Source organism: Podarcis erhardii (assembly GCF_964252035.2).
Source record: "Podarcis erhardii genome assembly, chromosome: 5".
NCBI lineage: Eukaryota > Metazoa > Chordata > Lepidosauria > Squamata > Lacertidae > Podarcis > Podarcis erhardii.
This window is the reverse complement of record NC_138509.1, coordinates 36,873,778-37,014,355: the sequence shown is the minus strand read 5'-3', so window position 1 is coordinate 37,014,355 and position 140,578 is coordinate 36,873,778. Positions and strand designations below refer to the sequence as shown.

The following is a 140,578-nucleotide window of genomic DNA, read 5'->3' as shown; positions in this document are numbered from 1 at the left end:
AGAAAACTAATGCAGGAGCAGAACATGTTGGAGCGTTAATCCTGAACCTTCCATTTTATGCTCAGCCTGTATAGGTGTTGTGTAAAGCTTGTCTTGCAGAAATGGTATCAGTCTCTTATGTACAGTCGTACCTTGGATCCCGAATGCCTTGGTACTCGGACATTTTGGCTCCCGAACGCCGCAAACCAGGAAGTGAGTGTTCCGGTTAGAGAATGTTCTTTGGAAGCCAAATGTCCGATGGGGCTTCCGATTGGCTGCAGGAACGGATTCCATTCAACTTCCAAAGTACGACTGTACTTTGTTTCAAGTAGGTGCAGAAAGGAAGAGGCTGGCTCTCCTGAAACCTTAGAGACTGGGGTGTGAACAACAATATCAAGAAACACTAAGGGGTTGCAATAAAACAACAATCCACATTTTAGTCAAAAAGATACGAATTCATATGGGAATTATTTCCAAGTAAACATGTAGGAGATGGTGCTATAAGGCTGTAATGCTAAACCCACTTACGAGGTAGTAAGGCCAGTTGAACACAGTGCTATTTCCACACATGGGATTGTACTGTCCATGTGCATTACAGCCAACACAGGTTTTACTTTCACCACGTGCGCTAACTTAAGCAAACACTAATTTAAACCTCGTGTATAAAATTGCCCTAATCCCCCCCCCCAGTGTTGCAGAATCTAAATTAAGCAACTGCCTCCTCACTGGAGGAGCTGTCACCTGTTTTAATGCCTTTAACAGCAGCTTGATCTGATGTTAGCAGGCGATGATGCGCATCTCTATGTAGTAAAAAGCTTGATTGGCTGATTTCTCCAGACCACGCACCTATTAGAGGCCTAGAAAGGCATTTAAAATGGTTGGGCCGCCTTCTTTTTCTGGTTAGTTAACAAAACTTTTCTCTGTCATCAGCAGTGTATATGGAACCTGCTAGTGTTAGCTTGGTGTCTAAATACTTATAATCAGTGCTTAATTTACAGGAATGAATTATATCAACAATGCAGGTTGTTAGGGTAGTAGGGAACAAACCTGTCTTTTTCTGCAGTTCCTCCTCTGTGCTTTCCCCCTGCAGTCTGCTTCTTTGCAGGTATTGGAAATGGGAAAACCACTGTTTCCATGGGAGAAGAATGAGAAAATGAATTTAAGTGGGGAAAGCAATAGGGGGCGATATGAAATGACCGAATGCGATTCAATGTAACTAGATAAAAAAACCCCCAGTGTTGCTGGGAAACTATGTATCCTGAGCCCCTCAGCTAAACAGGTTAAAACCTTACCAACCCTGTTTGATCAGAGATGACAGTGGGACAAATTAAATATGGATGCAGAAGAAAATACACCTCTTTCAGACCACTTCCAGCTCTCAGAAATTATTGTGTGACTTCAGCCTAAGTACCACATTATCTTGTGACTACCTGTACTATCTACTCAAATTCAGATGTTGCTGAGCTGGTGCTTCCTCTTCTGTGCCTTGGCTTTCTGTGTCTTCTGAATATTTAGACTGTGAGGTCCTGGGAATGGGGATCTTTCCATGCTTTATCTCATAAAACAGCCTTGCAGCCACCTGCTCAAAGCCCTTGGAATACAACTGAATTTAAGTCAGAAAGAAGCAATATATATATATATGAAGTACCACTGAAGAAAAACAACAAAATTCTGTTGACACACTTCCACAGAGGATATAGCAGTCCAAAAGCATCTAGGTCACAGGTGTGGATGCGCAGATGAATTTATGTGCATGAGCTGTGTTAATGTGGTGTGGCTATGAAAGCACGTTGCATGCAGCTTTGCTCCCAGACATCACCTTTGGTTTGGATCCTGCCCCTTGCTAGCATGTAACACCCCACCTGACCAGCAAAGATTGCCCAAAAGCGATTGCGTCTTTCTTGCTAAAACAAGTTTTCTCACCCTGCTTTATTATAATATTTTAAAGGACACGTTCATCATCTTTATTAAATTGCCTTCATTTTAATAAGTACATCCGCAGTAAGTAGGAACCCCACCCCAAAAGAAACTCAGTACTTAGCATTCCTCAAGAGAAGTTTCTGTGGGATTTTGTTAATTCTTTTAATCCTTACAGTAACCGTGGAGGTTACCAAGATGCAAACAGCAGCTGGAATTTTGCTGGTGTAGGTCTGCATCTACAGCTCAGAGGTCTTTTGATAAGTCTAGACACTGCCTTTCATTCCTTCCCCTCCCCAGAAACTTGAATGCAAAGAGAGTCAAATGGTGGGTGTCTCCAATACCTCCCCATTGCCTGAATTAAGCACACTAGCTGTCTGTTGGAGGCTTCTATATCTGCAAGTAAGATTTAACCTCTCTGAAGTTCTTGTTATTCTTTATAGCCCAGTAATTTCTGCTAAGACCCCTTCCTTTGCCTCTTTCTTATCTCCGGTGCTCTCTGGAATTATTTACTTTGGCAGGGTTTCCTCCCTGGATGGAATCGGGCTGCCAGGCATGAATAAATGTGGTTTTTTAAATATTATGAACAGAGACTTTCAGCTCTTGTGCTTTGCCATTTTTCTGTGAGCTACTACAGATACTATTTCGGGGGGCACAGAAACACAGCAGCCCTGAATTTCAAAACACCTCCTGCATTTAGCACTGGCAGATCTGTACTTTAAACATGCCTGCATCATAAAAAAAAATTAACCCTCACCCACTCCAGTTATCATTTTACAAGCGCCATGTGCAAAAATAAGTCGGGTTCAAACTGAGGTCGGCTGTCTACAGTTGCAGAGCTGGCAGCCCCTTATTTAAACCCCAGGGCTTACCACATGCCACAAAAAGAAGAGGATATTCATATAGGGATGGCCAGGTATGCAACTATATGCACGCAATGTGTAATTTTATGCTATTCAATTCTTTATTTCTATTCATATAAACCGAAAATTTTATCATGATGCTTTTGACATTCTTGGGGTGCTCTGTGGAAACTGAGGAGCTGTTGAGGTAGTGGTAGACCTTAACTGGCCATGGAGTCCCTGGCGAATAAGTGAACTTGCATATATCCAGACCCAAACCTGTCTTCAGTACATATTCATGGGTGATCCTGAGGACTTGAATCCTGGGCAAAGTCCGGGAAAGCTTTCCCCTCCCCTCAGCATCTCATGGAGGCCAGTGAATTTCTGAACAAGAAGCCATATATTTGATACGATGGATGATCTGTATAAACTGTGCACACTCCCACCTCAAATTTATTTTGTGCCCAGCTTTTAAACAAGAAGAAAAGCCATCCTATAACCTGCCAAATACTTTCTTTACAAGTGAGAGAGCAGTGTGGTTTCAACAGGGGAAGGGACTGCAGGCCTCTTGCCTGTGACAGCCAACAGACCTGGAGATGGTTTTGCCTGTGGGAGAAGCAGCTGTGTGTGGAAACAACCTGAGAAGGGACTGAGGCACATCACGTTGGGGTGTGGGGCAAAGCCCGCAAAACAAAGGAATAAATCTGGCCACACTTGTTCAAGCAAGCGAGTGGCAACCTCGCTCGGTAGAGGAGAAGCCACCTCTCATCAACTGAATGACGAAATGCTCTTGCAGGAAGAGTGTGGATAACTCGCTTTTTGTCAGGCTGTTTCTTTAGGCATGGGAGGGAGTAATTACATCTCATTTTGAAGGAAGCAATTATCTCAGAGCCTACAAGAGAGTAAATGAAGGCTCAGCATCATTTCCAAGTAGGAGCCCGAACCTAGAATGCATTTGCCTAAAACATCTACATGGCTCTGTAGCTATGACATATCTGTCTGTCTGTCTGTCTGTCTGTCTATGCCAGGCTTTTTAGGTACTTGTCAATCCTTGTGGGATGACATAAACAGATAAAGGACTCCTGATGGGCCTCTATTAATGGCTGTAGAACTTTTTGTATGGAATAATGCTGTGTTCCCACTGGGCCTAACATTTTGTCAAGAAGCCTTGCTGGAGGCATATTTGTCATATGCTTGTACTTATAAATATTTTCAACACACTTAGTTTTTAATCCCCAAGCAGTGCATTTTTCAGTTTCCTCTTTCACGAAAAGCATAAATCGCAAGCTATTTCACCTACACAAATGAGTCCCTAAAATGGAGGTGGGGAAAATGATCTATTTATACTGTACATCACAAATCTATGCTACAGAGAACACAGGATCTTTAAATATTTTCTTGTTTATCACATGGAATATATTTGGGGGGGGGGGTAGACCAATATGCTCAAAGTTAAGCTACCACCCCAAAAATACATATGTCTGTGGATGCTTCCGGTCTGCTTAGCTTAGCATTTTCTACCCTGACTGTGAGTCAGCTCTACAGAGTTTCAGACAAAAAGTCTTTGCTAGCCTTACATGTAGATGCCGAGGATTGATACAGTACTGGGATATTTTGAATGCAAAGCAGATTCTCTATCACAGAGCTATGGCCCTTCCTCTAGATCATGTGGGAGATCTTGTTCAATGAACTCACATCCCCAAAGGATCAGACTTTTTGCTATAAGGGAAGTGACACGAAAAAACCACTGGGAAGTGAAGGATAACACTTCGACAGTATGTCATTTAATCTCCCTGCAAACCAATCAGGATGAATATGCAATAAACAGGTCATCTGGAAGTGCCCTATAATTTATTTATTTTTAAAGTCTTAATTATGTTTATGCCTATGTCAGGTGTCTAAATTCTGGTGGCAGGCCGAGATTCATTGCCTCTGTGGTACATGAGCAGTTTTTTGAAGTTCAAGGCTGTGTAATAGAAAATGATCAAGCACAACCAGCTCTCTCCACGGCACATATTTCTGAGTTCATTGTCCTACTGGGACAGCAGCCAAACTACATGGAAAGTTATGCACATGCAATGTCTTCCGAGAGGCCCAGATGGGGAGCGCAAATAATTGTTTTGCAGCACGTGAATCATTAGCTTATTTTCTTCAGGGTGTTAAAGTTTGCACGCAGCTAACATTGAAAAGAAGTGTATTCGTGCTTGTCCTAATCCACACATACAGAAGCATTTCTTACAGACTGCATCCGTAGTTGCCTTCGGGTACTGACTTTTAGGAAAGTTGAATTCTGACTCATGCAGTATCACAAAAATTCCTTTCCCCATTTTTTGGCTTTCAGCTAAAGAGCCACACCACAATTCATTTCATGTATCTTCTGCCTGATTCAGCAATCTCAGTGCACAAATGGGTTAACACGGAGTTCTGTTCAGAATGATGTGTGTATTAGGATTACCACAGGGTTACTTCTTTCTTTTTGGCCCAAAGTTGTTAAGATTTATTTATTTTTGGCAAAATCTCCAGGGTTTTTTTTTTTAGGAAAGTCAACACTTTCAACATGAGTTGCCATATGCCTGGCTTTCCCCTGACATTTTTACCAAGTTTAGCAAATTCCGCCCAGCCACTATTTCCGACAGATGAATCCCAGATATGTCCAGGAAATTCTGGATGTATGGCAGCCCTAAGTCTATGAACCTGCCATAGTCTGACTCAGATTGGGATAATGATCCACATAGCCCAGGCAATGCTGTGTTTTCTGATCCAAAGCTTCTGACAGAAGTCTTTCCCATTCTAGTCCTGTCCCTTGTATCTGAGTTACTTTTAACCGGTGGTGCCAAGAACTCAACCTGGGATCTCTTGTCCCCGAGGTATGCACATTATCACTGCGCTATGCATGCAGAACTGTAAGCACGATCCTTTTATGGATCCCTTGGCAATGGCCTGCTCTGGGCATGTAGCCATTTTAGTGTACCTCTGAGTTCTGCATTATCTACTTCTTATTATGATCAAAGTCTTCATCGACCCGGACATGTCAAACAGATACTTCCATACATAAGCAGAGTTGGTGCGAAAAAGAGGCCTGTTGTACGCAAGTTGCTAATCACATCATGATGCTCATCCACAGAACAATGGGACATAGAAAACTGATGCATGAGGCAGGCAGCTGTGTCCTTTTAGCTGACTACTGCTTACTATGACCGGAAGGGTTTCAGAGAGGGGTCCTTCTCAGCCCTACCTTGGGCTGCTGAAGATTCAACTTGGGCTTTCTGCATGCAAAGCATGTGCTGAACTGAATGGCTGTGCCTGTTGATCTTGTGGCAAACCCCAGCATTTTGATGCAGCTCAACAGTGCAACCCATGGAGGAAATAATTTTCACAAACACTCACCCATGGCCACACAGGCCAAAACTGCCCCTTCCACAGTCTTTCAGGAGCAAAACAGTACATGTTGATTGCAAACCCCTTCTTCCATTATTATTATTATTATTATTATTATTATTATTATTATTATTATTTTGGAAGTGATCATTATTAATGTTAACGTCAGCACTGGCAGTGGCAGTTCCAAACAAAGTTCAGTCCCAACATGGCTGCCAACTGTCCTTTGCAAAAATAAAAAATGCCATTGCAGATGTAATGATGATTATGGTTAACCCCCAAAGTAACGGAAGAAAGAAATTCAAGCATAATTGGAGAGAAGGGCTGAGGGGGAAAACCAAAGAGAAACCTGTCCGCCGCTCACACTTTCCTTTCGATAATTAAGAGATCAGGTACTATTAATTATTCCTGTCTTAGTTAATTTAAGATTACTAATGAGCTTGTTGATAATAGAACGATGAAAAGAAGTTTAATACAGTAGAGCAGAAATCAGGCTAGTTGGACTATTTTACTAGAGGCAAATACTCCACCCCTCACAAAGTATTGCAAATCAAAGGGATGGGAGTGTTCAGTTGTTTGCTTACATTCACAGCACTAAAAATATAGATATTTCCTTGCTTTTCATAGGGAAACTCAAAAGTCCCTTGAAGGTGAGTTAAAGTTTAACAATTTGTTTTTTACCAGAAGGCTGCAATCTCAGAAGCAATGTCCAGAGTAAAGAAGGAGTTAGCTGGATAGCTCCCCTGATTTGTGAATGGTTAGTTAGTGACCTTCAAAAAATTGCCAATATAAATGGTCTTGCCTGATAAAAGCTGGCTTTGATCATGATTAAATAGCTCCCTGGATCTGTTTCACAAAACCGTGGCCTTGTTCAGCATTCACTGGGATAACTAACACGAGCAAATGAAAACTTAACAAAAATAGCTTTAAAATGGCATGTTGATCCCGGTCAAGAATGAAGGGCTCAGGAATTAAATAGTATGTCAGTTGGGTGGCATATAAATAATAGATTATTATTATGCTCGTGTCTTCTTTATTAGTGTGTGTGTGTGTGTGTGTAAATGTTGGTCATTAATACATTTGTTCAGACATTGCTTCCCTTTTTCTCTGCTGGGTGATCAGCTCTCAGCTTGATTTGGAATTGGGCTTCCCAGAAAACATTGTTAGGACGAGTTCCCAGTTGGGACAACTCGTGGTGCTTCGGATGGTGTCACTGGACAAAGGTATCCAACATCTTGCCCTTCAAATCTTGTTGAACTACAGTCCTTATTAGTCCCAGTGGTCAGGGATGATGAGAGTTGTCCTCGAACATCCAGAGGATACCCTTTTTGCAGGACTTGGGAGGGAGGAGGTGTTGTATGGAGACCCCCAGAGAGTCCCTGCCATTGCATTTGCCCTGCCCTGCCCTGCCTGGTAGGTTTTGGAGAAGGGGAGGGTTGGTGGGCAGGGCAGGGCAGGAGAGCTGGCAGGCTAGCAGAGCTGAATCCCAATACAAGCTGAATTTGAAAGGGTTGGCATCCATCTTGCGTTAGGGTAAAGCTTTGCAAACTGGGGTAGTTCATATTCTGAACTCCCTTAATTCTGATTTTGTTCCCATCACTAGCGGTGTTTACATGCCCATTTATATGAACAAATGGAACATCCTGGAGGAAAGATGGGCTAAGACATTTTGGTGCCTGAGGTTGTTTTTTTAATTAAAAAACCCCAATTCATATCACATCTTCCCCTTGCCTGTGGTACTAAAACTATAATGATAAGCTAAATACCTGTTAGTTTACTGCCTCTTTCCTGTGACCCAGATCTAATCAGGTCTTATTTCTGTAATTTATACATCAGAGGTTCAGAGATAGCTACTTCCAGATAAGTCTCAGGTTCAAATTACATGTGACATGCATTTATTGCCCGTGATTTGTTTCTGTGTTATTTGTATTACCAGCCTGGGCAGACTGTACCAGAGCAGAGGAAGAGTGAAGAGAGATCCCTTCTTATTTCTTGCCCTTTGGGACATTTTTCCAGGTCACAGCCCAGCTGCTTTTTCACCTACAGAAGTGAAAAAGAAGTCTGCAGATTTTGAGCTCACTCCACCAAGCACTTAGCTTATGTTAGAAACCAGCCTTTAAGTGTTGCAGTTCCTATCCCTTGGAATCAATTACCAGCCAATATTAGGCAGGCGCCTAGTGTCTTCATGTTTAGGCATCAACTGGAGAAATTTGTTTAAGAAGGCTTTTCCTGAGGTGTGACCCAGTCGTTTATGGAATACTTGCGGAAATTGTTTTGTTGTATTTATTGGTTTTAGAGTTGTATTATTGGTTGTTTTTTAGAACCTGCATTTTATTCTGTTTTTAATTTGTACACCACTTCCAAGGTGTTATGTTATGAAGCGATGTATAGATTGGTTGGAATTAAATAACCTGGAAGGGAAAGCATTAAGGACTCCCTTCCAGGTCACTCTTTCTTTGCTCAAACTTGCAGCCTGTTTGGGCTGCTTTGGGTTTTGTTTTGTTTTTAAATGTGAAGTCTTGAGAGTAACCCACCAATTTGCCTAGGATCTCTAAATTATTAGAAGCATTTAATCAGATCAGATAACATCAAATCTGTGTATCATATATAAATATAAAATACTACATTCCTTGGAGTTTTACCCATAGAGACAAACCAATGTTGTAGTGACAGTCTTCTACAGAAATTTCCAGTACAATCATATTGTGCATGTCCTGTAGAAACCTTCCCAGTTTCTGTGGCATATCACAGGGTATTGCAGTGTGTATTTTCTTCTTGTTCATTGCCAGCAGACAGAAAACACTGAGCAAACTTGCGTCATTGGCTATGTACACACTCCAGTTTACTCCCGCTGGTTTGGGAAGCAACTCCTGATATGTTTAAATCCGATACCACTGTAGGCCGCATCACTTGATTTTTCTGGGTTAAGTCACACATAAACAATTTGACACATTTCTTTTTCACCTTAGCAATGGAGTTAGAGGCAGGGGGTAAAAAGATATTTGTGCTTCTACCACACAGGTTGATTTGCAGCACCTGGGCAGAAATGAGAAGAAGTAGAATTCACAACAGCTCTTTTGTGCTTGGCATGGAGAGAATTACATAACAGCATAAACTCCCACCCTTCCAGTGCCATGGACTGGTTGGACACAGAGGAATGGTGGGGGGAACCACCAAGGGAAGAAGGCTCAGAGCCTGGAGAATGGCGGTGGGACAGTGATGAGTTGGTCAGAGGGAGAAGGAGAAAACTGGGGGCAGGAGGTGTCAAAAGCTGAAGAGGTAACAGGGTTTAGTGAGCTTGGAGAGTCTATGGCAGAGAACAGTCTAGAATCAGAGGCAGAAGCTGAACAGGCGAGGGGGAAGTCAGACTGGTGAAGAGTCATGAGTGTCTCCCCCTCCTGCTTTGACAAGCTCTTCTCCCTCCTGGTCTCCCAGAACCAGAAGAGGCATGAAAAGAGTAGAGGAAAGGTTGGCTTCATGCAGGCACAGTCTCCGATTGCTTGGAAAAAGTTCTGGAAAGCAGGGGACTTAGATGGTTGTGAGCAGTGCTTTTTTCTGGGGGGGGGTTACGCAGGGGTACGCACACCCCTAAATATTTTGTGGATCTTTGAACTTTGGTCCACATATTGTGTTTATTTTTTCCAATTTGAACGATAAAATGGTGGTTTTCTTGAGTCCAAATGAGAGTACCCCTAAACATTACAGTGGTACCTCAGGTTACAAACTCTTTGGGCTACAAACACTTCAGGTTACAGACTCCGCTAACCCGGAAGTATTACCTCAGGTTAAGAACTTTACTTCAGGATGAGAACAGAAATTGTGTGGTGGTGGCCCAGAAGCAACGGGAGGCCCCATTAGCTATAGTGGTACCTCAGGTTAAGAACAGTTTCAGGTTAAGAACGGACCTCCAGAATGAATTAACTTCTTAACCAGAGGTACCACTGTATTTTAGGGGGAAAGCACTGATTGTGAGGAGAAAGGGACTTTCAGTTTTGGCAACTGATACATGGGTTGTGTGGGGAGACCCACTGGGGATGAGCTGCTGTGCTTATTAGGCCTGACATTCTGTCAAGTCTGTGAATATCCTGTTTTCACTTATAAAGAGTGAACTCCAGCTTGCAGTAGTGTGATTTACTGCTGGCTCTCTCTTTGACACCCACTCATTTTTGCCAAACTGGCAATGAAACCCTAGCTCCTTGATTTGTTATATGAATATTGATATCAATCACACATACCTTGTACAAAATGAGCATTATTCTCATTTTCATATGGAGTCTGATTTTTAACCAAAAAAATAACAGTCTCTCTCTCTATCAACTATTGACTTCCAGTATGGTATTTTGAGAATCATACCCCATTCTGGAAGCAGAATAATCAATATGCCATCTGCATCTCTTGCAGAGCCAGCAAAACACTAGTTTCTTGTGCCCAAGTAGTTAGGATGATCGGGTGCAAAGGAAGGTGGGAGTAATGTACCTTTAATACAGAAGAAGAAGAAGAAGAAGAAGAAGAAGAAGAAGAAGAAGAAGAAGAAGAAGAAGAATTTTTGCAGGATCAGCTGTTCAAGCAGAGTTGAGAAAAACAGCATTTGACAAAGTTCCCTCTTCTTACACAACAGTTAAAAAAACAGAAGAGCCTTGTCTTTGTATGTGGTCACCTGACTTGGAGACTCACAACTGAAAATACTCCAGGAAACAACACCAGCTTCCAGTGTTTTCGTACCAAGGTCCACATCATCATCATGAAGGACCTTGAAGCCAGCAGGAATCACCCATGGAAATGACCGCTTCTGAATACTGGTGTTTGTTTATGTTTCTTTACATATGCCTATACTACATCTACATTGGCTCCCAGTACGTTTCCGAACACAATTCAAAGTGTTGGTGCTGACCTTTAAAGCCCTAAACGGCCTCAGTCCAGTCCAGTGGTACCTCGGGTTACAGATGCTTCAGGTTACAGACACTTCAGGTTACAGACTCCGCTAACTTCAGGATGAGAACACAAATCGTGCGGTGGCGGTGTGGGGGCAGTGGGAGGAGGGAGGACCTGAAGGAGCGTCTCCACCCCCATCATTCTACCCGACACTGAGGTTCAGTGTCGAGGGCCTTCTGGCGGTTCCCTCACTGTGAGAAGCCAAGTTACAGGGAACCAGGCAGAGGGCCTTCTTAGTAGTGGCACCTGCCCTGTGGAACGCCCTCCTGCCAGATGTCAAAGAGAACAACTACCAGACTTTTAGAAGACATCTGAAGGCAGCCCTGCTTAGGGAAGCTTTTAATGTTTAACAGACCACTGTATTTTAATATTTTGTTGGAAGCCTCCCAGAGTGGCTGGGGAAACCCAGCCAGATGGGTGGAGTATAAATAATTTATTATTATTATTGAGACTTCCGGGTTAGCGCAAACGGCTAATGGCGGATTCCCTCCGAGCTCCGGAGGGAATCGGCTCTACTGAGGACGGGTCTTGCCGTGCCGGCGACACGGGGACCCTTAGAAACCGCAGGCGCGGAAGCCTGCGGACTTGGTGACTCGGTGGGCACCTTAAGCGCCCTCCCCGACCCACGAAGAGCCTTTTTAAAGGCTGCGGAGAGGGTACGGAGAGTGGCGTGGTGCTGAGAGTAGACCGCTACCTCAGTGGAGTGAAGCCGCAAGCCATGGCCGGAGAGCGCTGACTTTCTTCCCAAAATTTGGACTGGATAACAAAGGACCCGTGAGTAGTGGAATTTGGACTTTAAAAATTTTATCCTGTGAATTCGGCACGATCGGGGGATGTGTTAAAGGGAAGTCCGCACCCCCTCTACTTATAGACGATTTAAAGCAAGGAACGGAGAATTAAGGCGGAATGAATACTGTTTTGATGATTTAAAAGTTTTTCACAAATTTGATAGAAGAAGATTTTGTGCTGGAGAGAAAGGGAATTTTGGAACTTTGTGTGTAATCCCCCCCAAAAACCCGGGAGTGTCCTATTTGGGTGCCAGAGGAAGAAGTGAAAGGAGTTTGACAGCTGTCAAAGAAGCTGTCAAACAGGCGGACAAAGTAAAGAATTTGGTTATTTAACAATTCTTGGAACTAAAGCTGATACATTTGGACTGAGGCGATTGGAAACAAAGTATTGATAATAACAAAGTAACAGATTATTGGAAAAGGACTACTAAATAACTGAAAGCCCCCTAGGGGGAATTAGTGACATTACAATGGCTGCAGAGGGAAAATTACTGGCGGAGATAGAAAAAATGTTTTTTCTCGTGGGAATCCTGCAGGAGCAGAGTATGGCTTTGAGTAAAGTTTTTATGACCTTGAATTCTGAAACAAACAACTCTGCTGAATGCACAAAGGAGACGCATGATAAAAACTCTGCAGCTGAACAGGAAGAGATGCCTTTGGAATTGACAGAGAAGAAAGAAGGAGTTCAGACACTACTAGTGGAAAATACCAACCAGGAATCTGCATTGTTAGAGTATGAGCAAGAAGACCTTTGGATTACAAACCTGCGAAAGATGAGAAAGAAGAAGAGAGAAGTCCCTGGAGTACTTGGAATATTAAAACTAAAAAGAATAAAGCAACATGATTGGGACTTTCCTCTTGAGTATGGAAAACTAGACGGTCTTTCGCAGCAAACACTCTTTAACATTCTGGATGAAAGAAAATATGATGTGACTCTGACTGAACTCCTTCGGGGTCTTAGGACCAACAAAGAGGACTATCAACATAGTTGGCAGAGAGGGACTGACAGAGAATCAGACGCCTCGGACGTGAGAAATCCGGGCTAAAAACTATTTTATTTTTTTTCTGGACATTTGTCTGGGAAGGGACAGAAACCGGGGCGGGGGGGGAGAGAATAGAACTATAAAATGTTATGTTTTGTTTTATTTGGTCAATGTGACCTATAATTAATATAATAAAGGGAAAATTTGTGGAGGGGAAGTTAGATCGACCTTAAAAAAAAAGAAATCAATGATTATAAGAGAATTGGATAAGTTGAATATAGATAAACAAAAAGAATGTAATTTTTAAAAACAATATGAATATCTTTAAGAGGTTAGGTAAGAACTTGCTGAATTAATTTTGGAACTGGGATGTAAGAGGAGGGGGTGGGGTGAAGTCAATGAAAGTGGGTAAAGAAAATTAGGGTATGCAATTGTATTTGTGTGTTTGTGTGTTCTTGTCTTTGTGTGTGTGTTTGTTGTTATAAAATGAAAAACCCAATAAAAATTATTTTTTAAAAAAATAAATAATTTATTATTATTATTATTATTTATTATTACTAAGAGCACAGATTTCTGAAGTGGCTTATACAGTCAATCCCTCTTCCCAGGGCACTCTGGGAATTGAGGCTCGGTGAGGGAAATTGGGGGTCTCCTAGCAACTCTCTGCACCTGTAACAAACAACAGTTTCCAGGATTCTTTGGAGTGTATTCAGTGTATGGTGCAAATGTAGCCAAAATTGTTGTTGTTGCTGCTGCAGTGACCATGTTTGCAATGGGAAGAAGGAGCTTTAATTCCTGTATTATTATTATTTTATTGTCAGGGTCTATTGCGAAAACAATAGCAAGAAGGAATTGGAAATCAAAGTCTCTCCTCTCTCATGGGAACAGGAACTGACGCAGTGAGGCAATGCACATAAACTGTTTATGGGGAATTAAGCTACTCACAGAAACATCACTGCCATTCTCAGCAAGAAACAACTAAAACATCAGAAGTTGTGAGGAACTTTTTAATTAGCATTGCAGGGGACCTTTACCAAATGAGACAGAGTTCTAAATAAAATTACAGAAGGGTCTTTGGCATAGGGATGGATTTTGAAGAATAAAGCAGTATTCTGTGTGTCCTTTCTCTGCAACAGTTTTGGAACTGGGAGCTAAAAGCTAAAAGTGTGACAACAGTAAGACTGGATTTTATAGGATAAAAATAGTGGTGTTTGGAAACTGGAAAAACAATGGTTCACCAGTGCTAATGGGACCGAGTATGCAAACAACCCTCTTCTGCTACTTCAGTCTTTTCCCCTATTACATTTGCTATAAATCAAAAGTAGATGGACAGTTTTCAGGTTGACCCACTTTTTACTACAACATAAAAGATGTTGCCAATGGGAAGGAATCCTTCTGAAGACAAGGCCTGGAGTTTCATTAACTAAGTGCATGCCAAGACAAGAGGGCGAAGCTGCCTCCCTTGGAATAGAGCCAAAGCAAATATACTGGAATCTTAAAGATAAAAATGAGTTGGAGGGGTGGGAGAAGACAGATAAAATCTAGTAAATGAGCCAGGAATTACTGGCACCTGCATATGCTTTTCAAAGGAAGGAAACAGAAAAGTAGGAGTTTATTTCTGCTTCAAGCCATTTTTGCTCAAGCCCAATATGGAGCTTTCTTACCTCCAAACCACAGATTGAGAATGATCTTAGTCATTGCTTTTACATAATATTTTTTCAAACAGCTCCCCACCATCCTATTTCCCTTAAGGTTGACCCCACTGTCAGGGGAAGGGATAGAATTGTGCCATGCTATATTCTTTTGTGCACTTCAATTTAGTGAAACTGTCTTAGCAATCTTAGCATTGGGGGAAGCAATTTTAGCAAGCATTGTAAGCCACCGCCTCAATCGAAAGATGGGACAAAAAACTTGGAAAGATGCCTGTCTTCCTTCCAGGCAATGCTAGCAGCTTCTTCCTGGCCTATCCACAAATGAGAGCACAAACATTCACATTTGTGTCCTTTTTTGCAGGGTGGGGCAGGCCCAATTGACATGCATAAACTGGAGCCAGAAAATCCTGTTTGCATCTCTGTTTCTTAGTCTCCCTCGACATTCTCTATGTTTCTAACATCTGCCTCTGTGCCAGATCAAACGGTGCTATGGTTGGTGTATGAGGGGCTGCATCTCAGTTTGCTAACCCCACCTAAGAGATTGCCAAGGAGGAACTGTGGCTCTCTGCATGCTGAGGACACTGCACCCTAAACCTCCTGAGGATTGCCCTGAATGGCTTCCTATGGATGTTAATGGGCACTGGAGACAGATTCATGCCTCAGGGCTCCCCGCAGCTAAGCCGCCAAGATGTAGGCATGCTTATATGGAGTTCTGAGTCTAATGTCAGTTTTGCAGTTGTTTGTGTGGTCTTGCTTTTTGCTAATGTTTTGATTTATGATTCAGCTGAATTGCGTGTTGTGATTTCCGACTGGTAGCTGCCTCGAATTTGTTTGAAGAATAAAGCGAGATCTAAGCTTCCCACATAAATGAATGGATGAATAAATAAACAACAAGGCCTGTGTTGAATTGAGGGTGAAAGCTCAAAGAAGACATTGTGCTTCCCATATTCCCAGGGTGAGAGAGATGCAAGTTTGAAATAAAGGAAGATCAAGTGACTTAACCAGGTACTGTAGATGATTTCCACAGTGTCTGTGGGAGGCTTGTACTATACTAAGTGCATGTACATGACAAAAAAGAAGCAGGGGGAATAACAGCTTTAAAGTGATTTTCAATTCTGGCATGTTAATGGAATCAGACAGCTGATTATATAGACATACACACATTTCCCATGAGAGACCCTGCCAATGCTTCTAAAACTTTTCCATTACGCTGATTACATCTCATAATTGTGTGTCAAGACCAAATCAATTTGCACTAATAAAGAAGTTTGGTTATAAAACCTCTGTTTCCCCAGGTTTTAAACACTTCCCCACCCTTTCAGAGAGAAGCTCAAAATGGCTTTCCTATGGTGGCTGTCCCACACAACCAAAGAAGCCATTGGTGACTACTGCCTTGTCCTGTACACTAGCACCCGCCACATGCTCGGACTCCCCCCTGCTGCTACAGTTGCCGCGTTACAGATCAAGAGGTTTTTTCCCTTTAAAAGTAGGAAATTGCAAGAGAAAATGCAGCCACAGCTTCACCTGTTCCGTTCTCCCACAGTCATGTCATTTGCCTTGGGCTGCAGTAGGTGAAGAGTGGCTGGGAATAATGGAGAGGCGGACAAGAGCACTCTTGTGCCAGAAATGAAATCATTTTTTGGTGCAAATGTTGTGCCACTGCTTCTGACTTACGTCTGGGCCAGGTGGCAAGTTCAGAGAGCTGTAATTCACTCCAAGCAATAGCATCTCTCCACCGTTCAACCACCTCATTCCATGAAATCTAGCTCATCTGGAAGAGGATCTTACCTAAAGTTTTGTTCCTTCTCATACTCCGCATGTTGGCAGTTGAACAAAGACTCTTTGTGATGTTAGAAGTGCTCTTTGACACCTGGCATGAAACAGTTATGGTTGGAATATGACTGCAGTAGTTACTTTAAAAAAACAACAACAACACATTGCCAGTTAGTCTACAGTTCCCTGTTCTGAACACTGAGCAGGCTTCATTAAGAGCTGCACTGGCCCTGCCAGGCTCCCCTCACCCCTAGCTTTGGTGACTGTTGTGAACTGGTAGGATGATGGAGAGGAGGAAGAGAATCCCAGCAAGGGGTGTAGCTGGGACTGGGACACACAGGGGCAAGCAGGGGACAGGGATGGAACTACTCATAGGGTGACAGAGGATGGTCAGAGGGTCATTGCACAGGATCCAGAGCAGCAGGACCCATCACCTGAGCCAGAGGGTCCCCGTCTCCACAAACATGATGGGCTCTGAGGCGTCGGGAGCAGCAGGAGGGGAGCTCTAGGAGGCAGAGGCAGGCAAGGGCCCACAACCCAGCTCCCTAGCTGGCCAGGTGGGGCTCACTAGCTCTGGGAGGAGGGGTGTGATTCCTCAGCTGGAGTAGACTTGGAACAGGTGAGGGTCTCATGTCTCATCAAGCCCAGATGCTGCAGTCAGCAGGCAAAGTACAAAAGGGCAGCAGAGCTGAGGTGCCATGTCTGTTCTGTGGGATGTAACATAAGCAGTCAAGTACTGTGTCCAGTTCTGGGCACCACAGTTCAAGAAGGACACTGACAAACTGGAATGTGTCCAGAGGAGGGCAACCAAAATGGTCAAAGGCCTGGAAACGATGCCTTATGAAGAACGGCTAAGGGAGCTGGGCATGTTTAGCCTGGAGAAGAGGAGGTTAAGGGGTGATATGATAGCCATGTTCAAATATATAAAAGGATGTCACATAGAGGAGGGAGAAAGGTTGTTTTCTGCTGCTCCAGAGAAGCGGACACGGAGCAATGGTTCCAAACTACAAGAAAAAAGATTCCACCTAAACATTAGGAAGAACTTCCTGACAGTAAGAGCTGTTCGACAGTGGAATTTGCTGGCAAGGAGTGTGGTGGAGTCTCCTTCTTTGGAGGTCTTTAAGCAGAGGCTTGACAACCATATGTCAGGAGTGCTCTGATGGTGTTTCCTGCTTGGCAGGGGGTTGGACTCGATGGCCCTTGTGGTCTCTTCCAACTCTATGATTCTATGATTCTATGATTCTATGATTCTAAGTACAACACTTCCTGTTTGCCCGAGAGGAAACGTGGGGTATGTGTGTGACTCCATCCAGGAGGACTTCCTGTCACACCTGGTCTGGAGCTTCCTCCCCCTGCATGTGACCAGGTAGATGGGCGTGACCCTGGGAGACCCCCTAAAAGATGCTGGTCACGCAGCCACCTTCTCTTGTTCTTTCTCTTGATGCCGTGCTCCCTTGATACTGATGTATTTTGCTGTCTGCTGGCTCTCAGCCACCAAGACATGGGCTCTTTCCCATATGGGATGAACTCAAACCCTTTACTGTAACTCTTAAGTTGAACCTGCCTTCGGGGATCCAACTGTGAACTGAATGTGAGTAAACTTCTTATTACTTTTAAAATAAGTTTCTAGTGCAGGGGTCTGCAACCCGCGGCTCCGGAGCCGCATGTGGCTCTTTTACACCTTTGCCGTGGCTCCGGGGCGGATACTGGCGAGGGGAGGAGGCGCATTGTGCACCCTGACACTCCCCACTTGGCACACTTGACTTGCTGCCAGGCAGGCCAGGGTTTCAGGAGGACACAATTCTAACAGGTGATCTCACAATATGAAGCTGCCTTTTACTGAGTCAGACTTGTTGGTCCAGCTAGTACAGTACTGACTGCACTGACTGGACTGTGGTTCTCCAGGATGTCTGGCAGGGGGGAGTCTTCCCTAGCCTTACCTGAAGGTAGCAGAGGTCCCTTGCATGGGACCATCATTGTATGTATGCAAGGCAGATGCTCTACCACCACCCATCCCTATCTATGGCCTTTCAAAGTTACAGGAACCTTATTCAAGTCCTTGGTTTGAATGGAAAGTATGAAATCTGGAGTCTGCTAATTTCTCAAATCTTTTTTAAAAGCACATTTTGCAATTTGAAAACCTTAGTGAATCTGTGCTGCAGTTTCGGAAACCGGGAGGACTTTCCATGCTTAAGAGTATAGATCTGGGCTGGAATAATTGATTGAATTCAAAGACAAAGGCAGACAGTGAAGGTCAGACCTTCCAAGTGGCCCTATTTTCCAGGCACGTCCCTGATTTAGAGAAGCCATCCCAGTTTCTGATTTGATCCCGGAATGTCCCACTTTTCTTTAGGATGTCCCTATTTTCACTGGAGAAATGTTGGAGGGTATGGAGTTATCCAACCCCCAAGCCATCTGAAGGCAATCCTGTGTAGGGAAGTTTTTAAATGTTTTATTATGTTTTTATATATGTTGGAAGCTGCCCAGAGTAGCTGGGGCAACCCAGTAAGATGTGTGGGGTCTAAATAGTAATGGGATGTCCCTGTTTTCATCCGAGGGTATTAAAGGTTGATGTTGTGCTCTTGGTAGGGAAAGAAACAATGCAAAACTTTTATTTTTAACAGCACTCATTGTCCTTCTTTGGTATCCAGCAAATGGGAAGGACAAATATTAATAGAACTATTTATCCAAAGCCAGCAAGGCAGCTACTGCTAAACTCAGTCCTGCTTCAGTAATCAACAGGATACATACAGGAATCCCAGCATAGGTCTCATGGGAGAAATAACACTAATCAAGAACTGGCAATCTCATATATTGGCAGTTGCCATACAATTCTTGTAGAAAATGCTGGATGGGAGTGGTGGAGAGGAGATCATTATTAAATATCAGGCACCATGGAGTCCTCTCAAGAGTCACGGACAGCTGGGGAGAATGTCAGGTTTTTTGGATTCCAAATACGGTACTTTCAGAAATAGATGGCTTGAGTGTGGGTCAATGTGACCCAGGTTACAGCCCGACACTGTCATTGCTGGAGAGAATGAGATTTCATCTGCTTGAAGATAGTAATTGCAGAGCAGGGACAATGGAAAAATGAAGCAAGAGAAGTTACCAAAAGAGTACAGAGAAATATTTTTCTATGTTGGTGGGAAGGGACTTTTTATTGCCTGCCTGATGGACAACATTTGGAGATAACTGCTTTCTGGTCAGAAGTATTTTGATTTTAAAAAAACACACACAAAACCCCAAACTTAAAGCAACAAGGTCACCCCCCCTTTTTTGTATAAAATAATCAACCTGACTCATAATCAACCTGTTTTATAGGAAGAGGGGAGAAATAAGCAGAATGACATCTTTTTGAACCCAGTTAACAAACAAAAAGGTAAGTGCAGGGCCCTGTATTACTGCCCGCACTCCTGGCCAAGGTGAACGCTTTCGGACCATCTCTCCATTCTCAGATTACCTTTATTCAGGGAGGTGGTGAGTCTGTGTGATTTCAGCTCCCATCAACCTAGCAGTGGTCAAGGAAGGTGGCAGCTGTAGTCCAGCAACATCTAGGGGATCATAGATTCCCCATCTCTGTTTTACCTGCATGTAAAATCTGCATGTCACGGCCCCGTTAAAGGTGAAAGAGAGGACAAGTGGCAACCTTGGGGCTAAAGATGCCAACTTTTGCAATGGCTTTCGTGCCTTTCATGACTGCTTGTTCAGCTGAGCTAGGGGGTCATAATGTTCATTGCTATGCCAATAAAAAGCTTCATGTGATGTTGCTTTTATGGGCGCAGAAGATGACAGGTTTTCTCTTCACTCTCTTTTAGTTGGTAACCCAACCCATGGGCTTTACAATCTCCCCTGTAACTTTCATGTTATAAGGATGAAATTAGTTCTTCAAACTCAAAGGAATCTCTGGACTTCAGCCCCCTTAAATTTAATCCTCTGTTTATACGGTGTGTGTGTGTGCCTGTTTAAGGATACATCTTGCCGATGCTTCTCTTTGCATGATGGATTAGCGGATATATGTTGTTGCTACCTCGACATTTGTGGCAGTTGATGACATCTTATGTTGACTTGATTTGTGATCACCTCCACATGGAGTGTCCAGGTAACACATTTACCTTTTATCATCCAAATGGGAAAGTGGCATACCTGTTTTCACTATGCACAAAGAATCAGCCTAGCAAGCGTGTGATGCATCCATTTCCTTTAGAAAGTTACTAAAATAATTCATGAATGGAATAGGAAAGTAAGAGCAAGGACACCACCTTTTTCTGACAGGTTTGTTTTGCAATGGATAGTTTCCTGGACACAGGGAGCAATGAGGCAGAATGGGTAGAGAAACAGATAGAGAAGATGCTCTATTTGCTAACCTGGTGCCCTTCAGATGTTTTGGATTACTACAACTCCCATCTATCCCTGCAAGCATGGCCATGTTGGCTAAAGCTGATGGGAGTCGTAGATCAAAACATCTGGAGGGCACCAGATTGGTAAAGACTGCTCTGCATAGCTGTCAACGTTTCCCTTTTTTTAAGGGAAATTCCCTTATTCCAAATAGGATTCCTCGCAAGAAAAGGGAAAAGTTGACAGCTATGCTGCTCTGGTTTGCTTTCAGCTCCTGGCTAGACTCTTATCTGCTCACTGTTTATCCATGCCAGGAGAAATGGCATGGCAACCATAACTGGCAGACAGAAAATTGATTTTAAAGGAATAGTGCAATATCATTTGCTTGAGATGGAAAGATCATTTCATCGTTCGTATTTTTTCGTTGAGCAGTTAGACATTTCTCTAAGCAAAAAATAAATAAAATCTATTTCCAGCTCATGCAAAGGAAGAACTCCATGCAGTGGTTGTAGCTGTTATTTAAGTCAGTGCTTTTTTTTTCTTTTAAAAAAATGTTTAGGAGTACTCTTATTTTGACTCAAGAAAACCACCATTTTATAGTTCAAATCGGGAAAAATAAATATAGTAAATGGACAAAAGTACAAAGATTCACAAATATTTTAGGGGTATGTTTACCCCTGCGTCCCCCCAGAAAAAAAGCACTGATCTAGGTACATGGCCCTGAGAAACTCTCATGCTAAAATTGGACAGAGGGGGAGGCAGCAGAGGTGGTGAAGAAAGGTACTGCAGGAAAGGCAGAGGCAAGAGTAAGGATGGATATGCAGAACTCTAAACATACATAGGCTTTGTTTCTGTAGGTGAGGAATAAAGGCTGACCTAAGCCCTGTGTGGAAGACATGGCTTTTGAGGAAGGATGTGATGGGAGAGTGGCACCATGTTGGATGCAATTTTGAGAGCACTCAAGATATAACTTCAAAGCAGAGAGTCAGTATATCATGGCTTGCTTTAATTACAAGCGGAAAATGCAAATCTCACTCTCCAAGACTGGGATCCTCTAATGCACTCTCAAGGAGCACTGCCTCTGGTGGGTCTATTTATTAGTGCAGAGAGAGCCAAATACTGTAGCATGTTCTCCGGCTGCATTGTGCATTTCAAGCCAAGCGTTTGACCTTTTTCTGAGCAAGGCAGATGCTTCCTTAAAGAGTAGCATTCCTGTGCACCAATCAACTGCATTTTAGATCACATAAACTATCATCAAAGGAGATGTAGGATTCTTCTGAGATTTAGATAAATATAGCATACAGTGAGAAATAAGCTCTGTTAGTCTCCCATGTGTTAGGATCCGACATTTGTGAAGTATTGCTAACAAGGTCTTCAGTGTCATTGACATGACAAACTGCAATCGCTGCCCCAGTTTTGAGCTCACTTGCACTGTAACTATAAGGAGACATGGCTTAGAGGTATAGGAAGATAACCATGCCCTGGGCTCACAGAAATTCTCTGGATGCCTTCAGCATTAGCCTAGGCATCTGATACAGACTTGCCAGAGTTGATCAGGAAGGCGTTCCAGCAGAAGGGTTTTAAATACTTGCTATGCACAGCTGTGCGACGCAGAACTAGGCAATGTCAAATTTATCCTAACAGATAATATATAAATATGAACGACAGTCATTTATCAGTTGCCTCATCCAAATCTTCAGTGAGTTTCTGTACTTTCTAAAGTTGCATAGGGCTAAAAGGGGTTCAGGGAATGTCCATGTAAGGCTTCTTCTATGCACAATAGTCTCTCTCTCTCTCTCTTTCTCTCTCTCTCTCTCTCTCTCTCACACACACACACCCCACACACACCCCCACACCCCCACACCCCCACACACAGCATCCTGCTGTGAAAATCTAGAGTCAAGCTCTAGTTTGGATCTACTGTATTTTTTGCTCTATAAGACGCACCAGACCACAAGACGCACCTAGTTTTTGGAGGAGGAAAACAAGAAAAAAAATATTCTGAATCTCAGAAGCCAGAACAGCAAGAGGGATGGCTGTGCAGTGAAAGCAGCAATCCCTCTTGCTGTTCTGGCTTCTGGGATAGCTGTGCAGCTTGCATTCGCTCCATAAGACGCACACACATTTCCCCTTACTTTTTAGGAGGGAAAAAGTGAGCCTTATAGAGCAAAAAAATACAGTAGCTGGGTTAAGCTGACCCAAGTTTTGAATTACTCAGGACTGGAGCCAGGTGACATGATTTTGACTTGGGTGTTGCTGAGACTTTCAAGCAACCGATGCATTTCATGGGGTTAAAAGAAACACCCAACCTTCTGATGTCTAAGACCAGCAGTGGTCAACATTCTCTACTCTAGACAGTTAGGAATAATAATAATAATAATAATAATAATAATAATAATAATAATTTATTTATACCCCACCCATCTGGCTGAGTGGTTTTAATGGGAAACAGTGCTCTATCTGCTGTGCACGACCTTGTCAAGTTTGCTGATATTGCTATGCTTTTTATTTGAGATGGTTATACTGTTTTTATATTGTCATTTTAATTGATGTAAGAAACTTTGTGTTTTTACATAGATATTAGGGGCTGTGTTCCAGGTTGCTTTTCATACATTCCCCACCCACTAGATATTTCCCTTTCCACCTCATGTTGCCACAGCCAAGCAGGATGGAGAGTTGGTCTGGCTGGAGGAACAGGACCAGAAGAAGGCCAGAAGTACTGGCTAGCTGACCTGGGGACCTGCTCCTGCTGCCACCAACACCTTATCTAGGCTGGCTCTTCAGTCTAATTGGTGGAGGAAGCAGAGGATAAGCACTTCTGATCAACTTCTTCCTTTCCAAGCTACTTCTCCTTTCGGGCCAACTCTTCATCCTAATTGGTGATGGTGGCGGCAGAAGCAACAGATTTCCATGTTGGCCAGAGAAGGAGAAAGGTAGTCAGTAGTAGCACTAGCTAACCTGGGGATCTGGATCCCAAGGGCATGGGCCCCAAGGCTAGCACACACAAGAGTCGGGGAGCAAGGCAGCTTCTGGGGCGCTGTTGCAATTAGTTCAAGCTGTCCCTTCTTGGTTTGATTGGACCACCCATCGCCACCTTTGGTCACAGTGTAGTTTGCAGTGCCACCTGTCTGTGGACAAGCGAAGTGATGACTATTTTACATTTTTAATGTATGTATAGACAGAAATAATGTGAAATTCCTCTTGTCATCAGCCCTAATGATGTGGAATGACAGCAGAAGGCATATGTGGTTTCTTTATACGACTGCTAATTATAAATGACAAGACAAGCAACATAGTAGAGTATCTGTGTAGCAGTGGAGTGTTTTTATTCAGTTGATTTGATAGAAAACAGATTATCCCCCCGCAATCTAAAATAGGTTAACAGGCCCGAAAAGTTCTTGAAATATGTACAGTTTTTGATACAGAATATTTGAAGCAGTGGAGTGGCAACAGAACTGTCAAAACATTAGCGGGTAGCTCTGGACTTGATTGCAGCCTTCTGAGAATGAATAAGCTACTCAGGAACCCACTGGCTTCCTGGTGGAGTCCGAGGAGGAATGAACTAGAACCTGAGAGCAAATAGATGTCCAGTGTATCAGCTTGCAAATCTGGGAAAATTAACCTGCTCAGGAAGGGTTTGAGAAGCCAGAAATTGATTTAGAGCCTTCAAATCAAGTTCTCAATCTGGGCAGCAAACTAATGACAAACCTGTATTAAAATTGAATGGAAACTTTTGGCAAAGACTTTCCATTCTAATGTTTTCTAGCATTTAACTCTGGAAAGGCAGTAACAATTGGGCATAGACAGTGTGACAACAGTCCATTTGGCAGTGACTTTCCACCTTGACATGGTGGGCTCTAGACTTCTGTAGTCACGCACCATCTCCCCTTACAATATTAGAGTACCAAAGCATAAAGTAGATTTGCTTTCATTTCTTTAAAAATGAATTAATCTCAAAACAATTCTAATTTAAGCTGTGTCTTACACTGTACTTGTTCTGTCACCCTTCCTTTTCTTTTGTTGCCTTGTTTTCTCTCATATTAGGTTCCTCCCTAATTTAGACAGTGGTCATAATCCATCAAGCGAATAACATTAGCATAGATGGGTATCTCTCACTGCCAGTTATGGAACTTATTCTTCATAGCTGAAACTTACATATATATACATTTTTTTTGTCCCGGGCATGGAAACTATTTGTCCATTTGGTTTTGATTTAGTCCAAAGGTCAGTTTCAAGAAAACCTTTTGGATATCACAGTGATTTTTCTTTGTGCCTTTGGGGAGTGCATTTCCCCTAAGTCTGAGGTGCTTTAACCCATTCCTATCCAGCCTTTCCTAAAGAAAGAACCCTCAAGAAATATTTCTGAACTTCCAGCTAACTAGACATATCAGATAAACAAAGTTCTGTGTTCAGCAGCAATGCTAATTACAATTGCTCATCCTATTTCACTAGTTTGTTCTGAAGTTGAGAGGAACAATGGGCAGCTGCTTGGAGGAAGCATGGGATACAAATATAATAAACAAGTTAGAATTAAATTAATATTTGACTGGATTCTATTTGAAGGAGTATCTAGAGCATAGGGGTTTATGAATAGGTCTTGCTTCCTGATTCAAGGGTTGGTGTTTAGTCAGTGATTAGAGAATTGCCAGAAAGGCAGCAATTCCATTTATTCTTGAAATGAGCAGGGCTAGCCTAAGAGATCTTGGAGCAGCTAATCCTCCCATCTCACTGGACAATGCATTGTATCCATGGCCAATCACATTATTTTGGCAGCAGAGGCAGAATCTCCACTCCCAAAAGTCCCTCTTCACCCTCAGCTGCAACAGTTTATAATAGATTTAACTCTTTGCTGCCCTTGCATGACACTCAACCCCCCCCCTTTTCCTAATGGCGGAGTTGTCTCTAGAATCACAGAATGGAAAGGGACTACAAGCATCAACTAGTCCAACACCCTGCAATGCAGGAATATTTTGCCCACTGTGGGGCTCAGACCCATGATCCTGAGACTAAGAGGACTCATGTGCTACTGATTGGTTTATGTTCCCCATATTATTCCCTTTAATCTGTCCAAGGCACTGCTCCAGAACTGTCTGTGGTAAGACTCTTCAGTCTATTCTGTAAAATTGAGTTCATCAGTTACTGTCACGAGACCAGCACTTTTAATGGATAGAGATCTGCTATAACATTTAAGTATCTGACATTGCCATTCCCTTGTACTGTATCTTTTAGCTCTACACTCTCACCAGGAGAGGTAATGACTCAAACTAAAACCAACATATACTGGCTTTTAAGTGGGTACTGGAAGGGAGCCAGGAAACTCAAGCAGAAGCTGTATGACTCTTTTGGTCTACTAGGCAGGGCAGCAGTCCATGTCCTCCGCTACATACTCACAGTAAAAAAACCTGATATGTGGCCTCTGAGCTGGTTCCTTTCAAAACTTCCCCCAGTGTCATATTAACTGTGTCCCTAGAAGCCTATATGGTTGTTGATAAATGCTTCTGGAATGCAGAATATTAGTGCTTCGTTTATTGGATATGGGCTGGGGGGGGGGACCCTTTAACTTTAAAGTAGTACTAATGAATCAGTTTTCCATGGACCAAACACTCCAGAGAGCTCCAGTTTTTTTATATAATTAATGTAGAAGGGCTCACTTCCTACTACGGATGTAAATGAGGCAGTCTGAATGCAGAGAAGCCCCATATGCTCACTGAGGGTTATCTGGTCTAAATCTCTCCTAGAAGGGATGGAAGAAACATGGCTGGATCAAACCACATATCCATCAAGTCCAGCATCCTGGTTTCAACAGTTGTTATCCAGATACCTGCAAAAAATGAAGGCAACAGTTCTTTTCCAGTAGTATCTGGTAGCAGCTGGTAATCAGCACTATGGTGTCTATGGAAACAGAGGATCCATTTATCTCTCACAGCATAGCGATTGATAGATGTGTCATTGATAAGTCTGTCTAATCTGTTTTTATCAACATCTAGGCTAGTTGTCATCTCCATTTCTTGTGGCATTGAGATAAATAAAAGCTAGAATATCTGATACAATTTTATAACATTCACAACTGTATAAAAATTTGCTCAATTTATTTTAAACCTTGTGTAAAAGACAGTATGAAATTCCTAATGAAAAGATGTATAATTTTAAAATATCAAAATTACACCTTTCATTGCTTTGAGAGGTGACTTGTTTACCATCAAATAAATTCAAATGTACTATTATACATTAAATTTCCTTTTCTTAAAATGACAATTACAAAAGTACACTAACAGCCAAACTGTCTAGCTTAATATCACAATCATGCAATTGATTTAATACTTAAAGTTGGTCCAAGAATCTAGATAAATTTAAAACAGCAGCTTTTACATTCCTGTACAATCAGCTCTGTTAATCTGTAAAGGCTTAATATATAACATCTGAAACCCTAAAATTTGTAAAAATAAATCTTTAGCTTTATATTGCACTATCAAAATCATATTGGCCTACAGGCAATTATTTACATGCTTTTAAAATAGTTCATTTCTTGAGAATGAAAGCCCAAATATTAACAATATATATTGATACTATATTTGCTCTACCTTAAAACTGTTATTTGCCTCACCACATGCCTCAGGTCAATGGCAGCTATAAGCTCTGCTATATTGTGTGTACTGTTTGGAGATCACCTTTCATCAGGTTTAATTAATCAAGATTCCCCCCCCCCCATTTAATTTCTTAGATGCCTACTACTAAAATTAGTCTTGAGGTGACTTACAATATAAAAGTATTTTAAAATATATATTATTTGCTGTACTTCCCTGGGGAATATCCATAAGCTAAACCAACAGTGAAGTAGTCTGTAGCTTTTGCCTGTAGCTTGTACAACCTGAGGAGACAGAGGCTGACTTTCTTAAGTCACCTCCCTTTGTGAAGACAGTAAGAGACAGTTTCATTTAGACAAAGGCAAATATATACATCCTCAGATCTGACAGTCCTGACATCTTTCCTCTATCGAGTATTGTAAAAACAAATAAACATGAATACTGTACAAAATTGTTTTCCAGCAAGAGAGTATATTTCTATACAGAAAAGAGTGCACTTTTTCTTTAAAAAACAAACCAACAATTCTACACCGTTCTAGGTAAGACTGTTACAGAATTAAAAGCAAAATGAAAAGCTTTAAAGGCACAGTCAGAGGAAAGCGAGTGCTACATTGGCTATACTTTTCAAGTGTTCTTATTCTAAACCAAAGCCTTCTGCATTTGAAATTCCAATTGTCAACTTCTGTTTCAGCTCTTTTTTGGTCTTGTAAGGAGGCAGGCAGAGCTGATTGAAGCAAGTGTGGGCAACAGGTAACCTAAAAATATTGTGAGAGAACATACACATTTTTAGTAAGAAATAACTCAACTGACTAAATTTAACTGTTGCTACAATCCACTGTTCCATGTGTGCAAATATGTATGTAAGTGCTGGGAGTGAGTCAGATCCCATTCTTTTTAGGAGAGGGACTAGTTTTTGCTGAAAGAAATTCACACAAAGTAGCTCTCTGCACTTAAATTAAGAAACAGGTATTCTAGTCAAAGGGACTGCCACACATGAGGAACTGAAAGCCAATATAATTGGGCCACACAATTATAGCTGCAGCCCAATGTTAAGGGTGTGTCATTTGAATCACATTCTGCTATTATAATGAGAAATAGGGTGAGAGGTATATTTTATATGGTTTATAATTAGAAAATGGTTCAATGCACTTATTTGAAACTTGACAGTGTAGGAGAGGTAAGTGTATGGATGGTTTATGCCAAATTTGGGATAGAAACGATAAGAAATTGCTTATTTTTAATGAGTTAAGAAGTTGGACAGACTTAGGTAAGTTTTCAGGCCGTATGTGCGCTTTTTGGTTACCCCTGGTTTAAGAAATTTCCTAATTCAGCTCCAATTGATGAAGCAGCACAGGGTAAAGTACAGTGGTACCTCAAGTGAAGAACTTCATTCATTCTGGAGGTCCGTTCTTAACCTGAAGCTGTTCTTCACCTGAGGTACCACTTTAGCTAATGGGGCCTCCCGCTGCTGCCGTGCCGTCACCACCCGATTTCTGTTCTCATTCTGAAGTAAAGTTCTTAACCCGAGGTACTATTTCTGGGTTAGCGGAGTCTGTAACCTGAAGCGTCTGTAACCCGAGGGACCCCTGTACCTTTATAGCCACAGAGTGTGGAATCTGGAATAGCCTAGACCACAGGCTTAGTACTGTGGGAACACAGTACTAAGCCATCATTCTGATGCAATCCATCTACTCTCCCAATGGCTGTAATGCTAAGCCAAGGTTCAGTGCAAGGGTGGGGTTCTGGATTTGGCCAGCGGTCCAGATCATTATCATTCCCATCTGTTGTGAGCCAAGACTGATGGGCAGACAGAGCCACCACCTTTTAATCACCTGATGGCAATAAAAAGGTCACTTGACATCATCATGGCCACAGGGGTCTTTAGAAGCCCCTTTCAAAGTGCTATCTCGTGAAGCCCTTTGGGCTTTGCAGGCACTCACAATCAGGCTGATTGATGGTACCTGCAAACCCCCTTTTGACTGAGCCAAGTTTGTACCTGTTTTCACTTGTAGGGCAGGTGGGAATGGCTTGGCCAAAATGGCCTCACAGGCCAAAAGGTAGGCCTGGCAGCCCTAACTTGGCCTGTGGGTCAGAGGCTCCCCAACCCTGTTTTAGTGCTCTATGGACAAGCATGAATGAGCCTGAACAAAGAATTGGACTTGCACATTTCCTTCTTCTTTCTCTTCCCACACAGCTGGGAGGACTTCGGCAGAGTTTAGTGTCACTTTTGTAGAATAGTTTCAGAACAAGTCAGTGAAAACTAGGGCCTATATTAAATAAACAGTGTTAGGATATAGTCTTCAGCAAGCCAACCTTCAAAAGGTTATCTGGTTATTTGGCTTACATGAGTTAAACCAACTGTGTTTGCTTACAGCTTTAAATCTAGGGGGTATACCGGCAAGTTTATTATAAAGGAACTCTGGTTTTTAAAAAGCTATGCAACAAACATAACAAAACGATACATTAATGAAACAAAGTTATCTATTTAAGATACTTATATTCCACATTTCAGAATGATTTCCTCACAAGATGATAAACCAAAATATATAAACTAAAGCAAATAATAATGCATACACAATTTAAAACAATCAATAACATTAAAACTACCAGTGCATTAAAACAATGCCCGCCCAGAACAGCCATTATAATCAGAATAAAAATAGGAACACAGTTCCACAAGTGCAGGGCCACCAATGAGAAGGTTTGCTCCCATATGCCCCTCAATGTATTTAAAGTCAGAATAATGAAAATGGAAACAGAAGTTACCAATTTGTGGACGCTTCACTCTTTGAAATCTTGAAATTCAGGTCGGCCATTCCTCCTACAGGTACTCTGTCACTTCCTGTAGCAAAATGCAGGAGCTTCTTTTGAAGTTCAAGAGGAAATTCAAGTACTACTTCCCAGAAATACCTACAATAGGCGTAAAACCCACTTTTAGTCCCCATTGACAACTGGTTTTTATTGGAATTCTGTAGAAATTAGCATTAAGAATCAAGGGGGAAAATATGTCTACCGGACAGTAAGATCAGTTTTCTGGTAACCGTCATATTGCGTGTGCTTCTGAAGAGAATGCATATCCAGTTCAGGACTTCCACAAACTAGAATTTCAACCTCCTCAGGACGAAGAAGCTGCCAAATTATTGAATTTGAAAACTAGATCACACAAACTAGTTAAATAGTTAAGCAGTGGATTTAAATTAATTTAGTCCCATTTATTGTTATGAACTTAAATCATGTCCAGATTGACTGAACAAATTGATCAGCTTGTGAGTTAAGGTATATTACTAAGGTGTCACTAAACCCACTGTTACTTTCCTGTACAAAGCAAGAAAAAAGAAAAGCACCTGCACATTGTCGATAATTCAACAATGATCCTTCTATTTATTGCATATATATCCTGCCCTATTTCTGAGGTGCTTATTGCACCCATTTAGCATGGGTTTTCTATGTCTGAGCTGAATGATTCTGTAGAATCTACGCTGACTTCTATAGTAAGTTGGAATTTAGATGTGTGGGGGAGGAAGTCTGCTGGTACAGAAACAATGTGGAAACTCAATGAGCTCACAAAACCTCTTCATATATTAGATGCTTTGATGTCTTGAAACTATTAACTAGTAATTACTCAATAGCATAAGGCATTATATATCTTCACTACTTAGTATTTTGTGGCACAAGGCACTTCAAGTTTATCATTCTTCATGGGCAAACTCCATGCACATATTACACAATCTCTAGAGAATATAATAAATTCTTCAAACTTTTGTTTAGTACATTTTCCAAATACTTTTTGTTTTTTATTCTTACCATTAATGCATATGAAGCACAGACACTATGAAATCCATAATAAAATGCTGCAAACTGTTTGTAGATTGATTTGTTGAGAAGGAAGTCTACATAAAGTTGAACGTACTCTGAAAAGAAAGGAGTTTTCATTTCTTTTGCCATACATTAATCATTAACATTTATTGCCCTGTATCTTAAACTGCACCACACTAAAAATATGCAGTTACTATATTATAATCTGGTGCGTTTTTACAAACCAGCTAAATTTAAGAAAATCACCTTAATATTCACAAGTTTAATTATGAAATCAAATTACCTTTTCTATTCTGATTTGTAACTGCGATTTTATCACCATCAGGCTTTAAGTTGTAACATTTTATGACTCCAAATTCTTCTTGAAATACCTGATTAGAAATAACAGCATCAGTGTGCTACAGTGGTTAGTGTGCCAGTATAGGACTTAGGAGATCCTGGTTTGAATAATCACTCAGTCATGAAGCTCACCGGGTGTTTTGGGGCTACTCAGTATCTCTCAGCCTAACTTATTACACAGGCTTGGAGGGGAGTATTGTGTACATTGTCTCCTTGAAGGAAAGGCAGGGTATGAAATGAAAAACCCCTATATATACATACAACAGCTGTATGTATACAATAGTCCTAGTGGGGGCTTTCATTCAATACACACACATAACTGCACAATTAAAGCGCTACCTGGATCCCAGTTAAGGAAAGGTTGGGATGGCTAATCACTAAGATTGGGGGAAAACGCCCATTGTTTCTGGGAATAGTATATGTCCTGAGCACTAGAGGGCAAATACTACACTTCACTTGGATGCCCACTGTAAAAAAGGAAAATGGATGTATTTTCTTTCTTTCGACCTGCTATCACAATCCCAAACCTCAGTCCCCTACCATAATGGGAAAAATGAGAAAGGAAGAGCTTCAGTAACCACATGAGTTACAGAGGCAGATAAATAGAATGCAGATGACAGGAGGACCATGTATTCCAAGCTGCTGATGGCAACAATAAATTAATTGGCTATTCCTGGGCAGGAATATAACCCACTATACAGCTATCCATTAAGAAAGAATGATGAAGATCAAGTGCTGTAAAAGCACATGCTGGTATTTTACATGTCAGATGTCTATTTTACATGAAGTTACTAATTTTCAGAACTATTTTGTAAAGCTAATTTTCAGTATAATTTTGATGTTGCTAGAAATAGGACATAGGCTACCTTTTCTATTTTATAATAATTGCTTTTCTATTATACCTGGAAGGTTGAATAAAAGTCTTCTTCAACATTCCCTTCATAGGAAAGAAGTTCATTTAGTCCATGAGCCAATTCCTGCAAGCAGAAAAACATGTAACGTTTGTAGTATATAAGATGTCCTCCTTTTCACCTAAATCTCAACACAAAAAGTACAGATCAACTGGGAATGCATACTGATCATACTGTATACTATATTTATGAATTGCTGCTTTCTGCTTTAAACACAATAGCTTAAAAACCTAAGAAGAGCCTGCTGGATCAGGCCAATGGCCTATCTAGTCCAGCATCTTGTTCTCACAGTAAACAACAATGGTATATCACAAATAAGGTGTCATTTGGCTCTCAACTGCAAACCTTCCAAGCATGGCTGAAGTCTAAATTGCAACTTTAGCTTATGATTAAAAAGTCACATGGCCCATTTGTGACAAGCATAAAGCTACTATAAGACACAAGCAGTAGTTTTAAATATCATCCCTCACCACTGGTATATGTTTCCTAGCATCATAACGTGGGCCTCAATGTGTGAAATTTCGAATAGCAACCTGGAATTTGTCTATGCTTGCAGAATATAAACTGTATTGCCACTATGTAAATGCAGTCTAAAATCAGTGTTAAAGAATATAGACTGTGGCTGGAAGCTTGGGAAACCCTAGAAAAGAATAACACAAGAATTACTATTTGCAAGTGTTCTTTTAAAGCATTGTTTTATACCTACCGGCATTACCCGACATAGGTCATCAATAGTAACGCTACCAATTCCTACAGGTGCATTCTGATCACATGGTACAATGGGAGGACTAAGTAGCTTTTTGTAGCAGCATAGTGGAAATCGAATATCCAGTGTGATACTGTTATAGACAGCTAGTCCCATTAGCTAGGCGCTGGATGTTAAGCTGAAAATCATACTCTTGTCATAAGGTATCACAGTGCAGTTTGAGTTGTGTGTGAACAGAAACATTTAAAGAGGACTTGTAAAAACTGAATGCAAAATTATAAGATATAATGTATAGTCTACAGAAAGAATTTATTAATAAATTCAGCCTTGCAATCTGCCATTTGATTTGAAGTAAGCAACAACTGGCTTAGCTGAGCATTTTGGAAGCAAACTGCTGTTCTCTCTCTCTCTCGTTCTTTAGTCACAAAAATATATGTTAACATCCACTGTACATAAACAATAGAAGAAAACTTTAATGATTTGCTATGAAAGGAAAAACAACAATTCATTTAAAAGTTCAAATATTTGTGACATGGTTAATCTGCTGTGTACACAGCACCTTCTAGTGGACAGGAAAGGATACAGCACCAACCAATCGGAATTCAGAGTAATTATCACAGTTCAAGCTGCTAAACCAATGACAGTGAGAGTCCTTGTGATATGTAAACATGCCTGTTGAACAGAACAAATATTTTTTGTATTAAAATTCTATCACTTGTGCCCCAAATACAGTGTGATCTTGCCATGATCAAGAATTCTTCAAGCCCTGTTGATCTCAAATAGACTCAGAAGTATGCATCTTTAACCGGATTCTGCTTCCAAATTTATTCAAATGTTTGCTTGCATTGCTATGTTGTCAGGGTGTTAGAAAGCAAATTCCTTAAAACAAATTTCTCTGCCCATTTCAGATACTGTCTTTCCCTTTCATATAATTACTTTTCATCATTATGAAAACTTAAGCTGGAAGTTGAAATGGAAAAAAGAGTGCTATAAATCTAACAAACCATGAACCTATCAGCAACATACTAATTTAATTTCTATCAGAGCTCTTTTTTTGACCCAGACAGGTCCCTAAGTGGGTTACAAAATGATTACAAAGAACAACAATATCAACAACATCCAAAGGTTTATACATTATTAATATAAACTGAATGACAAAAAAGAACATTTTTTTCCAAAAAAACCCCCTTAATAATTCAATAGATTCCAACTCCCTCTGTAATAAACCATTCTTACTCATAATCGGAATACTAATAAAGAGAAAGTGAACCAACTTGCAGAATACCATAGCTTCATTACAACCACTGAAAACAGTTTTTCCTGCATTTTCATCCTCCACATTTTCCACAGTAGAGAAATATGAAACAGGGCTTAAGTATTCAGGCTGGTTCATACTGGAAGTGTAGGTCTATCAGGTCCCAGATGAGTAAGTTGGTACCAATGAATTTTTGGCACAAAGTTGAGGAGTTAATTTAAATAAAAATCCTCTCCGCTTTGCAATTCTTAATTCTTGTCTGACTTGTGGAAGTGATAGAAGAGCTTCAGTTTAAACACTCACCATAGTCTGGATGAAAAATTTGTCGAATTAGAAGAAGAAACCATTCTTTTGTTAGGCCACCCATGTCAAGACCAGCTTCTCCTACAAATGTAACTTTCAATTTCTTTTTCAAATCTGCTCTTTTCCTTGTCAGCTGTTTAAAAGCACACATATATAAATTAGTAAAAAGAAACATAAAAAATAGCATTATTTGTGGACAACAAAACATTTTAATGTTATACCTTTTATTTTAAATGTGAAATCAGTTTATTATTTAACTCAGACATCATAAACACATCTTATTAGTCTCTGAGGAATCAATAGTCCATGAATGTGGAACTGCATTTTCTTCCTATGCTGAATCCTTTGAAAATATCTGAATGCTATGGGAACAGCATTGTGATAGTTTGTCCTTAGAAGTGTAAGAGAGTGAAGGCAGGAATAGAATGTGTACATTTACATATTGTATCTCTTGTTGGGGGTCACTATATAATTTCCAAATGGAAATACAGTGGTACCTCTGGTTACGTACTTAATTTGTTCCGGAGGTCCATTCTCAACCTGAAACTGTTCTTAACCTGAAGCACCACTTTAGCTAATGGAGCCTCCTGCTGCTGCCACACCGCTGCGGCGCGATTTTTGTTCTCATCCTGAAGCAAAGTTCTTAATCCGAGGTACTATTTCTGGGTTAGCGGAGTCTGTAACCTGAAGCGTATGTAACCTGAAGTGTATGTAACCCGAGGTACCACTGTAAGTTGTTGGTATACGAAAGATTTTTTTTTGCCACTGCCTGGCTGCAGTGATAGTGTATTAAAACATTTGTCACAGTTGATTGCACAGTATGGTCATCATTTCTGAGTCAGGCCCTATGCACTGAATTAAAAAGAAGCTCTTGCCAATGTTTTGCAAAACTGCAAACATATTTTATGATTTAGTTATTTATTTAAACTACTTCTACTCTGCCCGTAAACAGAAACAAAATATAAAAAACAATTTTTGTAATACAACTTAAAAGCAGTAACAATGTGTGATCTATAAAAGCAGCGTAAGATCATTTGGCAGAGATAAACGTCAATACAGTGGTACCTCGGGTTACATACGCTTCACGTTACAGACTCCGCTAACCCAGAAATATTACCTCGGGTTAAGAACTTTGCTTCAGGATGAGAACAGAAATTGTGCTCCGGCGGTGCAGCGGCAGCAGGAGGCCCCATTACCTCCGGAACAAATTAAGTACTTAACCCGAGGTACCATTGTATACTGGTTGAAAAGACCATGCAGTTTCCCCTCCCCTTCCCTACAACCTTCACTTGAATGCCAGAGCTGAAGTTTTGCCAAAACCAGAGTTTTCCTTTATCACTGAAATGGGAAAATGATTTAATACTGGATTATACACCAGGTTATGAAACCAGACAAGTGCCTTCAGGTAGATTATATCCATGTGCAGCTTAGAGGCATCTTTCAAGGATCAATATAGAAATAATTCTGAATACCTCATCTAGTGAATCGCTAACTAGGTGCATTCTCCTCACTTTCACATTTAGAAACAGCATGTTCATGTCAGGCCTCTGCCTCCGCGAGACTTTGTCCACAAGGCTTTGCTGTTTAGAATCCAAGACAGAAAACAAAAGAATTAACTACAGTATATTATCATCTATGTCTTATGTAGGACTCTGAACTAATGAAACTCCTTTCTGAAACACTGTGGTTTATACAAAATATTGCAGAATATACTATGCAATACTTAGAATAATAGAGCAGTGTTTTCCACTGCCAATTTTAGATTGGGCAATCCTGCAAATTCTAATTTTTCTCATAGTCACTCCCCAATAATATAGAATATTCATTATACTGATTTTAATACAGCTTTGAATTAAAGCATTAGCCTTGTAGCCATAAACAAGTGCATGGAATTCTATGTAGGTGAGTGAGTGGGCTGGTGGAGAAGCATAGGAGCCAACACCTAGGGGCTGAGGTTCCTTTGCGCCCCCCTAAAATATTTGAGGGGGCTGGGCTCCCCCAAAGTTGATGGGCATTGCCATTCAAATGGTGTACATGTGCCACAACATGTGATTGATTATGTGGGGCAGTGCTTACCTGGCCCTCCCCATATTTTATTCAAGTTGGCACCCCGTGGAGAAGGGAGGGAAAACTCTGACGCTGCACCCAGCATAGAAACAAAGTAGCTTGTCAGATGGTGGAAGCCTTCTCCATGTCCAGAATAAAAATGCAGCAAGTTGCCTCAGGGGAGATGGAGCTCCGACTCTCTCCTCAATCAGTACCCAGGGGACTACTGAATTTTTTGGTAGCCCAGTAACATTTGTGGGCATATTTATGAACCTGTTTTAATACATTATATATTTTAATAATAAAAAATGCTTACCCGTGCAATATTTATCATCTGTTGTTCAGAATCTTTTTGAATAATAACCTTTTTTGCTGCTATAGAAATAATAAATGGATATTGACAGAAGGAAAACCTGAAACAGACAGAGAAGCATTAATTATATTACTTTCAAAGTGGTTATATTAAACACTATGAATTAGAGTAGCCATATACAACAAACAAAAGTCCTAAAGCAAGGCAATAAGGGGCTGCCTAACAACCACCCATATCAAGATCACCATGTCAAAATATGGAGGCCACAGGTTCTCCAGCCCTGTTTTAAAGTGTTTAGCTGTAGCTTGGATTAAGTCCTGTTGTCTTTTTGGGGGAGGGAACAAGACCAGCTTTTTGAGGAATCCTCTCTTGTGGCAGAAAGTTGTCAATCTGAATCTTACCTCCTGCCATCCCAGAAAAACTGAAAACCCATCCACACAGGTTGTTGCCACAATATTGATTCAGACTGCAACCCTACCCCTATATTTCTGTTATTCGTGAAACATGGAATTGGAAAACCGTGAGTCAGACAATGTACTATACAGCTGTTTCTCCAAAAACTACTAAAACTATGATTTCCTAAACTATTTGCTATGAACACACTTTTGTTTGTGTGGACAGTTTGTTGAAGAAGGCAAAAGGAAGCATAAGCAGATTAGCAGAGCATAACTGATATTTTGAATTAAAAAAGAAAAAACATTTATTAACAAAATGAAAGCAATATGTATGATATACAGGAGCAACAAATAATATTAGCATGGAATAGAAATGCAACTTGCTGGTTGCATTAGCCCAGCCACTGAAATGAAGTATTGTCAGCCTCAGCATGCAAAATATAGGACTTCGTTGCTCAAATAAGATTTCAGTGTTTGCAATCTGTTGCACATTGATATTAATGCTTCAAAGCAGTCCACATTAAGATGAACAATGATAAAGAACAGAACTGCCCGAGGTCTTCTGAAAAGCTGCTGTGAATGGGCATAGACATTGCTGAAAAGTATGTCTGAAAAGTACAATACTAGCTACTCAGAAAACATTTGAGTCATAAATGGGTGAAGAACTGCACATTAAAATTGGGGAAAAAGGAAAAGTTTTTGTCTAATGTACACAAGTTTGATAACCTAACATTACCTATAAATTATTGGAAGACAGTAGTTTTTGAAAAACCATTGTTTTTAAAATATCTTTAATTAAAAATGATAGGATGACCACTATAGATGTTGATGATGACAATAATGACAATAATGACAACAACAACAACAACAACAACAATAATAATAATAATAATAATATATTTATACCCCATCTGGCTGGGTTTCTCCAGCCACTCTAAAATGGATAGAATGGTTCATTTTAGTAAAAATGGAAACCCTGAAAACATTGCAATAAAAATACAGTCAGTGGTTGATAACACACAACCCATGACATTTAGTAGCCTTTCAACCATGGTACTAAACTCTTAAAAAATTCTTACCTTTGAGAATTTCCATAACATTGCCAATTATGATATTCTTCCATAAGATCAATATGATCCAGTGTAGAATTATAAAAATCCATATATGGAACAATAGAAGGATTAGCTAGACTATTTGAAGTATCTATAAAGATATATTTAAATATGAGTTTTCAGAAATGACAGCCAGCTTTCTTTAGAGAAATGAAACTTTTTATAAAAACAACAACAAAAATAAGTAAAATATACAGTAAATGGCCAGTCAACCCCAGAAAAAATCTTAACCTATGGAAATAAAATTATGGCTGCTGGAAAACATAATTAATCTGGGTGCCATTCATTTAGCTCTTTTCCCCCTGAACTTTTTATATCTGTGCTTTAGATTTAAAAACTTATTTGTAGAACAAGATGTCTACACAAAGATTAATGCAGTTTTCAGTTTTATATTCTCAAACAACAACCAGAAAATTAAATCACTGCAGCAATAGAAGTGATTTACTTATGCTGACATTCATTTTTATTTCAGATGTATTCTATACAACAGGCTAAGCATTGGCAATCTGTAAATTTTCCAAGCCCTTAACTGACTTGCTACCATAATCATGTAAAGTTCCCAATTTTTGTTCAGATGGAAGGTGTTAGCAATAGAACGTTAAGAATAAGTGCACCTTCTGTGAGGGACGTGAAAAGAGAGTTCCAATGGAAAAGTTTCTATCCAACTTCAAAGAGGTGTGTGATTAATGGGTTCATGGATGCCAGAGCTGCTGCTGCTGCTGCTGGCACAAAGGAGTCCTGCCACAGATGACTGGGCCACTTTTGCGAAAAAGGCCAGAGACATCTATGTAAAACATAGATTTGTCCTAATAGACAGGTAATTGACTGCACATCACTAGTTTTACTGCCTGGTTGGAAAAAACACCACACATTATATAAGAAAAGCATTGTATTAGAAGAAGGAACACAAACTAATTGAGTCTGTGGAAACCTACTAAATAAAGACAACACTTTGGCTGCTGATGGAATCCACCAAGAACACTTTTCCAGAGGAGGCAATTCTTCAGGCTTTGCAGGAAAAAGTCGTAGAGAAATAAACTGTAGCAGCCTGTCTAGCACTTGCTTGAATCTCTTCTGTGATATCCTATAAGAAATATACTGAAGTCATTTTTATGATAGAAAGCAAACTGTAGAATGTTAGTGGAACTCATTGCTTTTTATGAAAAGTATTTAATAGTTGACAAATTTCTATTGAACTGTACTAAAGTGGTATGGGGAATAGTTAGCAGAACTGTTAACTTTTTCTGTGGGCCAGTTCTAGTCTGTTAGTAGGTATTAGATGGAACTCTGGAGTAGATTAGGCATAGAAAAATAGTATAATTTGTGTATTTTATAGTTGCTACAAATACTGAACTGTGTTCCATTGACTGCCAGTATTCCAAAAGTTTTTTTTAAAAAAAATAAAGAGCTGACCTAATCAGAACTAACATATTACAATAAAATCCCATTAGCAATGGAAGCACACACTTTATAATTGTAAACAATAGAGAATGATTTACTTTTTAAACCAGTGAATTAGGAAGTGATGATCGCCTTCTGTTAAGGCAGCAATCTGTCTTAGCAAGTGAGCATAAATAACAAATGTTGACGTGGTACTAAATAGAGGATTCTGTAAAAGATTAAAAACACTTTGTTAGTATTTTGGTTGTAATTTATTTTTATACTATTACAAAAATCACCATAGTAATGATTGCTTCTATTTCTTTATTTATCCATAAAAGTATTTTTATACCACCATAAAATAAAATACATCAAAGCATTGTTATGCAGCTAGCATAATGGTTTGACTGAATGGGTCCAGAGTGTGGCTAATGTGTGCATGGGTGATCGTTGCTGCCTTGAAAGAGGCAGTGGTGGGGCCTCTCCTAAAGAAACCAGTCCTGGAACCCTTGGCCAGGAAGGACTATTGACTAATCATAAAAACCTCTTTCATAGGGAAAGTGGCAGAAAGAATTATGGATGGGGCAGCTGCAACCATTCTTGGATAATATGGATTTTTTTTAGACCTGTTCCAGTCTTGGTTCTGAGCTGGTAATGGCACTGTGCTGGCCTTGATTACTCTGATGGATGGCAATTACAGAGAGGGATAAGGGGAGTGCAATATGGGAACTGGGGGGCATTGTATTACAGCATTTTGGGGCCTACAAATGAGACTCAGTCCATACAGTAGCACTGGGAGAGTGCTTTTCAGCTCCCTGTTAGTTATGCTATGATGTGCCACAGGGCACTACTCTATCCCTAATGCCATTTAATCAACACAAATTTAATTGACATGAAGCTGTTGGGAGCAGTCATTAGAAGATTGAGGTCAAGATGCCATCAGCACCCTCATGACACTCAGCTCTTCGCTTTCCCTTTTCCTCCACCCTCCTCACTCTTCTCACCTCTACCTTGCACACATCTCACCCATTTTCATACCTTTTCCTCTCTCCTATTGTGCAGCCTGCTTTGCACACATACCCCATTATCATATTTATCCCCCTTTTTCCTATCTCCTTCTCTCCACCTGTACACATACTAGCCCCATTTTTATGCCACGTCCTCTTTCCTTTTCTGCAGCTTCTTTGCACACACATCATGTTCATATATGGTACTTTATCTTAATAGACACTTAAGAGCAAGTTTGTCCATTAGCTTATTCAGTTAGAAAATGTTAAGTTCACTTGATGGATGTTGTACATATATGGGTGTACAACATGAAGTTCCAGATTCAGTGTAGTCATTCAGAATAAATACTGTACTAACAAGCAAAGTATCTCTTATGAATGATGGCACTAAATCTGGAACATCATGTTGAAGACAACACATGGTAGCAGGAGTGAAATATATGGCTGTGGGAAGGTACTATGGAATATTTGAGGGTTCCACATCCTTTATCTTTCTCACATGAGGCAGCTGAGGAATGGAAGAGGGAGTTGTTTAAAACGTGCCATTTCCCCCTCTTTCACCCTTCTTGCTGAACTCATTCAACAGCAGAAGTTTGAGTAAAGCTGGGATGGAAGAAAACAGAGATGAAAATTGTGGTTTTAAACAATGGCTGAAGTTTGAGTAAAGCAGGAATGGGGAGAAAAAACAAACCAGCTTTAACAAGCAGCAGAGATGGGCACAACACAGAAACTAACATCAAAAAGATAACAGATCAAGACTTTCCCAACTCCCTTTTCACTGTACTCAAACACTGCTTTCAATAGCCACTTTCCCCCATGTTACCCCTGCTCACTCTTCTCAAACATCTGCCATTGATAAAATTGTCTCATTTCTTCTCTAAGTTTGTCTCCATCTATGTTTTACTCAACCTCTGCTGTTGTTTATTTTTCTCTTTATTCCAACCACCCCTGCTTTACAGGAAGTTCTGCTGCTGTTTTTCCTTGTCAGTATCTCTCCCTTCCCACTCCCATGCCATGGTGACTGGTGTTGCACAACCTGCCTTCACTTTTACTCCCCTACGCCATGCAAATCCAGGCTTGTGATAAAGCACTACAAATCCTCCAATCATTATTGTTATATATTTATTTATACCCTGCCTTTTCCTCTGATGGGACTCAAGGTAACTTACAGATAAAACAATAGAATATAAAAATAAAACTATGTTAAAACATAGAAAAATCAACCATTAAAATACAATTAAACATTGACAGAGTTAAAACAACACACACATATAAAATCTGCTTAAAATGAGGGCTGCATTCTGACTTCCTGCAAATCCAGGATTGTGATGAGGCACTAGAAATCCTCTAATGACTGTGTAATAACTGCCTAACATTTTTATGTAGATAGGAAGAAATGGTTACTTGTAAATAAATTTCACTTATTAGGACACCAATGTGCTAATTCAAGCAATAAAATTCTATGCCTACCCACTTACTTACAAATACTATTACAAGCAGATGTGCCAATATACCTTTTCAAATAGCAAAATTAACTTGGTTTGTGTTTCCTTGGGTCTCTTGTTCCTCACTGTTGCTGTGCTACGCGTTGTGCGTGAGCACTGCAAACATACAAAGAGCCACACAGGAACAATTAGGGGCAAGTCAAAATAGCATAGAACAAAATGAACATCAACAGAAGAGCTTCAATGGTGCACTTATTCTTTGGTAATAAATAAAGGGTTCTTTTCCTACCTGTATTAGTACAAAATATGCTCTAAGATCATCTTTTGTACGTGGCCTGAAAGCAAATAAACGGTCCTAGAATGAAACATACCATTTCAGCATGTGTGCATGCCATAAATTTATTTAACATGCAATTCCAACTCCTTTTTCACCTGTTAGGATGTATACATGCAAGCAAATACACAAAAACTATGCAGTCTTTCCACATTTAAGTGTATAGAGTAGCCTACAACTTCTAGAATATGACTTCTAAACAGTTAAAGTTTTACTATATCAGCAAAATTAAGGAAAAAAATGTTTCAATTAGTTACATATGAAGAACTCTTTAGAAGACGCAGCATTGCTTGCATTTAATTATATGCTAACATAAAGCATAACAGGTTGCTGTTTGAGAAACACAAGTCCCAAAGATAGTTGTGTAGTTCTCTCCATTCTGACCTATATTTGGAACAAACCTATCTACAAGTGTGCAGATTCATAACTTAAAAGTTCTGTGCACAAAATGCAAACTTGATGGAGATTCCTTGCTTAAGGAAAATATTTTGTACCCATTTCTGTGTGCTTTCAGTTACTATTCATGCTTGCTTGAAAACAGTACCGTTTATAATCAGTTTGGAAACTCTAGCTCAAAAGGCCATGAGAGAACAGGAATGCCCAATGAATTCTTTGAATCTTTCTTCACAGCAAAAAATGTAGGCCAGATATGTGAAAGATTGTTTTCAAGGACAGTGTCTAAAGAACCAAATCAAACAGAGTGGCAGGGCTTACTGACAAACATTAACATCATAAGAAGAAGCAGAGGGTAGTAATAAACAGCAGTTCTCAAAAAGAAATAGAGGGTGCAATTCAACATAAGGTTAAGTGGGATATGTGCAAGCAGAACAAGTCTGCTTGTGCAATGGGATTTCCCCCATGTCTGCTCATCCTAAACATCTTCTGGGGTTTCCCCCAACACATCAGAGCAGATTTAGGGGGTGCAAGGAGGGGATGTGGGGAGGAAGGAGAGGGAGGAATGTCCCTTTGCCTAAGTGGACCTCATTTTGCTTGTGCAACAACCTAATTGAATCTCACCCAGAATCGTCAAGGTGAGGTATGTATTGAGAGTGGTACCATTTAACATTTGTTAACTTTCTTGAGTTATGGTGTGCAGTCTGAAGATCACACCAAATTAAAGAAGAGCCCCAAAAGGATCTCTCCATACAGTGTGAATGGATGGCAAAATGGCAAATGAGAATCTATGTTGTGGGAAACAAGGGGGCAAACCCGAGAAGATGTGCCTTAAGGGGCTGAAGGATTTGATAATGATGCTAAGTATAACACACTTTCTAATGGCTGTGAAATGACACTGGTATCTGTTTCTGCTTTGTTGAGTCCTGGGGGCATTTGAGGCATCTGTCTGAGGCCAAGCACACCAACAGCCCCTGGACTAGTATAGAGCTAATTTCATTCCCATTGAGTCATTAGGCATGTAAAACATGTGACTGGTTCCTTTAGGAAGCTGGTTGCTGTACAAGATGGACCTTTGGTCTGATCTAGCAGAGCTCTTTCTCTGTTTTTAATATTTAAATTGTGATAATACACCATTCTGTAATGGAAGGATATCCTCAATCTCAATGAAGTCCACACAGAACAGAACAAAATTTGCTGATACAGTTTAATTTCTCATTGGGATCTTCATCTGAGGGGCTTGTTTTGTTGTTCTTTATGTCCAAGTTTTTATTTTTAAGCTTCACCTAGTTTATTTAGGCATTTAAAAAATAATAATTGTTTGTTTGGATGAAGAAGCCAAAGAATGTTGAGGTCAGTAACAGTATCCTGGAATCTAGCATAGCACTATAAAATGATGATATGAAAAACTATTGACTTGTTTTAAATGGGTCACTTCATTCTTCTATTATATACATATGGATAGTACAAAGAAATATGACAATATATTCTTATGGCAGCATGTTATGCCTTTTCAGTCCTACAATTTACAAACCTTTTTCTGCCCTCATATATATTGTATGCATCTGACAAAAGATTTCTTGTTGACAAAACCTAAATGAAGATGCTCAGCCTAGGACTTTGATGTTTGGGCTACAAGTTACTAATTTTCCAAAATTCCATCTCAGCAGAAAATCTAAATGACTTGCACAATTTAAACGTATATAGAAGTTATAATTACCCCTTCCATTCCTGTAATAAACCATTAATTATTCCCTTGAGGACACACTTCTGGATATCTTGAGGCTAGAACAAATGAAGAAAGAGAGAGAAAACCCACAACCAGCATTTTATCACAGAAGCAAATTCTACAGATATCATTATAGTCCTGTGGTCGGATGATGATAAAACAATGCTCTTGTCAAAATAGTTTCCATTCTTACAATAAAACACAAGTCATTATTTTAAAATTCGGGGGGGGGGAATCTCAGTATTTTCAAGCCATTTATCAATTTATTGCTTAAATCTCCTGTTGGTAGTCTCTCTTCTAAGTTGATAATTCCTATTTTTTCTCATATGAACCCCATCAAACTATCTCTTTTGTTTCCATGTCTTTATATCTCTTTCCAACAGGGATTATCAGGGACATGTTTGTCTACCGTACCATTGGGTAATATAGCTCTGATTGTAGTTTCTGGTCTCCCATGTATTTGCTATCACATGACTGGCAACAACAGGCAGCTTTTACCCCTTCTGTTATCTGGTGGTGAATGGTTGGTACATTATTGGCGAATGCAGATAGCATCCTATGTCCATCAACTATGTTTGATTTAAGGTAAAAGCACAGAGGCTGGGACACAAGGACAAGAAAGAGGTGTATATTGCTGCTCCATTGTTTATGCTACACATTTAGACTAGCATAAGCATTTTTTATTCAGTGTATGGAAAACACGGATTATATTTGAACTAAAAGTTTGTCGCATATTATAAAAACTACAATTTGTACATGAACACAACTGTATATTCAATGTACAAAATGTGGAAAAAATACACTATCATTTTACTTACTGAACTTAGTAAGGCATCATAAACAGCATTCACAAACTTAGCATCAACTCCACAGTCTTCAATGGAATTAAAAGGGGCATCAATATTTTTCTGCAAATTGTGAAAATATATTAAAGAGCTGTTTCATGAGATTTGTTATGCCAGAGGTATTTTCAAACTTGCATTACAAATGCACATTCTGTAATAGCATCATTTATAAAACAATATAAAACAATTAACATTTAAAATTGATATTTTCATTAATTCTTTGCATTCTGATACAAATGGCACACCTTACTACACTGACACAACCCTTCTCCTGGAAAGCACATCAAATTGCTGGTGCTATGCCAGCTCATAGGCATATTACAAGCTACATGGCCAATGCCATGTTGGCTGTATGAGAGAGATCCTAATCTTTAATCCACACTGCTGGCAGGAGTTAGTATAAAGCAGGGGCAATCTACTGCTGCAAGGTTCTAAGAAAGGGTGAATGGGTGATTGTGCTTCTGGATCCAAAGCTGGCCCACTTTGTGCCTGAGGGATGACAGCAAAAAAGAATTACCTGCCCTTCCTCCACTACCATTGACATTGATGAAGAAGGTAACTCCATCAAGCCCAGTTCTTTGATTATTCTTACTGCCATCAAATCAGCTGAGGGAAGAACTGTGGGGCAGCAGCTGCCTGCCCTCCAGGCCTGGACATTGTCATTCAGCTGTGCTCCTGGATCTGATTTGGTGCTTCAGGGGTAGATCTGCTCTTCATCAAGAGCAAGACAGTCAGAGCTGCCACTAACACTGGCTATGACTGAGTCTGCTTTCCCTTCCACCTTCCCATTCCTTTTTCTTCATGTGTCATATTTTTTAAAACTGTGAGACTGAAGGAAGAGACCATCTTAGAACTGGTTTTTATAAGCCGCTCTGAGAGCTTTTTGGCTAAAGGGCGAGGTATAAATGCTGTAAATAAATAATAATAACTCTCTGCCCTGGCCAGCAGAACTGGGAATGTGGCAAGGATCCACTACTCTATGCCCTAACATGGTGTCAAAAGTTTGATAAAGTTCTACAGCTTGTTCAGCAGTATAATAAACTATCCATATGCAATCCTTTTATTTGATTTTTTAAAAATGTATGGTATTTATAGCTTCTATTAGTACTGAAATGCTTTAATTAATTAAAATAGCTTTAATGGGCATAAGACAGCTGTTGAAACAGACTGCCTTGATTCCTCTGTCTCACGTTTAGTAGATGACCCTTATCCCATAATAAGCCAATGGGAGCCAAGAACTGAGGTTCATAAAGATTAAGGCATTCTATCCATAGCTTGTCCTTTCTTTTTTAAATGTACTGGAATGCCACCAGTACTGCCCTTGTGTGGAGACAGCTGCTGATAACAGAATCTGCTAACATAACATCTGGCCAGACTTAAACTGGGTGGTTGCTTGCAAGCATGTTTCATTTTAAAAATGCAATGGAAGTTTGCCTGTAAAAGGGTAGGTGTGATTAGATTAAATCCCACACCAGCTGAACAGATCATTAGCATTGTCAGACATGACAGCATAAATGATTCCCTTGACAACTTCCTTTGGCACCTGTGAAGACTCTGAGCCTTCATTTGCTCACTGCCCCCTTCTTCATGGAGGTGATGGGGTGGTTACTTTTCTCCCTTGAAAAGTATTGCTACAGAATTAGGGGGGGGTGTCATTCTATTTATAGGCCATTTCCAGGCCTGTAATTTTGCATCTGAGAGGTTTAGAATCTAGCAGAACCAGTCAGACCAGCTTCTTTATTAAGCTAATGGCTTTAGCCCACTCAGCTAAATACCATCATCAGCATTTTAAAGTGTGACCCCTGTTGCCATAGAGACAAATGGGTGAATTTTTTCCAACCTCACCTGGCTGGATGCCATGTCATCATAGGACAAAGAGCAAAAGGCCAAGTGGGGCTGCACATGTGTGAGTTTTTCAGCTGCCTTGGATCCTGGAGACACAGATGCTTGACTTTTTCTGTAGGCAGAATACCAAAGCTATGACTTTGGAGGGACTTCCCTAGAAACCTAATAGGGAAGCAAGATCTGTTGGAGAATGCTGAGAGCCCTTCCATCCTATGCTCAGGTTGTATACATGTGTAAATAAACCATATACCCTAAAGACACTACAGTCTCCATTGACCTTCATTCCAAGGTAACTAAACCTTGGGTAAGGGCAGGAACCGCTGGAGTCTCTTGCCACTTGGAGACTGGGGTGCATGAAACACTATATAAAGTAGGGAGAGTGATGCTCTCTCCTACTCCCACCTTCAGTTCTATGTGCCTTTCAAAACCAGCACATGAGCAGTTGAACAGAAAGTAGAGTGACTGAAAGCATACGAAGAAAAGAGATGCAATCTGAGACACTGGGGAAAATTGGAGAGCTATGGGGGTGAGAGTGAAAGAAGGCATGGGTACATACTCATATCACATCCAATACAATTGATAACTTTTAATTGCCTGATTTTTCATGGGTTTCCCCAAGCCCACATCCATCAAATCACAGATGCCACCATTGATTGAAGCACAACCATTACAACTCTGGTGCTTTCCAGTGTTGCTGTGTCACAAAAACAGGGACCCAATACATGGATTATCATAATTTTTCTATGAGATCCCCTGAAAATCACCATCAAATCATAGATCACATGTGTCTACAGATGGATTCTGTGATTTGTTGGCTGCTTTGGTTTTTTTCTGAGGTCGTTTAATGAAATACTAAAAAAATCCGTCAGAATCTGTGCCTGCAACACCTTCACTAAAGTTTTCTGTAGTGCTTGACAGAGGCAGATTTTTTTAATTTTACTGTATCAATATAAGCTTTAATTTTATAGTGGATTTTTTGGGAGACCCTGTGTAAAATCATGCTAATTCAAGAGGAACTGTTTTAATTCTACTGAATTACACTTTTGCCCAGATCACATTCAAAGGCAAAAGGGGTTTGTGTGTGAACTTTGTTGTTTATCTGGAGTGGCGTGACCCAGGGAGGGGTGGGGGAAGAGAAGCAACCAGAGCAGGCTGTGTTTCTTCTGAAGGCCGGCGGGGGACAAAAGTCTTTGCTCCCGACGGCCAGCATTTCAAAAGCAGTCCGGGATAGCGGGAAAGAGCAGCGCAATTCCCTGCTATCCTGGACCGCTTTTAAAATGCTGGCGGTGGGGAGCAAAGCCTTTCGGTCCCCGCTGGCCTTCCTGGACCTCTTCTGAAGGCCGGAGGGGGGGCGAAAGGCTTTGCTCCCCACCGCCAGCATTTAAAAGAGGTCCCCGGAGATTTCCCTATGGGCTTTCTTCTTGCGAAGCAAGCCCATAGGGAAATTTGTCTTGCGGAACGACTCAAAAACGGAAAACTCTTTCGTCTTGCGAGTTTTTCGTTTTGCGAGGCGTTCGTCTTGCGGGGCACCACTGTATATTACTCTTTCTGGATTGTTGTGTTTGTACGGTTTCAGTAATCTTGTCATAGATGAAAAATGCAGTATAACACTGCTAATCACTGTTTCATGTACCAATATAAAAAGCCAGTTTTACTATTTTCTTATACAAAATTAGATTTTAAACATGCCATTTTCCTTAATTTATCTAGCTTCTACTTTTGATTGCTTTGTTTTAATTATATATATTAGATGAAACATATATTTGCATTATTGCTAGTTAATGTTTAAGCGAATTAAGATGTGTTTGTGGTGATAATGGTGGTTTTTACCTTAAACGCAGTATTGATTTCTGGAAAAGAATCAAACGTTTTTGAATAAAAATCATACACTGTTTTCCAGTCTCCTGATAATTTAGCTTTTTCTATGTCTTCCCTAAACAGAAAGCACAAAATGCAACCAATTATACAGCTAGCAGAATATTTTACACAAACAGCTTTCAATACATTTTAGACACCCAGAAATATAAATACTAGGTTGTATCCCATAGTTGTATTTAATTTCTTTTTCATAAATTTTAAAAATCCAAATTACATTCAAATAGGTGTAATTACATTCATGTAAAAATAGCACCCATAAATGCAGTTAAAAGCAGAGAACCTTACATACTTTGGACCATTAGGGCTAGGCATGAAATAATGAGGAACTAAGGAGCTGAGATCCAAAGAAATGCACAGCTTCTTCCACATATTCCAAGGCAGCTCTGTTTTGCTAGAACAAAAGCTCCCCATGTCACATAGCACGCTGCTTTTATTAGTAAAGGAAATTTCACAAGCAGCTTGTGATTCAACACACGGTCAGTTCTTTAAAAAGAAAAATGCTAAAAGTTAAGCTACTGGAAGACCTAAGCTAGTTCTTTAGGTAGAAATTGATATGCTCAAAGCAGTGATCCATCTTCTCCAGTGCTCACTCCAGAGTGCTTGGGAGCAGATTGCCATTTCTTCCTCTTTTACCCACCAGCCTGGCACAAGACGTTTCAGGAACACAGCAATGTAGCTGGCCTTTCATTCCAACCTGAACATAATCCATGTGTAGCAGCAAGATGGCAACTGTGTGCCATGCCATGTCACCTTAGCAAGACAGCAGCAGAGGTTGCATGCCACAGCAGACAGCCACTGAGCAGGTGAGCCAGCCAGCTACTTCATGAACCATCTGCACTAGGAAACAAGATCACAGAAGCAGAGAATGCATGCCAGGCCTCCTGTCCCTAAGTTGCATGCTATCCAGGCAAGGTCATAATGCGTCAGTAGCAGAGGCAGAGTGCCAGACCTGCTATCCATTGTGATGGGACAAGCCACATGATCACAAAAGGGAGCACAGTCGAGGAAGTAGCATCAACAGCAGGGACCAAACATAGCTAATCCATGAGTAAATGAAGCATTCAATCACAATGTGCCCAAGGTATCTGCCTAATGTTGTAACATTTGAGAAAGGCATGTAATGTCTTTGCTCCCCACCCCCAGCACCACCTCCATCTGCCACCAGGCTGTGAGAGACAGCAGCAGCCACCCTGGCAGTCATGTCTGAGATGGGATTATTTCCTGCTTCACCTGCTGTGGCCCAAAGATTCTCTAGCAAAGTGGCTGCTGGAATCCCTGGGAACTGGGAGGAAGGCATGTAACATATTTGCTCCCTCCTAGCATCTCCTACATCTGCCTCCAGTTAAAAATACATTCATTTAAAGGAAATTTTTGAGCTGAATTATTTATTCCTTGGTATGCATTCACAGGTTATATAGTTGCAGGAAATTAGAGTATGAAAAAATATGTATTTTCCAATAGAAGATGACCCATTTGGGAGTTTAGTATAAATATTAGAAGCTTTGTTTGGTTGCTGGATACAACATCTAAATTTTTAATTAGAATAATTAAAAAGAACATATCAATAAATCTATTAGCAGTACATATACACAAAATAATGCTACTTACCGGAAGTCTATTAGAGTTTTTGTTTGGATGGGAAGAGGATGTTCTGGTGGGACTGAAACTTTCATTTCTGCTGTAAGTATATCTACAGAGGTGCGCTGTTTTTGCCTAACATCGTGGCCAAGGGATGGAAGCTCTTTTGCTGATTCAGAAGCAAAAGTTTTAAAAAATCATAAACTGCAACTATAAAAATAATTAATTCGAAAGTAAACTAAAATATAGACACTATGTCTACCTGAACCTACCTGCATATTTGAAAGGAACTACCATTGAAATTCCACATAAACACAGCTAGGATTAGGTTGCAGTGATACCTCATGCCCATACATTTGTGCAAGTCATAAAATATACATTAAATATATATATATAATTTTGTTTGGATCTAGAGGAGCCCAACAGGAAGGGACTGATGCAAGATGACTTTCATAAGCCCTTTCCCCAAAACCTTGTCGGAATGGGATGGGATGGGGTGGGAAGGGATGAGCTGAAGAGGAAAGGAAGTCACCAAAAACTATCAGGTGCACTTTCCATGAGCCAGGAACTGTATAAACTGTGGTTCTTGATTCTGGTTCCCCCCCCCTAAACCATAGTTAAGACTAATTACAGTTTGTCCCAGTTTTGAAAGAATGACAAGCCACAGAAACAAAAGCTCCCAATATCCTTCCTGTGGCCATACAGGAGAGAGGAGTGAATGAGTCTGAGGCTTGTTCTCATAATGTTAAACCACAGGTTAGTGTTATGTCTAAACCCAGTCATAGAATTAACATTTATGAAGTTCCAGCACCTGAGGCACACAGTAACATTCAAATTCCTTTCAAACTGGAGCTATATTTCATATTCTAAGAATAAGAATGTAAAAGAAACCTTCTACTACACCAATTTAAATGGGAGTTTATGAAAAGTTTGAATAAATCACTAATTTCAGTGGGATAATATAATTTTAAAAAGGAAAGAAAGGTTTTGTTCATGTGACTTAAAATAATAAATAATATGTTTCATGATCCTTATGCTTCTGAACATCAGTGTCACTGATTTTAAATACAGCAACACCCTTTCTAGCATTATCTTTGAATAAACCAGAAATAAGCACCAAACAATAACATACTAAATTAATTAGTAAAAATTTTAAGTAGCTTTAAATAGCTGTACCAGTGGTGCAGTTTACAACAGCACCTTAAAGAATACTATATACACTGAAAACTATTGATTATAAAAATAATTAAAATCCTTCCTGAACTCTGTTCTAAAAATACTTGGAACTGTTTAAGCGATGGTAAGATTTGTAAAGCGTTGTACTGCTGAATAATGGTTTTGAGAATGTTGCTTGGTTACATTATGCAAAAATCACTTAACCAATGTATGAGAGGCAAGAATGTTAATGAAAAATCTGATGAACAAAGCATTTCTGATAAGAGAAGAGAGACTAGATTATTAGAGCATTAACTGGAAATGAATGGGTGTGAAACAGTGCCATTTCTTCAATGACTGATACAAATGTCACGACATGACAAGGTACAATTCTAGTTCAGAATTCTAAGGGTCAATTTCCAGTTTTGCTCTACACCCAAACCCTTCCAACCATATTCTAGCATATATTCAAATGGGCAAAGCTGTCATAAAACCTGTGTTATCATAGATACAGTTGCAATTCCTGTGGCAGTTTTTTCAGCTGTCCTATCCGGCAACAGCAAATACTTATGTATAATTTTTAACATTAACCAGCAGTACAGATCCTGTTGGATTAAAAAAAAAAAAAAAAGACCTGCCCCCAATGTCAGTCATATTCACCCATACTGTTCTGATTGTAAATTTAACAGTTCTCTCTGCGAGGGGCGGAGGAAGGGGGTGTGGTGGGTGTGGACCACCCTGGGTGTCACCACTGAGGGGGGTGACAAAATGCCGGGCAGCACTCACCGTGGGGCCTGCAGTGTGCCTGAGCCACGTGTCTCTCCTGGGAGAGACATGGTGGCTTGGGCGCGCATCGGCTCTGCACTGCCCAAACGGTCCGCCCGCTGTCTCCCCCCAGCCGTAGGGTGGCTGAGTGGGTGGAGGCAGGCAGACTCCAGAGGCCCCACGGTGTGCCCTGCCCCTATGGGCACCCAAGCGGCTTCCTCCGCCGCTGCTGTCTGCCTGTGATGGTAACTCAACCCTGACTACAGTGGTACGTTGGGTTAAGTACTTACCGTATTTTTTGCACCATAACACTCACTTTTTTCCTCCTAGAAAGTAAGGGGAAATGTCTGTGCGTGTTATGGAGGGAATGCCTACGGGTGGCATGCCTATGGATTTTCCTCCTCTAAAAACTATGTGCGTGTTATGTTCGGGTGCGTGTTATAGAGCGAAAAATACGGTAATTCGTTCCGGAGGTCCGTACTTAACCTGAAACTGTTTTTAACCTGAAGCACCACTTTAGCTAATGTGGCCTCCCGCTGCCGCCGCGCCGCCGGAGCCAGATTTCTGTTCTTTTCCTGAAGCAAAGTTCTTAACCTGAAGCACTATTTCTGGCTTAGTGGAGTGTGTAACCTGAAGCATATGTAACCCGAGGTACCACTGTATTCTTACACACTTTTTCAAAAAAAGGCCTTCCAAAGCATCCAAACTATCTTTACTCAAGCTCTTTCAACAACCCCACTTCTTATATACTGCCAATAGAAAAAAAATCTTGACATTTAAAACCAGCTAAGCAGACAGCAGGCTATGATTACTGCCACTGAAAAGCTTACTACATGCACAAAGTGCTTACTGTCAATGTTACACTCATTGTAGCTATTTCATCCTAAAACTCCCTCCTGACTTATTTATCTGTTCTAACTTGCATTTGTTAAACTGTTAGCTCTTATTGTGCTATGTCATTTATTATGACTTTAGAGTACTTTGCACAAACACAGTTCTTCTAGCAAGCACCAAGGCACTGTCACAACACAAACAAAAAACAAAACAGCTACTAACAACAGTGCACCAAGTAGCTCCTGCTAAATAATGAAACTTTTGTTCTCTTACCATTTTTTATATCTGCAATAACAAATTCTGTAGGTGAGCTTCCACTTCCAGTATCTTCTTGTTTCTGGCTGATGGTTGAAATGAAACTGCTGAATGGTGAAATATCATTTTTTGGTCCCGTCTCCAAGCTCTGCAATTAGAAAAAAACAATTCAATGCTGTGACATACAAGTTCCATTGATTTCAGTGGAATTTAGGGCTACTTCAAACATTATGAGAGTCAAACATGCATTTTTAATATTGACACAGTGTTGACACGTTTACATTTTTACATTCATACACCTCTCTTTCCAAATTGGTTTGTCTGTCATATTATATTAGTGCATATACACTAAAAATGTAACAAGTGGAGTTATTAGGTACACCAAATTTTATGCAGGTTCTACCCTACAAAAGTATATGCAGACACTTTTCTCTCTAAAGGTACCGTAGATTCTGGCATATTAGACGACTGGGCATATTAGACAACCCCCCAAATTAGCAGCTGCAATTTGGGGATTTGTTTTATAAGCCCAGTCGCCTAATACGCTGGGCAGCTCCACACTGGGAGAAAGGCGCCCGGCGCGGAGCCCGCTGCCGCTGCTTCGGAGCCACTGCCGCAGCAGCGGGGGGCAGGGGCAGGCTCCACTCCGCACCACCCATACCCATAAGGCGACCCCCGACTTTTTAACCTCTTTTCTGGGATTAAAAAGTCGCCTTATACGCCAGAATCTATGGTAGATGTTAAAATCGATATGAAAATCTTAAGTCCTCAAACTCATTGAGGACTCTCTGGAGCCTGGATGTGCAAGAGACCACCTATGGAAGAAGCCCCAGACCAGAACTCTCCTCCTAAAGGACAGCTAAAGGTGGAACCATGAGAACTAGATGAGCCCAGAGTAATGCCATTTGCAAAAATATTCCACACAACATGCCACTCTCTAAACTTGGATACTTGGCTGACTAGTTCTTTAACCCTTTGCTTTGTTTTAACTAGAAAGGGAGCATATACTTTGAATGGCATACTCTAATCATAACTGCTTTGTTCTGTATTGAAGTTGTATTTCCCAAGAACATTCTTTAAATAAAAGTAATTAAAAGTTAAGCAGATAAAAGTTTTTAAATTTCATGGTTTAATAAACATAAACCATTCTTATAATATCCTGCTTTTAACATATAACATTTTGCATAAAGCTTGAATCACAGAAATCTCATATTTCAACTTGGAATGTATTTGTAAGGAAAACATTTTTAGAGCTGAATTTTTTTGAAGTATTTCCACGTAGTAAATAACTGTATGTGATTTTTTTGATGACAATATTGTCACTATCTAATCAAATAGCCAATGACTCATCCCACCATCTGCTGACAATCTACGTAGAAATAAAATGTTAGTGACTATCATTTATCCTATCGTGTGCTGACAGTATTCTTGATATCCTTTTCCCTTGCCACCAAGGAATCTGGTTAGAATAAAACCATAACATTTGCTGTATGCAACTACTTAAGAATTAGGGCAGATAATTAGTACAGTGATAAAGCATGACAGAAAAAGAATGTAATATACTCAAGATAGATGTTCTTAGACAGAAAAAAATACCTATACATTGGGCAGAGGGAATACTTGCACAAGGTCTGCAATAACGTCACCCACCATTAAAAATAAATTATTTTCTTTCTCAAAAACTACAGTGCAGCACCCATCAATTTGATTTCATAACAAATTAAGAACTATTTAGCCAATATTAGTAGGCTGGATTCTCATATACTAACTACAAAAGGATTGCTTTGGTACAAAAATAGAATTGTACCCCACATACTAAAAATGGTTTAGAGCATGCCATATGGCACTTCCCTGTCCTCTCTTAATTCAGTGCCTCTGAGCCAAACAAAACAATATAGGATGCTGAAGCGTGTGGGTCTGGAGTACCTACAGAATGAACAATACATGTTTTTATACTCTTTTGAAAGCTATTCAGGTTCTAGAAGCAGCTTGGTCAAAGCTGTATCTAAAGTTGTTATGTCAGAGAAAGGAGAGGGCAGGCAGGGTCAGAGGAAGATGATGAAAAGTAGTGCATCTGGTCCAGTCACCAAAAGAAGGAACTCATGAGAGAGAAACTGTCCTACATATTGTGGCCAAAGTACTTGCAAAGTACAATTAGAACAGGCAAATCCCCATATCCAAACTATTGAAAATCTTATTTAGCCATCTTTACTGCTCCCAAGACTTCAGCAGGCATTGCTGACATATTTTAAGCATACAGTGGTACCTTGGTTTAAGAATAGCTTAGTTTATAAACAACTTGGATTAAGAAAGCTGCAAACCCAAAGTAGGTGTTTTGGTTTGTGAACTTTGCGTTGGAATAAGAACATGTTTCGCTTCCTGTTGAGTGTGTTCCATTTGTAAACTGAGTCCTCCACTGCTATGGGAAAGCACACCTTGGTTTAAGAATGCTTTGGTTTAAGAATGGACTTCTGGAGCGGATTAAGTTCGTAAACCAAGGTACCACTGTATTTAGTTACAGGGCTCTCAGGAAGCTCTACTCCAATTCCCCACATATACCTGCATCCATAAGGGCTAGAAACATGTCTTTTATTTTAAAAAGCAGATTCTCAAGAAATTAATTTTCTACTCATAACCACATTCTATGGTTCTTCTGTGCGTCCACAGAATTATGTCAAATACATTCCTGTCTATTAATTCAGAGATCTACACTTGAGTGCTTGTTGCTATACATTAAACAATTAAGGCATAAATTCTTATTTAGAACACTAAATAAAAACTCCTTTGTGGTAAATGGGCTCCAGTTCAATAGCTCTTTCTTTTCTCATTTCAAAATGTTTTATAAGCCTTGACGTTTGTTACCAAAATATCATTGTGTTCTTCTCCATCTGTTACTTTCCCTAGATACAATGAAGCATCTCTGTAACATAGTTATATTTAACACATTTTGTACTTCCTTTTTTTGCTACCTCCACCCAAGCCATTCAGATAAATAAATATAGACGTACAATTGTTATTCTTCTAAAATAGATGTGCTCCCTTTCATTACGTTACAGATATCTGTAACGCACAAAACAAGACAATCAACAAAGATTTCAGGGTTAAATGCATAGGTAAGCCTTTTAATTATTTGAGCTTCAGCACATAACTTTCATTGTACACAACTGGAAACAATCCCCAGCAGTGCTGTCTTTAGCCGCCAGGGTGCAAAGATGTGCCCAGTGCCCCCAAATTTAGTTTAGCCCCAAATTAACTTTTATTAGGCTTATGTTAGACACCATGCTTAAGCCTTATCTCCTGTTTATGAAAGAAGGGAGGAAAAGAAACAAACTTTTTTATTTGCTCATTTATTTACAATACACTTATACTTAAGTATACAACACCACCACACTTAAATTTATAAGTAATGTTTAGGCACCTACTTAGGAGAAACATCAGTCGTGTCAACGGTGCCACTGACCCCGCTGCCGCATAGCAGCTCAATACAATACGTAACATAATATTTTGATGTAAGAGTTAATTTCGCGTGCACAGCACCATTGTGAATGACAAGCGCTGCCGCTGGCGTGGCACGTCTTTGGTAAATGAGCACACAAAGTCGAAAGTCCTTTAGTGAAACAATAGGTATACATTTCGGTAATACCTAGGTATATATGTATTTTGTTTTTCTAGCTTGATCAAAATTATTTATTATTTCATAACAAGCAGATAGTTAAGAGCTTAGACGGCTTCAGCGGTGGGCGCCTGGCACCCCCCAGAATTCAGCACCCTCAGATAAAGAAAGCCCTGATCCCAAGTACTATTTATGTATTGAATTTGTATCCCTCCTGCCCTCCTGAAGGAATCCCAGGGCAAACACATCCAGAATTTAAAAATGAAACAAAAAAAGAGTGAAAACATTATGAAAACCATTAGCATAAAACATCTTTTAAAAGTTACAGTTGGCCTCAAATGCTAAGAATCTAGCCGCAATATTGGCCTCTTGGGATGGTGCAGTTAATTTGGCCTTCAATTGGCGACTGTGAGAACAAGATGCTAGATTAGAAATGCCACTGGCCTGATCTGAGCAGGCAACTTACCATATGTTCTTAATTTTTAGGCACTTAACTTCAATCTGAGTTTACAAAAGCCTTTCACACAATTAGGACTTGAGTCATCATCCCCACAAATGTGCTTGATTATAATTTTCTACCCTGGTCTACATTTACTGTGAATGTTTTAGAATTATTTGCTAGGAAGAAAAAGGATGCTCAGTATTAGCTGAAGGGCTGGTGAGTGACTCTCACTCCCTGCTGCTTTTTTCTCCAGATGGCAAATTGCACTTTCCACTAGTAGGAGAAGAACAGAAAGCAGGAAGCAGAATGAGATTTGCTGCCTTGCAGCACAGGGGCAATGGATACATGGAATATAGCTTTTCAAATTCTCCTCAAATGAGCCTTTTGGCCTATTAAGATATTCAGAACAGGCTCTTCTGCAGTACCATAATGTGCTCAGTTAGATTTGGCAAATACACACTGTCACTCAATTGCTGTGAAGATCCACATGCCTTTCCACCTTGTAGGGCATCTGTTGGAAGGAAGTAAAGTTCTCAGCAATAAACCACAATATTCTGACACTTTAAATACAGGATGTTGTTCCATAAGCTAGTGATTCTATTGGGATCATAAATCTTCCACAGAACGAGGCTGCCAAAATATCAGTGCCCATCATTGGTTAACAACTTTTCTTCAAGCATGTGCCATTTTTCACTTCTAAAAAGTTTTGTTTTAGTCATTCTGAAAAAGTTCTAGGTGCTGAGCACTCCCTCCCACTCTACCATTCAAGTGAGGGAGATTCGTGTAGCTTTTTGAACACAAATGAGTGGTGCATAATAGAAAGATAACCTTCTCCTTCTCTAAAAAGTGTCTACTTACCTTTCCTTTTGCCCTCCCTTTGTTGCTGTTAACATTTTTTGATAGGTGTGCATTTAAGATCCAGTGGATCATGTATTTCTTACCCCAATAAGTATGGGGTGCCTCATTCACTGTTTGTGATGCAGTATAATCAGTCTATGGAAATGTGGCTAGATGTCATTTAATGCATGGAAGATCTTGGGGAACATTCCAGGCCCTTCTTAGGCACATTTTTAACCTGGATTTATCAACCCCCCAAGATTCGACCAATGATTTTGTTTCTAGTTAGGCAATTCTAAGCATTCATTTGTTGCTTAACTGTTTACTTTATAATTGCATTCTCCAAAAGCAATCTCCAGTCTCTCAAAGCTATCAAACTATGAGAGAAACTATAGCTGAGAAATTAAGGTTAAATGGTGAGAATGCTATAAACATTAATGCATTTTAAATACAGGTACATACCATAATTGTGCCCCGTTGGAATGGTACACACTAGTTCAAAACACAACCCCCTGGAGTTACTTTCAAAGGGTGTTGGGTGCTCCCCCTAATTTGTCCTGCTACCTGATTAATGACCTCAAGCTTTCATTCACAGTGTATTTATATTTAATGTGTATGTATAGCAAAATCCTTGCTCCCCTTAAAGTGTCCCCCTGAACTAGTTTCTCTTAATTATCCCCTGCAGTCCCCTTTCATCCCAAACAGTCTTGACAAAATCTTCCTTGATACTTATTCACTGGACTTACAGATATTTAAACTATATTTATGCTAATAATTTGTTGATACATCGATGTTATAATGGCCTTGATTTAAAACGAAAAACAACGTGTTGGGATCTTATTCTGTGCCAGAAGAGAGAAATCCTGGAAACCACGCCTACGCAATCTGTCCCATTCAGCACGCTAATTGTTCTGACAATGTAGCCAAAAATGGCAGGACCATTAAATACCAGCTACTTCTCTATGGATAAGTTTATAAGAACCCCCTCCCTCCACCCCCCCAAACCCCACTGATGCCAATCACTGGGTGCTGTTACATTAATGAAACCAGCCAACATGTATATCATGTGTACACCTGAGAGGGTGGGAGGAAAAGAAACAAAACCTCCCGCGAATTTCATGCCCTTTGCTTTCCATTATCACCAGGAAAGATTTGGCCTTAAGCTGCTTTTTCACGGGAGTTGAAGCCGAGCCATTCATCCCAGCATCTCCTGGTGAGCTCAGCAGCGAAGCATCTGTGGGCGGGAGAAGCTTTCCAGCATCCCTTAAAAGAGCATCTCAGGCGCCGGTGGTGGTCCACGAAAGCCTTTACTAGCCTTGCCGCAATCAGTCTGCCAGCCTTTATTAAGGAGCCGCTGTTTTGCTGCAGCAGACCGCGAGGAAGAACCAGGAGCTGGTATATACAAACATAGAATGCATACATACCCCAGAAGCTGCCCTGGGCTCCGTCAGCTGGGGAGGCAGTTTCTTCTCTCCTCCTCCTCCCTCCTCCTCCTCCTCCGCAGCCGCCAGCGCCGCCGCCCTCTCGTCCTGCTGTGATCCCGCCGCCTCCGCCGGGGAATCCGCTCTCTCTCCCTCCTCCGCGCTGCAGCCCAGCAACAGCCGCTTGTCGCCGGCGGCGGGCGAGAGGAGCTCCGAGTTGGCTTCTGAAGGCTGCAGCGACATCCTCTCTCCCTCGCAGGCAGCAGCAGCAGCAGCAGCAGCGCTCCTCTCTCTCAAACCAGCCCCGGGGCTGCTGCTGCCGCTGCCGCCATGTGTCCTGATCGCCTCCGTCTGTCCCCTCCTCCTCGCCGGCTTTTTTTAATTTTTACCTCAGGCAACCTCTTTTACCTCAGAGGCACATCCACGACGAAGACGCCCCGCTCCTCGCCCGCCTCAAAGCTATGGCTCTCTCCCCAGTCTGCCCCCTCAGCTTCCTCCCGTATCACCGCCTCAGGAGGAATTTGCTGGCTGCCCGCAAGCGGCGCTTCTTCTTCACACGACGCCCCTCGTCCCTCTTTCGCGCCGCCGCCGCCGCCGCCACCCCGCTCCCGCCCACAAGCCGCCGGCTCCCTCTCTCGGCTCGGTCTCCCCTCACTCGGCTCCTGTGCCAGCCGCTCTCAGAGCAACGGCGACCTCTCTAGGCCGCCCCCGGAATCAGCAGAGGCGGCGGTTGGAGGAGCCGGCGCGGAAGAAACAAAAAAGAAAAAGGAAAAAGGAGCGGGGGCCCGCGAGACGTGGCGGCAGCCTGAGGCGCGGACACCCCCGCTCGTCGGTTTCTTTCTCTCCCCCCCCCCACACACTTCCCTTCAGTTGGCGAGGGAGGAGCCGCAGATGGGAGTTGTGAGGCGGCACAGGCGGAGATTTCCCCCCGCCAGGGCTTCTTCGCCACAAAACCCCGCAGAGCCGCTGCGCCGCCTACAGCCCGGGGCCAGAGAGCGAGGCCGCCATGTTGTTTTAGTGGGCGGCATGTTATTATATAGGAAAACGCCGCGCTGGGTGAGTGGGAGGGAGGGGTTGGCCGCGCGGCTACGAAAACTCCGTAGCGTCAAGGGAAGCAGCAGTGCCCACTCTCCCCCGTCATTCCTTCACCCGCTTAAGGGAACTGCCTGCCGCGCGCTCTACGCAGACTTAGAGGGATTCTCTAAATGCTGGTTGGGTTACCGGCAGGACGTTTTGACCCCCCCCCCCGATGGTCCCCCAGGACATGAAACTTTTTTTTTTTATGTTCCTCTAATTATGATTGTGAATAAGAACCGTAAATAGACTGTTCCGTGGCGCCCCTAACTGATTTATTTATGGTTATATAGAAATGTCTAAAAATAAAGTGTTGTAAGCTTCCCCCCCCCCTTTTTGGAAAATATTAGTAAATAATACTTTGGTGAAAGAAATCCCCATCCCTTTCACATTTCAGAGAGTAGAAGTTGTGGGACCAAAATTGTAGGAACTGAGAGAAATGATAGGTGACAGAAAAGGGTAAAAATCCCTGTGTTACTTTTCTCTTCAGAGATTCTGTCCCCAACGTAGTGGGTTCTGTTTTTTTTAAAAATTTACTGGGTTTTTTTTTTTTTACATTTTTATCCAGGAGCATGTATGGTTCTTTCCCAGTTTTATCTTCACAACAACCCTTTGAGGCTGAGGTATACGGACTGGCCCAATGTGATCTGGTGAGTTTCATGGCTTTAAAACAGTGCTGCGGTGCTATTACATATATTTGCACCTATATCCCTAAGTTCTAAATAAGCTTACTAGGGAGTAAGGCCAAATGAATGCTCCTGTGAACATGCATGGAATGGCACTGATTGTGTCATTCTAGAACAGAATATCAGTGGGATAGGAGCCGGGTGGTTTTTATGATTTAAAACTTGGGTGGGGTGGGGACCAAAGGTGGACAAACTACTGCAGAAGAAGCAGGAAGTGTCACTCACCAGAGGTACTACTCTTCCCGTAACTAACACAGCAGTATGACTTCAGCCCCGGAGGTGCACACCACTGTCTCTGCAGACAGACGGATGCCAACAACAGTAACTTGGGGGGGGGGGGAACCCTCTTCAGCCTGTATTTCAGTCTAAGCCAGTGTTTCCCAACCTTGTGCCTCCAGCTGTTTTTGAACTACAACTCCCATCATCCCTGACTAGCAAGACCAGTGGCAAGGGATGATGGGAATTGTAGTCCAAAAACAGCTGGAGGCACAAGGTTGGGAAACACTGGTCTAAGCAACCTTCTGGAGGCCAAACACCAGAGCTTAGCAAGGCCAGAGTGGGCAGAGCAATAAACATGAATTTTAGCTTAGTTTCTATAAACATTTTAACAGCAGCTCTATCTCCCACCCTGGCAAACAAGAAGCATTATCAGAGTTCAAGGACATATTCTAGCTGGGCTGGTGAGGTGCAGCTGAGAAGAGAATATGGCCTGGAGAAAGTCCCATGGCCCTGGGCTTGAAATCTGCCATTCCTACTCTAATTAATACAAGGGCCATCATAATAGTGCCATTGTGACCCCTGGTGTCCACAGTGTCTTAATCCCTTGCCTCCCTCACTGGCTGCCTTGGTCATGAGGGTGTATGGATGGTTACCTTCTCTCTCCCCCCCCCCCCCCGAAAAGTACATAGTGCTGAAGGAGAAAGTTGGAAGAGTGACATTTGTTTTGAGCTTTTAGAGACATTGAGCTTTTAGAGACACTGCTCTTTTGGATTTGACATTTACGCTGATCCCTTGGATAAGTGAAATGGGTGCATGGGTGATTTATCTATGTCTCTTAGGATGAAGAACTGATCTGGCTGGAGAGAGGAGAGAAATTACCAGAGGGGATGGTGTCCACAGTACTTGCTCAAAATCCAGATGTGCTTTGAGGGGAAAAATCTAAGCCTGATTTCTATGTAGCAGACACTTAAGTTTTTTATCTCAGCTCCCTCTACAACTGCCACATTAAAGAGGGAGAGTTAGTCCCCCTTACTGTCACCACACTGTAAATGTAGTGTTCAAGGACAAGTCTCCAGGCAGATAGTAAATGCATTTCCTTTACTTAATAGAACTTAATCAAGCATTACAGAAATTAAGATAAATTAGGTCAATATCATAAGAACCTTATAAAATACTAGCATTACAAATCTAAAATTATGCATGGCACAGATAAATTGGTTGGTTTAAAGCAGGGGTGCAGAACCTTTTTGGCTCCACTTATCTGTCTCATGTACCAAATTTGACAGAAGGATGTGACCACGCACCAGTCAAAATCCCTTGTGCTCCAATCTTAAAAAGGGAGGGGGCAAACATGTGAAGGGTTTCACAAGCCTTGGGTGGCAGCAATGTTGGTCTCACATTTCCCTGCCACCATCCTGCTCACTTAAAGGAGAATGCAAAGGACTAATCTCCACTCATCAGGTGGTTAGCAGAGATTAAATTCTGCTGCCTAGGCTGCCAGATCCTGTTCCCTCCTGGGAATGGGGTGGTACAACCAATGCAGAATTAAACCCTCTCCTTCCATCAGCTGACATAATCAGTGATGTTATTTGATGGGCATGGTTTGGAGAAAATGGCCTGGTGTGTTAAATATTGGCACACAAGCCGCAGGTCCCCCACTCCTAGTTTAAAGTCTCAAGTACACAATGTATACCTGATTACTCCTTTTCATGTGTTTGTTGACACTCTCAAATAACTCTAAAGGATTAGTGATACAAGACTTGGTGCTGCTGAAGTCATGTTGATGCTCATTCAGCAGGACTTATCCTATATTCCTGATAATTTGATCTTTAATAAACTTTCCACGAATTTGTCCAGAAGAGACATTGAGCTAACCAGACTAATTTATTTCCAGGATTCTCCAACCCCCACCCCCCACTTCACCTCACCACCCAGTTTCCTAAAAAAATAATAATCCCTAGAATCATCACTTTTCATTGTAATCTCTGGTATGGAGACAGATCCTAGAGACATTTTCTATACTTTTGTTAGATGAACAGCAGTTTCAAATTTGAGTCCATTCAAAACTTTCTAATGGATATCAGCTAGACTTGGGTATCAGTTGGGGTTGGGGAAGCAGCAGTCAGGAAGATAAAACTGCAGCAGCCCAGAGAAATAGTGAGGGAATCAACATTTGTACAATCTGTTTTCGAGGTGGGGTGGGCGGAATCTAGATCAGCAAAATGGCTATTTTAATTTTTTTTTTAAAAAAAGAATCTGGATTATATTAGCCTCAGGTATTTGTGTTAGTTTATGTTCTACAACAAGAACATCAGCATCCAAATTACTTACATGTATAAAACAGGTGGATCTTGTCAGCCAATTAATTTTAGCATTTTCTTAAATAATTATGTATAGGGATAGATTATACTTGCATATTTTAAAAGCAGTGTTATTCCACAGAAATGCAAGTACCGGTATATGAATGGCAGTTTAAGTAATGGGCTGCTATTCCTCTTCCCATTCTTGCCATCAAGGGGCAGTCATAGACTAGCTGCTTGATTCTACATTACAGAAACTCCAAAATTTTCAATTGGTGATAGGAATTTCATTGTTTTTTCATGTGCATCTAGAAGTGTTGAGTAGTGTAATCAGAGGCTTTTTTTATTTCAAAGTAAATCAACAGGGCATTTTCCTTGGTCGTAAGTGTGTTTGGGATTACAGCCTAAGAAGAACTTTTGAGAATCATGCTTTAACAGCAACCCAGCGTACGTTTACATGGAAGTACACATCAGTTTTGCTTACTCTCTCAATAAGCATGTCTAGGATGGTATGCTTTGTAATTTAAGATTATAATCCGAAATTAGTCAGTGATTCTTTCAATTTCTTTCAAAGTCACCTGTCAAGTGATCATGCCATTTCTATTCATACAGAGTTTAGAGGTTGTATGTGTAATAACATTTTAGGTGGCCGATGTTTAGTTTTGTGAAATGGAATACTTAGATCTTGCCAGCATCTGAGTATGAGTTTCAAATAAGTAGTGTAGTTGAACTGTTTTGTATTGTGTATGTCAAATGCAATCATGTTGCTCTCAGTCTGAACATTTTTTTATCCTGGTTGTTAAAATTTTACAGATTAAGCTGAATGCTGGAATCCAATCTGTCATCCCAGTTTTGTTCTATAAATAGAGTATCAAATCTTTCTTCTCTCCCCTGATAGTTTTTCTCAAGAATCAAGTGGTTTATTTATGCAACAACACTAAGTATACAAAGGCATTAGAAATGAAGATCAAAACGCCATATTCACTTTCTGACAGGCATTGTCCTTAATCAGTCAGTCAGTCAGTCAGTCAAGAATGGTGGGGTGGGAATAAACATAATAACACAATACAGTGGTACCTCGGGTTAAGTACTTAATTCGTTCTGGAGGTCCGTACTTAACCTGAAACTGTTCTTAACCTGAAGCACCACTTTAGCTAATGGGGCCTCCTGCTGCTGCCGCACCGCTAGAGCACGATTTCTGTTCTCATCTTGAAGCAAAGTTCTTAACCTGAAGCACTATTTCTGGGTTAGCAGAGTGTGTAACCTGAAGCGTATGTAACCTGAAGCGTCTGTAACCCGAGGTACCACTGTAGTGAAATCTATCTTCCTAGGGAACTGTTACAAGTAATACTTATCGCTGGTATATAATTATCTTTTAAAGTTAGGAGATGAGCAGGGACAGCAAAATTTGAAGTTGGGGAAGGCTTGGTGGAAGAAGGGAGAGAAGGGAAATGGGAAAAATACTTTACCCACATCTTCCTCTGTCTCTTACTCCCTCACTGTCACATGCTTCCCTCTGTTCCTCACTCTCAATACCTGTGTCTCATTTCCCCATACCTGATACTTTGCTTCTAATGCATTTAAAGAATTTCTTGTGTTGGTCTTTGGGTTTTCAGCCTTGTGCTCCTTGAATTATTTGTTTGCATCTCTTATTAGCTGCTTGCATTTCTTTCACTCAAGCTTGTGTCTTTTGTTTGGACAAGACATCAGTTTTCCCAAGGAAGACTTCTTACCTGTAATAGCATCCTTGACTCTACAGTCATACCTTGGAAGTCGAATGGAATCTGTTCCCAAAGTCTGTTCGACTTCCAAAATGTTCGAAAACTAAAGTGTGGCTTCTGATTGGCTGCAGGAAGCTCCTGCAGCCAATTGGAAGCCGCAAAAGCCTCGTTGGATGTTTGGCTTCCAAAAATAGTTCACAATCCGGAACACTCACTTCCAGGTTTTCGGCATTCGGGAGCCAAAACATTCGAGAAATAAGCTGTTTGAAAACCAAGGTACGGCTGTACTTGTATATAGTATACACATATGCACCCGCTCCCCAGTTAACATAAGTCCCCCATTATGTCAGGGTTTAGCTATGCAAGGTATCTGAGCTGATGTCCTAATGTTTCAAGCACATGTTATACATAGTATTTGGACATGCTTTGAATCAGTTCCAGGAAGAGTATTATTTGACAACAGTTTTCACAAATCAAGCTTCATCAGGGGGGCCAAACCTTCTTTTTCTTCCTTGTCAATATACGGGAAGCCTGGCATGGATTTGCCTCTCACAACAGGTGTCTGGAATAACTAGGAAAAATGTTCTCTATCTCATGCATGCCCTTTGGAAGACCTTTTCCTTGTACATTACTTATTTTCTTATTAATTATGAAAATTAGTTATGTAAAACAACTAAACTTGTTGAGTACAAGTAAAAATTGGGGTCAGTACTATGAGCTGAAAAGCAGACACCTTCAAAACTAACATTGTTGATGTTTTCCTCCCTGCCCTCCTCTCCCATCCCAGATCAGCTTGTTGACGTGGCCACCATTTGTATATCCTGGCCTGCAGAATTATTAACAGCTAAATATCAGAGAAGACAAACCATTAAAATACACACACACACACACAGGCCTGGGAAAATAAAAAGGTCTTCCACCGGAGCCAAAAAGCAGAGGCGGATTTAGGGTAGCTCAACCAGTTCCACCACACTGGGCGCTGAGCCTAGAGGGTGCCATGGGGTGTTGCAACAAATGACAGTGAATTGAGCAGAATCGAAGACAAGAGGAGTTTAATTTTGGCCTCATGCAGGCTGCTGCTGAAATTTGAAAGACCAAAGTCTGCCCCTGCAAAAAGATGTTCAACTTGGCACCAGGTAAACCTCCCTGGTAGTATAGGGGGCTAAGTGACTGAAGTATGAATCAGGGAGTCCCTGATTTGAATCTCCTGTCTGCTGCAAGGTATTCTTAGGCAAGCCTACCTCTTTCATCTCAGCTTACCTCAGAGAAAATGTGCTGGCTTACTTTACAGAAGAGTTGTGAGGTTCATAATTAGGGGCTAATCTATTTTTTTTAAAAAAATAATTTTTATTAAGTTTTCTGACACATCACAACAAAAACAAAACAAACAGAACACAAAACAAAAACATATAAAACATGACTTCCCCTTACCTCCCTTTCCCTGCATCCTTATTTCACAATTCTTTAGCAACCCTTTGATCAATTTCCCTATTAATTCTCTTTAGATTTACTTAAAATTATTGTTTACAGCTGTAATTCTCTAATTCATACCCCTTGACATCTTAACGATCCTCAATTTTGCAAAAGTCTTTGAGATATATTTTGAATTTCTTCCAGTCCTCTTCCACTGTCTCTCTCCCCTGGTCGCGGATTCTGCCGGTCATCTCTGCCAATCCCATGAATTCTGTCACCTTTGTCTGCCATTCTTCCAGAGTAGGTAGTTCTTGCATCTTCCAATACTTTGCCAAAAGAATTCTTGCTGCTGTAGTTGCATACATAAAGAATGTCCTATCCTTCCTTGGCACCAATTGGCCAACCATGCCCAAGAGAAAAGCCTCCGGTTTCTTTGAAAAAGTCCACTTAAGGACTTTCTTAATTTCATTATAGATCATTTCCCAAAAGGCTTTAATCTTTGGGCAGGTCCACCAAAGGTGGTAGAAGGTTCCTTCAGACTCATTACATTTCCAGCATTTATTATTGGGCAAATGGTAAATTTTTGCGAGCTTGACTGGGGTCATGTACCACCTGTAGATCATTTTCATTATGTTCTCTTTTAAGGCACTACACGCCGTAAACTTAATACCAGTGGTCCATAACTGTTCACAGTCAGGAAACATAATGTCATGACCTAAGTCCTGAGCCCATTTAATCATAGCTGATTTAACCGTTTCCTCCTGCGTATTCCATTTCAACAGCAAGTTATACATTCTAGACAAGTTCTTAGTATTGGGTTCTAACAGTTCTGTTTCTAGCTTTGACCTCTCCTTCTGAAATCCTAATTTCCTGTCTTGCTTAAATGCCTCATTTATCTGATGGTAATGTAACCAATCTCGAACTTTGAACTTTAGTTTCTCATAACTCTGAAGTTTAAGCTTTTCACCATCTTGTTCTAGGATTTCACAATATTTTGGCCAATTAGAGTCCATATTAAGTTTTTTCACCGCTTTAGCTTCCATTGGTGACAACCACCTAGGGGTTTTACTTTCCAATAGATCTTTGTATCGGTTCCAAACATTATACAATGCTTTCCTGACAATATGGTTTTTAAACCCTTTATGCACCTTTACCTTGTCATACCATAAATATGCATGCCATCCAAAGTTATTATCATACCCTTCTAAGTCCAAAATATCTGCATCTTCAAGAAGTAGCCAGTGTTTCAACCAGCAGAAGGCCGCTGATTCATAATAGAGTCTTAAGTCTGGCAGGCTTAAGTTAGCCCCTAACTTAAGACGTAATTAGGGGCTAATCTAGACTTCCTTTTCCACAGCATTTCTAGGAACAGTTCTGTGCTTTAAAGCATCCTGTCTGAGGCCTTTTTTTGCCTTTTTTTTTTTTTTTTTTTGCCCTGGCACTTTTCCTGCGAAAGCCTGCTCTTTGCTACTGAATCAGAGCAAATGACAATTTGCAGAAAACCTGAATTGCTGTTTCTTCTAATTCAGCATTAAAGAATGTGTTTTCATAGGGATGGCACCATGGATGAGGAGAGAGAAAAGAAAAGCATTTGGACATGGCGCTTTAAAGCACATACCTGTGTTGAGAAAGCGTGGGGCAAAAGGTAAGTGTGGATGAGCCCTATATAATGTCTGGGAAGTGCTTTGAACATTTGAAAGTGCTATACAAATATGAAGCACTGCTGGTTACTTCCTAGTAAGTGTGTTGAGGATTGTGGTCTTAGTGTGTATCAGATATTCTTGAACTCCTAAACATCAAGAACTCTAGAAGTTGATAATTGAAATTGGAGGTTGAGACCCTATGGACATATGGTCAGCAGCAGCATTAAATCTGTGGATCCCTTTGGAGTTTGAAACAATAGAGCAGGCAGTACTTGGTACAAGACTGTGATTAAAGCAAAAGAAGAACCATCCATTTGTTATTTAGAGAAATAAATGTTCAAAGAAAGGGAAGATGACATTTATACCACTTAGACTAATATAAGAACCTGCAAGTTCTTTCACACAACTCTTCATGTGCTAGTTAAATAATTTATATCATTTTACCTATCTGTTGAAACCAACAAAGGAGCTGCTATATACTGAGGAAAAGAAACAAATGCACATTTAGACCTTGTTACTGTTGAACCTATCATGCTAACCTTCAAGGGCAAAGTCTCAAGGCCTAGCATTTGGCAAATATAACTAAGGATGCATGACTTAAGTGCCATCTGAATGGCAGTGGTTAGAAATGATACCTCTGGAGTGAGAGACGATGTTGTGATTTTTATTCCCAGCTAGAGGGCTTTAATGCATGCCTAAAAATACCCTGTGTTGGGTGCATGGGAATTAGCAGTGTTACCCCATGCAGTGCCTAAAGTCAGGGTGCTGGTTGCCACAGAAGATGAACAAGCACTGAAATCTTAGATTAACATTTTTAAAGGCTAGGAAAACATGTCAATGCTTGCTTGGTTCAAATTGCCTGCCTCCCCTCCTGTATTGAAAATTGATCTATAGTTAGAAATGAGTCATAGGTACTGTATGTTACATTACCGCCATATAAAGTTCTATTTTTATTGTAATACTTGATGTATGCTTCAGCTATTTTATTAATTATGTCTGGTTTATTTTCATGGGGACAACTTTTGCATTATCACTCTTTCATAGATAATTTTAAGGAAAGAATAGATTAAATATTAGCATTAATAACCAAACTTTAAGTTTCTGTAGCTGGATTATTGCCACACACTCTGTGGAGATGCTGTTAGGTTTGGTTTGGAAGCTTCAGCCGGTGCAGAATGCAGCAGCAAGGCTGCTCAGTGGGGCAAAAAATACGTAACATTGGCACCGAAGGAGCTGCAATTGCCAGCTATACACTACCAGGCTAAGGTCAAGGTGCTTATATTAACATATAAAGCCTAGTATGCTAGCTGTTTGCCGTAATCATAAACATTCATTCATTTATTCATATAAAGCCCTACATAGCTTAGGACCTAGAAATTTGATAGTTTACATCTTCTGACAGGTGACCTGCCCAGAGTTTGTGACACACCCTCTCTTTGAACTAGAGGAAGAGAACTGGGACTAAGGATGTGAGGGAGGTGTATCCAATAACCTTTTGGATATTGTAACCTTATAATTCCATTATACCATGATTGTGTTTGTGATTTTTTAAAAAAAATCGGTTTCCTTCCAAACTTGCTTTAGGTCTCCCAGAGAAAACTAGTCAGTAACCAGAAGAAGGCATCTTAGATGCCCTCCCACAGTTCAGTCAGGAGCAAGGGAAGAGTAGCATCTCAGTCCTTGCTTCTTTGGCTCTTCCATGATTAGTTTAGAAATTTGGATGACTTCAAGTAGTGCTAAACCTCAGCTTATTTGACATAAGTGTCTCTGATTCCAATAGCCACAAGATCACCTTTCTCCTAGAACATTATGCCCTGCATCTTTCACTCCTCAAGTGCCCCCTCTACAGCATATGGATTATACTATAACAACAGCTACTACTGTATTTTCTTTGAATGGGAACATCTCTTTTGATAAATACTTCCTCCACTATCTGCTACTTCCATTGTAATTTGACAAAGATACATCATATTGCACATTGATGCATTGAAGGCAAAATATGTGATCTCTATAATGTGAAATGGATAAAGGTGCAGTTTTATAGAGTTCTATTTTAAAGTGTTGCTATGGATATTTAATATAATATACAGCAGTTGTGTTGATTGAAAGTTTCTCCCTACGTCAGAGAGAGCCAGTGAATAGCTGTAATACTCCAGCCCACTAGTGCTTTCAAGCTTCCTTTCCTTCATCCTTTCTGTGAATTATTTTAAAGCAACACTAGATGGAGTCTTAAGTAGGTAGGAGGTCCTTCATGCACTTTGAAAAGCCTGTGCCTTCCTAAAGGTTATAATCTTTCTATTACTTGAAAAGAATGAGATTAATAGTACTGTATTATACAAACAGGCAATATCATCACCAAATAAGCAGCCCTGAATTTTCATAATTAAATTGGCAGGTTTTACTAAGCAACTGTGTCTTGCAGTACAGAGAATACTGCAAAAGGCTTCACTGGAATTCGTCGTCTTCTTTGTAAAAAAACAAAACAGTTTTGACAAAAAAAAAAGCTCACAGAATGAAACACACTCATCTTTGTCTTAGATGCTGTGATAGATAGTGGCTGTCCTAAAGCTTTAAAGTGAGTAGCATCATGATAATATTTATCCATTTATTCTTAAATGGTTTATTAACCATATTCCATGCATACCTACTCAGAAGTAATCCCTGTAGAGTTCAATTGAGTTCACACCCAGGTAGGGATGGACAAACCTGTCAACTTTGGGTTCTTTTGGCTTCTCATTTTTTGAATCTTCAGTTGTCTGTATTTTCACATCACTGCGTTTTTAAAAAATAAACTCGTGAAAATTCACTAGCAAATTTCTTCCAATATATACAGTTTTATGCAATTTTGCATAATGTACACTTTTTAAAAAGCCACCCCCCAATATAATGCTTTTCTACGTGTTATTTTCTCTAACGTATGCATTTACACGCACACTTTAGCCTAGTATATGCATTCATGTATTATTTGGCTGGAGAACTGCATTGCAAAATTTGGAGAAGTGTGAATTTCAAAAGATGGCTGTGTTTGCATTTGTGCATGAATTGAACTGAATTCTCCCCCAAACTCTACTCCTAGGTAAGCATATACAATTACAGCCTTAGTGGTATAGGTTTCTGCTCTATAAACTGTAAAAGAGCCGAGATCACTTGAAGTAAGAGCTAGAGTGAGGAGGACCGTTTTTTCCTTTTGATTCAAGCTAACTGACCATCTTTGAATCTTTTGCCAAATAAAAACTGCTAACACCTTCTGGTTTGACTCTCTTAGCACACAACTATAAGCATTTTCTACTGAAATCATACAGTCAATTTCATGATAAGATATTATTAAGTGCACATAGGCTTGCAACTTTAGATGCTCCAAGTGAGGAGGCAAAGCATAGCCATTGCTGCCAGTAGCCATAGCCTTATCCTCCATGAATTCATCCAATCCTCTTAAATCCATCCAAGTTAATTGAATCAGCACATGGGCATAGCCAAGAGGGGGGCAGTAAAAATACATTAAAATACATAGCAAACTGAGGTTCTACCCCTCCACAAGTGGCCTGCCCCCCCCCCCCAATCCTGGCTATGCCCATGATTCAGCAGCAGAAGAGTCTACATCTATAGGCTATGCTTCCTTGATGACTCAAAAGAGGAAAAATACTTGTATAAAATCTCAAAACAATACATGAATAGCAAACTCTGTCTGCATTTATCATCTTAAAAAAACAAAAATAATTTGGCTGAAGTCTTAGATTCTGAATTAAGGTGGGCACAGAATACACCTGTTCTGTAACATTGGTTTCAAATTTTCACCTTGGCCAGCTCCTCCAGAAGATTTTGTTTTTCTATGGCTGCACATGGAATTTCAGGAGGGTTTTTTTGCCACTTTGACTTTAAAATACATCATTTTTCCTAGCATAGTTGTGCTGCTGGCAGATGGCCACTTTCAGATCTGTCAGGAGCCACAGATATGAGCTCATAAGGAAAGATGGGTTTGAAGAGACTAAAATAAGTCTGCGTCACTCAGATGGCAAATTGCAGATTGAAGTTGCTGCTACAACTGTTTGCATAAGCTTGGCATCTGGCCAACCTGTGGACGGACAAAGAATTCATGAACTGTGATGCATCAGCGAAAATGCACTGAAAGTGTTAGCAAATGAAAGGCTCATTTATTCTTCCATCAGCAAGGCTTAGGAAGCAAATTTCCTTTAACCAAAAGGTTCTTTTTAACAACAAAGAGCTTCAATCTGCTTGCAATGAAAATGCCATTAAATCGCTCCCTGCTTCCCATAGCAGTGGGAAGTCCAGTGGAAACATGACAAAGGATTTGTTTCTTTGACTGTGAGAGCTCTGCAGACTTGCAGTGTCTTCGTAATATTTGCTCAGGACCGCAATATTTCAAGGACTGTCTCTCTCCATATGAACCTACCCAGACTCTGAGACTCTTATTCACGTGCCTTCTCCGTGAGAAGTCTGGAGGATGGCAACATGAGAACAGGCTTTTTCCTTCGCAGTGACTCCCTACTTGTGGAATTATCTCCCCAGGGAGGTTCAGCTGACACATTTCAGCTGATACACCTTTAGGCACCAGGCAAAAACGTTCCTCTTTAACCCGGCCTTTGGCTGATTGACATTAAATGCCCTTTTGAATGTGTTGTGGAAGGGGTGGGGGTTATTGGTTTGTTTTTGTTCTTATTTTGTGTTTTTTATATTGTGATTTTATGTTGTGAACAGTCCTGAGATCTAGGAGTATAGGACAGTATACAAATTTAATAATAATACAAATACAAATATACAAGCAGAGCACTCTGGGAGAAAGACTCCTGAAGGCCGATGGTGCAACCACTTAACCTGCATTTGACTCCCAAAAGCAACAGCTGCACCCCAGAGATGCCTCAGTTTTAGCCAGTTCCAGCTGAAACAAAGCAGGCAAAGCTCTTCACACAGACAGAGCTCTGCAGGTATATTGCCTGTTCAGAAACACATCTCCATTCATTAACAGCTCTTGAGAAAACATCAACCGATTACCTCCAACTACCAGCAAAGGGTTAGAGTTAGGCAGAGTATTTTGTTCAGCCAACTAGCAGCCAAGTACCACTTTAAATAAGATTTGAAGGAACTTTGGGCCAAACTCGGCAAAATATCAGTGCAAACTAGCTTCTCCCCAACACAAAAGCTGATCCAGACTGAGACCCCCTTCGCATGAGTCACAAGGGAACTTCAACTTTTTTTGCCCTGCTATTTCCTTATTTTGATGACTCCACCCCTCCATGCCAGCAATTTGCAGGGTGGTGGGCGAGAGAAAACTCCATTTTTCTTCAGGAGGAGGTGTTGGCCCGATGCATAGTGCTGGTAATGGTAACTCAATCTTGATCAGGATCATAATGTTGCTTAGGGGTGTCATCATGACTTACATTTGCAAAATACACCAGCAATCTGGAAATGCTCTTTGAAGTTCTTCTTTGCTAACATGCAGGATTCCCACCCACCCCCACCCCCAACAACAATGAGTGAGAAAGACTCAACAGATAAACGGCACAAAATCAAATGGCCAAAATTCCATTCAGCATTGCTTTGGGGTATGCCAAAAGCATTTTTGGGGTTTTCAGGCTATTTATATTCTGTCTCACCTTTGGGACATGCAACCCTGGGCCACATGATGAGAACGCCCCTGAGCTTTGAAGGCCTCCTGCAATAGACTGACTTTCCCCTCCACTATGGCTGCAGCCTTAATAGTTTTCCTTAGTTTGCATCAAGCTTAGAGTTTAGATCAGGGGTAGCTAAACTGTGGCAACTCCCATCGTCCCTAACTATTCGCCATAATGGCTGCAGCTGATAGGAATTGGAGGCCAACAACATCTGGAAGGTCACAAGTTAACCACCTCTGGTTTAGATAATCAGTGTAATGTTGTGTAAGTTTTAAACATAGCATTGAATATGATAACAGTGATTACCCAAACCTCACTGCTGGTTGTGAAGGGGCCCCCATAACAGTTCAAGCTTCAGGACCCCCAAAATCTAGGTCTGCCACTGGTTGCCGTAAAGCAGACCAGGGGTTTCATGATTGTGCCAGGAAGCACCGCTGACATTTTGGTAGCAGAAGTGTGGTATTAAAGCACAACCCCCATGATGTCACAGATCATCCCCACACCAACACAAAAAGTTACACCACAGTGCTCTTGCACACAAATCTTTCTTTTTAAATTGAGGTTTTGCTGTTTGAAATTTGAGAGGCAACCCGAGAGGAAAGAGTGGGGTAACAACCAACTGATTACACTGTCTGATCCCCCCATGTAGATTGTATGTGTAGAATCCAGGCTGATTGCACAATAGTCATGTCTTCTGGAGGCAACCATTGTCTTTACTTTTGGTGTACAGGCAACAGCTGTTTTGCACAGAGGTCATGTTGGCAGAGCGTGTATAAACCTCCTACCCTGCCCCATTTTTTGGCCACTTCCGGGTTGAGGCAATGCAAATGTGCACAGTTGCACACATATCGGACAAGAGTAAAACCAGTTGTGGCTTGTACTTGTACTGTCTTTCTCTTTCTTCACTCATCCAACCTAGAGGGCAAACTGATGAATTTGTAGAGGTCAGCCGTCTCAATAAGGGGAGCAACAGTGAACACCAGCTAGCCCTCGTGCCAGTGAAAGGGCGAGTGCTGAGTGTTTATTATTAGCTCCTACACTGCAAGTTCAGGAGCCACGGTAATTTCCAGGGCTGAGCATCTCAGTCATCTCAAAACCACTTTCCCTCAAAAGGCTGTAGTGCACACTCATCTGATGCCCTTGCACACCGTTATTTTTAAAAATGCTCATGAAGTCATTTGCCTGAGTGCTGACAACTTTGCGATCGAGTTTCAGTTCTTTGCAATTTGAAGCATTCAGCAGATAAACACTGGAGAATGCCATCTCTTCTGCTTGGAACAGAAGGCACTGACAGAACTTCAGCCATCTCTTGTGACTGACAGGATGAACATACAGTCAATACACTGTATAGCTAACGTTGCCCTTGCTATTGCTGCCTAATGTTTCTTTACTAAAGTTACATGTAGCAATTATTTATCATTCTTATTTATTTAGTAAACTTATTAGTGCCCCCTTAAAAAAGTAACTTGGAGCAACTTAAAACAATCAATAAATAACACATACATTAAAACCAGCAGAAAACAAAACAGGGCGGGGGAAACCTAAAACTCATTTATATTTTTAAAGGCAGGACTAGAAGATCCCACCTACTGTAGGAGGCCACAGGTAATTAAAAGCCAAAGGCCTGGTGGAAAAGAAATGTTTTTCGCTGGAGCCTAAAGATATGTATTGATGGCAGCAGGCGAGCTTTCCTGGGGAAAGCATTCCACAAGTGGGGAGCCACCACTGAAAAGGCACGTTCTTCTGTTGCCACCCTACAGATCTCCCATAGAAGGGTTACACAGAGAAGGGCCTCATATGCAGGGGCGAAGGAAGGCATTGTGATACCCGGGGCGAGTGTTCTTACGTAAGGCGCATGTGTGGCGTTGCTACGTACGACGCATGCACTGTACGTAATGACGCCACGCATGTGCTGTATAGCCACTGGCGCCGCTCCAGTGTGTCGGGATCCTCTGCTTGTGGCTGCAGCTGCGAACAGAGGATCCTCCGTGGCTGTAGTGACGACAGAGGGATCCCAGCACCATCTGTATAGCGCTGGAGTGGTGCCGGCGGCAAACCAGTATACAGCGCATGTGCAGCGTCACTACGTACAGCGCATGCGTGTGACGCTGCACCTGCACAGTACTTAGCAGTTTGCCGCCGGTGCTGGGATACTCTGCTTGCGGCTGCAGTGGCGCGATGGCTGCTTGCGCCGCCGTGAGCCCCCGTGGGGTGACTTTTTGTCACCCCCGTAGACATGGAACCCGGGGCGCACCACCACCCTGCCTCCCGTTGTGATGCCACTGCTCATATGATGACTGCAGGGTCCAGATTGGTTCATATGGGGAGAGGTATTGGGGTCCTGAGCTTTATAGGTCAAAACCAGCACTTTGAATTTCCATTTCAATTTAAACCATTAAAGACAATGATGAAAAGGTTATCTCCCTGCTCTTACTTTCTTCTTTTAATGGCACCTAGGGCATTTCCAGACTGTCACTATTTGGGAATGGGATTCAATCACATCCCAGCAAATTCAGGCCACGCAATTAAATCTGCTTGTTTTAAAAAAAACCTCTCTTCCCCCATAGATAGCACTCTTTGTAACAGGGAAAGTGATGGGAAAATGCACTTTGACACAATGTCATCTAACCTCCCTGCAAACAAATCAGAATGAATGCTCATTAAACTGGTTTTCTGGAATCAACCACAGGCATGAAGATTTGAGGTCTCATTGTATTTCCACCTGTCAGGGACTGGCAGGGCTCTGAGGAGTGAGTGGCAGAGGTATTGGAGCCAGGGGCAGAGGAAGGGGAATGCGGTAGAATCATAGAATCATAGAATCATAGAGTTGGAAGAGACCACAAGGGCCATCGAGTCCAACCCCCTGCCAAGCAGGAAACACCATCAGAGCACTCCTGACATATGGTCGTCAAGCCTCTGCTTAAAGACCTCCAAAGAAGGAGACTCCACCACACTCCTTGGCAGCAAATTCCACTGTCGGACAGCTTTTACTGTCAGGAAGTTCTTCCTAATGTTTAGGTGGAATCTTTTTTCGTGTAGTTTGGAACCATTGCTCCGTGTCCGCTTCTCTGGAGCAGCAGAAAACAACCTTTCTCCCTCCTCTATGTGACATCCTTTTATATATTTGAACATGGCTATCATATCACCCCTTAACCTCCTCTTCTCCAGGCTAAACATGCCCAGCTCCCTTAGCCGTTCCTCATAAGGCATCGTTTCCAGGCCTTTGACCATTTTGGTTGCCCTCCTCTGGACACGTTCCAGTTTGTCAGTGTCCTTCTTGAACTGGGGTGCCTAGAACTGGACACAGTACTCCAGGTGAGGTCTGACCAGAGCAGAATACAGTGGCACTATTACTTCCCTTGATCTAGATGCTATACTCCTATTGATGCAGCCCAGAATTGCATTGGCTTTTTTAGCTGCCGCGTCACACTGTTGGCTCATGTCAAGTTTGTGGTCAACCAAGACTCCTAGATCCTTTTCGCATGTACTGCTCTCAAGCCAGGTGTCACCCATCTTGTATTTGTGCCTCTCATGTTTTTTGCCCAAGTGCAATACTTTACATTTCTCCCTGTTAAAATTCATCTTGTTTGTTTTGGCCCAGTTCTCTAATCTGTCAAGGTCGTTTTGAAGTGTGATCCTGTCCTCTGGGGTGTTAGCCACCCCTCCCAGTTTGGTGTCATCTGCAAATTTGATCAGGATGCCCTTGAGTCCATCATCCAAGTCGTTGATAAAGATGTTGAATAAGACCGGGCCCAAGACAGAACCCTGTGGCACCCCACTAGTCACTCTTCTCCAGGATGAAGAGGAACCATTGATGAGCACCCTTTGGGTTCGGTCAGTCAGCCAGTTACAAATCCACTGAGTGGTAGCATAGTCAAGTCTGCATTTTACCAGCTTCTTTACAAGAATATCATGGGGCACCTTGTCAAATGCCTTGCTGAAATCAAGGTAGACTACATCCACTGCGTTCCCTTCATCTACCAGGCTTGTAATTCTGTCAAAAAACGAGATCAGGTTAGTCTGACATGACTTATTTTTCAGAAATCCATGCTGACTATTGGTGATCACAGTATTCCTTTCTAGGTGCTCACAGACTGTTTGCTTAATGATCTGCTCCAGAATCTTCCCTGGTATTGATGTCAGACTGACTGGGCGGTAATTATTTGGGTCCTCTCTTTTCCCCTTTTTGAAAATAGGGACAACATTTGCCCTCCTCCAGTCTGCCGGGACTTCGCCTGTTCTCCAGGAATTCTCAAAGATGACTGCCAGTGGTTCTGAGATCACATCTGCCAGTTCTTTTAATACTCTTGGATGCAGTTCATCTGGCCCTGGAGACTTGAATACATCTAAACTAGCCAAGTATTCTTGTACTATCTCCTTAGTTATTCTGGGCTGTGTTTCCTCTGCTGAATCATTTGCTCCAAATTCTTCAGGTCGGGCATTGTTTTCTTTATCGGAGAAGACTGAGGCAAAGAAGGCATTGAGGAGTTCAGCCCTTTCTGTGTCCCCTGTTTGCATTTCACCATCTTCTCCTCTGAGTGACCCCACTGTTTCTTTGTTCTTCCTTTTGCTACGAACATACCCATAAAAGCCTTTTTTGTTGCTTTTAACCTCTCTAGCAAGCCTGAGTTCATTCTGTGCTTTAGCTTTTCTGACTTTGTGTCTACACGTGCTGGCTATTTGTTTGAATTCCTCTTTGGTGGTTTCCCCCCTTTTCCATTTTTTGTACACATCCTTTTTTAATCTTAACTCAGTTAAAAGTTCTTTAGATAACCACCCTGGCTTCTTTAGGCACCTTCCATGTTTCCGTCTCATTGGTATTGCCTGAAGTTGTGCTTTTACTATCTCCCTCTTAAGAAACTCCCAGCCATCATGAACTCCCTTTCCTTTTAGTATTACTGTCCATGGGATCTCACCCAGCACTTCCCTAAGTTTTATGAAGTCCTAGTATGCTTGGCTGCTCCTTTCCACTGTATAGTAAACTTCAGAAGAGCATGATCACTCGCGCCTAATGATCCTTCCACTTCTACCCCACTAACCAGGTCATCAACATCGGTTAGGACCAACATTGGTTAGGACCGGTAGGTGCGGGCCATCCTGGGTGTCACCACGGGGGGGTGGGGGAGAGACTAAATGCCAGGTGGCACTCACTGCGGGGCCTGCAGTGCGCCCGAGCCATGCGTCTCTCTGTCCTGCCCAAACGGTCTACCCGCTGCCTCCCCCCCCCCAAGCTGTAGGGCAGCTGAATGGGAGGAGGCAGGCAGACTCCAGAGGCCCCGCCCCTGGCGCCCCTTGGCAGGCTGCCCCAGGCACCCAAGTGGCTTCCTCCACTGCTGATTGGAGCCAGAGGTTGATCTAAGGGAATGGAGTAGTGCTTTATTGGGTTTTGTGCCTCCCACGAGGCAGGAGCCAGAGCTGGAGAATGGATCTGAGCAGTCGGAGACAGGGAAGGAGGTACGGAACGTAGGACAGAAGCCGAAGCTGGAGGAAGGACAGGATGTGTCAGGAGCTGAGGGAGAGACAATGCTTGAAGGGAGGGGGCTGGCAGAATCCCCTCCACCACTACCCCACTGTCCGCCAGGACCGGGGGGGGGGGGGCTGAAGAGGCAATCACAGCAACAACTTCTGTGTAAGAGCTACCTAGCCACCAGGAACATGTTTGTGTGTGTTTAGTGCACCTTGGGAGCTCCTGTAAGTTCATGCTTTGTCAATAAAGAAAACTACCAGCCACTTGGGCTGGATGTGCTCAGGACACCACCTCTAGGAAGAATTCTCTGCTATTCTGCCTGTTTTGTATGGGTTGTTGTTGTTGTTTGGTAGCCACAGAATTCGGCATTGTTCACAAAAGTCATCTTCTTAAGAAGAGACAGGCTGGCTTGGGCAGGCCTGCATTATGAACACTGTCTAGTGAAGCCACTGAGAGGGCTGAACAAGATTTCTAGGGATCAAGGGTGCCTCTTCACTGTGCTGCATAGCCTCTTGTACTTCTCAGTTCTTTATAAATACATTATACAGAATACATTATGCAAAATGGTAGAAGATGCAACACACATGAGAAAAAACATGCTAATTTGAAGAGTCTTTACAGGTTCTTTGCTTTTTCTTGGCACAAAACTTGGGTTATCATGTTGATGAATTTTAATTTCTTTCTTTTTAGCTCAGAATACATAGCATAGCTCACCAGTTTATGATATTTCCAGCTTGATCCTCAGTGCTGAAGAATGAACACACTCCCTTCTTCACCTACCCTCAGTTGCTGATACCAGTGGGTGACACTGTCACTTCCGATTGCTCTCAGTTTCTCATTTTCCCCAATATTAAGTTCAGTTTTCCACACCAGTTTGTAATTTATTCAGCATTTTAGTGCAAATTTCTCCCAATATACATGTTTTGCCTAAAAAACACATTTTTGCAAATGTTTGCGTATTGGTTTGGGAATTGTGAATTAGTTTGTGTATTGGTTTGCCTCACCTTTAAATGCAGATAGAACTGAATTTCTCTCCCCATCCCTATTTCTGTGCTGCCAAGAAGAGGAAGTTGCTAGCTTTCTGTTCTTATTCACCATCACCACAACAGATGCTGAGAGTGTGGTTCTGAATCGTACCAGCTGAGCAGGGTCCACAGTCTGGGTCTATAAAGTTCTTTTCAGGATTCTGTCCTTTTCTTGATTCTCTACAGAAACCTTCTTCTTAATGGCCCGAGAGCCAAACTAGATGTGATATTAATTACACAAATGCAGTTTTTATCAGCTTCAGCTGTTGCAACAACTGCGACCATTCCTGGGCCAGCCTAGCTAGACCACAGTAATCCAGGCACTGGTAACTTCAGGGTTGGATTACTGCAATGCAATCTATATGGGACATTTCTTGTGGCTGGTCTGGAAACTGCAGTTAGTGCAGAATGCTACAGGATGATTGCCAAGGCCGGCCCACCCTTGAGACAAGGTGAGGCGACTGCTTCCGGCGGCAGGATTCTCCAGAGCAGTAGATCCTGATGTCAGTCTCTCCCCCTGCCCCTTGTTCCTGATTTAGATCTTCCCTCACCCCATATTCCCTGGCAGGGAGGGGAGCATCATTTTGGGGTCTGCCTCAGCCACCAAAATGTATTGGACTGGCCCTGATGATTACTGACTGGAGTGAGATCCTATCAGCATATTACACCTCTGCTCAAAGGTCTGAGCTAGCTGCCAATTTGTTACCAAGCCAAATTTAAGGTTTCCTATTAATATATAATGCCCTCAACAGCTTGGAACCAGTTTACTTGAAGAATTGCCTTGCTCCACACATGCCTACAAGACCCTGGACTTACCCTACCCTGATGGCACCACTGAGCTCATGGGCTTATGTTATAATGTGGAAATGGTGTTGTTGTTGTTGTTTAGTCGTTTAGTTGTGTCCGACTCTTCATGACCCCATGGACCAGAGCACGCCAGGCACTCTTGTCTTCCACTGCCTCCTGCAGTTTGGTCAAACTCATGCTGGTAGCTTTGAGAACACTATCCAACCATCTCGTCCTCTGTTGTCCCCTTCTCCTTGTGCCCTCCATCTTTCCCAACATCAGGGTCTTTTCCAGGGAGTCTTCTCTTCTCATGAGGTGGCCAAAGTACTGGAGCCTCAGCTTCAGGATCTGTCCTTCCAGTGAGCACTCAGGGCTGATTTCCTTAAGAACGGAGAGGTTTGATCTTCTTGCAGTCCATGGGACTCTCAAGAGTCTCCTCCAGCACCATAATTCAAAAGCATCAATTCTTCGGCGATCAGCCTTCTTTATGGTCCAGCTCTCACTTCCATACATCACTACTGGGAAAACCATAGCTTTAACTATACGGACCTTTGTTGGCAAGGTGATGTCTCTGCTTTTTAAGATGCTGTCTAGGTTTGTCATTGCTTTTCTCCCAAGAAGCAGGCATCTTTTAATTTTGCGGCTGCTCTCACCATCTGCAGTGATCATGGAGCCCAAGAAAGTAAAATCTCTCACTGCCTCCATTTCTTCCCCTTCTATTTGCCAGGAGGTGATGGGACCAGTGGCCATGATCTTCGTGGAAATGGTAGCAAGATTTTAACAACGCTTTCAAATTAAAAGAAACTCCCTCCTAGTAGGGCAAAAGTCAGAACTTGAGAGCCAGACCTGTACTTTCTGAAAGGAATAACGGTGCACATGGAAAGTCTTAAATGAGTTGGAAGAGCACAAAGAAACAGTTAAGTCAGAATAAGAGAGAGGAAAAAAGAGATTGTGTTTTCTCTTTGGCATCTACTGGAGGAAGTGATGATGGGTGTGACTTTTTGCAGTTTGGTAAAAAGCTTAGTGAAGGAGAAATTATGGAATGTTCTTTAAGGGAAGGGACTTTCTAAAGTAAAAGCTATAAATATATGGAAAATAAGCTTAAAAGTTGCAGCAGCTTTGGGAGGGTTTTGTATGTGTATGCATTCTTGGAAATATCTGCTTCTGGAAGATTCAAAAGAAGCAGTAAGTGTTGTGGAGGAAATAGAACCCTAAAGAAATGTAAGCTATTATTAGTCAGAGCTGCCCAGAAATGCATGTGCTAAAAATGAAAACACAGGAAAATGAATAGAGGTCTATTTGCTGTTTTATGCTCTTCTTCGAAGAGCTGTATACCATGCAGTTAGAATATTGATCTATGAGTCTTCTAGGAGGGATGGGCGAGGCCTTCTAGGTAGTCAGGTATACTGTACAGTTGGTGCAAATGCCCAATATTAATCCAGTGATAGGGGCTCCATACCATTCAATACCATTCTGCCCTGTGCAGCTTGTTTTTCTAGGAACGAAATACAAAGCTATGAGGTTTGATTATTAGTCTCTGAAGAAAGTTGTACTGAGCTTACCCCTGCACTCCAATGGTCCCTATTTGTTACCATGAAAAGTATTAACAAAACAAATTCCTTCCAGTAGCACCTTAAAGACCAACTAAGTCAGTTCTTGGTATGAGCTTTCGTGTGCATGCACACTTCTTCAGATACCATGAAAAGTATTGTTATGAGTGGCGGGGAGGTAGGCTGTGTGTATGAGCTCCCTTCTAATCCCTGGATCCAGTAGGGATTCAATTCCTATAATAGCCAGGCTAGCTTCCTGGTGAGATAATGGCCTTCTAAGTATGGACCATTAAGGTAACAAAGGAAGTAGCTCTGTGTGGGGTAGTTAGAAAGTTAGAAGGGCAGAGTTCTTTCTCAGCCTTATTTGGAAATGCCAGGAATTGAACGAGGGACCTCCTGGCTGTGAAGGATGTGCCCTGCTACTGAAGTGTGGCCTCCCCCTTTCTCATCTCACTGTCATTACTCTGAACCAGGGGTAAGCAAACTTTTTCAGCAGGGGGCCGGTCCACTGTCCCTCAGACCTTGTGGGGGGCCAGACTATATTCTGGAGGGGGGGAATGAACAAATTCCTATGCCCCACAAATAACCCAGAGATGCATTTTAAATAAAAGGACACATTCTACTCATGTAAAAACACACTGATTCCTGGACCATCCACGGGCTGGATTTAGAAGGTGATTGGGCTGGATCCAGCCCCGGGCCTTAGTTTGCCTACCCATGCAGTCTGAACCTTTCTTTAAAGCTTTCTGTTTCAGCTGCCTCAGGTTGCCATGTCTGATCGTGCTTGTGAGTTACAGTAAATATCCAGAATTCGGTGACTTTTACTGCCAAACATTTCACTGGCAATTCTTAAACTGATAGAAAAGCCAGCAGAAAATATCAGACATGTTTGTGTCATGAAGCTCAGTTTTGGTATTTACTTGCTGTATTGTTTTTAACACTTGATTGGGAGCCGCCCAGAATGGCTGGGGAAACTCAGCCAGATGGGTGGGGTATAAATAATAAATTATTATTATTATTATTATTGTTCATGGCACAGTAAATGCCAATTCACAGTCAATGAGGGAAATGTGAATAATTTTTGGACATTTATTGTAGCCACTTAGTCAGCCTCGATCTTCACTCGAGCAAATATATATAGGAAACTTCACACCCTCTAGATGTTGTTGAACTACAGTTCCCACCACCCCTGATGGGAGTTGTAGTTCAGGAACATCTGGAGGGCCAAAGATCCCCATGCTTGCACTGTAGTGTTCCATAGAGTTCTGACATTGACCTCTGAAATTATTCAGAATTACTGGTAAATGTCAACATTCACCACACTTCTGCTCACACACAGTACTATAAGGAAACACGGGCCAAGGCTGACACACCACTCAGCAGTTTAACTCAGTTAACACTGCACCAGGCCATGGGATAATTTTAGAAAGCTACAACCAGATGGTTTAAAGAAGCATGTTGTGTCACACATGCCAGAGCAAGGCAAAAATCTCACAGTCGCCCCTCTGACATCTGTGCAATGTTGTGATACATTTCTCTTAATAGGTTATGTCATTTGGATTTTTTTTTAAAAGAAAAAATGTGTATTTTATAGCTTAGCTTTGCATAAAAGGTAATTTTTGGCTGCTTAAGGATTATCCACAATCTTTCTTGGAATGTGGAAAAATGTAGCCTCTCTGAGAAGCCTGTCTCAGCCTAATAAGGCAGAGTTCTCTACTGGTAACATAGTCTGAATACCTTCTCTATGAAATAATTCAGATCATGGGGAGAACCTCCATCAATGTGGCGCAGTAGCTGGATCAGCTTTCCACCTATAAAGAACAAGATCGCCTTTGAATAATTAGTCATTCCAAGCTACACACAACTGTTTTCTTATATGGCTTCTACTGCAGCAAGAACCACCACATAAGAAATAATATTCCCAAAATCCTCTGACGTAACGCTTTGCATTTTCCCAGTGGAGAATTGAAGCAGTCATTCTACTAAGGCAGGGGTGGCCATCTCTCAAGAGACTGCAATCTACTTTCAGAATTATAAACTGGTAGTGATCTACCCCTGTTTTGGGGGGTTCAGCTCAAAGTTTCTGAGCTTTTTTTAGGGAGGAGTAGAGCCCCGTTTTTTTAGGGGTTAAAAATAAGCTTCTGGGGGATTTATTTTGGGGGGGTTAAAGGCATGGGGAAAGGGGGTAAAGTCACTCACAAAAAGATTGCTATGGATCAAAACAGCAGCACAGAGAAAGCTCCGTCTTCCAGAGATCATACAACAATGGAGGGTGGGGCAAGGGGGCAGGGGAAAGGGAGCCAGATAAGGAAAGGGAGCCAGATATCTACCAAAACCTCACGGGGATCTACCAGTAGATCGTGATTGACCTGTTGGACATCCCTGTACTAAGGAAACAATTCATTGCCAGGGGAAGTAGAAACATGGGTTAATCAGCCACAGGATCCTTTCTCTGAGCATGATGTAACAGATGCTCCAGAGCGAGCTTGTATCATGTCAAGCCAGTAGACCCTGTCAATCTTTTCTATTTTTCATTTAATAATTACATTTCAGGATATTTATGGACTCTTAGGGTGATGTTCAACAACCATCAGGAAAACGAGGAAGGTGAAAGTTTGTGGTGATTCCTTTTGCCCCATTGCAGACTCCCCCATGAAATCTGAAGTCTGCTCCAGAGATTATTAGCCTTTCAAACTGCATTCGCAGTTTGTTCACATCAGAAAGAAGGTGAGGAAATTTCCACCCAATGTGCATGATGTTTTGGTTCCCCCTCCCCACCACAAACTCTTCATGAAGCTGTTATCTCTCTGTGTGTTCTCATTTGCCCTTGTATGGTGGCTGTTAGTTATGCCCACATTACTGCTTATCCGCATTCAGTTTTCTGGTCGGGCTGAAGTTGGTTTGAGGGGGGGGGGCATCAAACAGCAATACAGGATGAATATGGATTGCAGCTAACATGTGACTGTAGTTTCAAAAACTAGCACTGGATGTGGAGGTGGCATTAGTATGAACACCCCCTGAGTAAAAAGCCATTGGCTGAGATCTAGTGATAGAGTTCCCTAGGTACATACAGGAATCTCATACTATAACAGAGGAGGGGTGTTATAGCTTATGGACCCAGTCCAGCTAAAGTTGCATTTTGATCCATGTGATGTGTGACCTCATATGGAGATGTTGAATGCTTATTTTCTTTCACCAAGAGCCAAGTACAGCTAAAGTGCAATCGTTGATTTAGCTGGAGGGAGCTGAACCAGCTCCACAATAATTTATGAGATTTCTTATTTTAGACCTGCTGCTTTGTTTCTTGATGCATTTACAAGTTTCACAGTAGGCATTTCAATGTATTTCAGAGGCAGGCAAAAAGCAGTGGAAAGGGGATGAATAACATTTTATGATACAACTATCAGTAGGATTTATTTGGGCAGGGAGAGTCGTTTTTCTGGGGAAAGGTCATAAATCAACACTTAATCCTAAAACCATTCAGCAACTTTTGTAAGGATCGGACATACTGAAGCAAATCTCTACTTGTGACAAGATTTTTTGTTAAATGGCCAAATTTATCCCAATATTTTATTTTATTTTATTTTATTACTTTTGGAAAGCAAACAAAACATGTCTCTCCCATATCAGTCTACAGCCACAACAGGCACTGTAACTCTTCAATGGTTTGACTTCACCCCCGAAGGCACATTCTTCAATTGTCTCCCAAGATAGATAGATGAGACCCAAAAACTTTTGGAAATGTGACATACTTGCAGTTTTGTTTTGCTTCGGGAGCCATGAGCAGAATGCTCCTCTGTTGCCTTCTCTGTTCGCTGCTTGCAACTTGCTTGCTCTGCTCTGTTTAGGCTACAGATGTTGGCAAGCTGCCTGCCTGAGTTGCATCACGCTCAAGCCAAACAATGCCGTTCCTCCTTCCAGCAGATCCTCCAACTCTCCCTATTTTCCAGGGAGGTCCCTGACTTAGAGGAGCCATCCCAGTTTCTGATTTGATCCTGGAATGTCCCACTTTTGCTTAGGATGTCTCTATTTTCATTGGAGAAATGTTGGATGGTATGGTGGGATGTTCCTATTTGCATTGGAGAAATGTTGGAGGGTATGGAGTTATCTAACCCCTCCCTGTATAGGGAAGTTTTAAAATGTTTTATTATGTTTCTATATATGCTAGAAGCTGCCCAGAGTGGCTGGGGCAACCCAGTAGGATGTGTGGGGTATAAATAGTAAAATTATCATTATGAAATGGGACGTCCTTATTTTCAACGGAGAAATGTTGGAGGGTATGTTCCAGTAATTGGTCTTGGCCTGGGATGTGTGGCCTGCCCAGGAAGTCATTAGACCATTGTTGACATCTTTGGAACAGGCAAGTGTCGCTAAGAATAGAACTCCTCACATGTTTTTTAAACAAGGAAGCTCAAATATCTAGAGACTGGAAACAATTCAAACTGAGGCTATCGCCCGATGAAAGTAGATTTCAAATTCATTGCTCATATGCTTTTGAATGGATTAAATCTGTACGGTTTTGCTGTCACAGAAGCCTATGAGAGAAAGGGAAAGGTGAAACTTGCATTTGTGACTAAAGATACATTGGGCTGGACTTTTCAACAGGTTGGCTCAGTTTAAAGTGAACCATAAAGTGATGTACTGATAAGCTTGAGTCACTTTTGAATTACCTTTCTGGTTTTAATTTTGGTTCAACACGCATAAGGTTATGCTCTGCAGCTTAAGGGTCAAAACTAGATGTGATGCTGTATGTGTCATTAGAAACTTCATGGTATTTTAAAAAAATGATAATAGGCACCTCAGGGGAGAAGCTGCCTTTAGCCCTTTAGAAAGTTGCAGGGCTGATGCAAAGATGCAGCATTGTATATAGATTATTTCCAAGCATAGCAAAAGCCAGTTAATTTGCATTGCAAATTCTCTTTTCTTTACTTAGATGTCACAGCAGAGACTCTTCAAAGCATTTGCCTGCATCTTTTAGATGCCACACATTTTACTTCCATATCAAACAGAAGAAATCAAATCACAAGCAAAAATGCAAAAGAATATTTAAAAATAAGAGGCAGAATGACTTTAGCTGGCATTTGACTGTCACTTAAATTATGAAGCATGTTTATCATTGCAGGCTGGTTGAAAGAAGCAATTGACACCAGCAACAAAATCACCTTTTTATTATTTCCTCCTTTCCCACCCCCACCAGCTGTTTCCCAAAAATGAATGGCACTGAAGTGGATTAGCACTTATGCAGATAGAATTGTCAATGTCTCCTTGTTGAAAGTTTACAATATTGGCAGACAGGGATATGTTACATTAGCAAGATGAGGCCATGAACATTACAAAGGGCACTTTTGTGTCATCCCTGGGATTAGCGAGAATGTACAGCTCAGGTGCAGACTGAGAGGTTACTACTCTGCTCCACTGCAGGCAGGGCCCCCTATAGTCACCTGGCCCTTTGCCACCTGGCTAGGAGGAGGGGGTGAGCTGCGGTACAGCCAGGCTGTTTGTGTACCAGACACCACCATCCGACCATACCAGGCACAAAATGTACCATCTTTCCCACTTCCCCTATCCAGTAGTGGAGAACCTCAGGCTCCAAGGGCTGGATGTGGCCCTCCAAACCTCTCTTGTCGTGGTCCTCATAACTCTCCCCAGGTCACACCCCTCACTTGTCCTGCTTAACATCCTTGAGCTTTTTTGGCTGGCTGAAATGTGTCCTTGATATGGGAGTCAACTCCTAGGGGGTCATGGTCCCTTCAGCCTCCCCAATAAAATATTTGAGGTGGCTGCCTCCCCCACAAAGTTGACGGGCATTGCCATTCAAATGGTATGTGTGCACCATATCATGTGATTGACTATGCGGGGTGGGGCACTCCCCCAATTATTATTTTTCAGGAAGTTTTTAATGTTTGATGTTACTTTATGCTTTTGTGTGTGTTGAAAGCTGCCCAGAGTAGCTGGGGCAACCCAGTCAAATGGGCAGGATATACGGTAAATTTTTAAAATATTTTTTAAAATTATTAGTATTCAAGTTGGGACCCCTGGTCCTTGAACTCTGCTCATGCCTCTTGCTTTCCTGGGTGGAAGCTAGAGAAGGATGTTTGAGGGTATAGAGAAGCTAACTTACAGTATATAAAGGTATAATTTATATTCATTGCTCCGCCCACTGCTGGCAATTGACCCTTGGACGAAAACAGGAAAATTTCTTCATTGCCACCCCCTGCCCTGACCCATACCAGGCACAAAGGGTGGCTTACTGAGATGAGGGACAGGGCTTGTTCCCATAGGATGGCAAAGAGAGGCAAGCAGGGCAGCAGGAGAGAAAGAACAAAACTGTCCTGGTAAGTAGGGCTTCAACAGCATCATCAAGTCTTGGGGAAAGAATGATATGATCTGATATGTTTTTTTTTCACAGGGCACTGGCTTCAACTTATTATTGATCCATTTTGTATAGCCAACCATCTAGCTATATTTGTATTTCATTCCTTTGCTATGACTTGTGGCTTATACAAATAAATATTTTTTTCTTCTTATGATTGATATTTGTAAACTGCTCTTTAACGGCTAAATAGCAGGGTAAAATGCTTTAAATAAATGCCTATGTAAACAACATCCTATGTATCAGTTCCTCCCTCAATAGTCATCTACCAGAAGCCATTCCACCAAGCTACAGCAGAATGAGAGATGGTTCTGCTGGGCCTATCTATTAGCTGGGCTGAGAGACTGGCAGGTTTTGGCTCTTCCTCTTTTTGAACTCCTATTAGCAAAAATTCTGTAATGAAGAACCAATGCCTGAGTTTGCTTTTTCCTCATCCTTCCCAGTGTCCATCCCTTTTCTGTCATGTATTTTATATTGTGAGCCTGTGAGCAGGGATTGTCTTATTGTTCATATTTCTAAGCTCCTCTATAAGAGGCTTTTTCTCTGCTGAAGAACCGGGTAAAGATACCTCCACAAAAAACAAGTTGTAGGCATCAGGGATACATTTGAGGTATTGCTCTCCAGGGAAAGCATTTGATCGTTACTGTATTATTTAAGACCATTTGTGTTGCATGTCTCTGCTGAATTGATCCGCCAATATGTCTCTTTTCCATGCTAAAAATAAATGTGCCATTCTAAGATGTGCCATTCTCCACATGGACCATGGCAGCATTTTGAATATCAATACAGTGAGGGAAAACTAGAGTCTATTACATGATTGCTCTGACTTTTCAAGCACAACCACATGCGCACACTGAGTAGTCTGCAGCCACTGCACATTCCTCCTTACACTCTCTGCTTGTTTCCCTGTGACTGTGCACCATCCTGCTCCTTTTAAATACCTCCTTTTCTTAGACTGTTCAGTACAATTGCATCTTACACACATTTAACATGCGTGGTTGAAGGCTGGCTGGTTGAAATTCTGCAAGGTAAATGCAAGAAAGGCAGAAAGCTTAAAAGCTCCTTTTGCGCTGAGTTTTCCTGGCATGGTAAGCACTTTCAAGATCTCCCCCTTGCTTGGGTGGGTAAGGCCTGTTCAGTGCACTGGTTCTGAAAGGCTAGAGATGCTTGCAGGGACTCAGGTGGCCCCACAAGATGCACTGAGAACATCCCAGCCTCCAAGGTTGGCTAAATAGCTTAAAAGCTCTTTTTGTGCTCGGCCTGTTTGGGTCTGATCTGGTATATGACAGCTTCCTACATACCTATGTAAAGTTTAATTATATTTACTTTGAGGATATTATTTTTTTGCATATTTCTGTGCCTATCTCTGGGTTAGCAATTGCTATTTTGATATTTTATTGTAATCTGCCTGGGTTTTTCAAAATCTCAGTTACGACAGAAGACAACAGATTGTTTTAGGTGCTGCTACAGGTCGTTTTCTTGAGCACCAGCTCCTGTGCATGCTTGCCTCTTTTTCCTTCCATGGAATTTTCCCTTTGATGGAAAAAACGATTTAATCATTCAGTTTTGACTTAAACAACAACAAAAAATGTGCTGGCATTCTGTCAGGCAAATGCCTCATTCGGATGGCAGGCATCCAGCAACTTCATTTGGAAAGGAGCCTTCTGCATTCATAATTCATAAAAAGGTTGGCATGCGTCCCGTTAAAATAACAGAGGAAGAGAAAATATCCTTGCATTCAGAAACACTCTTCCCCAGCTTTTCGGAATTATTTATACAAAGGGATGTCATTTCCTAAATTAAAATACATAACAACAATGTGTATATATAGCTACGTGGAGTAGGGATTAACAAACCTTTTAAAAAAATGTGCCGGAGAACTGTTTGTGACCGTCACACATTATTCAAATACTTAATTATCACTGAAAGTTAAGGAGGAAAAGGCAAAGCCTCTTTTTTGCGTGTTTACAAAGAAATGCCCCACGCAGGGCCATTAGGCAGAGTGAGGTGGATGAGGGGCAGCAGTGAGAAAAACCTTCCATTGAGGTTTTTAAGCAGAGGTTGGATGGCAACCTGTTGTGAGTGCTTTAGCTGAGATTACTGCATTGCAGTGGGTTGGACTAGATGGCCCTGGGGTCCCTTCCAACTCTACAATTCTGTGATTCTGTGTTAGGGGAGAGCTGTTAAGGCCACACGACTTACACCCTTTCGCCTGCTGCACTGAACTGTGATGTTATTAACCCCCAAGGGAAGAAGGCTCAGAGCCCAGGGATTGGTGGTGGACCAATGATGGGTGGCCAGAGGGAGAAGACTGGCAAGAGGTTTCAGAAGCTGAGGAGGGAACAGGGCTTAGTGAGCTTAGAGAGTCTGTGGTGAAGAAATGTCCAAATCAAGCGTGAGGCCCAGAGGCAGACATGAGTCTGACTGGGGAAGAGGCAGGGATATCTCCCCCTCCTGCTGTGATAAGTTCTCCTCCCCTGTGGTCTCCCCAAACTAGGAGAGGCATGAAAAGGGCAGAGGAGAATTTAGAGGAGGGGACTTAGGCAGATGTGAGGAGGCAGGGATCTTCAGTCTTAGCAACTGCTTCATGGAGGCAAGACGTACCAGAGATGAGTTGGTTTTCTGATTAGGCCTGACACTCCTGTGCAGATCCTGTTTTTACTAATAATTACCTCCAACTTGCTTGGTGTGACTTACTGCTGGCTTACTCCTGTCATCAGATTCTGTATGTGAAATATGAGGCGCCAACTTGTTTTAGGCAACAGAATGGGCTGGCCCCGGTGCATTTGTCCATTTGACAGGTCTGATCATATAGCAGTAGGGCGTTTGTTAGCAACAGTTGAGCACCTTGCAGGAAATAGCCTTTGCTTTAAACAAACTTCTAGGGTGGGTGGATGAATACATAGATACTAAAGACATTGTGCAGTACCTGGCCAGTGTCACAGAGGCAAGATCAGGATCAAATGAGAAAAATGGTTCTGATGAAACACAGGCAATAAAAGATTTAATTGGCATGAGCATTTATTTTGCTGCTAGTATATGGATTGAGAAACCGATTATCTCTACATCGGAAAATGCCATGTATAAAGCAGACCAAAAGCCCTTGTGTGAGATGAAATGTTTGGATGTTCTTCAGAAAAGCATGGGCAAATATATGGAGGATAAGGCTATCAATGACTAGACTCTGCATCATGGTCAGAGGCAGTAATGCTTCTGAATGCCAGGAGCTATGGGAAGGGGAAGTGTTCTTGGGCTCTGGTCCTGCTTGGTTTCCCATAGGCATCTGGGTAGCCACTGTGAGAACAGGATGCTGGACTAGAGGGGCCAGTGGTCTGACCCAGGAGGCTTTCCCTCCCACCAGACCCCCCCCCCATCAAGGACATTCAGTGCCCTGTGCAAAGGATTCCAGGAGAGGGTGGAATACACAAAAAAAGCAAACATCAGAGTGTTTCCCAGCTAGATCTTATTCTGTCTCTCCCAACAGAGCATTCTATCATCATCTGGCATGCGGGAAGGATATTTATGGCATTTTGTTGTGCTTTTCATTAAAAAATGTACCGGTAGTTTAATGTTTCTTGTAAGCTACAAGATTTGCATTTTGAAAGCTATGATATAAATAATAAAAATAAAAAAATAATGAAACCACTCAGGCATCAGAAGATGCTTTGGATCCTAGCCTAATTCTAGGAGGAGGCATGTATATATGGTAAATGGGCAAATATTATTTGAATTGAAATTACATGACATAACGCTGGTGGTGTGGATTTAGTGCCACAATGATCCAAGATCCCACTCAATGGAACTTTATTTTGATATTAATTTTTTTTGGTCAGTGTGAAGTCGTTATGGTAGCTAGTGTGATGTGAGTTGAAGCCAGAGAACACTTTCATTCAAAGCCTTTTACAAATGAGACAATTTTTCAGATGAACCAAATAATTCTTTTTATAGCACAAAATAAATTAGATAGAAAACAAAAGTGCAACAAGATGCCTCTTACTGTAGGCTGCACAACAGATGTTACAACATGAATATATTTATTGCTTTCAGAAAGGAGCAATTCAGGGCTAACAAGCAAAGGAGTTCTACAACTTGCCCAACTTGATATTTATTTATAGGATTTTAGCCAACTGGGCCAGAAGCATATTGCAGCATATGGACCGTACAAGATGTGGTTTCCATCAGCAGCTTACAATGGTGCTGTGAACATCGATATTAGCATTAAAAGCAGCCTTTGAAGCATCATCTCCATTATTAAAATGAGTACGTAACATGTAATATAATTAATGACAGGGTTATAAATGGATACTAATCTGATTGCCCATGGCAAGTATGAATCACCTCCAGGCATGCTAGAAAAGGAACATTCGCTAAATTTGAGGAGTTTTGGTTCATTCATTCTTCCTTAATCCATCTACTAACATAGGAAGTTGTGGATAAGTGGACTAGTGCAAATTTGTGTGGGCTAGTACTAGTTGTACATGCCCTGCCCCCCCCCCCAGGCTGATTAATAACACATTTCTTCAGCCAAGTTTATATAATGTGCACATGCTGCTGTGTCTTTTACTGGTATTACCTTCTGATACAGATCAAAACTACAAAACAACAAAAATATTGATCATAATAGAATGCAACATCTACACCTTGCCTTAGATAGAATTAATGTCAGCCACTGTTTCTCAGACAGGCATGTGTTTTGCAGGCTGCAATCCAGCTCAGGAAAAGTAACTGGAGGTCATAATGTCATAACATTAAAAGACATTAACCAATTCTCTGGCATAGTGGTTGAGAACTAAGAATTCTCAGGGAAAACAGACAAAACAATAAAGATTATCAACTGGAGTTAAAGCATTCAGGAGTGAAAGTGGAAGCTTTGGGTCAGCCACATGAGTTCAGATATACTATACAGTATTTCCATCAAAGAGATTATATGCAACGTCATGGAATTCTGCTATTCTAAAGGGATTGTCAGGCAACATCTCAGAATTACAGTTATCAGAATCTGACCACAAGCCTGAGTTCCAGGGTTGTTGATGTCCACCTTCATTCTACAGCGTAGGTAATTTATTTCCCTGTGATTGGCCCAAAAAGATAGATTAAAAAAGAACTAAATTCCAGCTACTGCACAATTTCCAATGGCTAACTCTAGTCTTATAGCTTAAGCACCTTCCCCTTCTCAATTCTTTTCAGACAGCAACCCCCCTTGCATTAGTCATTCAAGAATTGCAGCTGAAACCTTTTCTGTGTTCCAACAGCAGTTTCCTAGGGAACAGCTTTTCAAAATATGCAGGTATACAACCCACCTGCACTGGAAAAATATATATTTGGATCGTTTCTTTGTCCCCGCCCCCACTCCAGTTCACTGAACTACTGACTGGATATGAGAACGGGTTTTACAACCTGGTTGCCAAGCAGCCAGCCTTTTATTGGGCCAAGAGGTAAAATGGTCTTCTGTTAAAATACTCAGGATTGGGGGCTAAACAGCCAGCTGACTTCAGAGCTTGCCAACCTCTACTCATCATGACCCACCAGCTTCTCTCTCTACCACCTTGCCCTGAGTCCAAGATCTGTCCTAACTCACAAGGAGTTTTGTTTGTTTGTTTTGGTCTTGGCCTTACTTGCTCTTGCTCTGGGTGCCTCCAGACTGTCAAGGATATGTGGGAAAGATTAAAGTGCATACCAGTGAGCAATGGAAGCAGACTGAGGTGCTCTGTTCCCCTAGTATAGCAAGCCCACTTTTAAAACAAAATGGACTTTTTGTGGTTAGGAAAGAGACCAGGAAGTACATTGAAAAGTCTGAGATGAACAGATGACTAACAGGTAGATGACTAACAAGCAAAGTAGGACGAATGCAGACAAATCACTACAAATGTTCAGTGAAGACCAGATATAATCTAACTGCTGTGGGATGAATGCTCAATAAAGAGATCATCTGGAGGGGCCCTCTGTCTCCTGGCTCACCACTTTTGATACCCAAAGCTCACATTCCTATTATAAGCTGCAAACAGAAAGTACCGTAAGCAGCCAGTGATACATCAATCTGAAGTGTGACTGTCACAGTTAATCCAGAACTTTGTTATAACATGATGACAAAGGTAGGAATGCTGTAAGGCAGAAGGAAGCTAATATCGATGATGGAAACACAGCACCAATGCACATTCTGCTTTCAGGTAGATTTAATGAAAGACTCTGTGGCATACTCAAGACATACTTAGCTAAGTCCAGATATAAAACGTGCTTAGCCCAGTTGTAACTATTCAGCTATGTACAGAATGAACATGCCACAAATGCAAAGGAAATCCATTTTAGCCGAAACCTAAAAATATTTAGGCAATCCCCTAAGAGGCAGCATTTACCCCCCCTCCAAAACAAAACATAGATATCAGATAACAGATAACAGAGTAAATATTTACAAGTGCATTTCCTTTACAAAAATACATTTATTCCTAAGTAGGATAGACTGTCATTAATAATGACCTGGATTTTTTTTTCACTTCAATTTGAATGATTCATAAGCTAAACTTTACAACCACAAAAAGGTTTATTATGTTACCACTTTTGACACAGAAAAAGAAAAGGCTTAAAATAGTTCATACCTGAAAAGAAAATTAACAATGGGATATTATGCAATTAGTTCTCTCCATACTTCAAGAGCCGTTAGAGTACCGATTCAACCACCAACTACATACAAATAAGTTTAGAAGAATAACAGCTAATGTCTCTCTTCTCTGGTCCCTACCACTTGTTGTGATTCTCAAGGCAGTTTATTTTAGACTTGGTGGTGCTCACTGATGCAAATCTGTTGCTGTGTCTACAGATCTTCAACAAAATGCCATCCCATATCCTTCCCTGCCCCCCCCCCCAATTTAATACAGACTTACTGTTTCTGCAGGGGTTTTCTTTACTTATCAGATTTTCTGCGAAAACAGTAAATCCAGATAAAAAGGGAAAATATCATGGGATGACATTTTGATAAGGATGTTGTGTGGACACTGCACAGAGCTTGCATACATGAGCAGCACTATATTCACAATAAACTGCCAGGTGGAAGCACCTCACATCTCATGCAAGGACACTTACAGTCCATCATATGCAGGCTGACCCAGAAGTCAGTCCTACAAAGTTCTGGGGATGTTCACACCCAAGTAAGTGTGTACAGGAATACAGCCCTCAAGAAGTTACCTGGGTTATTATTTTTTAATGCCACACAGTTTCTCTTTTCAATGGCTGATTGTAATGTGGTAGGCTAATCTATGCATTTTTATTTTCTAGTCTAGAAAGCAAATAAAATTTTGTGGACAAGTTCTTTTAAAAAAGCTAAAACTACTTTGAAAAGATGTATCAAAATGGACTATGTTGTGTATAATGCATAACACAGTGTTGCCTTATTTGCTAACCCACAGGACAGACATGATTGAAAGCAATGTTCTTTGCTAAAACAAACAAAAATACTACAAATGGATGTTGATACCTTGTCACATACTCCAGGCCTATTATTTCTGGCTAAGGATTATGTAACTAAACCTCAAAGCTATTTTTAAAAGGCTGACTGAAATTAGTTTGATCAGTATTTTGTGCTTTGCAGATTTACAAGATCAACAGGGCACAGAGTTTTTGGTTCATAGGCCAGGTATAGAAGAGCCACCAGCACTGAAGCAAAAGCCTTTGTACCTTTTTGTAAATGAGCATTTCTCAGGACCAATTTTAAAGCAACAGAGACCTCCAGGCACTCTCCAGCATCTAAGATCATCATTAAATGTGAACCCCTTGCCAATAAAATAAAATAAAACAAATGCAGTTCTAGGAGGTAAATTCCATTCATAGGGGAAATAAGCCCCCTGTGTTTTTGTGTCATCTTTTACAAAGATAACTAAGCATTCTGGGAATATTTCCTGGTCTCTCTCTTAAATTACTAATCCTGCTTGCTTATCACTCATTGACCTTGGGAAATACGTATAAAGCAGAAATGCCCTTCTCTTCTTATCACACACTGCTCTGCATAAAAGATGCTACAAGAAAAGCAGACTGTCACTTAGCACATTCAGCCTAACACTTAACTTCGGCAAGAGTCAAGAACAGCCATGAAAATGTATACTTTTTATTTCAGTTGTCCAGAAGCAGCACACACGTCTATCCTAAACTGTGGAAGAGGACCTTTCCCATGCAATCTTTAAAGCAGTTTTGTGCAAACAACTTGAACAAGCATTTTAATCTGGGAAAACTGGGGATTTTAATTTAGGAAAACTGTGTGTGTTAACACTACATAGTTTATTCTAATTTAACAGTATTGCATTATATAGGCATTTGAGATTGGATGCCAGCAAAGAAGAAAAAGAAAGTAAACCATTTGGCATGAAACCTTCAAAGAATACACATTACTAACTAGTTGAAATTCTGTTCAAGGGAAGAGAAATCAGGCAGAACCTTTATTTCTGTGCAAGAGATATATCTAAACCTGTGGCATTGCTTCAATCCTGCAAATCAATCTACATATGTAACCTCATGTCTTATCCTATAGGGATCCCTATATGCCCTAAGCTTGTATACTATTTACTGCTTACTTGCGGGCACAGCAGTGTTACAATTCTTTGGGCTGGGCATGCAGAACAGTAGTTTCAAATGCCCAGGGTGAAATTAAAAGCTTTCCATTTCTTCCGTGAAAGGAAAATGCCAGCCTGCACATGGGAAACAGCTTCAATGTCCATGGAGCAATTCCCTTTCACAGAACAGAGGAAGCTGGCCAGACTATTTGCCCATCAAGCCCAGTATTGTCCACGCTTTTCTCTCAGCTGCTCTCCAGGAAGCAGTCTTTTCTATCCTAATTTTAACTGAAGATGTCATTTGAGACCTTCTGCATGTAAATCATGTGCTTTATTGCTGAGGTATGAACTCTCCCAATAGAAAACATGCCTCGGAATGAGAATCCTCAGCACATACTAGGCTTATAGGAAGTGAGCAAACAGTGAAGCCATTGTCAGGTTTGATTTTATTTTTCTTACCCCCAGTCAGTTTGGCTATGGATATCTGTGTGTGCACTATCTTCATTTATGCAATGTTTCTCTGACACAGGAAGCCTGTGATCACACTCTATTAATATTTCATATTTAATTTGTTCTTGGTACACTGTTTATATATTTTTAGGAGTGATCAGATGAACAAATAGGTAGAATCGTCAGTGAACTAAGAAGTTAGAAAGTTCTATAGAAGACGACTGCACTTGGTGGTCCTTCCTACAATTACCTAACCTACTCTGTAGAGGCACTATACAGCTGAACCAGAAATGCAATGGTATAAGCCACAAAGAGGTTACATGTGCAAGAAACATTTTAAGGCTCTTAGCGTTTCACAGCTCACAAGTCTGTCTTGGATTTCCATGCTTTTTTTCCAAGTGGAAAATATTTGCTCCCATTAATCAAGGTTACGCTATTAAAAACAAAATGAAAATAAATAAAAAAGAAGATGAACTAGATGTTGGTTCCCAGCCCTAAACGTCTGAGATGCTACTGCAATTGATGTAGAAAATATTTGTAGCCAGACCCCAAATTCTAGTTTTCATATGGCCCTTTCTCTATGGAGAATAGCAAATTTTCTGCCAGTGTACAACATAATTACACAAGGTTTATAATTGTTAGATTTCTGAGGATTTGGACAAAACACGTTTAAAGGAAGCATACTATTAAAATAAATAGATTACTTTGAGAATGTATTTTAAGTCAGTCGGAATGAAGTTTTGAAACATTACATTTACCTCCATGAATCAAAGGAAGGATTTAACAGCTCATTTTCCACAGGAAACCAAAAAATAGTTCAGAAATAAGTTGCACATACTCCATTTGTGAAAATAAGAAAGTATTTTGTTTGTGGGAATGTGGGAATTTTTAACAATGCTCAAGTTGGCAGAACACTGAAGAAGAAAATAAATCAATATTTGTTGCTATTGGAGGTCCTTCAGATCTTAAATGGCAACAATTTCAGTAACTTAAGTAAAGCCACTATGCATACAACGGATCTGCACTGACAGATTTTTCAGGGCATCTTTGGATGTTACCTAAAAAAGCTGAAGACTATGGTCTATGCATCTCTTTCCAAGCTTTTGGGTTACATATGGGGAACACTTTGGGGAAAAGCGGTGACTCCCATATCCTCTCCATGGCAAAGTAGACACATTCTGGATCTGCACCCAAAGGAAGATGCAGGAGCTACTGCTTTGGGTGTCATCCAGGACTATGCAAACAGATGCACAAATCAACTCATTAACTTTCTCCTCCCCTTGCCCTTCCAGGTAATGCCCAAAATCATTCTAGTGAAACACAGTGCAAAGGGGGAATTTGCCACATCCTAAAATACTAACCTATACACAGAAGTAGGCTTATATAATGTAATTAGATCCACTGCTAGATGTTACCTGTGTGTGTAAAAAAATATCTGGCTAAGATCCAGATAACTAGTTCCAAGAGCTTAAAGAAGCTGCGGACTCGTCCTTCTCAAGCAGCAGCCTCACATACAGTGAAACAACTGCTTTGGAAACTGAAGTGAATTAGAAAATCAGTTTTTGATATGGCATGAGTGGCAGGCCAAACTGTTGAAAGGGGGAGAACGTTAGGCAGGTGCAAGCTCTCTGCACCCAAAATAGGAGTGAATGCAAGTGGTACTTCTGCACCATGCCCAGAGCATTTAACAGGTGATAGTTATTGACACTGTCATCAAGTATAAGTTAGAGGAAGCCAGGGTGGGCTTTAGTCCAGCCACTCCTTTTTCCTCTCATCTGCTGTGTTGTGCCTGACACTCCTGATCATGTTGTGGGGCACAGAAATGGCAGCCTACAGTTATTTCACCATCTACTTCCTACTTTTACATGCTAGGGCTGTGGTATTTGTACTGCCACATTTTCCTGAAGTGAATTAATTACATCATAGCATCCAAAAGTGAATGTAGTTACTTGTAGTGTGCCGTTCACTCTACAAATAACTCTGTTTATTAAAACTTGTACAGATCATTCAGCTGTATTGTTTTGGCTTTTAACTGTGCAAAAGTAATGGAAGACAGGAAACAAAATAACAATATGTTACTAGCTTTGTAATGATATCCATAAACAAAACACAACATTTTTAAAAGAGGAAGAATGCACATGCAATACCTAAGGCAGCCATTAGTATTTTTGTAACACTACCGCTTGTCAGGGGAAAGCTCCCCCCTCCCTTGAAGAGTCAGTGGGTTTTGGTCAGGTAGCTTTGTCAATCATGTTAAATCTGCTTCTGTTTCAGGTGTTACAACCAGTTCTACTATAGCTTTTAGATTCCAGATAACTCAAAAATGTGGTTGAAATGCCATTAACATTTTACAACATGTCAATGTGTTACTGAATATACTAAAATAATACAGACGTATATTTAGGTGCAGTGGACCTAATCTAGCACACTTAAGACCACAAATTTCAAAACTACCTCTTTCCCACATTGTTGCCTTCAAGAAAATCTGAAAAAGGAAGCCTGCAATGGCAACAGTTTCAAAAAAATACCTAACACTTTTTATATTACAGTTTATGACACTTCCTGTTTCTTCTTTTATTTTAAAAAATATTATGTAATAGACTTTTAAAAAGACAAAATAACCTTACCTGCTGCATGTTTACAGATTTGCTATTTCTGCAATTTAAAACTCTAGGTTAAGTTATATACACTGCTGAAAGGATATGAGACATTATACCATTTCAATTCAATGCAAACTGTCGCATTTAACTTCTCTGACACAAAATCTAAAATTCCAAATTCTGCAAAGGGACTGCTGTATACTAACGAGTTAGCTACCTGGACCTATGGGGAACTGAATGAGAAAACGTTAGTGGCACAACAACCACATTTCTAAAACATGTATTATATACAAAATAAAATAAAATGTAAAGGCATATTTAACCTTTTTATACAGTACTTTCAAACAACATTTTTCAGTAAGATAGTTAATGTGGAAAAAAACAAACAAACAGCAACACCACATGTGAAAGAGCCGATGGCCATCTCTGCCGATGTAATCAATGTTATGGACCAAGGAAGGTTTCTAACAGGCAAAGCAAGTATTCCAGAGATTCAGACTATACATTTAACTATTTGGCTATGACTCGCAAACTCTGATGTCACAAACATCTTATGAATGTTTCAGTAGAAGAATGGCACTTGGATTATGCTAACGGGGGGGAAGATAGTTGATCAGCTGAAGAAAAAGTCCGTATCTGCATGCTGGAATTCTGATCTTGTTTTCCCACCCCCACCCCCAAATCCAGGCACGTCCATTCATTGTGCAATCTGTCGATGGGTAAATATAGTGCAGGTTTTATCTCAGTGGGATCTGGCCCTTTGGTCTAACCGAAGTCAATTCTGGGTCGATACTGGAGTACCATGGGGTAAGACTAGAACCACAATGAAAACAGAACAAACAATGACAGCATGTAGACATAAGCACATATGCAGTAGAATTATTTAAAACGTATCAAAATAGTTTACTCATCAACTTATACACATTAAAGAAGCAAAACGAAAAGGAGGGGCTCTGTATATTAAAACAACAAGAGTTGGGCTAGCTCTTCCCATGTCATGTCAGACTGCCTTGGAGATGAGCTGAAGTATTTCTCCCCAAATCAGACAATACACTGCCTAATTTCTGGACCAATCTGAACCCATTATTTCCCTCTGTATAGCCTTTCAAAGCAGCCCCTATGCAAATGTCATCTCCAGTCTGTTTATTCAGGCCTGCTTTGAAGCAGTGAACCTGGCAAATCTGCTGCTGGGAGCCTTACTGGGCTTCATCACATGTTCCAGAAAGCAGGAGGAAGCTAAATACTCTGAGGGCCCTTGTGCCACTCACTATAGTTCAGCTTAACATAAGTGAAGGCAGAATTGGTGGGAGGACCATCATGTATGCCACCCTGGATAAAACTCTCCTTCCTTTACGGCACAAGTAATTTTACTGCACAAAAATAAAATTTGTCAATTATTCTAATGCTATTCCTAAATTGCTTTGAAATCTTAGGCTGAAATCCCATGAAGTCCTAAGCAGCTAAATAAACTATTAACATAAATTAAACTCTCAAACACCATCTTGGGTGGTGAAAGGCAGCCCGGCTCACCTGTAGGGCAGGGTGAAGCAGCCACCTTGGGTGGTAAAAATCCCTGAGGCAGTGCCCTCAAGATTTCTGGTGAGATCTTGCAAGACTTCAGGGAAATCTCAACAGAAATCAGTGCTGGTGCCAACACTACTTCTCTTCTAGCAGCAGAGGGGGTGGGGCGGGCAGTGCAGTAGCAGCACTTTCCCTTTTGCCTCTGGCGGCAAACGGGACGTGCCGGCCCTGTTTTCAGGCATTTCAAGGATCATCCCATTGCTGCATGAGAATGCAGCTTTAGTTACATGTAACGTAACTTGAGCAAGCAGGGCTATAGGAGGGCAAATCACCTTGTGACATTTTGGCCTGTCGTTTTGGCTTATTATTTTACAAAAAGCTAAGGAATTGGATTATTTTATCAGAAGTTTGATTATCACCTCACCACTGAACTCTCTCTCTCTCTCTCTCTATGTATATATATACAGGTGTTTGTTCTTTTCCCAGTTATCTTAATGAAACACAGCTATGAACCATTCACTCCTAGTCTCCACGTATCCTAACAATTAAAAGCATTTAAATCATGCACAAACAATTAAACAGCATCAGAGGGAGTCACCAAGGCTGCTGGTACTGGAAGCATCAACAACCACAGCAGATAGAGGGGCTAAATACTACCTTCTAACTCCCATCTATGTGGTAGCCAGTCAACATCAAGTGCCAGCAGTACAGGGAGAAGCCAGCCCTCAATTGTTATAACATATCTCTGAAGTTTTCTTAGGATACTTACATTTATATATCTATGAGCAAAGGAATCCTAACTCTGGCCCGGGGTCAGTGGGGTAAACAGAATGGCAGAGCCACCTCAATGTTCTTTAACTTACAATGGCCAGGGCAGGAGTTAGGGGCAGTGACATTCACTTCTTTCCCTTTTGTTGGGCTGCACCAGCTGCAGGTTGGCACAACAGACTGGGTCTCTCTTCAGGAGCTGGACTGGCTTAGGATCCAGCAGATCCATAGCTGCAGCAGGGGCTTCTGTGGTGGGGGAGCTCCCTGCACCCCCATAGGAAGAGGCCAATGGGTGGGAATGCCCACTGGATTCTAAGGTCCTATAGCAGTGCTAATCAGGACTTAGGGCTATAGCCTTATTGTCACTGTTTTATACTATTTCTATCTTTGATATGTGCCTTGGGTATGCGAACAGAAAAGTAGGATATAAATTTCACAAACAAATTAATGAATAAATATTATTACATGCATTAAAAAAATTAATCTGCATGACCTTCTGAAAGCACCTGAGGCTTATGACCTGCAAGGCTAATTTTGGTCTTGGGAGACTTTCTTATATGGAATTAAAAGGACACCCGCCACCCATTGGACTCCATTAACAATGGTTGTGTTAATGTCATCTTAATGACTATAATGTGTACAGTCGGGAGTGCCTCTTACCTGATAAAAAGAGCCATCCTGTGAGCAGACTTGGGAAGATGAGCAGTTCTGACACCGAAACTGCGAAGGAGACGAGTTTCTGATCAGATAAGAGGCATCCACAACTGGACATGGATTATCAGTCATCTCATTTATAATTCTGTTTCACATTTGAGAATTTAATTATTTTACAATTAAGACAGGTATTGCATTGCTATCAGAGATTAACAGCAAAATGTATAACTTGTACTGGACCAATTTTATTAGTAGGCATATTCATTTTATAATCAAAAGAACTAGAAAGGGAGCAAGGTGAAAATTACTAGGGACTGATCTGAAAACCCCATTGTACAAGGGGAATAAAAAGTGCTTCTGCATACACAAAAGTGTCCTCCATTGTTCCCTCTCCCTGCCTCCTGGTCTACAGCTTCCCCACTCTTTCAGAATTGCCTACAGAGAGTTGGGAGTGTTCTTGAAGGATCCTCAACTCTTTTCAGGATTTGTGCAGCAAAGGGTGCAGATGCAATGAGAGGGAATTAGGAACTTTCTCCTTGAATGAGTGAAAGTGCTTTCCACTTAACTTGGAGGGCTTAAAGCACAAACTGGAATTAAAAAAAAGGCTACCTAAGGCTATAAGATATGCAAATTGTTTCTTAGTTGTGACTAGCATTCACTTAGAATGGAAAATATATAATCCCCCCACCCATTATTTTATATTCAGTAGATGAATAGGGTTGTATACAACACTGTGTGAGTGCATGACAAGCTCATGCAATGGACCTTTCCCTTCCTCTGCTCCCCCCAAAAAACCATCTCCATGGTGCAAGTTTTTCTAATCTGATACTGTGCATCCCTCCCTTCCACTTATGCAGCTATTTACAGCTCCAGTGTTCTGTAGGGGCACTGCAAGGGAAAGGGAAAGGGAAAGGGAAAGGGAAAGATGTATTGTGCAAGCTCCTATCTGCTCATACTAAGCATTAAACTAGTATAAGCCATGTTTTAAAAGTGCTACTAGTCTAAAGGACGATTTCTATCTACGTAAATGATTGCAAAACATAACCAGGGATTAAGAAAATTAAATTATCTTTCTGAAGTCATCACTTTTAGCAATGCAAGTCAATTCCTTTCCAAATCTGAAAAGTCCTTAAATATTCTTGCATTTAATCATTTCTCAGCCTGTCTGAGTCATTGCTCAGAATAATATAATAGATGATACTAATGGTACCCATGTCAAAGCGCTCATCTTTTTGAAATGGTACTTTGTGAGGAAGCTGCTACTCCTGAGGCAGCTAACTACTAGATCTCTTTATGATAATTGTTCAAGCACCTTCCCAATTTCCTCAGATCTATTTCTCTTTTGTTTTTTGTAACCACTTGGCACCAAGAAGCTTTGTTTTCTGTACTTTTCACTGACAAATACATTCCTAGGCTGCAAGGCCCCCTTCTCCCTGGACTCTATGACTTAATTTTTATCTTAGTTCCCAGCAAGAAGTGGCTACTGCCAGCTGGTTTCTTTGTTTACACTCTGTGCCAAAGCAGCCAAGGTGGTGCTGGTTTGGAATAACCATCAGTTATCATGCCACTGTATCATAAAATCTGGGAAATCATGGACTATTGGAAACCAGCAATACATTTAAAAATAGTTATTAATAAGTCCTGCTGAGGCTTTTAAACATAAATTTAGAAACTTAAGATAGCAAATAAGCTATATATACACAAAAGAAATTATCAGAGTTAAGTTATTACTAATTTTATTTACATTTTCGCCTCGTAGTCTCCATCTTGTCATATAGATGAATTCCATAGTGTGATCCTTCCCCATGATCTCCCCATTGCATAGTACATCCAGCTTAGAAAGAAAAGGAAAAGGGAAGTACTGTAAATCACAAAATAACCTTAAGAGTAAAAAACACCAACATAAAAACGCCAATTTCCTTTCAATTCTTGCAATGTTTCCTAAAACTGATTAGTATATAAGAGGAAATGATAGGGAGTATAAACGAGAACACATTATCCTAGTGCAACATAATGATATTGATCATTGTTTAACTGAACAAAATACAAACGAAATGGCCCTGATCCAGAAAGATCTTTTTTTACAAGTTCACATGTATTTTCACTTTCACTCCAGACAGAAGACCCAGCATCTATACATGCCACCTACAATGAGACAAACTAAAAAAGCAGCTTGGATTGCGGCACATCAAACTGCAGTGTTTTTAAACCATGATTTACTTGGGAGTCCATTTGATTCCATTATCAGATTAAAAGGTAAAGGGACCCCTAACCATTAGGTCCAGTCGTGACCGACTCTGGGGTTGCAGCACTCATCTTGCTTTATTGGCCGAGGGAGCCGGCGTACAGCTTCTGGGTCATGTGACCAGCATGACTAAGCAGCTTCTGGCGAACCAGAGCAGCGCACGGAAACACTGTTTACCTTCCCGTCTGAGCGGTAGGCTTTACCCTCGATTATGACACTAAAACTGCAATCCCATGCACACTTACACTGGAGTACACTGAACTCAGTGTGACCGACATCTCAGTAAATTTGGAAAGGGTTGGCTTATTGATATTGCAGTGCATGTTTGACATTAAAGCCAAACAGTATTTGTACATCTGAAGCCTGACATGATATGTCCATTTAGCTTAATCCCAGGAAGGAGTGTAAAATATTTGGCTTGTTGTCTATCATACCTCATAAGAACTTGGAAGCTTTAATTTTAAACTTAGAAACTTCTTGATGGTCCCTACAGTAACTCGCGTAGAACACCGTATGAATTTCTTCATCAGTCCCTAAAGGAAAGAAGACAAAAAACTGTGAATTTGAATACACATTTCAGTCTTTGCTGGGTTCCAAAATGAAACCCAATGAAAAACAGACAAGCCTGCCTGATCATTCATAGGATGAGAAAGTACTACAGCTAAGTGGTAGAACACATTTAGAATTTGGAAGCCTTAGGTCAGCTTCATTTGACAAACTTTCAGTGACAACACAAACGCTACCCTACTTAGCATTTTTGTTATAGCAGTGTTGTTGTAGGGCAGCATGCCAGCTGTTATAAAGGTATGCTCACAGGTGTAACAGAACTTTTATACATAGAACACTTTCCTTGTGAGATGCAATTGGCACCCACTCTTTTAACCTTTCAACAGCAGCTGAAAACCTGGTTATTTGCCCAGCCTCTTAGTGGACTTCATTGTTGTACTGATGTTTATTTTAGTTGGCTGGTTTTAACTACTCTATTTTTAGTACTTGTATAATGTGTCTCAATTTGTTTCAATTTGCAGTTAAATGGAATGGCATTTGCAATGAAGGGCAGGTAAGAAATGTTTTAAATAAAACACTGACATTTGAAGACCAAACAATACATCTGCCTATATTTTCAGCTGCCGCTATATGGGAAAGTACAGGGACGCGGGTGGCGCTGTGGGTAAAACCTCAGTGCCTAGGACTTGCCGATTGTATGGTCGGCGGTTCGAATCCCCGCAGCGGGGTGAGCTCCCGTTTTTCGGTCCCAGCTCCTGCCCACCTAGCAGTTCGAAAGCACCCCTAAGTGCAAGTAGATAAATAGGTACCGCTTTATAGAGGGAAGGTAAACGGCGTTTCCATGTGCTGCACTGGTTCACCAGAAGCGGCTTCGTCACGCTGGCCACGTGACCCGGAAGTGTCTCCGGACAGTGCTGGCTCCCGGCCTCTTAAGTGAGATGAGCGCACAACCCTAGAGTCGGACACGACTGGCCCGTACGGGCAGAGGTACCTTTACCTTTACCTTTACCTTATATGGGAAAGTAGCAGGCTGATTTCAAGTGGTGAAGTGGCAATAGGCAACAGGGTGCTGAAACTTCCCCTTCCTGTTTTATGTATTCTAACAAGACTCGGTGACTGAAAATGAACCCACGGGGGTGGAGGGCAACCTGGGTACAGGTGTTCCAAAGCAGGGGAAGGGTTCAGCCTTCCTATAGTTTTGAAAAAGAATATTATAGGTTTGTGGGTCAGTCTGGATGATACCCTGGGTCCCTCCAAGCCTGTGCTCCTGTATCATGAGGCTTTAAATCTACTAGAAAAGGTAGCTGAACTGGCCAGACCAGTTCTTCTGTCAAGGTCACTGTCCCTGGCAACTTAAAGAATGATCTCTGTTGCCATAGAGACAAATGGATGGGCTCCCCCCCCCCACCTGGCTGGATGCCTTGCCATCCTAGGATGGAGAAGAATAGGCCAAGGAGGGCTGTGTATGTGATGCTGATGCTGGAAGCTGGAGACACAGAAGCATATTTGCTCTGTGCTGGACTCAGAGTGGTGACTTGGAGCTTCCCTAGCTTTGGGCGTCCCTTGGGGAAGCAAGATCTGTTTGGGTGTTAATTACAGGAAATGAAATAAAACTATGTATGCTAAAGACAGCACAGTCTCTACTGACCTTCATCCCAAGGAAAGTGAACCCTGGGTAAATGCAGGCACCCTTGGCACCTCTCACTGCTCATGAAATAGAGGTTGCACACAACGATATAGTTGCAGGAAATTAGAATCTTCAACTGTCAACAAACCTACGCTGTTTACAGCGTGAAGATAAAAAGGGTTCATATACTGCTCAAGTTATTTAAGAAACAAAAATATTATCAAAACTCACTTTTACTACATTATCTCCGGACTGCCCATTGTTACGTAAACAATCCAGACAAATAGCAATCTGTGGGTCACTCCTGTGATAGTCTTTATCATCTTGATTTTCATCTCCATCTTCATCATCTTTGGGATCTTCAGATTTTGGATTTTCTTCTGCATAAGTAAAATGAAATAAAACATACCATTTACACATATTCCACAACCTTCAAACAAACAAACGGACTAAGAATGAAATCCACTGCATGCTTACTAAGCAGTAAGTTGTACTGAAACCAGTGAGGCATAACTCAGTGCAGTGGTGCTGAGTGTTCCTTCTTTGTGTTGTGGCAGTTGCACATGCAGTCATGAATAGGTCTATTTTATCTATTCTGCTGTTCAATATCTTCACAAGACTGCTTTGGGAGGTTTTTTGGGTTTGGGAGGGAGGTGCCATCAGTATGCTGATGACAATAACACCCAATTCTATTTCTCTTTTTTCAAATAGCAGATTACAGATTTTGACAAAAAAACAAAAGCCCAAATCCTTTCCTTATGTATGCCCATGTGAAACATTTCAGATGCACAAGAATGCTCCTAGGAGGTATAACTGGATAAAAAACATTAGAAACAGCATAACATATATTCTCTATATGCACAGCTATGTAGACAACCAACTGTAGAAGCTAAGCATTTTACCGTATGATGTGTATAAATAAGCCATGTAACTAATAGCTGCAAGAGTTAACTCCAAGGGAAAAAGCAACAGCTGAACATACAGGTATAGTTTTGCGAGCACTGACTCTCATGCAGCTTTTGACGTCTGAAATTAAAATACACTGGATCTTATCAAAATGTTACTTTTAAAAAATCAAGGATGTAATTACCATCTCCATTTTCTTGAGGTTTGTTTTTCTTCCAGAATTCAGTCTCACGGTATAGTTCCTCTAGTTCACAACAAAAAAAGGAGCATGATATTTCAGTTCAGTTTTGCTGGACTATCAACAGGATTGCAAAGAAAAGAAAGCAAGCAACCAAATGAAGAGGGGGAAACTTACGTTCTCGAAGCCCTGGGACCAACTTAAATATAATTTCCTCTAATGTGTTATCCAGCCTGAAGAGAGATAAACAGAAAGAAAACAAGTCTTTTGACGTCTTTTAAAAAGTTGTCTTTTTTTTTTTAGCTAGCTGATAACAAATTTTATGAGCATGCATTGTAGAACTTGAAAGGAAACGAGGAAGAAAACCTTCAGAACACTGTGTTTGGCAGCAATTATTTAAGCCACAAATTTCCCAAACAACTATACCGAGATATTTAAACACTGTCTGTGATCCCAAAGTACCTTCCTACGGAGAAGACTAGCCACAGAATGCCTGGCCTTGCCTCCTTCTAATCAACCTCTGCTGGAAGTTCTACCACTAGTTGCAATTGTATTGAGAATGTACGGAGCCAAAAAATATTGACAGACAAATAGAAAAGAATGTAGGGGGAATAGAGTACCATTTTTTTCTTTGTCCACTAAATGTATCAAAATCTTTTCTCTGGTATGTGTGTGTATATCGGGGGGAGGCATCTAGATATTACAGTTTTCAGAAGAAAGATCTCCAGAGAAGAAAAGTATAAAAATCCTCTATGTCCTCAGAGAGAGAAGCCGCTATGACAGTAATTTGTGCAAAACAAAAACTACACACAACAGTAAAATGTGTAGTTTGGCCCATTGTCCCATAATGCTAAAGGGACTTTATTTGCCCCTTTAAAATTTGTCTGCAAACTTCCCCTAAAAATAACATGGTCACAGTCCTGTAATTTAGGTTTAGGCTGTTCAGCCTCCCCGCCTAACAGCTGATGTATGTGGTAGCACAGTACAGAGCCAATAGACCAGTTTTGTCCTAAGCCAAACCACAGAGAGACAAGTTGCATTAACTGCCATTGATTGTTATGAACTGGATAGTATTCATGTTCAGTTACTAATATTATATATATTTTATTACAGTTTTGATGTACTTGTGCTGAAATGGGATTTCTAATAAACATTAAAAGTGAAGGTAGTCATGAGATATAACAAAATGAGGACACACAGCAGATATTTCACCTATACTGTCTGTGAGCACAGTTTTGCAACTGTACTAACAGATGAGCACAGAACAATTTCAATGCTGGTTCAAGCCATTAGTCCTGCCTCACCTGCTTCCTTCTCTGCTGCTGCCACCACCTCATGCAACTGGAAAGAAATAAAAATAATTCCCTGCAAGTGAGTGCCTGCGGTGAAAGCATCTCAGATACAGTGGCTTCAGAAGAAACTTGTGCAACAGATTATAAGGGAATTGAAATCATTCAGAAGAGGCTCCCCGTAGGTAGCCATTCATTACCCAAGTAATGCCAGAGAAGAAGTGGAGGTAGCAGCAGTACTGACCAAGGGAGAAGGCTGTTGGTGAGATCCAGCATATACCGTATTTTTCGTCCCATAGGACGCTCCGTCCCATAGGACGCACCTACTTTTTTGGGGGGGGGATAAAGGAATCCCCCCCCCTTTATTTCCCCCCCAAAACCAGGTCGGGGAACAGTGGGATGGCGGCGCTGCGCCTCCCCGCTGTCCCCCGAGCTTGTGGGGCTGGCCGATGTCTGTCCAGCGCGTGGGGCGCTCTGCTTCAGGGTGCTACGCGCGCCGGGCGGCAGGCTGCTATCCGCAGCGTGGGGAGCCCTGCAGGGAACTCCTGCAGGGCTCCCCACGCTGCGGATGTCTGTCCGGCGCGTGTGGCCCTCTGCTTCAGGGCGCCCCACCCACCGGGTGGCAGGCTGCTATCCGCAGGGTGGGGAGCCGGGCGGCAGGCTGCGGACACCTGCGCGAAGCACGGGGCGTCCTCCAAAGGGCGCCCCGTGCTCCGCGCTGCCGACTGCCGCCCGCAAACCCTGCACACCGGGGGGAGTTCCCCCGGGCGCGCAAGCCTTGCAGACACCTCCGCGAAGCACAGGGCTTCCTCCGGAGGGCGCCCCGTGCTCCGCGCTGCCGCCTGCAAGCCGTGCGCGCCCGGGGGGAGTTCCCCCCGGGCGCGCAAGGCTTGTGGACACCTGCACGAAGTACGGGGCATCCTCCAAAGGGCGCCCCGTGCTCCGCGCTGCCGGCTGCCGCCCGCAAGCCCTGCGCGCCGGGGGAAGTTCCCCCGGGCGCGCAAGGCTTGCGGACACCTGCGTGAAGCACGGGGCGTCCTCCGCGCTGCCGGCTGCCGCCCGCAAGCCCTGCGCGCCGGGGGGAGTTCCCCCGGGCGCGCAAGGCTTGCGGACACCTGCGCGAAGCACGGGGCGTCCTCCAAAGGGCGCCCCGTGCTCTGCGCTGCCGGCTGCAAGCCTTGCGCGCCCGGGGGGAGTTCCCCCGGGCACACAAGGCTTGCGGATAGTTTCCTGGAGCCTGGAGAGCGAGAGGTGTTGGTGCGCACCGACGCCTCTCGCTCTCCAGGCTTGAGCGAAAGCCTGCATTCGCCCCATAGGACGCACGCACATTTCCCCTTCATTTTTGGAGGGGAAAAAGTGCGTCCTATAGGGCGAAAAATACGGTATGTCTTTTTCCACAGTTTCTTACTACTCTACATACAGTAATGCTACCTTGCAACTTAGCATAAGAATAGTTCTGGAAATCTGGGCTTCAGCAACAGATGATAGTTCTGTGCATCTCTTTAACAATCTGTAAAATCTAGGACATCGATCCTGTTGCAGTTAAACTGTTGCAACTCAACCATTGAAACCAACAAAACACATTATATATCCACCTTCCAGTATGACCACTTGGTTTGGGGAGGTTTTTTCTTTTTCTTTTTACAAACCTCTTCTCCCAGTATAGAAGTATCCCCTAATAGTCATATTTGAAAAGTAAGATAAATTGCTCATCACATTTTTGCCTCCTTAACAATGCAAAGATTCTGGTTTGCAGAGCTCAGTTGGGGAAGAAAGAAGGTGAAAAACCCTGCAGATTCAGCAAAAGAAAAAGGGAGCAAAGAAGCAGAAACAGCCATGATCTCCTGGCATTATTTTCCCAAGGCTATTTCCCTACTTGCTTCCCCATTACAAACAGGCACCTCATTTTCTTCCAAGCCCATGATTACGTAGTCTGATCCCCCTACACGTTAGTTTTCTGTATGCTCTCCTACCCTATCCCTAATCTCAAGGACATTTAAGGTTCTTGCGATTTTTTTTGTTTCAAAGGCCATTTGTGTGCACCAGTTAGTTGTTGTTTATTTAAGAAAGAAACTGAACTGATATGTCATTGCACTGCACTGCAAAAAAGACAATTATTCTGCACTGCAAGGAGCAGAGGAGCGGGCAGGCAGGTAAGGTAAAAAGACATGATTACACACACTATTATCATGGGATTGCATCCTGGTCCATCTGAAAGCTTGGAGCATTACTGCCACTCAGCATAGATGCAATAATGAGTTGTATGGACCAATGGTCAGACTCGGTATGGCAGCTTTCTATATTTCTGTAGGTAGCAAATCATGGCAAAAGGCAATTTAAGACAAACTCTCTCCACTGAAATAATTTGTATTTAATATCCTCTTACCGTAACATTTCTAATGGATTGGTCTCATGAACTTGATTGCCACATCTGGGACAGTCATTGCTTTCTTCGAAGTGCTGCACAATACAACTCTTACAAACTACAAAATCAAGTAAGAAATAGGTATTAGACAAAAATGTAAATTGGATGATTTCTGAATGCTATCATTCAAAAGAGCATGCCCACACCTATCACAAGTACATCCCAAGTTCCTTCCTGCCTTCTTCATATAGTGTTGGGATTTTCTTTCCAGCACACCTGGTAAAATCTGCTGACTTCTCTAAACTGATTTGCATGTGCCAAGCTGCTCTCAAAATTCAAATCAGAGAAGCTAGGAGCTCCATGTGCACAGAGCATGCAAGGAGATTCAGATAGGCTGCAAAGCTCTCTTTTAATGTAAACTGAAGTGATTCTTTTCAAAATAACTTAAAAATTTAAAGCCAGGACAGGGAACTGAGACTCCCCAGATGTTGTTGAACTAGAGCTCCCACCATCACAGGCCATTGGCCACAGTCCCAACATCTGGAGGGCCACAGGTTACCCACCACTGATTTAAAGTAACAATCAAGATTTATCATACCAATTTAGGGAAAAGACAAAGCAAAGCTTCTGGATTTGGGGAAGAGACAGATTTATGTTGCATGTGTGCCTGCATTATTTATTTAAATATTTTAATTCAGCATTTTTTCTTCCGTCAAGGCAGCCAACAGCAACATTAAGGAAAACCCCCCACAGTATCTGTGTCCCTTCTGTGTCCCTTCAGTGGATACCACCAGGTGTAAAGGGGAGAAATAAGTCTCCAAATACTTGCAGTAGACATGTACAGGGAAGTTGCCATTGGCTTTAACTTCCAGGTACATGTCCACCATGGCCCAATTTGGACATCATGCTAAACCATGGTTTAGTGTGATGTTCACAAGCTGAAATAAGCCCTGGACTTCTCCCATGTACCTGGGAGTAGAACTCTGCTAATGTTTACTTTCAGTTTCTTCTAATCTTAGTTTACTAATCTAATTCTAATCTTAGTTTACCTGTGAACTAGATATTGTGAGTTATAACAAACAAATTTCCAACAAGCCCACTTCAAAGCATGGCTTCCAAAGCCTTTTTTCCCTTTTAACTGATCAGTCAGCTATAATCATGAGTCTTGGTTTGCATACAACAATAGACAGAGATCAGGGGGAAACTGAAAATAAATGTGTTTGGTCATTCTCCCACCCATACTGGATGGAAGAACATGAGGCTTGCTCATGTTAGTTCTACATGTGATGCTAAACTAGATATGTGGAACCTGTGTCAGTCTACATGTTAATTCTCCCTTCATTCCTGACCATTAGCCGTTCTGGGCAGGGCTGATAGGACTCTGAATCCAAAATGTGGACTACAGATTATCCACCACTGATTCAGCATGACATATGAATGTGGTGCATGTACATTTATATATACACAAACCCCTTTAATATTTATCACACTTATCCATCACTCTTTCTCCAAGGAGCTCAGAGAGGCTAACACATGATTCCCAAACAGTTTTCCATCCAGTTTTCCATCCAGGCATTCTATAGGATTAGAACTGTTTAGCTTTAACAGTAGAAGTGAATGATGCACCTGCAGAACACTTTATTTACACTTTTTTTTTTTACTGTGACAAACACTGGTATACATGTGGCAAAATATGCTTACACATGAAGATGACCTAGAATGTAAATCAAGACACTACTTAATGCTTTCTGAGTGGAGGCCTCATTCATAAATGCAAGAATGAAAAGTTTATGGGTGCTACCTATCAATTTGTAGGACCATTAGGACCATTTTATTAAAACTACCCATCAAGGGAATTTAAACCTTGTACAGGATTGGCCTGTCAGTCCCACTTCATGACATTTTTGTTTTTAGCAAAAACTTCAGCAGTTTCTTGGCTTGTCAAAATGTAACTACCGAACAAAGTTCTTTAAAACATTTTTTTTTGCTTCTTTTAAGTTGAAGGCACAGGTAGATCTAAGAAAAAATATAGAATCCAAACTATGTCAACCTCCAAAAAGAACACAGTACCCTGGTATTCTGTGACACTTTTGTTACAGGCATAGCTCAACTATTTAAACTTCCTTCAACTCTTTGAAATTTCTGGTATTAAGGAATAACTGTGATATATTCTGTAAGTGATACTGTTTGAATATTTGAAGTGTATGCTATGAATACCAAAATGGTGTATATTATGCAATAGTATAATGATGCATAAACTTTATGTCTTGGTTTTAAAATTGTGTAGTGGCTGTAGTGTGGGACTAGGATCAGTGAGATCCAGGTTCAAAACCCCACTCAGCCATGAAACACTGAGTGACCTTGGTCCAGTCACTATCTCATAGTCTTGTTGTGTGAGGATAAAATGGAGAACCATGCAGGTTGCCTTGAGCTCCTTGGGGGAAAGGCAGGGCATAAATGTAGTAAATAAGATAAAATAAATAATTGGAGCAAAGACCATTTTGTTCCAAAGATAGATGCCTCACATAATCCTACTTACAAGTATGGAGGCACTCAGTTACTGTCGTTGGTTTGATAAGATATCCTTTACAGATACAACAGGTGATATGGGGATTGAAATCTTTCACAAAGTGCTTCCTCTGGGTAGCCATTCGTGGCACAGGCTGCAGCAATAAAATGGTTTGGACCCGATCCGTGAATCTGGAAGGCGAAGGTGGCAGGATCACAGGAGCCGGTGAGCTGCCCTGCGCAGCTGGACTTCTCCAGGCATTTGATCAAAATCCAAGGGTCCTCAGGGGGTCACGATTCCTAACCTCTGCTTCTTTTTGGAGTTAGACATCTTTGAGCCCTGTAGCACACACAAAAAACCGAAAATAAAACCCAGGAAATGAAAGCCTGACAACAGAGATGATCCGGCAGCCACACCGCAAACACAAACTGGCCCGAGGAAGGAAGAAATGCCTGCAACATTTGCATGCTCGTTGAAGTTAGTGAGGAAAAGCAGGAGGTAGGGAGCACCTAAGAGCTTGTGATAAGAACTCAGAGGTACAAGAGAAACCTCGAAGCTGGCAGCAGGCTTGTCTCTCCCCGGAGAAGCTGAGGGAGGGGGCTGCTCAGTTGAAGGAGGAAACGTGTTCCTTCCAACAGTCAAGCCCCTTCCATAAACGGGGTTAGCAGGCGAGTTTGTTTCTTCCTTAGTTATTTTAAAAAGCTATTTACTCTCTCTCTTTCTCTCCCCCCCCCCCCGCAATTTATGGTCTCACAGCTTGGCCCCACTCTCAGGGCTGCCCCTCGGACTCCCCCTCTCTTTTAAGGCAACCCGACGCCCCGCAGGCGCGCCCCGCTCCGCCCTGCGCGCCTCTCCTCTTCAGTTTCTCCTACCTGGCGCTACCCGCGGCCCGCGCGCCTGCCGGCGAAAGAGAAAGGGAAAGAGCAGGCGCGCCCGGCCTGCGTCTGACTGAGGCCGACGGGACGGCCCCAAAGCGAGCCTTCCTCCGTCTCCTGGGCCACGCCGTCGCTGCGCGCGCACGACGTCCTCTCAACCAGGGCTCACCTGCCGCCTCCTTCAGCCCTGAAGCAGAAACGGAGCGCGCCTGAGCACGTGCAGAGTGCTTTTCCTTCCGCGCTGACCAAGAACCACTTGAACCGCAGCGCGTGCGCGGTTGCCCAAGCCCGGCTTCCTTTGGCTCAGAAGCCCGGAGGCTAAAACACAACACTTGCATTGTCAGCAAGACTGCTCAACACCGGTCTTCATAGAAGCCAACTCCTAGGGGCCGGGTTCCTTCGACCCCCTTAAAATATTTGTGGGCGTTGTACCCCCAAAGTTGATGGGCATTGCCATTCAAATGTGGGGTGTGTGCAGAACAGGGCTTAACTGCCCCCCATATTTTACTCAAGTTGGCATCCCTGCCAGTCTTCATTTGATTGGTATGAGGCAGGCGTGTGTTTAGGTCAGAGATCAGGTTTGCAGATAGCCTTGAACCCTGCCATCTCTCCTTTGCTCTGCCTTTAGAAAAAGGCGCAAGGTATTACTTTCCCCTTAACCGCATCCAGCAACTGTTGACAGAAAAACACTCCCGTGAGCACCTGTAGAATGGAGCGAGGATGCTAGTGGCTTGGTAGGCGCTGCTGCTCTCAGATATGTGGGGCAGAGCCTAGAGATAGCTAGTGTTGTCGCCCCCCCCCCCCAAGTATTAGAGAAACAGTCCCCTTTCATTCTAGATCACATTGCTATACTCTTCAACTGCACCTGTCTGAACAAGAGTCCAAGTAGCACAAACTAGAAGTTGCCATCTCCACACTGTAACAAATCACACTTCACTGGCTTTTCCCTCCAGGTAAAGCACCTTCTGAAGGGCATCCCTTGCAGTGGAGAAGCATCCCTTTCCCTGCCAAATTATTCAAGAAGGTGAATACTGGGAGGACAGCAACTTCCCTCCTCACTCCCAAGAGAGAATGAATGGGCTTTTTGTGGCAATAAAATATGAATGTTTTTTAAATTCTGTAGAAATGGCTGCTCCGCTTGCCATTAAAAAGTGAAGCATTTCGTCACAAGCTTGAAACAAATACCTATTTTCCTTCATTAAATCTTACAGTTAAATATTACAGCGGAGTTGTGTCTATGTATTATTAAATAATCCATACCAGATCGCTACTGTTGTTGCCCTGTTCAGTTTTGAACTTGCCAACCTAAAATAAAAGCTTCCCAAACAAGGAACTCTTTTGGGATATCCATACATTTTAAAAATCAAAATAGCCTGAAGTACTGAATTCAATCTTTTCTTGATAAGTTTATTTTAAATAGCTGCATATATATAATGCTGAAGTATAATCCCTAAATTCCTTTACCCCCCCCAAATGACTTCTACCTGCATTCACCTTCCTTTCATCTACTGTCTTCATTACATCTGTTTGTAGACTGCAAGCCCAACTGAGGCAGAGCTTGATTGGTCCACTTATTTTTTAAGGAGAATATGCATGGAGACACTTTGGCCCATGTAATAACTGCACAACATACTCTAATACATTCTCTATTTAAATAATGGGAATGTACACAAGGAACTACTACATGTTTGATTCAGCAGTGATATTTAAGCAGGCTAATTATTGGAGACCTGCTTGTCCCTTGGCTGTGAATTACTATTTCAGTACTAAGTACACATTTGTTACATATGGTGACAGGATACTGTGCTCATTATGGTATAATTTGGGGACAGAACAGTACATAAATGTAGCTGATATGTAAACATACCTGATGCTATGTTCTAAACCTTAATATATTTAAAGAAAAAATACAGTTGTTTTCAGTGTGGTTTCTGATTGTGTAAAATTGGTTGTTCGAGTAAAGCCACAACAGATAGACAGACAGACAGACAGACAGACAGCAGTAACAATGTGTCTGGCTGAAATCATGCAGATGTGTTGTCTCTACCAAAATTAGCCAGCTGTATGACTGCATCAAAAACTTCCCTTTTCAGGAAATTTGTCATCTAAGGGTAATGGAAGAACTGCATCTCCATCAGCATTGCTGCCAATAAGCCTCCATTCCCCTTTTTTAAAAATAAAAAAACCATAACTCCATATTAGTCAGGCAATTTGACAATTAATTAGCCACCTTTCTACATAAAACATAAAAATAATATAAAACCAGCACCATGAAACAATAAACAAAACAAAACAAAAAAACAAAAAACCAGAAGCAGCAACAGGAAAGTTGCAAAAACCATCAATGCTGTGGCTCTCAATTGATGGTGGAAGAAAACCCCAAGATCAGCTATGGTGTATTATGTTAGTTATAAAAACGGAAAAGTAGCTTCACCTGCAGACCATTTCCAGCTTTTTTCATAAGGCACATGTCCCTAAACTGCATGCATAGAGCAAGGAATATGAAAAGACTAAACCTATTGTACACTTCAGTTGTTTTATCACCCCGATACTTTTCGACCATAATACAGGTCTTTTTAAAATCTCATACAGGCTTGAAAGAGCTATACTTTAAAGAGAAAGTATATAATATAGAACTATCAGACAAAGATTTATAGAAGTAATAGAATAACACTTAAAATTATGTCTCAAATAATGAAATATTTGTCCCATACAACTCAGATGCAATTTATTTAGCCTGGCTTCCCCTAACGTACCAGAGGATTATAGTGCCGGCTAAAGCAGAAATTTGCTTTCCTTTGAAATCAGTGGACCAGTGGATGCATTTAGGATTAGGGTGTGTACGTATAACTTTGATCATGACCTAAACATGTAGCATAAACACATACATATACACTATCCTGGTTATTGCTAAATGTCTGGTACACTGGTCCTACAGTATAAATTACATTAGAGATTAGCTCTAATAGTTGTTCGGTATTTGTTTTGCAGAGAAGACCACAAAACTGGTTTGAATACTAACTTTCACATATGTTATTGAGACTTATTGCTCTATCTATGCTATACTTATCTTGATCCCAAACTTTCATTGTCAGTTCTAATTTCTAACTCCATATATGCCTACCATTAAATGTCTCTTTTCTTGATACGTTTGATCCCATTAAAGGGACAAAAGTAAATCTAAACCATTGCCTTAAAAAAAATATCTTTCAAACATGCTATCTACTGCAAATGTTTATACTAGTTAAAGGGCAGGATACTCGATTTTGACTGAATTTCATGGCAACTTGTCATGGCATGAAGGGAATTTGTATAGACAAGCAAGTTTATGTCTAGGATTGCAAATTAACTGAAGAAACCCTTTTTGACTTCTCATATAAGTTTTTATGAACATTGAAAAAGAAGCTTTCAGTTAATCATGTGATTATTTTATTATTCATTTGGCAAATAATGCAACTTTAATTGATTGTCAAAACCCCCTCTGTGGGTTGTAGCTGACTATTCAGATGTCAGTCCTAGAAGGTATTTGATAAATTGTTTCAGAACAATGGTTGTGAAGCAAAACTTCATTTTTATTTTGATGCATTCCTATGTTGCAAGACATGCCATCTTCAAAAATACATTTCCTTCTGTGTAAGTACTTTTTATAAGTAGCTATTAAATATTTTTTTAAAAAACCTCTAATTTAAAAATAAATTAGAATTGGTATGCAATTCTAATTGTAGCAAAAGCTAGAATAAATTGGCACCTTAGTGTCATATGCTAACTCGCAGCACAATCCTGTGCATGTTTACTCAGAAGTAAGGCACTGTGTACAATGAGAATTACTCCTTGAAATGTGACTCTAGAGTTGCAGCCTTAATTAAACACTCAAGGAATAGCAGTAAAATTAGCACATTTTCACCCATCTACTGTATGCTTAAAATTAGTTCATTTGAGTTAATTGTCACATATAAATGCCTCCAGATTGTGAAAAGCCAACAATATAGTGCTTTCTGACAAAGAGTACTCAGACTGTGTGATAGAAAGCCCCTTTCAAAGCCACTCTGGCTAAATCTATTTTTAAATTAAAGTCTTATTGTGTTTGCTTTTAGATGCTTTTAGATGTTTTAAAACATTTTAAGTAGGTTTGTTCGCTTTTTAAATGTATTGCTCTATCACACGTGTGTTTGCTGCCCTAGGCTGCTTTGTGAGGAAGGGCAGGATATAAATTTAATAAATAAAGGGAACATAGGGGTTGCCCTATTCCCCTAAGACAGCATATAAAGGAATCTCTTGATTATTTTGTGTATTTTTTTAAATACCTGCATCTAAAGAGCTATTTTAAGCATATCCAATTATTTATTTTACTGTTCTAAGTGATGCCACCCCAATTTTACACCACAAGAATAGAACAGTAACCAACGTATCACTGCTTGTTTTCCTTTTCCAGGTTCACAGGAGCAAAGTTTGTACAGATTTGCGGAGGTTGTCATTACCTAGCTAGTTATTCAAATTTGTCCATAATTTGTAGTGATCACAAATTGAGCACTATTGCTTCCAGAATCTCTTCTCCAGCTTATAACGTTAAATGAGATTCTGCACTGTCAGCATTCAACAGGCGCAGCATGCAAAAGCCAGCTGATTTGTTAGGTACACACACTCAAGCTCTTTATCATTAATCCCTTACTCTCAATAAAACTCTTGATTGGTTGTCGAGAAAAAGCACAGGCAGCCACGCTAGTTCGTATGTTCCAAAATCTACAGTAATGCCAACCAGTGTCGTAAAATAAGCGAGCAGGCTTTTGAGTTCTTCAGAGCTGCTTAGCATGCTGGAGGTTAAGCAGACTTTGAAAGATGGATGGGCGTTTGTCCTGGGTGCTTTAGTTGTGATTCCAAATTGTAGGGGAGAAAATGACTCTTGGGGGTCCCTTCCAATTCTGAGATTCTATAAAAACAGGAGAAGGGGTGGGGGAGATGCTGGCGTGATGGTAAAGAAAGCCATAGAGTCTACAGCGGTTTGAATGGCTTTCTTGGACAGCATAATCCTATACATGTTGATGCAGAGGTATGTCTCACAGTATTCAGTGGGCCTTATTATCCAATATTGTAAGTGTGTTTCGGACTGCGGCCAAAATAAACTATGTGTTGTTGTTGTTTAGTCGTGTCCGACTCTTCGTGACCCCATGGACCAGAGCATGCCAGGCACTCCTATCTTCCACTGCCTGGGTGCTTTTATTTAAAATGCATCTCTGGGTTATTAGAACAGTAAAATAAACTATAACGCATCACAAAACAATATAACTAGGGTACTAACAAAAAGCAGCAGCTGACCGCTGCCTCTTCCTTCCCCAATGCCTACCTGTATGGTCCAAGAAGAAGAAGAGTTTGGATTTGATATCCCGCCTTTCACTCCCCTTCAGGAGTCTCAAAGCGGCTAACATTCTCCTTTCCCTTCCTCCCCCAAAACAAACACTCTGTGAGGTGAGTGGGGCTGAGAGACTTCAGAGAAGTGTGACTGGCCCAAGGTCACCCAGCAGCTGCATGTGGAGGAGCGGAGACGCGAACCCGGTTCCCCAGATTACGAATCTACCGCTCTTAACCACTACACCACACTGGCTCCAAGTCTTATAGTTTCAAAGGAAGTTCATTGAGGTAAGTGGTGACTGGTGCCTACTGGGTAGGGTAAAAGGTAAGGAGGCCAGAGACAATTATGGGTAGAGCCAGCTAATGTTAGCTTCGTCTTCCTCCTCCCTGCTGCATTTTAGAAAGGCAACACTTGAGACTGAGGAAGAAGCCGATAGCCAATGCCACCCTCTAGTCCAGGGGTAGGCAACCTAAGGCCCAGCGGGCGGATCCGGCCCAATCGCCTTCTCAATCTGGCCCACGGATGGTCCGGGAATCAACGTGTTTTTACATGTAGAATGTGTCCTTTTATTTAAAATGCATCTCTGGGTTATTTGTGGGGCAAGGGAAGTCTCTCATTTCCCCCCCCCCCACCAAATATAGTCCGGCCCACCACATGGTCTGAGGGACGGTGGACTGGCCCACAGCTGAAAAAGGTTGCTGACCCCTGCTCTAGTCTGGCTGTAGGGAAGGAGGTAGACAGGTGGGGCTGGCTGAGAGAAGACTACGTTTGGTGGGGCAGGGTCCGCTTCCTTGAATGGACCAGCCTCCCTTGCTAATGGTTGTGCATTCATTCTTCTTTGGTTTGTGCTCTGATGTTCGCACCTTTAGTGTTTTCTAAAACCAGTCCTCAGGATTCCGGTCAACAGGGGGTGGGGGAGAGGAAGAGAAAGCACAGAAACAATGAAAGGTGTTGAGAGGTTGAAAAAGTGATTACTAATAAAGAGGGGTGTGTTTGGGCAGTATATGCTTTTCAGACAATCACAGTGATAGCGATGCAAGAATAAATAAAATTAATACTTCAGAACAAACATTGTTATGTAGGTAATTTTTGATTGGCTTTTGACATGCTTCATTTTTGTGTGTCTTGTGAAGTTGCATAGGAGAAACTGTGCTCTGCACATATACTTTCTCAGTTTGGAACATTCCCATTTCATGTTAAAGCTCATTAATGCCAGTGTGCCAACAGTCCCTGGAGTCTAGGCAAAACTGGTCCCCGAATGGCAAGAGTGTTGTCTAGCAATGCTAACTTTCATTTTCCCACCAGGGACTGAGCATAGTGCTGTTTCAGCATTGGAGCTGCTTTCCACAGAGAAAAAGAATAACCCATTTCACCCCTAGCTAACTCACCATACAACTCGTTGCACAGCCTTTCAAAGTTGTTGCGCCAGATTGTAAGGGCCAGGCGGTTGAGAGGGCCATGATTCAGATTGGTGGAAAGGGTTTCTTGGCCATGGAGGAGACAAGTGAGAACCAGGCGGTTATAGAAAAGCAGGGAAATGCCTGTTTTTAAAAAACTCAGATGAAAGGATGTGGTTTCTTTCGGTGGTAGATGGAGATGCACTTGGGCAAAAAAATTCCCTCACAGGAACATGAACAAAAAACATGTCACAATAGACAGCATGCTTACAAATGGGCCTTAGACTGGGCATTAGAAGAGATGAAATGGATCTTAAAGTTGACCAAGCTTTGTAAGTCCAGTCCTTATTGCAGAAAGCCCAAAGGTTTTTTGGAAGCAAATTTGTTGTTGCCAATATGCCACTGAATCCCACCTGCAAATAACAATTGTCTGGAAGTGCCCCTAGACATGCCCAGGGGTTCCAAAACACCTGGAGATGGCTTAAACCAGGGCTTTTTTTTCAATCAGAACTCAATTCTGGCACATGTTTTTCTAGAAAAACACCACTGGCTTAAACCATTATTATCACTCCTATTATTTTCTTCTTCCACACCGCACTACGTGAATGGTCAGGAGGTTTCACAGCATTGACCCAGGGTTCTTTCTAGTGAAACTGTGCCCAAAATAGTGCATGAAAATTCATTAACTGTTTGTGTACATTACATTTAACTTCACTTCTGTCCCAAATGCCCATCATCTCCACCATCAAGAAAGCAATTGTATACAACACCTGTACAGGATATGAATTTGCAACAATGGACCAAGTATAAGGGTGCTTCATATATATTACAGTAGAATTAGGAACACATGAAAAAATTAGCACATGGTATCTTATACAACAATGATTGAAACATAGAACTAAAAAGGATTTGCAGTTAAGGTATTCCACTCAGAACCAGATTAAAATATGTTGTGACAAAATCCACATTGTACCACCCTAGACATATTGCCAGACTGCATCTCAGCTTAAATTCTGCTAAAGAACTACAAAATCTTATCAAAACCTGTTGTTTCATATTATTTACTCTTACTACAAACTCCCTTTTCCTCTTCTACCTGCATTCACAACTGAGAAGTTAGTTCAAAACATTCCAGTTAAAATTCTGTCTTGTGCCTGACAAGAGCAGAATTGTAACTCCTGTTCTAGTTCATTAGACAATTCAAAGGTATTTTCACTTAAATATAAGGGTGAATGGAGCGACTCAGCAGCTTTGTCTTTCCAGGCTGCAGTGTGATTTGTCTGTCTGTCTGTCTGTCTGTCTGTCTGTCTGTCTGTTTGTTTGTTTGTTAAAGCTACAGGGAGAAGGAAAAAGGGAAAGAGAAGTCCTCAAACAGCAAATACAGCTTTGTCACCAATAAAAAACAACAACTAAACACATCCACCTGCACTAATTTATTCAAGCTACTTTTCCACAGATGGGCAAGCGAACTTGGATGGTTAAAATGCAGTCTGTTATGGCGGACTGAAACAAATACATATGCAGCTTATTCGTTCAGTCACCACTGCAAACTATTGCCAATTTTAGATGAGCCGATCCTAGTTTCAAACCAGTGGCAGTTAACAGTTTCAAAACTAATATACCACACTTATTATTTTTTAATGGGAAGTTGATATAAAAGTTGATTCTGGCTGGGAGCAGTTCACAAGATCTTTTTGTATTTTTGTTCATATGCAAATGTCTCAAAGTTCATGTGCCATTGATCTTGGATTACAATTGGCCCTAGAAAGCCCTTTTCCGTACCTGGAGTAAAAATTGAGGATGCTTCTTCTTCTCTGCCCTTACTGAAATGCCCTTCCTACCTGTTTACCTTTCCTAAAGCGTAATTAGGTAAAAGGCCTGCTTCAAAATATAATGTATGTCACTTACATGCCATCTTTTCTTCTACAGAGATGATGAGAGAAAACAACAGTATTCATTGCTGCTTATGAGTAATGATTACAAATCTACACCTCCCCCCCAAGATGGACTACTTGTAGTTAGCATATGATGCCTAAATGTGAAGCTTCCATCTCTGCACATGTATTTCATTTAGCCCTTTCCCTGTACTCATGAAGCACAGGATTCTTTGGAAAAAAACTACTACTAATTCGGTTAAATCATAAAGAGGACAGACAACTTTGCAGTTTCCCCAAGTTCAGATAACTACTGCTCTTGTTGAGTCTTGTTAAACACCCACAACAGCTTCTTGCCTCTACCCCTGTGTTTTACACACACACCACAAAAAACCCCGCCAGTCTGTGCCAATACTATGCCTTATTATTACTTCCATTAAACCCAGTCTGTGGAATTCACCTGTTTCTAAATAATTCCTTCTGACCTTCACCAGTCACAGGATTTTATTATCAGGTATAAAAATCAACATGGAATTCAGATATGACCTTTGGGAGGAATTAGAGAGTTCGTGTATAGATTACCTCATCTTTCTGGGAACATTAAGGAGAACCAAATTATCTGCAATAAGTATGACCTTGCCTCTTCTCATCCCTTTTTCATTGCAAAACAAGAATGGAACAGGCTAACGTAGGGTTCTTCTGGCCCAGGAAGGTTTGTGTTAGATGTAATCTTATCTCAACATATACAAAACTGTGAGAGCATTAAAGACAGCTACGTTCAGGTAAGAATCCAAAATACTGCGCTGTCTGGAAAGGCAGAAAAGTCTGACGTAATTCAGCACTTGTTTGATCTTCTTGTGCTGAGCAAAGTTTCCTTGTTTAATACTTTGATTTTTCCAACACAACATCCTGTGATTAGAGATTACTTTCAAGACTGTCTTGACTTTCTGCCCACAGTGCAGCTTATATTAGCCAGTTGGATGTCCATGACCTTATATATCACATCTCACACTATTCCTGTGTCATGTAACCAGTGGTGGCTGACAAGGTCTTTCGTTGGGTGAAATCACCCAGCATTGTTCCATGGCAACCAGGCAGGATTCTTGCTCATATCTTTTAGCCCTGGGAGGTGTAGGATAGGAAGGTTAGGCTGCAACCAGAATCATGCGGGTTACAGCTACATGGTTTTTGACTGGATAATCATGCAAACAAGGGCTGTTGGCATCAGCTTCAGCACACCTTGCCTCCATTGCTGCTTCCTGGTGCTTAACAATGTGGATGAAAATTTTCTTCACCATAAAGCGACTGCTGTAGGCTAGCAAACCATCTCACCTCCTGTTGCTGCCTGCCATGGGCGTAGTAACCAAGGGGAGCAGGGAGGGGCAGCCCCCCCAATCAATAGAAATCAATAAAAATGCACAGCTAACTGAGGTTCTGCCCCCCCCAACAAAAATCCTGGCTACGCCTATGCTACATAGACAATAACCTTCCATCGTTATATACAGAGGCCACTCGTACCCAGCACAGTTGGCACTGACCACACCAAAGTGTGAGGTTTCCTTTTAATGTTCCTGAATAGCAGGGCTATATTGACATGCTGTTCATTCACCCTCATCCTGCTATACACCTGTGCAGGATCAAAGCTGCAGGATCAGATGATGGAAGAATAACCTATGGATTTCTACTACTCCAGACAGAGCCTCACTAAAATGATTATTTGGAAGTGTTGATACTAGCAAGTATCACTAGCGGCCTGACCCTGCCCATCTGCCCTTCACCTCTGTTGCAACCCTCTAACGTAACATTAGAGCCTGCAGAATAGCTCAGCTGGTAGAGAATGAGATTATTAATCTCAGGGTCATAGGTTTGAGCCCCATGCTGGGCAAAAAGATCCCTGCAATTCAGGAGGTTGGACTAGATGACCCTTGTGGTCCCTTCTAACTCCACAATTCTATGATTCTAAAGGCATGGTGCCTACTCTGCTAGTGCAACACCAGAGCATGTTGCACAGCACTGGAAACTGACATAACCGTATTTACTCAAATCTAATGCTCACCTTTTTTTTGGCGAAATTACGTTGTGAAAATTAAGGTGCATATTAGATTCAATGGCACATGTACATTCACCAGCAAATACCTTTTTTGGTTTTAAGGTTTTGAGAACTGAGGTGCACATTAGATTCAATGGTGCATTAGACTTGAGTAAATACAGTAGTATAAGATGTCAGGTCGGTATAGCTGCCCACAGTTGTACAATAGCCATATTAATGATATATGAAAAGGAAGCAAAGTTTATCGTTACTGCAGTCAGGGAGGCCTCTCTGCTTTCGTGGAACTGCAGACAACTTTGCCACTTCAAACATGGCAGTTCTGACCTGCTTTGCAACCTCTTCTTGCTAGCCACTGGGTTCTGCTTTAACTACATGAACTTGCAGGGTTGCCACTAATGAGAACAAAATCACAGCTAGGGTCAGATATAATAAGCCAAATAAAGACAATGGTTAAAGGAATAAATAGGCAACAGGGTCACTTTGAACTGACAAAGGACGGTGTGCATCTTTCAGATCCACCAGACTCCCACACAACCGGTGTCGCTATGGGCAGTTTTCATACTGAGAGAACAATACAAGATGAAAAATATGAGATGAGAATTGGCAACCGCATAAAGTTTGAAAATTTCGCCACAACTGTACACTCTTTAATAAAGCGGCGTTCCTCTTTCCCTAGGAAAAATGGAACAGCAAAGTGCCTATCCTGTGACACATTACCAGGATGTTGTTACCACTAGAATGGGTGCCTAATTCAATTCTGCCAGTGGATCTGAGAACCTTCAGATTGAAGTGAACTGGATTTTCAAGCCAAACCTACAGTAAGGGTCTCTATAGCCAAGCACAATTTCAGACAGAGTCCAATGCACAGCAGATCTATGGAATTTGCCTTGTTCACTGCCCCATTCCTTCTCAACCTTGCTGTCCTATCAGGACTAGTCATGGGGGCTTTTTCCAGAAACAGGGCAGTTATGGTTGGGTTTTCATCCATTTCCGTTGAAACAGAAAAGCTGCAGTCCTTCCATTCTCAGTCAAAACAAATGTGTGACAACTTTACAGTTACAGAAAATCTTGCTACTTTTAGTCCCACTCTACAGACACTTTGACTATTTTAACACTTATTTTTACTTTGCAGGATTTATATTCTGCTCAATCACCGCAAACATCTAAGCGGTTAATATGAAATAATATATTCATTAGCATGCTGAGAAAAGGGTAAAAAAAGTTGTTTTAATATTTGTCAGAAAACAAGTAAAATCACTAGTCTGGGTAAGCTTGTCTAAACAAAAAGGTGTTTAGGAGGTGCTGGAAGCAATACATCCAAGCTGCTTTCCTAATATCAAAGGGCAGGATGCTCCAGAGATTAGATGCTGCCAAACAGAAGTACCGATTCCTTTGAAGTGCATCAGAAATAAGGTCAAGGGTAGTGATGTCAGGGGGTAATCAACAAAACTCCTGCGTTAGAATCATATAACTGTAGAGTTAGAGGGGACCCCAAAGGTCATTCAGTTCAACCCTCTACAATGCAGCAATCTCAGCTAAATCTTATGACAGATGGCCATCCATTCTGCTTTAAAACTTCCATGGAAGGAAAGTCCACCACATTCTGAGGGAGTCCGTTCCACTGTCAGACAGCTCTTAATGTCAGAAAGTTCCTCCTGATGTTTAGTCAGAATCTCCTTTCTTGTAATTTGAAGCCACTGATTTGGCTCCTACCCTCCAGAGCAGGAGAAAACAAGCTTGCTCCATCCATAAGACAAACCTTTAAATATCTGAAGAGCGCTATCATATCTCCTCTCAGCCTCCTCTTTATCAGGCTGATCATACCAAACTCCCTTATGTTCCCCATAAGGCTTGTTTTCCAGACCCTCGATCATCTTGGTTGGCCTCCTCTGCCAGCTTGTCAATATCCTTCTTCAATCATGGTGCCCAGAACTGGACACAGTACTTCAGGTGTGGTCTGACCAAGGCACAATAAAATGGGACTGTTACTTCCCTTGATCAGGACACCAGACTTCTGTTGCTGCAGCCTAGAGCAGCATTATAGGTTTTTGTTGCTGACTAATGTTACTAAGACCCCCCCCCCCAGATCCTTTTCACATGTACTGCAGGCAAGCCAAGTATCTCCCATCTCCTATTTGTGCAGCTGGATATTCGTAGAACATCTCAACTGGTACACCCTGACTGGTTGTACCTAACTCCAACTGACTCCTCCAGCCTCCTGTCTGTACTTTCTAACCCAGCTTCATTGGTTGTTTGTGACACAAGGCAGTATTTGGACCAGTTCTTTGGCCTTCTGTGTCTTTGCATTAAATGACAAAAAGCTATCACGATTACTATTTCTTTTTTCCAAGTAATATCTGTTTAAACTTTAATGGGGCAACTGATTTGACAGAATTTAAACGGCTGTTCTGATCCAGCATTCGTGGCTGCCATGGTACACTTGTTTGCTTTCACAGACATAGCTTCTGCAACATCCTATATCATACAACTGTGCAAGTCCACCATGCAGACCTGTTGCAGCAAATGGCCACTGTTAGGCACACAGATCTGTGCAGACTTGTCTGTATTTGCAGTAGCCTGAAAGCCTTCAAGCTGGTTAATTAGCCACCAGAGTCCTACTACTGACATGCTTGCTCTCTGCCTGATTCTGAGCCATGCAGCACTGACACTGATGATGCTTGTACTTGGCTTTTGTGGACAGCCACGGGGCAACGTCACAAGATGCTCTCCATCCTAAACAACTCTTGGCTCAAAGACCCTTTTAACTCAATGGCTTGTCTTTCCTTAAAGGTGGTAACTCACTTGAGCAATTAGATCTGGAGAACATTGTTTGGTACACCAAACATTTGTAGTGGCTAGACTCATCTCATTTCTGTTTAGCGCCCATCTAGGCCTCTGAATTGCATCTGCAGAACATGCTCTTGGCCTAGTCCTCCCTTCTCTTTTGCCACTTCCAGAAGGGACACTGCATTCTTTCTCCCAGCTTCCACTTCCCTACTCTTGGCTATAGCAGAGCTAGCAACAGACTCTGCCCATCTCCAGTCTGTCTATTCTGCAGCTCTGGGCTCTCTCCCTCTTCCCAACGCTTCTCACAGCCAGGGCTAGCATCAGCATTCAACATCCTTGGACATATCTGCCAGGGCCCTAGCAGGACCCATTGCTGGTACCTGTTCTGGAGAGGCCTTAATCCCCTACTCCTGGCCCTCTGCTGCTACAGCTCATCCAGACTTTCTTTTGTGCTATGCTTTGCAGGTGCAGGTCTACACTTTGTAAGTCCACCTGCATCCACCAGGAAAACCAATTGTTAAGACTGAAAGGAAACAAACAACAATCTACAGAAAACCCGTTTGCTGTGTGTTCTGATTCAGCAGTAAACAGCAGGGTTTCCTGGGGAAAGGTGCGGGGGCATAAAAACAAAACAAAACCCACTCAGACACTGATCTGAAAGGCACAGGCCTGTGCCTGGAAAGCACAGCACAAAGGGAAGTCTGGATGAGCCCTTAGTCAGCTCATCAGAAACCACCAGAGAACCACCAGAAGCAAAGGAACTGGGCAAAGTACATGCCTACAAAAAACAGTAGTAGTAGTAGTACAGGAGTACTATTTTGCCCAGTTACAGTCCTACTGGGGCCACGTGGCCCATCCTATGCACATTGATACTGGACAGGCACTTTGTCGCATTGTTATCAGACCTGCTAAAAAGCTTTTTGTTTAGGCAAGCCTAATCAGATGTGACATGTATTTTAATAGGTATTTAAACTACTGATTCTATTCACATTTGGAGTTGTTTTAAACTTTTGACCTTTATAAACAGTATCTCTTACATGTTATGTAAACTGCTTAGGAGTTTCAACAGTTCAGTGGCATACAATTTTTTTAATCAATTACCAATAAATAAATCCCAAACCACAGTAGCAGGGCACTAACTGCAGACTGTACATTTATGGAGTCAATTTACTTTGATTCTACAGGGGTGCTTGCTTATGTATTTCATTTACATCTCACTTTCCTTCCATCACGAAACACAGCGCTCTCAGGTAGTCTTCCATCCAGGTACTGGCAAGACTTAGACCTGCCAAGCTTCAGCAAGGTGGCTGCATCAGGTGTCTTCTTGCCACTTTACTACACCATGTCTTGCAACATGGTCATGAATTTCTTTTGAAGCTTTCAACCTTACTGATTCAAGATTGCTGGGAAAGGTTCAAAGCTCCTATTAATTTCAAATGACCTGGAACATCCTGACCCTAAAGAGACTCCCCATCAAAGCACATTTAGGATAACAATTTAACACACCCATTCTAAACAGGTGTGCATGAAAGCAGGCTCCAATCCAAGGCAAAATGTGTTAAGAATGGCATAGGTGGTTATGCAATAATGGTTAGAGTGTTGGACTAGGACCTGGGAGAGCAGGGTTCAAATCCCCACTGAGCCATAAAATTCACTAGGTGACCTTGGGCCAGTCACCATCTCTTGGCCTGACCTACCTCACAGGGTTGTTGTGTCAATTAAATGACGAAAACCATAAAATAAAAACAGCTTTTGGACAATTAGTATCTTTTTACAATGTGTGTGTGTGAGTCAATCTGACACACTCACTCTCTCTCTCTCTCCACACACACACAGAGCGAGCGAGGTGAGTCACTATTCTGTGGAACTGATGATTCATCCATTCAGTCAGTCACCATCTCCGGGCCATACTAACAAGCAAAAACACACGTGGGTTGTAATCCACAAACCACTTTACACCGAAGGTCCTTCTCAATCAGCCGGATTCGGAACGGCGCCGGATTCTCTTCCCCTTCACCCACGCCCCCAATTCCTCAAATATTTATTCCCTATTTCCTTCCTGACGAAAGTGCGGGGGCCGGGAGAACAACTATGCGCCCAGGGAGATGGGTACCAGGAGCCTGAAGGTGGGGATGCCCGAGTCCTGAGTGCCTTTAACAATCCCCTTTACCGCACCCGCGAGATCAGCATGTCGGTTTCACTTTTGAGATCAGACAGGTGTGTGTGTGTATTTGTGTGCGGCGTCGTGGCCCATCGGCGCCGTCCACACCGAGCGAGCGCCCAGCTCTCCCTTCGCCACATCCAGGACGTGCGTCGCTCCTTCATCTCCTCCTCCTGTGACATCTTATATAAGAATGATCCGAGCAAGCTCCAGAAGCGGAAGCCGGCCGAGCCACCTCGGGAGTAAGGAGCCGGCGGAACGGGCGCTCCTCCGGACAAGGCGCCTTTCGTCAAAAACTAGCGACATGCTAGAAAAAAGCCCGGCAGGGAAGCAGCGACGCAGCAGCCAAATGCAAGAGACACCCAAGAGGATGCGGGGCTGGTGGGGCTGCGCTCGGTTCCCCATTGCCAAGCTCCCAGGCACCCTCGCCAGGACACCTTCCTGCCTCTTTCCAGTGATGATGGGAAGTCCCAGCTTCCCTTGACTCGGCGCAGGTTCCTGAATTATAGGAGGCGGCGGGGACGCGGGAGAGAAAGTTAACTCTCCGCTCCGGCCCCTTCCCGAGCCTGGCAGGAGCAGCCTCGCTTCCCAGCCCGCCTTTGGCTTCGGGCGCCGCTGCTGCAAGGCGCGATTCCGGCCGAAGCACGTTCAGCAACTTGTTATGACAGACGAACCCTCCTCCTCCCTCCCCCCCCCCGACGCCACCCCGCTGCCCTCCCCCGCCTTAACTTTCCTCTGGGGTGGCGAGGGAGCAGCAGGGCGGCCGGGGACGAGCGGGCGGGCGGGCTGGGCAAGACGCTTTCCCTTACCTTCCCCCGAGCAGCGCAGCGGGAGCGCCCCCAGGACGCGGCGCGGGAGTTACGGGCGGGAGGCAGGCGAGGCGGCGCGGGGAAGCGAGGCGCGCTCGGCGCTGCTGTTCAGCTGACAGGACTTCCACGGGGGAGGGGGGAGGAGGAGGAGGAGGAGGAGGAAGCCTCGCGCGGAGCGGCGCGGAGGGAGCGGCGCAGGGGGGCGGAGGACTTTCCCAGGGCTGGTTGTTTACGCATTGCTGCCCTGCTCGGTGCACGCAATGCACTCTCTGATTGGACGCAAACTGGGGCACAGCCTTTCGCCGCCCGCCCTCGCCGCCGCCGCCTCGCAGCCATGCCGCCGACACACGGAGCCTCGCAGGGGAAGAGCAGGGCTGGCCAGTTCTGCCCCGCTTTGAGGGGACTTCGGCTCCCGTCGCGTGCGCGCTCCCGAAGCTTCCACACTCGCCTTCTCTCCCGCCCCCCCCCTCCCAACACACACACACATGTGCGCGCGCGCGCGCAAGCGGAGCCAATGGTGTCGGGCGGCCCTTTTGGCGAGCGCGGAGTTTACCCTTCCTGGCCTGGCTGCGCACATGCTGCCAGGGCTCCGGCGGAAGGAGCATGCGCGTCGCACATGCGCGCCGAGGTCCCGCGAAGCCGCGGCCCTTCCAGCCTGCCCTTACCCGCGCCTTCGGATGAATTCTTAGATGTGAATGGCGCGCGCGAGCAAGAGAGAGCGCAGTCCGGTGCCCGCGGCGTAAACTCCCCTAGCAAAAAGAGAAAAAGCGGGGGGGGGGTTTAGAATATTATTACTCTCGCTGATCTCTTGTCCGTTCAGTCTCAACATCTTCCAGCAATTAAAAAGAGGGACGAGGGGGACGCAACTAAAGGGAATAAGCGCAGCCGGATTTCAGTTATGTTTTGCGCACAAGTGAAGTCGCGCTAAGTTCAGTGAGGCTCCCCCTGCCCACCCTGAAAGTGTGATCAGGCTGAAGCTTAGGCACTTGTTAGTGCGTAGCTACAGCGTGGTGGGAGAGTTTATTCCGACGTGAGATAACCAGATACAGTCGTGGGGCAGCTTCCCTGCGCCTCTGCAGCACTGACGGACGCGCTACTTTGTGCTTGTTGGCATGCCCTGAGTTATATAGTACTACTATTGCGGGCGTATAAGCGGAATCCCATATTGCATTTGCTCTACAGCGAATCCGTGATCTAATTGTGGAGAAAGGAAGGCGGGGTGTGGGAGCTTCTGAATGAAATCCATGCCCCGCTTCTAGACCTCAGTTTTAATCAAATCACACACACGAACACACCCCACAGGTAGAGAGGACTGGCACAAAGCGCCCCATGGGAGACTGCTGGGCTCTACGTTTAAGGCTATCACTGGTGAATAGAACTGAGACAAAGGATTTTTTAGCACATATGTGTCAATTGGCTTACCAATACCAAGATGCGTTATCAGCTACTTTTTGTGAATTACCATGATGAAATAAGAATGGTCACTATCTGTGCTTCTTTGCATTTCGTTTATCCTGACCTCACTTTCCATACCTTGCCCCGTCTATGTTCCTGCAGTTCAGGATAACACTTCATGCATCTGGTGAAGAGTGGACTGTCATCTGCTAAAGTTCATCCCATAGAAAGTTTTTAAGTCTTTAAGGTGCTGCAAAATTCTCTGTCGTTTTCTTTATACTAGCATCTCCCACCTTGGTACCCTCCAGACATTTGGATCACAACTTCAATCAGCCCAAACCAGTATGGCCAGTGAATAGGGATGGTGGGAATTGTAGTCTGTTATAAGAATTCTAAGAACCCAAATATAAAATCAACGTTCATAAATGTACAATGCAAACACATAGGTAAAGGTAAAGTTACCCCTGCCCGTACAGGCCAGTCTTGACAGACTCTAGGGTTGTGCGCTCATCTCACTCTAGAGGCCGGGGGCCAGCGCTGTCCGCAGACACTTCCGGGTCACGTGGCCAGCGTGACAAGCTGCATCTGGCGAGCAAGCACAGCACACGGAACGCCGCTTACCTTCCCGCTAGTAAGCGGTCCCTATTTATCTACTTGCACCCGGGGGTGCTTTCGAACTGCTAGGTTGGCAGGCGCTGGGACCGAGCGACGGGAGCGCACCCCACCGCGGGGATTCGAACTGCCGACCTTTCGATCGGCAAGTCCTAGGTGCTGAGGCTTTTACCCACAGCGCCACCCGCATTATGTATGCAAACACATACATAAGTATATAAACCACATGTCTGAAATAGTACAGGAGAGCAATCCTGAAGTCATTTTGACTCTCCGAAACCATTTTGACTCTCCCAAATTGACCTAAAATATTTCTCTGCAAGCTTCTCCATTGTCTTTTGCCTACCAGTCTTAAGGGTGTATCTGTGTATGAATAGGGTGAGCCTGTGATCTGGATTCAGGAACTAAAAGTATTTACCATCACCAAAGAGTGGTCAGGCTGCCCAGGTAAAGCAATCAGAGACCATTAACATATATCCTGGCAAACAGGATTTCTGCTGTGAACACGCCTCCTTCAGTGATGTATGTATGTTGTTTTGGGGGGTGGTTTTGAGCTACGGGATGGGCAATTTCAAAAGTCTATATAAGGGCTTGCGCACCATTATTTGGGGTTCCTCCTCCCTCCTGTGTGTGGTGAGTGAGGACCCTGTTGCAACAGTTTAATAAAGATCAGGCTTACTAGCTGCTTTGCTTCTCAGTATTCTCTGGTTGGCCTCTGTTATTTTCTCCTACTGATAGGGAACCCTCTTAAGGACTCTATACGGGCTCTTGGATACCCCATTAGGGAAAAAGAGCAGGTTTTTTCTTATAGCATAGTCCAATAACATGTGGTGTTGGAGCAAAGCTGCCTGAAACCCTGGAGGACTGTTGAAAGTGTAGACAATACTGGGCTAGAAAGACTGACTTCGTATCTTTTTGGTACCCTATATTGTGAGATTGCAAGGTCTTAACCCTGAAAAATTCCAGCAAGAAAAGAGGGTGGTTATTATTACATTTAGATCCCACCTTTCCTCCAAGGAGCTCAAGGTGTCATGCATGGTTATTCCTTTCATTTTATCCTCACAACAACCCTGTGAGGTAGGCTAGGCCATCCTAAGTTACACAAAGCAGCTGATGGGTGGGGCAGGAAGCAAAATGGAGGGGGAGGAGAGTTAAAATAAGCTTCTGGTTTTGAGGTTACCACCTATGCTGTAGTACCCTGCTTGCCTAAAGAGTCCACCAGCTGCCCCCAAGGGCCAGTCCATATCCACCAATCTCTAAATAGCCCTAGCCTTTAAATACCTGGTGCCCTCCAGTAGTTCTACATCAGCTTCACCGAGCATGGGGCACCCAGTTAAGAGCATAAGAGTGGGGGGGCTGAAGTAATACAGCCCTCCCTTGCACTACCTTTCAAGACGGAGAGTGTAGAATTCTTGTCCCTTTCTCCTTCACCAGCCAATATGTGCAAATGGAAGGAAGCACAGCATGGCTGTCACTGTCACAGTGATCTCATTGTCAGTCATAGCACAGCCCTGTCACTCGTGGCCCAGAAGAGTGGAAGACAGAAACAGTGTTGATTGTTGGGTGGGAAACTGCCAATGCATCCCCCCCCCAAAGGGCTAGAAACTTATTTTTAAACGAAAGCTGACAAATTAGGTTGGGAAATGCACAGGAGAACAGGATAGTATCACCAAGAAAGGGGGTCGGTGCAGGTAAACAGTGAGCAGGAACAGTTTAGTGCCACTCATGTATCCTGATCCTCTGTATATTTCATCAGAAGTAAGCATTGGAGAGTATTAAGAGCTGGACAGTAAAGAAGGCTGATCGCTGAAGAATTGATGCTTTTGAATTATGGTGCTGGAGGAGACTCTTGAGAGTCCCATGGACTACAAGAAGATCAAACCTATCCATTCTGAAGGAAATCAGCCCTGAGCGCTCACTGGAAGGACAGATCGTGAATCTGAGGCTCCAATACTTTGGCCACCTCATGAGAAGAGAAGACTCCCTGGAAAAGACCCTGATGTTGGGAAAGATGGAGGGCACAAGGAGAAGGGGACGGCGGAGGACTAGATGGTTAGACAGTGTTCTCGAAGCTACCAGCATCCTGAACAGAACGTAACACTTGACGGCGCTTCCGCGCATGCGCGTGACGTCATTTTGACGAGCGGCAAAACGCGGAAGTAACGCACTCTGTTACTTCCGGGTTGCTGCGGAACTCAACCCGAAAGCGCTCAACCTGAAGCACATTCAACTTGAGGTATGACTGTATTTCCCCACAGTCGGGCATCCCTTCCCTTGCTTCAGTTCTAGGCAACACAATACCCTCCAGATGCTGTTGGACCCCCAGTTATCATGAGCCCCAGCCAGCATGGTCAGTGGTCAAGGTTGATGGACGTTGTTGCCCAGCAACATCCAGGCAACCAATGCAGACAACCAATGACACTGAATGCTGGGGTTTTTAGGACAGATAAAATAAATGACTTATTCATGCAGTGCATAGTTAAACTACGGAACTTGGTCCCACAGAATGCAGTGATGACCACCAACTTGGATGGCTTTAAATGAGAACTGGACAAATTGGTGTAGGATAGGGCAGTCATGGCAACTAGCCACAACGGTTGGAGGCAGCACTGCTTCTGAATACCAGTTGCCGGAAACCACAGGAGGAGAGAGTGCTTTTGTGCTTTGGTCCTGCTTGCAGGCTTCCCACAGGAACCTGGTTGTGAGAATAGGATGCTGGACTAGACGGGCCATTGGCCTGATCCTGGAGGCTCTTCTTACGTTCTTGTGGAGGGCAGCATGTTCACTAAACATGCCTTACTTCATCTGGCCTATAAACATACAGTGGTACCTCGGGTTACAGACAGCTCAGGTAACAGACGCTTCAGGTTACAGACTCCGCTAACCCAGAAATATTACCTTGGGTTAAGAACTTTGCTTCACGATGAGAACAGAAATCGCACGACGGTGGCGTGGTGGCAGCAGGAGGCCCCATTAGCTAAAGTGGTACCTCAGGTTAAGAACAGTTTCAGATTAAGAACGGACCTCCGGAATGAATTAAGTTCTTAACCCAAGGTACCCCTGTAGTCACATATCTACCTAGAGGAAATGCTGTGCTTAAGATTGCCAACTTTTACAAACAAACACACAAGCACCCAAGCCCAACTGGACCTCTTCCTGTGCTTTTAACAGCAGCTTGACATGCAGAAACTGAGCATGGGAAGCTTTTCCTGGCATGGAGAAAATGTAATGGGGAAAGCTTAGCCTACTTAATTTCTGCACGGCTAATGTTAAAAGCCATAGGAGCGGGGCCAGAAAATGCTGCCAACCCTAATAGCACTAAAAGGAAAGGGTAGGCATGTTTTCAAAACATATGGAAAGGCCCTAAGAGTGCCTGGCTGAAACTGTGTGGGATTTCTGACCTATGTAAACAAAGGTGGTTGATTCAGAATAACTCTTAAATCAACAGCTTCTGAAGCATTCCTGGGGAGTTTTAGCCTTTGGGTAAATATTCAGCTGAGAAGATGCTTAGCTGTTTGCATAGTTTTTGTTTGGTAAAAGTATTAGCAGCAGGCAGAACCCAGCCAAAGTTAATACGCTCAAAACAAAACCCATTAGTTTCAATGGGAAAGTTTAGCATGGGGGCAAGTGCTTCCTTTCGAAGTGAATGGGACAAACAGCTCAGCTTTCAGAGGATCATGTAGCTTGTACACTTCATTAATTTCTTTGTGTTTATGGTGAACGGAAACCATTCCTCTGTAGCCAAATTTTACAAGAAGGGCAAATTGTGGTTTTAAACATTTTCTTATTACTCATGTACTACGCTGCTGTATAGCATATAGCTGAATGGAAATATTCTATGTGTAAAGAGAGGTTTGTCGTCCCCCCCCCCCACATTAAAGCCTATGAAACCCAGTTGTTAGGATGAGATTGGCCCAGGGCGGTCCAACCTCTCAGACCAAGTAGGCTGCAAGAGTACCAGAACTTCGACACAGAATCTGCAGGCCACACACTGGATTAAATTTCCATATTGTAAATTAAAAGTGTTTTCAATATAGTTAATATTTTTAATAGGCACAGTTAATTGAATGCATATAATTAAATACATAGTTAATAGATTTAATATATTTATTTATTAAACAAAATTTAGTGCAAAAATATTTTAGCCGCCCCCCCACCCTCCCCTCCTCACAGGGCCCCTGGTGCCACCACAGAATGCACGACCATCACAGGAAGTCTCGGAGGACGGAGCTTCCACTAGGTATTTGGTTGGCCAATTTGGGGACAGAATACTGGCCTGATCCAGCAGGCCTTTTCTTAGGGAGATCAAGGCAACGTTCGTAGGACTCCTGAAACCCAGTCCTGCTTAATTTCGGAAAGCGGACAGAGACACTTTCAGAGACACCCTTAAACCATGCCATCTTATGAGCCAAAATGACCCCTTATTCCTTAACTAAACCTAAATGTTGGGGCTAGTCTATCAGAGTTATTTCCCATGGTGCCCAGAGCACTGAACTGTGTCTCAGGCTATAACGATCTCTGGCAGCCAGGCAGCCTGATAAGCAGCAAGGAATCTCTGTCAGTTTTATGTAAGTTTATTTACAAGAAAAACACATCCAGACACACACACAAGAAAAACACATCCAGAGCATGGCATTCCGCATGCTCTCGTTAACAGTATAGTTGCTCAATCTGACTATCGTCCCTCCCCCAACAGGAAGGCTGCCAAAATCCCACCTTTCTTCTCCTTCCTTTCTGTTATTCTCTCAGCTTCTCCAGTCTCCTCGTTCTGGGACTGATTGGCTGGCCCCTGTCTCTTCTCCAGAAGACACAGTCTCAGACTCTGGCTTATTTGCTGGTTGCCTGGCAATGCTTTGGCCAACTTCCAACTCTTCCTCTCCTTGGGAGTTAACCATGTCTTCCTTGGGAAGGGAGGGGGGCCGGGCTGTCTTCTCTAAACTCTGACAGACAGCTCTCATTTGCAGAGTCGGCCCCTTGCTCGCTCAGCTCAGTTTCTGAGGCTGACTCTTCTGCTGCACTCGGGGGGGGGGGCACGTTCCTGACACCAGCTGGCGAATTGTTCTTCTAATTATACTACCACTTTCACTTCCTCCACTGGCGGAGTTTTTGACTG

At 42.0% G+C, this 140,578-nt stretch overlaps 2 protein-coding genes and 1 long non-coding RNA gene across 6 annotated transcripts; all 3 read right to left on the bottom strand.

Annotated features, from left to right (window-relative positions):
• Window positions 1–27,614: 27,614 nt before the first annotated feature.
• HECTD2 (HECT domain E3 ubiquitin protein ligase 2) lies at window positions 27,615–60,358 on the bottom strand (the record flags this gene model as incomplete). The annotated part of the gene is made up of 21 exons (XM_081861790.1): window positions 27,615–27,918; window positions 29,930–30,073; window positions 30,177–30,292; window positions 30,968–31,074; window positions 31,263–31,350; window positions 32,221–32,295; window positions 32,936–33,094; window positions 33,519–33,607; window positions 34,494–34,626; window positions 35,966–36,073; window positions 36,856–36,952; window positions 38,327–38,450; window positions 39,295–39,443; window positions 39,859–39,968; window positions 42,481–42,526; window positions 44,639–44,703; window positions 45,466–45,555; window positions 49,168–49,270; window positions 50,824–50,962; window positions 53,821–53,950; window positions 60,119–60,358. 21 exons carry the CDS (start codon window positions 60,356–60,358, stop codon window positions 27,798–27,800), a joined length of 2,433 nt encoding a protein of 810 aa, XP_081717916.1. The 3' UTR covers window positions 27,615–27,797.
• Window positions 60,359–82,674: 22,316 nt separating this feature from the next.
• LOC309341983 lies at window positions 82,675–88,155 on the bottom strand. The gene is made up of 3 exons (XR_014156633.1): window positions 87,382–88,155; window positions 85,367–85,440; window positions 82,675–83,574 (listed from the first exon to the last, which is right to left on the bottom strand). It is a non-coding gene; the product is annotated as an uncharacterized lncRNA (long non-coding RNA).
• Window positions 88,156–94,019: 5,864 nt separating this feature from the next.
• On the bottom strand, window positions 94,020–133,601 carry PCGF5 (polycomb group ring finger 5). 4 transcript variants are annotated; one of them, XM_081861984.1, is made up of 10 exons: window positions 133,459–133,601; window positions 116,189–116,497; window positions 113,671–113,767; window positions 110,173–110,228; window positions 110,002–110,061; window positions 109,143–109,291; window positions 107,212–107,310; window positions 106,277–106,366; window positions 104,539–104,598; window positions 94,020–102,402 (listed from the first exon to the last, which is right to left on the bottom strand). In XM_081861984.1, exons 2-10 carry the CDS (start codon window positions 116,298–116,300, stop codon window positions 102,355–102,357), a joined length of 771 nt encoding a protein of 256 aa, XP_081718110.1. In that variant the 5' UTR covers window positions 116,301–116,497; window positions 133,459–133,601; the 3' UTR covers window positions 94,020–102,354. The 4 variants fall into 4 exon arrangements, with proteins under 4 accessions (XP_081718110.1, XP_081718109.1, XP_081718111.1 ...); XM_081861983.1 differs by lacking the exon at window positions 133,459–133,601 and adding an exon at window positions 117,031–117,182; XM_081861985.1 differs by lacking the exons at window positions 104,539–104,598; window positions 133,459–133,601 and adding an exon at window positions 117,031–117,182.
• Window positions 133,602–140,578: the final 6,977 nt, after the last annotated feature.

Coding starts and splice junctions, on each gene's coding strand:
- PCGF5 (XM_081861984.1), bottom strand. CDS start 116,300: ATGGCTACCCAGAGGAAGCACTTTGTGAAAGATTTCAATCCCCATATC. Junction 113,768..116,188: donor AACTGAGTGCCTCCATACTT/GTAAGTAGGATT, acceptor TTGATTTTGTAG/TTTGTAAGAGTTGTATTGTG. Junction 104,599..106,276: donor GGAGACTACGAGGCGAAAAT/GTAAATAAAATT, acceptor TCTCCTTCGCAG/TTTCGGTGTCAGAACTGCTC.